This window comes from Podarcis filfolensis (assembly GCF_964270895.1).
Source record: "Podarcis filfolensis genome assembly, chromosome: 4".
NCBI lineage: Eukaryota > Metazoa > Chordata > Lepidosauria > Squamata > Lacertidae > Podarcis > Podarcis filfolensis.
In genome coordinates, this window is record NC_139607.1 from 55,665,358 (window position 1) to 55,809,536 (window position 144,179).

Sequence of the window (144,179 nt, forward strand, 5' to 3'; positions counted from 1 at the left end):
AGTTCAACAAGTATTTTCTAATAGCAATAACAAAATACAACAGACACTATCAGCAAAACAAAACACAAACACTTTGCAGGAAGAGCAAAGATGTGCATTGTAGTGGTAAGAGTGTCAGACTAGAAACATGAAAACCAGTGTTCAAATCCTCACTCAGGGGCTCACAAGATGACCTTGGCCTGTCTGTTCACAGGGCTGCTATGTGGGTGAAATGGCGAGAGGGAAGAACCATATACAGTGGTACCTCTGGATACGAACAGGATCTGTTCCGGAGCCCAGTTCGCATCCTGAAGTAAACGTAACACGCAACTGTGCGTCTGCACGTGCGCGTGCCACGTTTCGCCACTTCCGCACATGCGTGTGGCATCATTTTGAGCGTCTGTGCATGTGGCAAAACCTGGAAGTAACACGCTCCATTACTTCCAGGTCGCTGCGGAGAGCAACCCAAAAATACTTAACTTGAAGCTACTTCAACCCGAGGTATGACTGTATACCACATGGAGCTCCTTGGAGGAAAGATGGGGTAGAAATGCAACAAACAAACAAGATTTTGCCCATCACAATCTCATCACAGGACAAACGAGGAAGGAGCCTCACAAATTCCATTTGGGAGGACATTCCAAGTCACACCCTCATTTGTTGTGCTCATTCACCAAATCTCCGGAGACGAAACTGAAAGCAAGACAGTGATTTGTTTTTTTAAATTCACAGGCAGGGCCTACATGGGAGCAAATAGTCTCTAAGGTAACCTGGCATGTTCATATGAACTATATCTATTCTACATCTGCATCTGTTTATAGGATTATATAGTTCCTTGTTATTAGAATGTTAGGCCCTACTCTTGCAATGTTTTATCACTGAGGTGAAACACAGAGGAAATTGTTCCAGTGTGGGGAGAGCGAGGAATAATAATACTGAAACAGGTACAAAGCACTTTTCTTGCTTGTTTTACAGTTTACTTCCAAGTTGGCATCTTCACTAATGCTTTATAAGAAACTGTGTAATATTTAAGAATTGAATCAAATTTAACCCCTTTCAGCGAGTCAAGCCCTAACCACCAAGGCTGACTATGAATTTATGATGTTGCATAATATAAAACTCATTTGCTGGAAACAGGGTTGTGGCTTACCATTTGAATATTACATTACCCTCCTAGGGCTAATATCCTTGATAGCAATGCCTTACATTCAAATATCAAAGAGCTAAAACCTTGTGTTGAAACCATTTCTTATTTGCTTATGCATTAGATTTTTTTGCTCCCACACTTCTTTTTTTGAATTGCCGCATGCAGTTGAGAACAGCCTTACTCACCATTTTACAGTACGCGCATAAAAAGTCTTTAATGTTGCTTTCTAAAATTACTCTGTTAAACTGTATTTCCCTTTTAGTGAAGATATAAATTTGTCCACAAATGCACCCGAATGAAGTCCTCTTCATGACTTTAGAAATTGGAGCATCAGTCCATTAATTTAAGTACCGGCTTGGACTAGCTCCTTATTTTAATAATAAACATGAGGTACAGTCCCTCGCTTAAAGGAATTGCAGTTGAAGTGCATGGGAAGTGTAATAAGTTGTGCACCAATTACCTAATATCATGATTATGAAAGAGATGCCAGGACATCATTTTATCTGGGAGGTCAAAATGCTTCCAAAGGGTTTTCAAACAAAATGTTAACCACTGTCTGAGTATGGGCCTTCTCAGACCTACCTCACCTTCTTCCTGACAAAGAGATTTGCTTTTAGCGTGGAGAAGTATTTGATCATGTGATCATCAACTGCAATGGGAAATAGGAGACTAAGTGACAATTAGGCAGACAAACAAAATATCCTAATATTTGTGGCAATGGTCTGCTTTGTGTTGATTAAACAGAGCATTTTGGAGAAACTGTCCCTTCAGCATCTTATTTATTTACTGGCATTTCATTCCAAGTGTGACATGCCTAGGTTGAGTAAGAATAGCCATTGTTTTTGACAACTGTACCCTTAGGACTATATCCCTTTACCTTATATGTCTATGTATTTACTATGTAAAACCCCCACTGCATTATTTTAAATCTCCTACTTTTGGTTGACTAAACTGGAAATGCTTTTAAGCAACACAACTCTTAAGCGGTTTTAGAATTGCTTGTTTTCTCTCCTTCATTTGTTGACTCTCAAACGGTTCTCCCATTAGTTCCAGCATTTGTATTGCTTTTGACTGCTGGTCACTGATAGTTTATCCTGTCCCTGTTTCATTACTGCCTTACTCTTCGTGGCTGCAAATGATACACGTGTATAGCAAATATGAATAACAGAAGGGCATATTCATTCATGGGCGCAGTAACTAACATGTACTTGTTCAACAATGGATATGGCAGTGTTTTGTTTTCATACTAGTTATTAGTTATACTAAAAGATAGCTGTGTCCTTATTCTTCTTCCTGGTGCTCTCATATGCCTTCAGCTCGATTGTAGACTGTGTGTACTTTCATTCAAGGAGTGATGGGGGTCTATTCAACCTGGCATGTCTCTGCTAAGACAAAAGTGAGGCAGGGCCTTATCCAAGAGATGTCATTTGTAGATGATGCAGCCTTGACAGCACACCCTGAGGAAGCTCTACAGAGACTCTTCAACTCCCCAAGCCTGCAGGGAGTCTTACCATCAGCCTGATGAAGCTGGGAGGAGTGCAGAGAGAACAAAAGCTATGGTGCATCTACTGCAGCACAACCATATGCCTTTATCTGTCCCACCTGCAACAAAACATGCCTCTCCTATATCGGTCTTTATAGCCACATCAAGCACTGTAACCTTCCAACAGTTTGATTTCTGTCTCCAGAGACAGACAGATTGCAGCAACAACTATGACTTAACTGAATACATACTCAATACTCACTTAGCAAGAAGAAAGCATTTCCTCCCACTCCGTGACTGGGGAGCCATGTGACTGTTTACATGTTTAGGTAAGTGGAGGGGTGCTTCCTTCATATACATTCATTCAAACCCTCCGTATTGACATAATTTGGTTATTGTTTGGCAGAGTTTTCATTGTCATAGTTGAATAAATATTACCTTTTCACCATCACTTTGCTTCTCAAGGTGTGTCGGTAACAAAACATTGTTCCTATTTGTTAGGCATAAAAGCGCCAAGTGAATCTTCATTCATAATACAAGTAGTTTATGGCAAATGCAAAATTTATTTGATTCCTAGAAGTGATTAAGCCAGGGCTCTGTAGCTTTGCTGACCCTTGGTGCCTGAACAAGATCAGGGTGCATCCTAGAGTACATTCTCTTGAGCCATCCCAGAGCCACTCTCTCGTTCCCACACTTCTTGTCAGGTCAGAAAGTTGTGTGTTAGCCTGCCTTCATTCCCATTCATGGCAAAATGTGGATTTCAGTCACAGCACTGGATTATTGCTCCCCTTCCCAGACCTCTTGTTCGTCTCTTGCTTCCTCTCTAGCTTAATTTCATTTGGCCTAGTTTTATATGCTCCCAAGGCTCCTGTGGCTGTTTTCTGTAGATGTAATAAAAGAAACCTTTTGGATTAGGTTCCCATAAAAGCTTGCCCACTTTTTTATCAATTTATTTGATAACAGTTGAGGCACACCATGCAAAGAGTTTTCTCCTTGCTAGGGCTGCATAAGGCTATTTTCTTGTGAGTGCGTGTCCCAAAGATACCCATTAAATCATCCACGGTACATCTAGTCAATGAGTTACACAGAACTGTAAACGGGGATGGGGGAATTTACCAATTGCTGCTTGTTTTTATGAAGCCTCTAACAGTTTCTGGCAGCCTGTAATCTCGACAGGTTGTTAAAACATGCATTAAACAAGGCTGTCATCAAACCTGGCTTTTACAGTTCTCACCCTCAGATGCATTTGCCGAAGTGACTTTTGTGGAAGCCACACTACTCAAAGGCATAGCTTAAGTCATATCTTCAGTCATTGGAAATATCTTTTGTGTGCTGAATGTCTTTTGCCAGCTTTTTCAGAATTCTTTGTGTCTATCACTTTGAACATTTGGAAAAGCAGTATAGAGATTTAAATATACAAATTATATATACTATGCTCTCTAGTGCCCACAGCAAGCTTAACATGACACAACACAGGACAAAACACTTCACCAACTGACAACAGATACCACACAGACTGGAACCTGGATGGAATCCTTAGAATTGTAATATATAATATAATAAGTTGGGTATATATATTATTTCCTTACACCAAATATGTTGAATTTTTGGTTGGACTCCAAGTCCAACACAATATGTTGAGCTGAATAAGGCCAATGTGACAAATGGTGGAGAACAGCGTGTTTCATGTAGAAGCACAAAGTGGTAGTTACATTCCATGTTCAAACATAAACAGCAATCTGTCCTCATTTTATGAGTTTATTTCTTATATCAAATGCAGGTGGAATTTCTCTTTCATTCATAGACAGCAGTGGCTGGCAACACAGGATGGTACCTTTCTCCCCAAACCGACATGGATGCTGCTTATTGAGACAGTGTAGAGCAATGGTGAGGTCAGATTTATGCAGACACATTGGAGGGGACTCCAATAGTGTGACTGCACAGCTCAATTTCACAGTTGCCCAGCCTCCACCCCCACACCCAAGCATCCTGATAAGCAGCAGTAATGTTGGTGTTGGAAGGAGATCTCTGCACTGTCATGCTGGTCACTCTCGTTTACAAAGACAGAAGCCGGCAGCAGTTGCCTTTAAAACCATGTCCCTGAATATGCAGCCTCCTTTTTCCATATATCCTCCATGGCTATGCAGATATCCCCTTGTAAGAACACTGCTACTGAGCTTTGACCTTATAGAAATTAATTAAAATGCCTTCCAATTTGGAAATACTAAAACTGGGGGACATTTTGATGATATGTGGAGAGCAAAGGGAAGACAAGATATATAGGACTTATTCAATGCAGTAGTTCTCTGGGTGACCACTGCCCCCCCCCAACGTGCCCTGAAATGAAAATAGCACCTACAGATACCCAGAAGAGCACTACCACTTGAAATCACATTATACACACCATTTATAGGATCGTGTACATTTGTGTACATCCCAAAACACAAATGGGTCTGTAAAATGTAATAAATGATAAGTGTAGGAGAGAATACAACCATTAGATGCAGAAGCAAAGTAATTAATTACAAATTTACTTTAAAGACGCCAATAGGAAAGCAGAGTTTGTGAGTGGAGAAGAGAAGAAGACAGCCAGCATATCTATCTAGGAATGGCCTATTTCCTATGTCAGTATCATATGTACTCAATCCTAAATCCACTCCATCCTAGTTTGTTTATTTCCAGGGTCCCGGTCCCGCCCCCATATGCATGCTTGGAACCCAAGCACTAAAGCAGCATCTCCCATCATATCAACCATCATATGTCCTACAACTGGCTGGTGAGGCCCTGTTTATAATAATAATATAATAATAATAATTTATTATTTATACCCCGCCCATCTGGCTGGGCCTCCCCAGCCACTCTGGGCGGCTTCCATAAAAACCAAAAATACAATAAAATATCACACATTAAAAACTTCCCTGAACAGGGCTGCCTTAAGATGTCTTCTGAATGTCAGGTAGTTGTTTATCGCTTTGACATCTGCTGGAAGGGCGTTCCACAGGGCGGGCGCCACTACCGAGAAGGCCCTCTGCCTGGTTCCCTGTAGCTTTGCTTCTCGCAATGAGGGAACCGCCAGAAGGCCCTCGGCGCTGGACCTCAGCGTCCGGGCAGAATGATGGGGGTGGAGACGCTCCTTCAGGTATACTGGACCGAGGCCGTTTAGGGCTTTAAAGGTCAGCACCAACACTTTGAATTGTGCTCGGAAACGTACTGGGAGCCAATGTAGGTCTTTCAAGACCGGTGTTATATGGTCTCGGCGGCCGCCCCCAGTCACCAGTCTAGCTGCCGCATTCTGGATTAGTTGTAGTTTCCGAGTCACCTTCAAAGGTAGCCCCACGTAGAGTGCATTGCAGTAGTCCAAGCGGGAGATAACCAGAGCATGCACCACTCTGGCGAGACAGTCCGCAGGCAGATAGGGTCTCAGCCTACGTACCAGATGGAGCTGGTAAACAGCTGCCCTGGACACAGATTTGACCTGTGCCTCCATGGACAGCTGTGAGTCCAAAATGACTCCCAGGCTGCGCACCTGGTCCTTCAGGGGCACAGTTACCCCATTCAGGGGTAGTGCCAACACTTGCTGGTTGTCATTGAACCATGCCAGGGCTTTCTCTGTGGTGGTTCCCCACCTGTGGAGTGTGCTTCCTAGTTAGGTGCATTTGCCTCCCTTGTTACTAACTTTCGGGAGAAATATAACACATTCCGGTTTACTCATGCTTTCGGTGGGTTACAATCATAGAAGCATATACTGTGCCTGGGAAACATGAAATTATTTACTCTGAGCGTATGCAATAATTTTTGGGTGTTTGCATTTATTGAGTTTATATGCCACCCTATACCTGCAGGTCTGTTTTTATTTCATTTTGAATTGTATTGTAAAATTTAGTAAATAAAGAACCAACCATAAAATTTGAATTGAATGAATTTCTCTTCCATTTCTAGGTCTGTTCTTTTATCAATTGTGCTCACATGGCTATGTTAAATGAATTCAGTTTCATGTTAGCAAAATTAGATATAATGCACATTTATGGACCTTTTCTCTTGGCACCTGGCTGTTGTTAATGGCTGTATTAGTTTAAGTGCTCCTGCCATTTTCAAGGAGTGGTACAATTACAATAAATGGGGAAAGCTTTCAGTCAGTTATCTTTAGCCATATATCAAAGATAAAAATAATAATAAAAGAACTGGGAGAAATTGAGAATAATGTGTTGACTTACCAGTAGAATGTGACATTATTTTTTTCAGTGATGTCAACCAGGTTCATAATTCCTTGGCTTTGAATACAAAACTCAGTGATATTTATTATTTGCCATTATCCAAAGTGAGCATTAGAGGCCCCAGCCTGAGAAGAGATGCTCCCTCTTACTGACTCACTAGCGTCCACCCACCAACATGCCCCTGGTATTCTGGGTCTGGCAGCTGCAAGGAAGGAAGGATATACGTTAGTTACAGGAGGACCTATGGTTGTGACTGGCAGTTATGAACAAAGGTGGAGGAAACCTTGAAACAAAGTCTACATATTCCTATACATGCGCAGCATGACACTGAGAGTCTGTTAATCCATCAGAGCAAATACAAGAGGGAGGGAAGGAAGGAAGGAAGGAGGGAAGGAGGGAGGGAGGGAGAGTCTTGTAACTTAAAGAACAATAATTTTATTATTTGTACCCCACCCATCAGTGGATTGCCCTAGATCAGTGTTCCCCAACCTTGGGCCTCCAGCTGTTTTTGGACTACAACTCCCATCATCCCTCGCTAGCAAGACCAGTGGTCAAGGATGATGGGAATTGTAGTCCAAAAACAGCTGGAGGCCCAAGGTTGGGGAACACTGCCCTAGATGGTACATATCTCTGCCTTTCATGCTGAAGCTCTGTGGTTCAATCTCTGACTTCTCCTGGTAGGTCTGGCAATGTCCCCTATGTGAAACACCACTGAATCTCTTTCAGTCATTGTAGGCAACGTTGAGCCAGATGAACCACTGCTCTTATTAGGTATCTCACAGCTTCCTACGTTAATAAGAAGATTTATGGATCTCCAGATGTTGTTGAATGACAATTTCCATCTTCTAGCCATTGGCCATGCAATGACTAGAGGGCCACAGATTCATCATCCCTGCCTTAAAGACTAACAAGTTTGTTTTGACAGGTTGTAAGAGATCATTAAAGCACCACAACTTTTTTCTTAATAGTAAAAAAAAAAATTATTTGTAACTGATGTAACAATAGCTACCATAGGGCTGTTGACTTAGGCTGTGTTTTTGAAGCAAGTGTTATAAACCATGGTTAGGAGCTCCTATGTAAGGGAATAACATCTTCTTGTGTATCTGCTCCTATAAGTAGACTAGCATTCACAGAATGGCAACATATTGTGTTATTAGCAGTGGAACTGCAATAAATGCTATAATGGTGATGATACCCTGCCCATCTGGAGGATAGGCTGCAATTTCTATTTATTCCCACTCCCGCCCCCTTAAAAAAATAGCCTTTTTTCACACTACCTTTGCAGTAGGGTACTTCTTGCCTGCTTGGAAACTATTGCTTTCATGTTTCTTGAAGGGACAATTTAATCTTGGAAGTAGCCAGAACCTGGGCTCTAGGGGCTACTGCCTGACAACCACAGGAAGAAGCCTATTTTCTTTTATGGAGGGAGGAATTCCTTTGACTCTACAGTGCACAGGGATGAGTTATTTACCACCACCACCCCACTATGATCGAGACTTTTGTCAATCACTATCTGCAGCACAGGAGAGATTTTTCCCCATTGCTATTTCAGTGAGGGAGGGAAGCACCTCCCCATGCTTTGGTACTAATGGAAATCAGATCCATCCCTGCCCCAGATTAAAGAGGTGGAGGAAAATCCTTGATGTTGCTGCATGTCACATTTTTAAACTAATGTGTGGTTAGGCTGTTGGACCCCACAGTTTGGAACCCACAGTCTGCCTTTCATCCAGATCTGCAATTCTGGATACTTTTAGTCAAGTGGCAAGTTGATAAAAGTGATGGAAGCTACAAGAAGCCCTTATTGGGAAAAGGTGAATGGCACAAGTGTACATGAATGACTTCACCAGCATTTGAATCAACAATAATGCTTTTGGATTACTGACATATGATAATGATGATTTGAAAAAAGATCCTCAGTGCTACAGCTCAGCAAGCCTTCACTTTAATGGAAGGGATAATAATATACAACAAGGAAGATTTTAATAGAAGACATAATAATATACTGCACAACAAAGGAGAAATTGTGATTTGGATAAATACACAGTTTGTGCACCTCTGGATGAGTATTGTAAGCAATAGCTTCCAGCAATAAAGCTGGTGACTAATTTTAGTAGTGTATTGACAATATAGAATTTATTATTATCTTATATTTAATAAGATGTTAACCACAACTCATGCTCCCCTAAGTAGCTGTAACATAAATCCTTTCTTATAATACCAGAAGAAGATGAAAAAGCAGCAGCCTTTGTGAGTCAGGTATCTGTTTTGTGTTCACCTGAATGTCAATTTACTGAAAAGTTAACGGGTGCAGGGAAGACTTCTTGATGTTTTTAAATGCTTCCAGAAAGTACTAGCAGTGTCAATGAGAAAAGCTGATAATTAGGTAAGGATGTACAAACCTCAGGACTCTGCTTTTGCTTAGGGAAGAAGGAACATGGTCTTTTCTAGAAGGATAGGTAAAGATGTATTTTTCTACAAAGTTTACCCTATCGGATGTTTCTGAGCTGCTCCCCTTATCTATGCATGACAAAATGTGAATCTGAGCAGTTGGTGGTAAATCAAGGAATGTATAATCATATCTTTTGTATTCTACTAGCAACTTGATTTAACAGGCTTTGTATTGGAAGCACAATTTTATATTTGTATTTTAATGAGATGTTTTGATTTAAAATAGCTTTTATTTGAATATTTGTTTATGTAAGACAATACTGTTGCAAACTTGCATTGATATTCAGACAGATCAAAATATGTCATGCTTTATCACAAAGGACAGAAAGAAGGCATGAAGTCTTAAGGTGGAAAAAAATTCATTAACATCTATTGAAAACATTGGTAGTATATTCTTAAACTTTAAACATAATCTGCATAATTCAGATGTGATATTTCCCCTCTTCAGCCTACAAATAAAATGTTAAAATAAAAGCAGGACAGGCTTAATTACAAGGGATTTACCAATGTGGTGTTTTTGATGAACAAAAAGAAACACATCTAATTGCCAGCATTGCATCATCGTGACATCATCTCAGTTGGAATATGATCTATGTGGCTATGGAGTACTCTTGTACTTATAGGTCACAGATCTAGTTTTTTGTATATAAAAATATATAACCTGCAAGCTGATGTCAGATGTTACTAAAGGAAATAAAAAACTGTCTTAGGAACTTCAGTTTCCTTGCATGTAATCAAGCACAAAGAATTTGGACTTGTGTTACAAAACCCAACCCACTCCAGCAGCCAATTGTTTTTTGCCTGTTTTGGAGGTGCTCCTGAGTTTAACGTGAACTTCTAAAGCAAGAAGCCACCTCTACTCATGGAGACTCACTGTGAGTTTTACAATCCTGATTTTGCAAATCAGGGCACAGCTCATGGTCAAGTTAGGGAGACAGAATTGAAAAGGGAAGCCAAGTCCAATCACAGTCCAAGGTCACACAAGGAAGCCACAAGGAAGCACTCTGATGTCTGGCTGCTCCCTGGTCCTGCGCCTTCATATGCTGCTAATCTCTTGTACCTGAAGGTGGCTGAGCTTCCCTCTCTGCCTCTGAGAACACGCTCTATAAAAGGAGGCAGTTGTTGTGGGTGTTGTAAGGCCTGAGGCTCCTAGTTCTGTCCTGCTGTTGCCTGACCTATTCTGTTTCTCTGTGTGGTTCCCTGAAGGGAGTGCCAGCTCTTCCACTGAAGAGGCTTCTCGTGTGGGAATGACCAAGACTGAACACCCAAATAGGGCTAAAGTAAATGTATAAAGAGAGAGTGATGATGATGATAAATAGGAGAAGACTTTCAAACCAATTGTAGACTATCTTGGCTGTGAGTCCTCAAAGACCTGCTCCTTGCTTTGCAGGTCTTTTCCCACCAGGTCTGTGATGATGGAGCCCTGACTGATGCCAGCTACAAAAGCTGAGACTGCTGAACAGATTCTTGGGCTGTGGTACGGCTAAAGGGTTTTTTGGGGGGATTTTTTGGTAGGGGCAGGGGTTGTTGCTGTTAATTATATTATTTTTTGTATCTTCGTGTTTTTAATATTCTGAAGGTAACCACCCAGAGTGGCTTGGGCAACCCAGACAGATGGGCAGCATACAAATAATAATAATAGTTGTTGTTGTTACATTATTAATGTGAAAATTATTCAGTTTGGTTGTGTAGTTTTTGATGTTTTATTTATATAACTACTTTTCTTATGTTTGTAATTGTGCTATTTCCCCCCCCCCCCATGTTGTAAGCTGCCTTGGGTATGGTTTTATGTCTGGAAAGCTGGCATACAAATAAAATGATGTATGCATGTGATAGATCCCCAATGATGCGGTCACTTTATGACACTGTCCCAATGTTCCCAAATGTCACTGGTAACTTTCAGTGTAACTCTAGTTTTTACTGTGTGCATCTAAGGACAGGGAGTGCATTCTGTGAATCCCAAGAAAATTGCATTTGGTGCTGATACGTTAGTTATATAGGTAATAGTTTCTGTTATCAGCTAAATAGTAATGCCAATATATTAGTATTTTATGGGGAATGATCTTCCTATTAAAGCATAATGAGCGTAGTTACAAAGTCATCATTAGCTTCAATGGCTGGATATGTAATTGACTTGTAGCAACACATCAGCAGATGCAATCTAATATGGTACATAGTGAAATGTATTGGCTAATTTGATTAGGTTCATGCCTATAAAATTTAAGGTGTTTGATAATGACAGTAGAAGATCTTAGTGAACCAATAGATGGGCACAAAGCAAGGGGTAAAGAATATGGGGCAAAAGCTGTTGGCATCTTGGCAGATTTAGCCCTCTGAATTATACCACCCTGACTCTGGCAGTTTCCCCATAAATAAAAGGGAGGAGAGGGGAAGAAATCTGTGACCATGGTCTGCCATTCCTCATCTGGCCCATCTGGCAAAATCTGATACTAATTTAGGGATTAAATTTTGGATTAGACACAATATGAAATTGTGCCTATGTAGTAGGCATCATATTCCTGAAATCGTACCAGAAAAAGAAATAACTAGTGGATATTGATAGGATTTGGATTGGTAAATATCCATCTACTGAACACCTCAAGATGAAAAATAGCAACCACAACATCCAACAATAACAGAGTGCATGCATAGTCGGAAGCTATGTTGTTGTTGGAACTTCAATTCCCATCAGCCTCAGCCAGCATGGCCAGTAATCGGGAGTGATTGGAATTGTAGTCTGGCAACATTTGGAGGGCCACAGTTTTCCCACCCCTGGTTTAGGCCATGGAGCAGTTGAATGTGGAAGGAGTTTATTTCTTGTGAACAGCTGGGGAATTAAGCCTGCAATCGTGCATGCATCCAGGTCAACAGGAACAAGATACAGTTGTGAAAGAAGGTACTTTTCTTAAAACCATTTTATACCATCTGCATGCTTTTCAAGTTCCTAAGCGTATCTAAATGAAACAATTGATCATAGGAGAAGCAATGCATTTTCAGTCAGTCTTGTTTCCACATAGTCACTTTAAGATGCAGAGAACTTTTCTTTTTTACCAAGGTGAAATTTAATACTCCCATATCATATAAACCAGCAATAAAATGTTAGCAGTTAGTCTTTCCACACCAAATCAGTTTCTATCTTCCTTTGTTTTCTTACCTTGGCAAAGGACAATGACATGTTTTATTTTCCTTTTCTTTATCAAGGTGTGTGGTTTTTTTTGCAGCACATGAGAATTTTTCTGATTTCGCAGTTTAATAGGCTCAAGGGCTTACTGGTATCTTTGGGAATGATAAATATAAACTTTGGAACACCAGGAAATCCTTTCTGAAAGGGATGACTATTGTGAGTCTGAAATAGTCATCTTACTATGTTTACCTTCTGGTGGGTTAGGCAATAAAATATATTTAGAATTTATGAAGATAAAAAAAACCCCAACCCACAGTGAAGTAACATTGGTGTTTTATTAAATTCTGTAATGGAATGTCTGTAAGATAATGATTCTGACACAGGTATAGCAAGAGACTTGTTACTGTAAAGCCCCCAAAAGAGAGATTGAGATTAGTTAAATTAGGCAAGCATATTTATCATATATCTTCTGGAAAGAGAGAGTCAAGTTATGTTTCCTTGTGTTACATTAATAAATAACACATGAGTACTAAACTGAATTAAATTGATGTATATCTCTTTGCAATATTTTTATCTCTTTACATGTCAGTTGGTAATCCAACTGGTAATCCAAATCTGATCTTTTGATAGAGTTCTGCCTTGATCTTGATATTAAGATACTATACACTTTGAGGAGATCACAGGAATGTGGGTAAATGGGAGTACATGATAGAGGTATATAAAATCATAGAAGTCAAGGGCATTCAATCAAAATAACTGGTATCAGTTTGAGGGCTGAGAAAAGCAAATACAACTTCACAGGATGCCACATTTAGTAACATATGGAATACATTACCACAAAAAGTGGTCATGGCCTATAGCTGGAATGGCTATAGCTGGAATGGCAAAAATTATTGAGCACACAGGTAAATGAATCTTTCATATACGCCAGTTGTATGCTTCTGGTTTCCAGATGGTCCATAAGCGTCAGGAGATACTATCACAATCTTCTGAGATCCCTCGGGCAGCTCTATGACCACCATTACTGAAGACATAGCAAAGGGACAGAATGAACCCTTTGTCTGAACCAGCATCTTCAGTCATTGGACAGTTAAGCAAATAACTGTTCAGTCATTACTCAAGAAAATGGGAAAAAAAATGCTTTTAAGATGTCCACAAATTCTAAAACAAAGTTAATCAGTCTGACACTGATGGATGCAATGGCACTCACAAGACTTCCCCACCACCAGTCACTGCCTCCCCCCTTGGTCATGCATTGGTGAGGGGGGTTACCCTTTTCTCCTTCTTTCAGCACATTTTGCTTTTTGGATTAATTCCCTTTTTTAAAAAAAAATGAAGTGTGTGCACACATACTTTATCTTTCTGTCTCCTGGGAGGCAGCTGATCTGGGAGAAGTGACGAGGGATTCACAAAAATCCAAATATGCCTATGGGCCTTAAAAGGCTGACAACCCTTGTTCTAAAAGATAACAATACAAGAAAAGAATGATTTGTTATGACTTTTTTTTATTAAAGGCTGTATTTTCACCTTCAAGGTTCAGAAACCACATGTTATTTGCAACCATAGTTTAACTCTAACTAAATGATCACCAGTATGACTTGTTCAGCTCCTACCTTCATGTTAACCAGCTTCTGGACCTGAAAGGTGTTTTAGGTGCAACCCACCCCCTCCCCCACTACACTTAATTGTGACTTCAGTTGAATTAGATGAAATATGTATGCTATACTGGCCAGAGCCTATTAAACATAATTCCCAATACCTTCGGATTGGAATGTAAGTCATTAGAGGTTATAGTCCTTTACTTGATGGTATACAGAACTTGAATAAATGTCTTTGGGTGTTCCATGCATAGAATAATAGCAGAATGTGCCTCAGTGGCCAAGTAAACACACAATATATAACGATAAATGTCTACATTAATGTTCCTCTCTAGATAAATTCATCATTTGTTTTATTTTAAAAAGCCTCATTTGTAAGAGCAATAAACTCCTTTCCATGCTGGAATTTGGCCATGATATCTTAATTCAGAAGCTTTTTTTTTATTCTCCCACAAACATTCAAGTGGCAACTCTAAACTTAGATTAAATATGGGAACATTATGATGTTACAATGCTTTTTAGCACTCTTATACAGAGCTATTGTTTCTCTGGGGACTTAAAATCCATATAATGCGTCTAAGAAAGTTTGGAATATAATTGTTGTTTATTTTGTATTATCATATCGCCTAGAGGCATAGCCTCATTTTTGTGGCACTGCACGGAATGGCGGGGGGGCGGGGAGAACCACACATGGTACTTTTTGCCTCCAAAACTGTTTTCAGTGTATACTGCTAGGCAAGGCAAAGAAAGAAGGGAAAGAATAAGGGTTATTGTGGCTCATGTGGGAATTTGAAAAGCAGAGATTGGGAGCCAGTGGAGGCTGCTTCATTGGGGCAAATGGGGCACTGCCCCACCAACCGTCTCTCTGCCCTCAGTCAGCCATTACCTGTCTGCCTTCTTTCATCCAATCAGTTGATGAGATTTCACTGGCTATGGCAGCTTCTGATTTCTTATTCTTATCGCAGGCAGGAGGAGGAGGAGGACAAACTTACTTGCCTGTGTCCCCCATTGTTTCTAGGTCCATGCAATGTTGGCCTCCCTGTCTTCTGCCCCACCAGTCCCAATGGACATTAACCACCACTGGTCCTTGTGACTGTTCTTTCACCACAATATGACATCCTATGATTATAGGGCTGAGATCCACAAGCAAACCATTTGGAAGATCTGGCTCATCAGGGGCATGTGGCTCCACACTTCCCAGGGCTGGCCCTAACATACTTCAGGTGCTACCATGGTCAGGGCAGATGAAGGCACAAACTGGTGGTGTCTGAATACAAAGTGTTTGGCCTAGGAGGGGTGGAGCAGCATTTAGGCCTGCTCCAGACAGCAAAATGTCATGTTCTGATGATTCCATTTCCCCCAGCAGCTTAGAAATCAGGTTTCACCAGGCAAGTAATAACAGAGCCATTGGTCTGAAGTTTAATCCATTTGCAGTTGCCATGATAGCCTAAAAGCCACCTGATGGTGGTAACTTCTGTGAATCAGCCCTTATAAATATGCTCTGAACAACACTACAATGTGTTTCATTTTGTTCTACTGATAGAAATGTATGTCTGATACTTCAATGATGCATTGTTGCAAGCCTAGCTGAATCAAATGGAGGCTGGCTGTTTGTTTGAAGCTCTTCAAGAAAGTCAAACCATTACAAACTAAAGTGGTGTTACGTTTGTGTTTTCTAACACCCTTGCCCACATATTCAATGAAACTGGAGTGTTTTAATTAAAATCAGTTAGAACTGAAGCACTTTCAAGTACTCCATGTTAACTGATTTATGGGTTGTTCTGTCAAACTGGGTACCCTAATTTGAAATAAGTAGGTTATTGATTGAAGAGTGCTATACTGTGTGTGTGAGAAGTGAGGGCTTGTCAAGGGAAGCCATTGATACTGGATTCATGAGGATAAATCACACGTGCTAATTTGTGCTGAACTGTGGCTGCAATGCATATCAATGACTTTTATACAGGTGTTGACTAAGGGGGAAAATGCATCTGTTAAATGCCTTGGAATATTTTTTGAGATGCTTACATAGAATAGTAGCAAAGCACCTGGAGCTGAAGCTAACATGACATTTTTTCCTGAATTCTTAGCAATCTTGTATTTTGTTTATCTCATCTCACTGGCACTTGGTTTCAATGATATCAAAGCCAAGAGACCTTTAAGCAGTAATTGTTTTTGGAGTACTTATAAGCATGAGAAAATCTTACTAGCTTTACATGGGTAACTTTTCCATTTTTTTTGGTCATGCTTGAGTTACTATCTGTACTTGTCCACACCCTAGTGCCTGCTGCAATAATTAGTCTATAAACAATGAGAAGAGATTTTGAGAGGCTATGAGAAAAGTGAATTCAAAGGTGCGCTCCTTCTGGAATGAAATGGGACAAATTTTACATAACATTTGTGTGACTTCAATTTATGGCTTTTGGCAAATCTGATTCTCAGTGTCATAGGCCAAATTCCACAAATGGGTGGAGGAGTTTCTTCAGCCCTTCAGGGCACAAAGTGAGTAAAACAGGGATGAGTAGTTAAATGAAACTGCAGTGCTAATCAAAATTATCATATTTTAGTGTCCACGTATCATTTGCAGATCATACATTTAAGATGCAGTACACAACATCCATAACTCAAGCTACGGATGGAGAATCTGTGGTCCTCCAACTATTGCTGAAAACCAATTTCCGTCAGCCACTACCAGCACAGTCAATGCCCAAGGATGAATGCAGATGTATTTCAACAGTATCTGGAGGGCCACATGTTTGCTATTCCTAACTCAAGGCATATTGCATATTACAAAGTGCCTTGGGGAGGGTGGTGTGAGAAGGATGCAACAGTCATGAACCTTTTGATCCCAGCCTCACTAAGTGAGGGTGAGGCTGGGATCAAAGGCCACATGGCTGCTATGTCCTTCTCATGCTGCCCTGTCACACACCCCAGAAAAATGTGCCTGAGACCACCACCCCAGCAGTCCCTCCATGCAATGACCCTGTCATCTCATTCTCCCTCCGTCCAGCCATCTGTACCTCTCAAGGAGCCTCTCTCATGAAAAATATCCTCTTGAGGGATAAGAGCAGGAGCCTTCTGAGGAAGGGTAGAATCACCCCAATCTGGATCTAAGCAATTGTCTGCCATGCATGGTTTAGCTGTTCTAGAATTATTAGATTGTGTGATACAGTCAAACATAAAGATGAACATGATGTGCTACTTTGAACCATTCATTGAACCATGGCTGATTAATGGAATGACCAATTGATTGATTTTGATGTGTAATCCCACCACATGCTTCAGGAGGCAGCCACAGTGCAGTTAACAACAAACCCTAAATAAATTCAGTCTATCAGTCTGCATAAGTACAATGCTGCAGAATTTGTGTGCATGCGTGTGTGTACACAAATACGGTAGAAGAATTACATTACGCTGTAATATATGCTTCAGGGAACAATTGGGTGAGGAGATATGACCAAGATGACATTTCTCACAGTAATTGACTTGGTTCAGAAGCTTGGCTGGTTATTTTCTCAGCTACTTCATTCATCTTTTTGTCGCTGTCTCTATCATCTATAAATTACAATAAAATCCTTTACATAAACTCAGCAGCTCTGGAATAATGAAGGGTGATTTACAGCCAAACTGCAGGAGTGTAAAGTTGAATGAAACCATCACCACCCCTCCCCTGCCCAATAAAAACTTATTCAGCCACAAGGTGAGGAGTAACCATTTTAACATACAGAAAGCCCAGCACAGGTACACCTAGTCCAGCATCCTCTTCCCCACATTGGTCAACCAGGCACTCCTGGGAAGTCCATAAACAAAGCAAGAGCCCTCTTCCATTCTTGTTCCTCAGCTTCTGGCATCCATTACATACTGCTGCTGAATTTGGAGGTTTCACATTGCATAGTAATTTTCCATAATTTGTTTAGTCCTCTTTTAAAGCCACCTAAGGTAGTAGACCATAAAGAAGGTAGTATGGACCATAAAGAAGGCTGATTGCCAAAGAATTGATGCTTTTGAATTATGGTGCTGGAGGAGACTCTTGAGAGTCCCATGGACTGCAAGAAGATCAAACCTCTCCATTCTTAAGGAAATCAGCCCTGAGTGCTCACTGGAAGGACAGATCGTGAAGCTGAGGCTCCAATACTTTGGCCACCTCATGAGAAGAGAAGACTCCCTGGGAAAGACCCTGATGCTGGGAAAGATGGAGGGCACAAGGAGAAGGGGACAACAGAGGACGAGATGGTTGGACAGTGTTCTCGAAGCTACCAGCATGAGTTTGACCAAACTGCAGGAGGTAGTGGAAGACAGGAGTGCCTACAAAAGCATTTATTTTGTTCCTTGTTAAGTCACGTTTTTTCCCCTTAGTATAAAAAACCAAATTATGTAGCTTTTCCTCATAGCAAGAGGCCTTGAGCACCATGATCATTTGGTGGTCCACTGTAACATCTTTGAATTCTACAACATTCTTTTTGATGTGGGGTGACCATAATTTTACACAGTATTCCAAGTGTGGCCAGATGTGCATAAAGGTGTCATACTGAAAGTTTTATTTTTGATCTCCTTCCTAATAAGCCCTGGCATGAATTTTGTAATTTTTACAGCTGGCATACACTGAGTCAATGTTTCTGTTGAGCAATCCACTACAATCTCAATACCTCTTCCTGGGTCAGGAAAGCTTAAAATGTGGGAATAATTGAAATGTGATTCATTAGTCCCTTGTGTGCAGGCATAATATGCCCTCCCTGTTATACTTCAAAAGCTGGAGCTCCATAATCATAGGATCTATGCCAACTGAAGAATAAATACCAAGAACTTTTTTTAGGTACTTTGTCACAAGCAGCTTCACGAGACTTTGCTACATCAGAGTACATGGCTATATTAAACATTTAATAGCTACATCTAAAATATTCATATTTTGAAAAACAGAGAAAGGCAGAGTGACAGACTACCTTGAAAACGAAGTTATGTCAAGTGTGCAAGGAGGATAATATTGGATCAGTGTCATGAAAATGTAGATACAGTTTTATTTTTAAAATAGTCGCAATATGCTTGGTGATCTGAAAAGTTTTGTCTGGCGAGTTTCATACCTTTTTTAAACAGAGGTAAATAATGATAGTCAAAAGTAAAAGACAGAGCAATGTCTATTTTAAAAATGCATGTTTATGTTTTCTTTCTCCAGCTTTTTATAATATATTAACCACCAGTTTCTCAACAAAAAGTCTAACAACTCTTTCCCCACTCTCTTCCCCCACACCTTCTGTCACTGCTGCTCACCATCACGGACTCAAAACTTCCATATGATATTATGTGTACTGTTGCATACAGGGTTCATGACTTACTGCAAAAAAGACTAACATGAGCAGAGAGATTAGTGGATTTGCTGGCTGGGAGGTGCATGTTTACTCAGAAGTCCCATAATGGGACTTAGGCTGCAATATTAACCACCCTTTTGGGTGGGTGAGGATGAGGATGCAGTCACCTCTTCAAAAACTTCTACTAATGGAAGGGCTCCATTTCACCCTACCTCCCGTGATCATTGGGAAATCTTGAAATGGGGTGTTTGTGAGGTGGGGTCAAAAGACTGGAAACTTTGTGTCCCCATGGAGTAGAGGTCTCCTCTTAAGGCCCCTGAATTGTGCCAGCCAGCGGTTGGTGCACCAAAATATAATCAGAAGAGGTGAGGGAAACACACAGATCCTTTACCCTGACCAGTAGATCTTCACCTGCAATGGTGGATCCACCACTCCAATCTTCTCCAGTCCCAGTGAAAATTGCTCTGCCCTTCTTTGTAATTATGCAGATGTAAATAACTGAGTTGTATATCACTGAATTAACCCGAAAGGAGCACTAAGCATTATGAAAATGGCATATTTCATATTTTAAATCAAACTCTGCTATTGTTCATATTTGTGCTTTCAAAAAGTGCAGATTAAGCAATTTAATTTAAGCTCACTTGAGTCCTGAGAGAATGGCAAATATTAAAAAATAAGTTTACCAATAATCAAACTCAAAAAAAATTCCTCAGCACAGATGAAGAGGTTTTCAAAGACAGATGGCTAGAGGTATTTTTGTATTTTTAGAACCCAGAATATTATTTATTACCTGCCATATATAACAGAAGACTGTGGCACTGCGTGGAAAATGAACAAGTTTGTCTGGGATGTATAATTAGATAATGATGTATTGCTATGTACATTCATGCCAGTGTCTGTTTGCTAATGTTTGGCACCGAAAAAACCAACAAAAATGAGATTAGCATACTATATAATTAATAGGCTGCAGCCTGCAATCCACATCTCTCAGAGTAGTTCCATTTATTGTAATGAGTTATTCACATGGTGGCCATGAGCACTATAATAATCATGTGCTGTATACAGCTGTACCCTTACCAGGAATGGGCAACCTGTAACCTTCTAGCACATCATGCTTTTTGTAGCCCACAAAAGCTTATATAATAAAGGGACATTGTTTGGGGAATTGCACCAGGGCCCCCAACCATGTTAATCTAGCCTTGCCCTAGGGACATCTTTACAACAAAAACCTCTGTCTCTCATTGACATTTCCCAGTTTAGACTATAGCTCATATTCTGTTTCTTGCAAGCTTATAACAATTATCAGTTCTATAGGTGTGTTGATTTTGTAATCCTTGGCTGAATTGCAAGAAGAAAAAATTGGAAGCTTTTCTGTGGCTCAGAATGAGATTCTGCACATGGGCAGTTGGTTTTCAGCTGATGAGGTGCACAAGGCCAGCTGCTTTGTCAGTGCTGAAACAAAAGTTGTGTTAAACACCTTATTTCACTGCAGCTCTTGTTGATTGAAACTCTGCAACTTTCAAAGTCATCTGCTTTGTATACACATGTGTGAAAAGTCTTTGATCTGCATTGTTTGCTCTCAATGAAAACTCTTGTTGATAACTGTGGTCTGTGTGATCAGGCTACCTGGCCAGTCAGCCAGTATCTTCTCTCGATCTGGGTCAATTCTCTTGAATCATAATTAAACTATGGCATTTGCTCCCAGATGGCCACCAACTTGAATGGCTTTGAAGGATGATTAGACAAATTAACAGAAAATAAGGCCATCTCTAAGTGAGATGATAGGTGTTGCTCTCAGGTGGTTTGCCTCTGTGAGAACAGGTTGAAGGACTAGATTGGCCACTGGCCTGATCCACCAAGGGTCCACTGTGCCTCAGTACATGTTCATTTTTAGTTCATTTAAAAGAAAAATATCATCATCGTCATCATCATCATCATCTGTTTGTTGGGCAGCTTCCAACAAAAGATTGAAAATACAGTGGTACCTCAGGTTAAGTACTTAATTTGTTCCGGAGGTCCGTTCTTAACCTGAAACTGTTCTTAACCTGAAGCACCACTTTAGCTAATGGGGCCTCCCACTGTAGCTGTGCCGCCGGAGCACGATTTCTGTTCTCATCCTGAAGCAAAGTTCTTAACCCGAGGTACAATTTCTGGGTTAGAGGAGTCTGTAACCTGAAGCGTATGTAACCTGAAGCGTATGTAACCCAAGGTACCACTGTACATTAAAACATCAGACATTAAAAACTTCCCTAAACAGGGCTGTCTTCAGATGTCTTCTAAACGTCAGATAGTTGTTTATCTCTTTGACATCTGATGGGAGGGCGTTCCACCGGGCAGGTGTCACTGCCAAGAAGACCCTCTGCCTGGTTCCCTATATCTTGGCTTCTCGCAGTGAGGGAACCGCCAGAAGGCCCTCTGCGCTGGATCTCAGTGTCCAGGCAGAACGATGGGGGTGGAGACGCTCCTTCAGGTATACTCCCTTAACAGTTTATTTATCAGAATCTGCTGATTGACATCAGTCCAAGTATTATGGGTAGTGACCTGCATTCTTTTTCAAGAGTTGTATGGGACCTACCTTTCCTAAAATGCAGATTAAAATGAGCACTGAACCCTTCTAAATAAAATAAGAACTGTGCACAGATCTACTGATTTGTGATGCATTTTATATCTGAGTATAATTTTATTCTTGGCTTTATGTGGTTCAGTGCCATGATCTATGGGATATAGACATTTGTACAAATAAAATTAAACAGATTTCCATATATTTGCAGGCTAGAATTTTCTTTCGAAACTTTTTTAGGCTAAGTAATTACATATATCAATCAAGCATTCCATATAATGGACCTGTCATGAAATTTCACCAGTAGTGAAGCTTTTGTATGTGTTTCCAATTGATAGATAATTAGGATACCACATGTACCAGAGATGTGACCAATCTGTGTGAAATGAGTGGTTACCATATCAGAACACTTTGTTCCTGCTCTTCTCAAAACACTGTGATCATTTTAAACCAGCATCCTCCAACCTTCCCCTCACCCCCAATGCTTTAGATCACAACACCCACCATTCTGGCCATTGGCTGTTTGGGGGTGATGGGAGTTATAGTCCCACAGTATCTTGAGGGCACCAAGTTGGGAAATGGCAGCTTAGATTAGGGCTGCCATACGTCTGAAATAAAAAAAACCAGGTGTTTTTGGTGCTTTTGTGAAGAAGAAGAAGAAGAAGAAGAAGAAGAAGAAGAAGAAGAAGAAGAAGAAGAAGAAGTTCATTTGTAATCCATTTTAGAAATTCTGAGGCCCAAGATGTTCAGTATGTATCAGTAGTCTTAAAGCACAGTGCATCTGTTTTGGAAATCTTAATTTGTAGCTTTTTGTGTTCAGTTTGTTTACAGTGCTATTTAAAGATGTGTTAACACCCAATGTGGTTGGACCACTATGATTTGCTATGCCTAAGTTCAACATTTTCATTTCCCTGGATGGAATTTAAAGCTTAAACAACATCACCCAACACATGTCTGAGAAGATGCAATAGCCATTGGCTTAAATGTGGCTTATTCCCAAGAAGGTTACATAGGATTGCAACATTTAATGCAATTCTCTTAGCATTTTCCAGTGCTTCATTCAGATTTATTCTCATCTGACATTCTACTCTTTTTCTTGTAGCAGCCTTTAGACTATTTGAAATTTTGAATTAAGTAAGCAGAACTAGAGAATTTGTTCCCTTATACTGTCCAATGGGATGGTATGCAGATTTCAGCTTAACATTATAAAAAATGAATGTTATTCCCCCTCCCTGTCCGCCCCATGATAAATGGCTTTTTAAGTTCTAAATCTGCTGAGCAATTAAAATATCTGTTATGATTTGCTTAGTATTTATTTGGATATCTTACCATAAATAATGTTCTTTATTATCACTTTCTCGTGCGAGAATTATTCATGTATGTATTTTCATGAATGTAGCCCTTATAATACGATTCTAAGCAATATTAAACTCATACAAATGAACCAGTTCACCCAACTTCTGAACAAGCAGCCAATGCAACACTAAAGATAAATGAGCATGGATTTCAAGCATAATTATTTCTCTTTCATATTAAAATTACAACTGCAGGCAATTTGCATTGTACTTTTCTTTCCATTTCTTCCTGTTTGTAACCCTGTAATTGGGGTATCTCGAGATGGAAAGCTTCTTTCGTCTGTATCCAGTCATAACAATTCTGCTCGTAAGTAGTAAGCAAAACCCCTGCTCTACTGAATTCAGACATAAGGTGATGCATATGTTTCTACATGAAAGGTGAAATCAATGATGATTTGACCTATAATTAAATATATCTTGACATCTTTTGGTCCGTATCTTAATGCAGAGACCCAGTTCTTGTGAATGGTCAACTTATATTTATACCCTGCCCCTTTTTTCCCCATTACAGAGATCAAGTTGTACATGGTTCTCCCCAGGTAGTCTCCCATCCTGGCACAAACCTGCTTAGTTTTCATGCAACGGAGGTATCGTGTGGCTTTATATATAAGAAGGTAAGAAGGTAGATGCAGACCTTCTGGTACATTTTTGGGTGATGTGTATACTGTGTGAAGCACAGCATTTATAGAACATGCACTCACATAAACAAATATATAATGTTTAAGTTGTTTTCTATTTTAAAGTGCTGGAGAAAATAAGGGGTTGGACTGGATGAACATTGGAGTCCCTTCCAACTCTACAATTCTAATTCCCCACCATTGCTTTCATTTAGCTGTAAATCCAAAACTCTCCCAAAGTAGTTGATATGACAAAAATGCCCATTAACTCGTTCACTGCTTTTTGGATACCTGTGGATGTATCCGTTTAATCTCTGAGAAAGATTTACAGCCCAACACTCGATTCTGTGTTTAAAAGTTGTGAGACATATGGAAGAAGTAGTGCCTTGAGCAGGACATAATGATTGATTTGCGACATAGTGGCTGATTTAATACGTTCCCCCTCTAAACATCATGCACATTTATTTCAAGCAGCTGGTGTCAATTTCTGATTTGTGCTCTTTTAGTTATGGCTAGAAACAGAGCTTTATGACCATTACAAAAGCCACTCTGAATGCTCGTGTGTGTGTGTGTGTTATCACATGCATACAGCAAGTCCAATCTAAGTAAGATGAGTATTAGAAATGGAGGCTGCCAAAAGAGAGGACAAGGTTGATATCCCGTTTCCAGTTAAGGGATATTGACAGCATGATAAAGACAAAAGTGAATATGGGATTGAAGAACACAATAGCTGGCAGAGTCTATTTTTCTTTCTAAATCTTGGCCGAAAGAAACATGGGCCTTTTAATGTTTGTTTTCTGAGTCAAGGAAAGTGAAAAATTCTGAACTACTGAGCCAGTTAGAGGATCAACGCAGAAATACTACTTTCTTGGATTTAAAAAATAAACGAACCAAGATATGTTTTATTGGTGGCGGGGGTGGGGTCTGGAGCGTGAAAAAAACTTTTGACTTTAATGTTTCAAACCTTGTTGCTATACAACTTCTCCAACAGAGCATACCAGCCTTCAAGTACTCTGTCAGATCCTTTCAAAATATCAGGTAAGTAACCAGAAATAAAAGGAGAGGAATGGAAGATGAGAAACAGAGGGAAACAAGACAGATCAACAAACTCGAGGAGGGGGAAATCCATGATATTACCATTATTATTATTTATTAAATTTCTATATGGTCCTACATCCAAGGATCACAGGGCAGTTTACAATACAAAAACACAAAAATGCATACCATATTTTTTGCAGTAAAGAACATTGATATTAAAATTGAAAATGATATGATATACAGACATAAGAAGATGCACTGTGCTTTAAGACTACCGACACATGTTGAGCATCTTGGGCCTCAGAATATCTCAAATGGACTACGAAGGAACATTTTTCAATGATAACTTGTGCCTTTTTTTAAAAAAAAAACACTTATCTAAGCTTGTTTTGTTGTCTAATGACATAAATTCAACAAAATTGTCACCAGATTGTTTTGTTTAGCGCCATGTGTGTGTATAATATCGGGGGGGGGTGTTGGTTGGCTGCAACAAAACCAGCTACAAAGGTAAAAAGGTAAAAAGCATTCTAGGGCAAGGGCAAAAAACAGTTTGTGAGACAAGAAAGCAGAGCATCCCCTTCCCAAGCCACCTTCCACTACAATAACATTGTCCTGGTGCCACTGCCACAACAGCTGAAATTAACCCTGAAATTAGTTCCAGGGCAAAGCTATTTCTCATAGGCCCGGATCTTTGCCTCCCCACTACCACTGTTACCCAGCTTTGAAACTTGGCAGCCAGTGATCAATTCAAAGGGTTCAGTGCAAATCAGCTGATGGGCACCGAATATGAATTCCTTTGAAGATACAGCATGGGGCCTGACTGTTCCTGCAGATTGTCACATTTCCTCTGCTGATCTGCAAAATAAAAATATGTTTGCAGGTATGGTTTGAATCTAAGTAGCTTCAGCATATGGACTTCAAAGGGATGCCCTCGCAGCACCCACCAGATAGTTGGCACCGACAGCACGGATTTAAAGAGGTTGTTTCATGATGCCAATCAGGGTAAAAGCTGGTGAGGTGACCTCTGTCTCTTCTGCAGAGAACCCATTGTGTATATCCTTCTGCCATTGCACAGTGGGTTATAGTACTTTTCAGGTTATTTAATCCCTAAGAGTCTTCCAGACTAATATATCATGCTTACTAACATAGTCTTTTAATAGCACAATAAATAATTTTCCTACATAATCGAAACATTTTATCATTGGCATTTATATATTGCTGGTGCAACATTATAGCCAATAGGGAGTTAAGTATATGACAATTAAATCTTCCATTATAAAAGCATCTCATGTAATTAACACACTTCATTGATTGGGAATTGCTTTACAGATCATAGGGTAGCTATGTTTAAAATTTTAATTAGGTAAATCTGGCCACAGCAGGGGTTCTTCTAGTTTAAACTCAGATTAGATTCCAGGACCTGTTTATCTGGCAAAAGAGTTGCACAATTCTTATGCAGAGGGGAGATCAGTGCACTAAATGGCTTGAATAAACAGTATTAAATAATAGTTTGCTTAATGTATTCTCATCCATAAGCTACTGTAGAACTTTACATAAATCATTCTGCTTTACAGTGAATAGAAATTTTAAGTCCATTATGTACATAATTATATTTTTAAAAACCCAAAAGACTTCTGGGCTTGAAAATAATTTGTCTTCTTTTTCAGTATTGGCAGACTTGCGACTCAGCTGGTACTATTTTGAGCTCTTGGACTCTTGAACCCTGGTTGCTATCCTATACCAAGTCCGACCAAGTCAGTGACATCAATGCTGACTGGCAGTGGCTTTTCAGGGTTCATTCAGAAGTCCTTCCCAGTCCTAGCTGGAGAACCCAAGAAGTACCGTATTTTTCGCTCTATAGGACACACTTTTTCCCCTCCAAAAATGAAGGGGAAATGTGTGTGCGTCCTATGGAGTGAATGCAGGGTTTCGCTGAAGCCTGGAGAGTGAGAGGGGTCAGTGCGCACCGACCCCTCTCGCTCTCCAGGCTTCAGGCAGCTATCCGCAAGCCTTCGGAGCGCTCCGAAGCCCGGCGAGTGCTGCGCCAACTCCCGCTGCGCTTGCTTGGCTTCAGGCAGCCATCCGCAAGCCTTCTGAGCACGGCGGGAGTTCCCGCTGCGCTCGGAAGGCTTGCAGATAGCTGCCTGTTCTGGGGGCTGGGGTCGGGGGAAGCTTGGGCTTCCCCGCCCCCAGCCCCGCAAGCTCCAGGAGCGGCGGCGAGGTTGCGTGCAATCTTGCCACCGCTCCTGGACCTGTTTTGGGGGCTGGGGTCGGGGGAAGCTCGGGCTTCCCCGCCCCCAGCCCCGCAACCTTCGGGAGTGGTGACGAGGTTGTGCGCAATCTTGCCGCCGCTCCTTGACCTGGAGGGAGGGGAAAAATAATTCCCCCCCTTTATTCCCCCCCTAAAAACTAGGTGCACCCTATGGTCCGGTGCGCCCTATGGAGTGAAAAATACGGTAATACTTTCCATCCAAGGAGCTCTTCATTGTAGGACTATCTACAATTTTAACTAGATTTTAATCACAGCCAGTATCTAATTCGTTAGTTCATTAGTCAGTATTGTGATCCTGTAATAACATGCCAGGATCGATTATAGCCAGATATAACCAAGAGGTGTCACATACATGATTTGTACAACTACTGAGAAATTCAGAATATAATTTCTACATAATTCTGTAACAGGGAGGTGGAATCTCCAGATGTTGTTGGATTCCAACTTTCACCATTTCCAGCAAGCATGTTTAAGCATGCGGGATGATGTGACAAATGCAAATTGGTAAGTTTTAACATCTCTTTACCACAGATTCCAAAATAAGTAAAAAAATATATATTATCATTATTTTGAATTTTCTAGGGAAGTTAAATTTTCTGGTTTAATTACTTCTTCTCACTATGCAGCCAACTGCTATAGTATATAAAGTTGGTTTGAAGAACTTCATTCTTGTCTTCATCCTTTCCCCATTAACAACAGTTATGCAGATGTATGGTGTAGATCTAATTGTTTTATTGCCTGTTGCTATTGTTTGTAATGCAACTGTAACAAGTCAGGCATTGTTGCAAACTTGATAACTTTAAGATTAAAGCCATCTCCCTGTGCTAGCAAAGTCTGAGAAATAATGTTCACAATAACTATCTAAAGGTTAAGCTAAATAACTTCAGGAATTCAACTTGACTTTTTGTTGCTCTCTGAAGTCATGGTTCAGGTCAAACTGTCTCAATGTAAATCCACAGGGAGGCTTCCTTTATTTGTACTTTCAAAAATCTATACACCCAATACACTTTTCTGAAAGTAAAGAGAGATAGAAATCTTGGGAAAGCAATGATAAAGGATTGTATTGTCTTGGTAGAGTAGCAAAGTGACTTCAAGGAAAGTGTTAGCAACAGCAGTTGTTCAACACTCTGCCTTAGTTTTATTTGGAATTTTTCTGGAATCCATTTAATTGTTCAACTTTCATCTTAAGACTTGGAAACTAAAGATGATGAATAAATCTTTTCAGTCTGCACTATGAAGTGAATTGACTTCTGCTTGACCTGCTTCCCCCCAGGGAAACACGCTGTTCCCCCTAAATTGGAACAAATGGTGATAATTGGGGGGGGGGGCAGATTGACTTTTGTTCTCATTCAGTGAGTTTTTTTTGTTTGCTTGTTTTCTTTTGAGAGAAAGCAGCAGAACAAATGAAAAACCACCCAGACTTCTGCCTAGAAAGCACAGGGCAAGTAAAAAGCCTCTTGGATCCACATATAAGAGGAAATGTGAAGGAGCCCTTATATGCAAATCTGAATGCAGCTCTCAATCAGATCATGCACAAATTCCATGATGCAATTTCAGGGTTGTTGTTTTAAATGCACACACACACACAAACACACACAAAATGCATATTTTATGAGGGAAATGTGTAAAAAAAGATTTTTTAAAGGGAAGGAATTGTGCAACTTTGTACAAAATGGATATAAAATGTGTACAATTGAAGTGTGGGGTTTTTTTTTCATTTAAAAATGCACACACACACACACACACACAATTCTCTCTCTCTCTCTCTCTCTCTCTCTCTCTCTCTCTCTCTCTCTATGACAGAATTGGGCCCAGGATTGAGCAAATGTGAAAGTGACATAGAACAGAAAAGGCTAATCTGCCCATTCCTACTTTAGATCACAGACCTAAGTAATTTCTTTATTTACATTGATTCCTGCACAGCTATATTTTAAAAGTGTTTGAACATATCCATCTTCTTGGGCCTAAGTTTGTAAAGGCAGTCCAATGATTGACTCCATATTTTAATCGGCTGCATGTAAGCCCAGTGGGACTAATTTCTAACAGATTCAAAAGTCTGCTTTATAGAAGTGTTGTTCTGTCGAAGCAGAAATACATCTTGCAGCATAATGGGACAATTCTAACCAGGTTTATTCAAAAACAATTGAAGAATTGTCCAGTAGCACCTTAGAGACCAACTAAGTTTGTTCTGGGTATAAGCTTTTGTGTGCATGCACACTTCTTCAGATATACTGAAACAGAAGTCACCAATCCCTTATATATAGTGGGAGGGTGGGGTGGGGTTTTTCTCAGGAGGGTAGTGGGAGATGGGTGATTGACCCAATGGGTATGGTAAACCTGTTGATGACTGTTAACAACTGCAATTAGTCCTACAGGAAAAAGCAAGTGATGGTATGCAGTTGACCAAAAATAGCTTTAGCATGTTTAATGAGACAAGAATCCAATATCTTTATTCAGACCAAGTATCTCCATAGTTTTCAGTTTAGTAATAAGTTGTAATTCAGCAACTTCTCTTTCAAGTCTATTTCTGAAATTCTTTTGTAATAAGACAGCTGCTTTGAGATCCTGTATTGAATGTCCTGGGAGATTGAAGTGTTCTCCTACTGGCTTCTCTGCCTTGTGATTCCTGATGTCAGATCTATGTCCATTTATCCTATGGCGTAGGGATGCGGGTGGTGCTGTGGGTTAAACCACAGAGCCTAGTGTTTGCCAGTCAGAAGGTCGGTGGTTCGAATTCCCGCGACGGGGTGAGCTTCCATTACTCGGTCCCTGCTCCTGCCAACCTAGCAGTTTGAAAGCACATCAAAGTGCAAGCAGATAAATAGGTACTGCTCCGGCGGGAAGGTAAATGGCGTTTCCGTGTGCTGCTCTGGTTCACCAGAAGCAGCTTAGTCATGCTGGCCACATGACCTGGAAGCTGTACACCGGCTCCCTCGGCCAATAAAGCGAGATGAGCGCTGCAACCCCAGAGTCGGTCACGACTGGACCTTTACCTTTATCCTGTGGCGTAGGGTTTGGCCTGTTTGTCCAATATAGAGAGCTGAAGGGCAATGCTGGTACTTAATGGCATACAGAATGTTAGAAGATGAGCAATTAAATAGGCCTGAGATGGTATGTTTGATGTTGTTGGGTCCAGTGATGGTGTTGTCTGCGTGTATGTGGTATCTGAGTTTATTGCAGGCTCTGGTACCAGTGTCCATGCTAAGTCTGGTTGCTGTATTATTGTGGGTGAGGAGTTGTTTAAGATTGGGTGGCTGTCTTGGGCAATGAAAGATCTTCCTCCCAGAGCTTGGGAAAGAGAACTGTCATTGTCTACATACACCCAGACAACACCATCTCCTACTACCTTTCTGAGAAATACTCTAAGGTGCTACTGGACAATTCTTTAATTTTTTTTGACTGCGTCAGACCAACATGGCTACCTACCTGAAGCCAGGTTTATTCAGACATAAAGTTCTGTTTATAGAAATTACATTAAAGAGATACTGCAAAACATACAACCTATTTACTCAGCTAACCTGCCCTACACTTACTAACTGAAGTATCAAGGAACACTTTTCCAAAAAGTGGGCATTATGAAGGTGAAGTTAAGCAATCTGGGCTGCAATTCTAAATAATCTTGTCAGAGAGGAAGCCATTATTTAACACAATGGGACTTAGTTCTATGTAGACAGGTATAGGAGTGTGATGTTTGGACACAACAATTTGCACACATTGTATGAAGAAAGTCACAATGAAGTTGACAGTAAAATTCAGCTGCCACTTGGTCAGCTATTATATGTGGAATGATAAAGGCTATTTTGTTCTTTGCCTCAAGCAGCAATATTTGTTGCAAATCATTCACCATGAGAGGTGTTAAGCAACAGAAACCATAGGATTGCATTCAAAATAGCACTAAAGGGAACTGCAAATTTTGCACTGCCAAGGTAGATGTAAAAAACAAAAACAATTACAGTGGTGCCCCGCAAGACGAATGCCTCGCAAGACGGAAAACCCGCTAGACGAAAGGGTTTTCCGTTTTGGAGGTGCTTCGCAAAACGAATTTCCTATGGGCTTGCTTCGCAAGACGAAAATGTCTTGCGAGTTCCTGCGGGGTTTTTTTCCCTCCCCCCCCTTTTCCCAAGCCGCTAAGCCGCTTAACAGCTGATCCGCTAAGCCGCTAAGCAGCTGATCCGCTAAGCTGCTTAACAGCTGATCCCCTAAGCCACTAAGCCGCTTATCAGCTGATCCGCTAAGCCGCTTATCAGCTGATCCACTAAGCCGCTTAACAGCTGATCCCCTAAACCGCTAAGCCGCTTATCAGCTGATCCGCTAAGCCCGCTAAGCCACTAATAGCGCTAATCCGCTAACCCGCTAATGGGCTTGCTTCGCAAGACGAAAAAACCGCAAGACGAAGAGACTCGTGGAACGGATTCTTTTCGTCTTGCGAGGCACCACTGTATACCATTGTAAAGTTGTATAACATTCGTATATTAATGAAAACACCATACAAAAATGCCTTGCATAAGGGAAAATTGCTTTGCAAAAATGCATATAATAGGCAAAATTGCACACAACTGTGTACTGTAGGAGAAAGTTGCTGATTAAAAGGGCCTTAAAAAATTCTGAAACTGATGCGGAAATGTGGAGAAATGAATTTAGAATTCGAAAAGAAGATTGTTCCGGGAGATTGTTTAGTTATATTCAATTCGATAGAGATGAAAAATACAATATTAAGAGCAAGTTATCAAAAGAAATTAATAATTGAAGGCAGACCAATTATCATCTTTAAAGAAATACCAACTAGACTCCTACGCAAAAGAGAAGGATATAAACAGCTAGTAAGCGCTCTAAAAAAGAATGGCATACAACACAGATGGGAGTTCCCGGAAGGGATCTCCTTTTTTTATAAAGATAAAAGATACAAGATCACTGAGATCCAAGAAGTGAATAAATTTCTGTGTAGATATGAGAAAGATCTTGGAAAAGTAGAGGAGAGATATGGAGGAAGAAATGGAGACCTAGAGGAGAGAAGAAGAAGAAGAGAGAGAGGAGGAGAACAGGAAGATAAAAGAAGGGAAAAAGAAGTAGATGAAGAAGAAGAGGAAGAGGGAGTTGCGGAAGAAGAAGAGGAAGAAGAGGAAGAGGATACAGAAAACAAAACCACTCAAATTTAAATTAATAGTTGTTTGTAGATTGGGAAGTAAACACAACAATGAATCTGAAAATTTTGTCGTGGAATGTGAACGGTGTGAATGAAAAAACCAAAAGGTATAAAATTGTGAATGTCCTGAAAAGAAAGAATCTTGATTTAATCTGCATACAGGAGACACACGTGACCAAAAAGCACAAACATATTTTGATAAATAAAAAACTGGGGGTGAGTTTATAAAGTCTATTGCGGAAAAAAAAGAGGGGTAGCGATATATGTGAAAGAAAAATGGGAACCCAAATTGATCTGTAAAGATGATGAAGGAAGGATTCTGGGGGTACAAATTAATTTCCAGGGTGAAAAATTCAACGTGATAAACACATATGCCCCGAATTTGAACAAATTGGATTTTTTAAAGAAATTGGAACAAGTACTGTTAGAGCTAGAGTGCAATAAGACGATATTATTGGGAGATTTCAATGGAGTCCCGGCACCAGAAATTGACAGACAAACAGAAAAGAAAAAGCGTAACCAAGGGAAACTGCCAAGATCCTTTAATAACCTAGAGGAAAATTTAGATTTAATAGACATTTGGAGATACAAACATCCAATAGAGAAGCAGTTCACCTTTTTTCAGAACCTCATAAGAGCTGGGGCAGAATTGATCAAATCTGGGTCTCAAGAGAACTTACTTTAAGAACTCTAAAACGTGAAATTCAACCTAGAATTCTCTCTGATCATAATTCGATAATGTTGGAAATAAAAGAGGTATCACAGGGCGGGTTCAGATGGAAAATGAATGAATACTTATTGGAGAGTGAAGAAGTTATTGAAAAGGCTAAAGCCACCTTAAAAGACTATTTCAGTTTGAATCTTAATAAAGAAACAAGTTTAGATGTAGTCTGGGATGCGAGTAAGGCGGTCCTAAGCGGCTTCTTTATTCAGCAAAATAGCTATAAGAGGAAAGTAAGAGAGCAAAAGAAAGCGGAAATCCTTGGTCAGTTAAGAGAATGCGAGAAAAAAATAATAACAAATCCGAAAGATGAACAAAACTTACAAATAACAAAAATATTACAAACACAGTACTCAATGCTAACAAGTCAAGAAATTGAATGGAAAATTAAGTTAATGAAACAAAAATACTTCGAATCGGCTAATAAAACAGGCAAATTATTAGCTTGGCAATTGCGAAGAAGGCAAAAACAAAATGTGATAAATAAGATAAAAATAGAGGAGCAATTGATAGAAGACCCAAAAGAAATAATGGAAAACTGTATAAAAAGGAAGATGAAGAAATAACCCGAATAGAAAAATACTTAGAAGACTACAGTGGGAAGACTATAACAGAGGAAGAAAGAGCCCAATTAAATAAACCTATAGAAACAGAAGAGATCCAAGTTGCGATAGGAAAGATGAAACTAGGGAAAGCCCCGGGACCGGATGGATTGTCAGCTAAATACTATAAAGTATTAGAGAACCAATTAACACCAGTGTTATGTGACATCATGAATAATATATTAAGAGGAGGAAGGATGCCAGAGACGTGGAAAGAGGCACACTTTACGATGATCCCTAAATCCGACACGGATAAACTAAATATTAAAAATTATAGGCCCATATCATTATTAAATAACGATTACAAAATTTTTGCAGAGGTTATGGCAATCAGACTTAAAAAATGTCTAGCAAATCTAATTCATAAAGATCAAGCAGGATTCCTCCCAAATAGGTTACTCAGAGACAATGTAAGGCATACCATAAACATCATCGAATATCTGGAGTGTAAGAATGAAGTACCTGCGGCGCTGATTTTCATCGATGCGGAGAAGGCATTCGACAATGTTTCATGGCCGTTCCTACTAAAAAGCATGGAGAAAGCAGAGCTAGAGGGTGAATTTATGGAAGGAATAAAAGCAATTTACTCAAATCAATCTGCTAAATTGATTATAAACAACAATTTAACAAACTCATTCAAAATTGAAAAAGGAACAAGACAGGGTTGCCCTCTTTCCCCGCTTCTATTCATTATGGTATTAGAAGTAATTACGAACAAAATAAGAGCAACACCAGAGATTTGAGGGATCAAAGTAGGAACGAAAGAATACAAACTAAAAGCGTACGCAGACGATTTGATGCTATCCCTAGAAGAACCGCAAAAAAGTGTCAGTAAGGCTCTGGAAATATTAGAAGAATATGGAAAACTATCCGGTTTTAAATTGAATAAATTAAAGACAAAAATGCTGACTAAAAATCTGGGAAAGGATGAAAGAGAAAAATTAGAGATACAGAATGGAATTAAAGTGGCCAAAAAAATAAAATATCTGGGAATTTGGCTAACTACAAAAAATATAAATTTAATTCAGGACAACTATTTGACAACATGGAAGGAAATTAAAAAAGATCTAGATACATGGAACAGAGTGAAACTTTCGTGGTCGGGAAGGATGGCGGCAATAAAAATGAACATACTCCCAAAAATGTTATTTTTGTTCCAGAACATTCCAGTGATTAGAGGTTCCACAATGTTTAAGGATTGGCAGAAAACTCTTTCAAAATTTATATGGCAAGGGAAAAGACCGAGAATTAGATTCAAATTACTCACAGATCGAAAAGAAAGAGGGGGATTCTCGGTGCCAAATCTGAAACTATACTTCAAGGCCTCCTGCCTTTGCTGGATCAAAGATTGGATCAATTTGGAAAACACTGACTTGTTAGACCTAGAGGGTTTCAACAATAGGTTCGGTTGGCACGCCTACTTGTGGCTAAATAAAGAAAAGGTACATAAAGGGTTTTCAAGTCATATTATTAGAGGACCACTATATGAAGTTTGGGAGAAAAATAAAAAAAAATTAGAATGGAAAACACCCTGGTGGTTATCACCAATTGACATTTTAACAATCAAAAAAGCAAATATGGAAGGAGAAAGATTGACCTACGAAGACCTACTGATAAGATCAGAAAGCGGCTGGAAATTGAGAACATATGAGGAGTTGAAAGACAAATTAACAGGCTGGCTGCAATATCATCAAATAAACGCAATATGGATGGAAGATAAAAAAGTAGGGATAAGCGAGAAAAAATCTAAATTTCAGATAGAAATAATTGAAGGCAAAACCAAGTTATTATCCAAAATGTATGATATATTATTGGAATGGGACACTAAAGACGAAGAAATAAAGGAGGTCATGACAAAATGGGCAATGGACTTGGGTTATAACATAGAATATGAAAAGTGGTCAAAATTATGGAGTAGTGGAATGAAATTTACGGCATGCGTCACACTCAGAGAAAATTTGGAAAAGATGATGTATAGGTGGTACATCACACCAGCAAAATTAGGAAAAATGTACAAAACAGGAAATAAGCCCTGCTGGAAGTGTAAAATTAAAGAAGGCAATTTCTACCACATGCGGTGGAACTGCGAAGAAATAAAGAAATTTTGGGATTTGATTTATAACGAGTTAAAAAAAATATTTAAATACACTTTCCCTAAAAGACCAGAGGCCTTCTTACTAGGAATAATTGGGGATGAAATTAAAAAATAAGATAAGACACTATTCCAATATTCGACAGCAGCGGCTAGAATATTAATTGCACAAAATTGGAAAAGCTCAAATACCCCAACGATCAGAGATTGGCAAACAAAATTATTTGAATATGTTGAACTAGCAAAAATGACGCAAAAAATTAGAAACCAAAAAAATACAAAGTTTATTAGCGATTGGAATAAATTCATGGTATATATTGAAGGAAACTATAGAAACTTAAAAACTACAGCAGGTTTGATATAAACCTTACGATGCGTAAACCATAAATAATTATTAACTGCAGAAATAAGAAAGAATTTTCATTAAGAAGCCCGAAATCGGGAGGGAAGGAGGTCAATAGGTGTGTAGAGGAAAGATCTAAATATTTAAAGATATAAGGATTCAAGGAATAAGACAAAGAACTGTAACGGAAATTGATGTTATTTTTGTGTTATGTATGGATATTTTTTTTTTCTTCTTTTCTTTTCTTTTTTCTGAAACTGTTGTTTTGTTTTTTCTTTTGGTTATTTAAGTGAAATTCAATAAAAAGAAATGAAAAAAAAAAAAGAATTCGAAAAGTGAGAAACTGAGAGAAACCAACACTGACAGATTCACGATCTCAACCTAGGTATGTATGCGTACTTATTATTGGGATCATTCAAGCATTTTTACAACACAACAAAATACTACTACCAGCATGCATTTTATCTTAAAATATAAACACCTTTCCCCTGAAGGAAGAAATGAAGTATGTGTTTGTAATGGCTTTAGGGGTTGCTTGTGCGTAAATAGCCGCCGCTCTGGGCTAGGTTGGCTGGTTAAACCATTTCTCGCTGGACAGCCATCCACTCTGTGGCTGTTCAGTCGCTGGCAGAATTCGTCAGTGGGTGTTTCTTAAACCTTTTCCAACATAAAAGTTGTTTGACGCCCAGTCTCCTCCTACTCTCCCTGCGCGGAAGTCTTCTGCGCAGGGAGGGCGTGGGTAGCGGAGGACCTGTGCTTTCCCCGCTGGTGTCCGGTGAAGAGTCCCGGAGCCTGCTCTCTGCTTCCCCCATTGGCCCCCCTCTATCCCTGGTGTAGCGCTGATTTTCTTCCCCAGCAGGAGACTTGCCTCTCTCCCTGCTTGGCCCCTCTCCAGCATCATTGTGGGGCCTCGCCTCCTCCTCTAGTTCCGATGGCAGTTCCCTGACAGTGTTTAAGCAATATTTTTATACGTGCTGAGCAAATGGTTCTAATTCCACAAGGACATGAGACAGGAACAAACTGGCTGGCAGCGGATAGATATTCTTGCTTTCTTTAGAATTTGGCCAACTTGCAGTGGTGTAGCGTGGGTTGTCAGCACCCGGGGCAAGGCAAGTAATTTGCGCCCCCTAACCCGTGGATTTGCGCCCCCTAACCCATGGATTTGCCCTAACCCCAGATGTTGCGCCCGGTGCGGCCCGCCCCCCTGCACCCCCCATGCTACGCCACTGCCAACTTGTGATTTCAAACCAAGGAAACTATACAAATTCTACTTGTCATTAAAAAACTAATACAGAGTCTGCAGGCAATAATGGAATGGTGGGTGGTTACCTTTTTTAAGCAACTTCAAAAAGCTTTTAGGACTCAACATATATGTCAAGCCCTCACCCCCCCAGTTCCCAGAAACAGAAGCTAATAAGCTACATCTTTCCAAGAGAAAATTGCACTCCAGCTTTGGTCAAAATAAGTTGATTACGAAGTTCTATAGCTTCAACTGTCAAAACCTATTCCCCTTCACCTTCATTTGGCTGGGAGAACATAGATCTATCATTTTATATTTCAGTGTTCCCAGCTGATTTAAGCTAATATGTGATGCCTTTGATAAAAAAATGTGAACTTTGCCAGTGTGCACAGCAAAAAAACCTGTGACTGGAACATTGCTTCCAAATGTCTTCTTCACAAAACATGTTAGGGGGTGGGATGCTCAGAGACTGCAAATCTGAGGAGACAGACAGACATATCTACAGAGGTTGGCCCAGTTCTCCCCACTCCAATTTTTGGGTGATCTCAGCTTCCCTCAGTCCTTGCTACATTTACTAGGCTCCAAAAGCAACATTCATTTTCTTTTCAGGACCCTGGGTTTTAAGTGGGCTGTCCACTTTTCCCTTTTCCTCCAAGCACCTTTGCTAGTTTATGCAATTAAACATTGGTCCAATGCATTATATATATTCATTGTTTAAACATACATGAGAGTCTATTTTAAAACCTTGAAATGTGGTGGTTGAAAGGAGGTGGTTTCATAATCATCAAAAGGGCACAGTTCCAGGCACAAGCCCTTTGGCAGCAAGTAAGTCCCCACCCTCTCAAGGCCAGGAGAAAATATCTGCATGTCTAACCAAAATAGAATTAGTGTGTCTTCACATTGCCAAGTGTGTCTTCAAATTTTCATAAATAAGTTTGAAAACATTTAATGCATAAATGGAGACTGGCATCAACAGCAGTGTGTTCCCTCCAGGTTGGAACGCAGAGACGAGTTGTTCCCTTCTGCTAACACTCTGACTCCCCGCGGCAGAATTTTTATTTGTCACTGTGCAACAAAGCATATGATAAAGCTTTATTTGCATCACCTTTTCCATTTTTGATATGGCTTATAAACACAGGTGTGCATCTCAGGGTATTTTGTGCATCACAAATGGGAGGAGCATGATATTGTTTGATCTGACACAAAACCACCCTGAAACCCAGAAAGGGTAGATTCATTCACATGCCAACCTGGCTGGATTTAGGGAAAGTGGATAGACAGCTGATCCACGTCCCAAAAGTAGCCAGTACATGCCAGTGTGCACCAGGATAGTGCTGTAGTCAATCTTTCTCTCTCTCTGGAGTAATTCTAATGAAGCTTCTAAGGTGGTTTACAAAAGCTTTTTTGACTGCCTCTGAGGTTGTGGTGATGTTCTATCGAAAGTTTTTTCATTTGCTGCTGTTGCATTTGCTGCTGCCTCAGCTTTCCTCCTTTTCCCTGTCTACCCATCACATTATGAGCTGAGTCAGTGTCTTTGAGCTACTCTTGCAGCCCAAGTCATGTCCTCTTGGTCATAGATGTGTTTACACCCAGCAATGCCAGACATAGTGAGGTGCAGCAATCACTAGGCATGGGCTTCAATGCTTGTCTGTGCTTGTGGTTGTGGTTCTTGCCACACCAGCTCGATTCATGCCAATACTAATTTACTTCAGCCGTACAGGCTCAGCCTGTAGCATGTACATTGACTGTGAGCTCAGTTCTGCTGCTGATCTTTAGCCCATTGAGCCAAAATTACCCATCTCCAGTGAAACAGTGTTGTGGCTGGTTTCGATTCTAATGCAAATCATCTGTTCCCAGGGAACACAAGAACAATACAGAGAAGAATGGTGTGTTTGTTAACTTCCTAATATATTGTATATTCTATAACATGATATGCAGTTGCCTTAAGGCTGTCAATGTCTCCTCCACAAAATATATAGCATTACTTTGCCACTGCAGCAGTGGAGTAGCGTGGATTGCCAGCACCCAGGGCTGCAAGGAGGGAGGGGTGGCTGGGAGGGAAACGTACAGAGTACACATGCACATTCAACTGCCTAACGGCATCCATGTCACCCAATATATCACAGCCACAGACACTGGTGGAGGAAGAGGCGTGCGGGGGGAGTGCACTGCCCCTGGCAGCGCGATCCCAGTGGGGTGCCATCATGGCTGCCCCCTCCGCCTGCGCTGGGTGCCACACCCCTGCAGGCAGCATGCCACGGCCTCAGGACGTGTTCCAGCCCTGCGCCCGCCTGCTCCTTGCCCCCCTCTGTGCCATAGGATGAAGCTCTGCCACTGGCCACAGAGATAAGAATAGTCATTCCATTGTCTGAATAGATCACTTCTTGGTTAGCATGGAGATGCCGTTTTCAGTAATGGAAGTGTGCAGCTGTATTGAGGCAGCATTGAGTGTTGAAATTTTGCTCCCCTAACAATTTTTTTTTGGGGGGGGGCAACCACCCTTGTGGGTCCAGCCCCCCACTATTCCACTGCACTCCACCAATTTGATATTCTACGTGATTATTTACATCCCCTGTTCCAGTCCCCTTCACCTCACTCAGTCACCTCACTGGATCTTTTCTTTGCCTGCTGGGTATAGACATCAAAACAAACAGCATTCATTGTTCTTCAAGTTATTTTTTTCTATCATAGGGTTACCTAAAGTGCCTACCATACTCTACCCTTACTCAGAGATGGACACTTAATATTTTAACTATTGTTTTATTTGCCTGAGTTCTCCAGACGCGGTTACTCAAGTTTATATTTTTATTTTCCAGAAAGAAATTCTACAATAGGGACATTTCCTTCCCCATAAACATTTATTGACTTACTTATTCATTATTTCAAATTTATAATCCAAACTTCCTCCCCAAAGGGATCATGGGACAGCTACCATAAAAAAAATCTAAGAGCAATTTAAAACAACACTAGAACATATTGCAGACATCAGTTAAAAACAAACAGTGTAGAAACTTCATAAAACTATTGGCCAAAAGCCTGGATTGATTTTTTTTAAAAAAGATCTTTACATGTTTCCTGAATGCAGGTACAGATTTATTTATCCCTTTCTTTTCTGCTTTTGGCAATGCATGCTGCTGATTGTTGACAGGGGTGGAGAGAATCTGTATTTTATTTTTAAAAGACTCTTCTTTTTTATAACTTGAATCAATTGGATTGAGTCCTACCCTCCGGAGCTGTAGAAAACAAGCTTGCCCCATCTTCCATATGACAGCCCTTTAGATTTTTGAAAATGACAATCATATCTCTTCTCAGTCTTCATTTTTCCAGGCCAAACATACCAAACTCCCGCAACTGTTCTTCACAAGGCTTCTTTTTCAGACTCTTGATAATTTTGATTGCCATCCTCTGAACATGTCCTGGCTTGTCAGTATCCTTCTTAAATTGTGGTGCCCAGAACTGGGTACAGTATTCTAGGTGTAGTCTGACCAAGTGAGAATAGAGCAGTACTATTACTTCTCTTGATCTGGACATTATGCCTCTGTCGATGCAGCCTAGAATAGCATTAGCTATTCCCCCCCCCCCCCCCGCTGCTGCACCACACTGATGTCATGTGTTAAGCCTGTGGTCTAGTAAGACCTGTAGATCATTTTCACCCATATTACTGGTGACCCCCATCTTATATTTGTGCATCTGGCTCTTCCTGCCTCAGTGTACAGCCTTACATTTGTCCCTACTGAAATTCATTTTGTTAGTTTGGGCCCAGTTCTCCAATCTGTTAAGTACACCTTGAATCCTGACTCTGTCTTCTGCAGCATTAGCTACTCCTCCAAGTTTGATGTCATCTGAAAATTTGATGAGCATCCCTCAATTCCCTTGTCCAAGTCATTCATAAAGATGTTGAAGAGCCCCAGACCTGGGGAGGGGAGCTGGGCACACTCTGGATCTTGACCCCCCTCTGCTTCTGCCACTGAGTCTGAACTGCTCTCTGCCACAGCCTCTTCCTGCTCACTAAACCTTGCTACCTCTTCAGCTTCCAACACCTTCTCCTTCCATTGTGTTCCCTCTTCTTCTTGTGACCACTCATTGCTGATACTGATAACTATATACCTCACTGAATCTCATATTGTTGGATAAGAATGTACCACTAGCCCATCTAGCTCAGTATTGTCAACAATGGCAGTGGCTCTCCAAGATTTCAGGCAGGATTCATTCTAAACCCTAGCTAGGGAACTGAAGTGGATATTTCTGCATGCAAAGCACGTACTTCACTATGGAGCTACCATTCTCAGTGGTACTCAGTAGTTCAGTGATTGATCTCAGTAGTATGAGACATTATTTGTCAGAGGAAGAGAGTGGTATATAGACAGTATATAACTTCCCTGCTGTCCCTTCAGGATAACTACACTGCACTTTGAAGATTATTCCAAGTTGTTGGATTCCAAGTAGGCTAACAGACTTTTTAGAGGAGCTAAATTTAAAGCAGGCGAAATATCAGGTACAGCAAGAAACTTCTGTGGTTCTGAAATAGTAAAGCTGTTTCCTTTAACCAACTGGAGCCCCATTTTGTGACTGATTAATTGACATTGGCAGAATGTTTCCTAATTTTTGCTCATAGCTATATGAGTTATAAATAGTATATTCCATGAAAGGTCCTACTTCTTATTGAAGTATAATTCAGTTTATTCATAGGTATCTTAGAAGTTTACATTTAAGTCTTTGCAGCTTGATATACAGTCACCCAAAGTCTTTTTTCCTACCTAGTATGAAGCAATTAAGGAATCATGTTTTAAATTTGACTGGTTTTCTGTTAGTATTATTCACACCAGCGAAAATAATATTAACAGTAATAACCCTCTTCCTCCTGCAAAATAGATTTGGCTGGGTTTGTCTATGAATTTGCCATATAGGCGCTTTATGTTCTGCCTGTGCGCCATTCTGATTAGCTGGGATTTCTGCTTACTTTCCTGAGGGCAAGGATTACATCCCACAGCCTCTGTAAATATGCAAAGAAAACAACAAGAATTAGTTGTATTTGCAGTTAACATAAAACTAAGCAAAATGAAATATGGTGTGCTTAGTTATGCCATATTTTAAGAACTTAAAAAAAAATTCTTCTAAGCATACAGAAGAGAAAAATGAAGAAATTATACCATTAAAACAGTTCATAATCAAAATGAAGAACAAAATGACATTCAGAGCATTATACATAAAAATTCCCACATTTGGGTGTAAACTAGAGACAGTTAAGCATGTGTAAATCCTATTAAAAGCAACAGAGCTTAAGAACATAGGGAAGAACCATGAGTCGAGTATGACAAAAATATGATTAACCTCCTCTGGATTTTTGTCCATTGTGTTTATTCACTGTTAATACTAGTTTTGTGCAGTGGAGTGACTTTCATAACTTTCCAGAAAGCTGAAAACTGCATAATCTCCTGATGTATCTCTTGCTGGGCGTTATCATATCCAGCTCTAGGAAGTCCAGGGTCAGGGAGGCTAAGGTTAACTCTTTATTAGCAGAAACCAGGCCAGTTCAGGGGAGCCAGGCCTAAAGAGTACAGTAACGCTTCTTGGTAGGTCTTGCTCCTATGAGGCAGATCCCCACCTCCTCACAATTGCCTAAATTTCTTCCTTTCCCAGGCCCTTCCCATGCAATCTGAGACTATGCTGACATGCCTGTCTCTGGTCCTCTCTCTTTAAACCTCTTCTATTTCCAGGAGACCAGCCGAGAGAGGAGCTTGTTCCAACAGGAGAAGGAAGACACCCTGGCTCCTTCACCAGCTTGACTTATTTCTGCATCTCCACCTCCCTCCTCTCTTGTTTCAACTTCAGCTTCTGATTCTGGGCTTCCCTCTGCTCACTAAACCCTGCTATCTCTTCAGTTTCCAACATCTCCTCTCCTAATCTTCTCCCTCTTCTCCCTCCAACCATTCTTCATCATCCCATCACCAATCCTTGGGCTTTGAGCCTTCTACCCTTGAGGGTTCCCCAACTGGTGCTTGCCACCATTTCTCTGTATCCAGCCAGTCCATGACATCCAGCAACATAAGCATCACAAGAGAGAGCTGACTTCAGTCTGGTGACATTGCAGTTATGTAACTCTGTACCATATATGGTTCTTCAGACATTAACTCTTCAATGTACATTCACCTTTGTATATTATAGACTGCTGTCTATTAATTTCTAAGATTCCCAATGTACAAGGACACAACAAATGCCATTGGAGAGTGCCAATTAGCAACAGCGTGATTTTGAAAACACCCCATTCCCTCTAATGAATTGCTGTCAGGAGATTCTTCAATCCACTTTGATTATTGGATTATTTAGTAATAATAATAATTTTATAATTTATACTCCACCCATCTGGCTGGGTTTCCTTAAGGAGGGGCTGCATCATCCTGTCGGGTTATAAATAAATGTATAATAACAACAACAACAACAACAACAACAACAACAACAATAATAATAAATACAAAATAAGAAATAAATATATTATAATAGTTTAATAGTATTATAATAGTTTAATACTATAACAGCAGCAACAACAAAAACAACAACAACCTGGATCTATTTGTCCAGGTTTCGTACCCAATGGCACCTCCCTTTCTTATGGTTTCAAACTGATTATGCACAAGAAAACTCTAAGACAGAACATGATTTGTATTTTCCCAATACAAAATGGTAAAATCTGGATTGGATAACCACTGCACCTGGCAAAATTTCATGCCTGTGTTTTGCATCCAGTTCTGGCAGAAAATAAAAATGATAGAATTTTTTTATTTCCATTTTTCAAAAAAGTCATTTTAAAGGTTCCCTGAACAAAAATCTCTGGATGAATCTGCCCAAAATTTGGCAGGCTTAATGTCTGCTTGACAGGCTCCTTTCCTTCTATATATCATCCACTTACGTGAAAATGGAAAAAAGTTATACCTATTTTTAGATTTTTCATTATAGGCAATATAGGCAAACAGAGCTTCTGATAGAACAGATCAGATCTGGACCAGAATAACAAGTTGAATAACTTATAGTGAATAAAAAACAGATCATGTTGCTTTCAAATGCTACAGGTACAAGGCTCACTCCTGGAAAAAAACACAGGATCTTAGTTTTTTAAAAAGAAAAAAGCTATGCACATTAAAATATTGTTTAACAGTACGCAGCTGTATATTACTCGCATCTGAAACTTCAAAGCTGTTCAGCAGAAGAGGGCAGTGTTTCTACACTGTTGCTGGGGGAAATCTGCATTATCTTTTTTATACATCAATCTCTAGCCAACCAATGCATTTATAGGCAATCTCAATATGTTGCAATGCAATATACCATTTGGTTAAAGAGTAATCATCATATTTAATTATTATCAGATTCAGCAATACTGACCCAGTGGAACAGCCTGCAACCTCAGTTCTTATTACTTCGTTTAGTAGTTTATGCGATGAATGAGTGGTTTCATGAAGCAAGGTTTAAGAAATGGACATAGGTTGTTTTTTAAGACATCCTATATTCTATCTACATAGTATCTATATAGTGGTTGGATCCAGACTTCATGCCTTCAATAGGAAGAGGACCAATCCCTCTGCAGAGTTACAGGGTGGTGCTAGTAATGCCAGGGTTGCAGGTTCACTCCGCATATGGGACAGCTGCATATTCAGATTGGACTAGATGATGACTGGTCAAGAGGACAGCTGTCATTCAATAGCCAGGAATAATTGGAGTTGTAGTCTAGCAATTCTACACAGCGTTGCAGCACAGGGCTGGCCTGCCACCACGACAGCCACAATGCTGAGTCTTCCAGCAGGAGGGAGACATAAGAGCCCTCTCCCTCCGGCTGGAAAAGTTTGAATCAAGCATACCTACTGGATCAACCAATAGCAGGTAGGCACAGGGGTGGGCCAGGGGCGGAGGAAGGCATAGCTGTCAACGTTTCTCTTTTTTAAAGGGAAATTCCCTTAATACAATTCCTCGCAAGGAAAGGGAAAAGTTGACAGCTATGGGGGAAGGGGTGTGTGGTGGGTGTGGTCTGCCCCAGGTGTCACCACTGAGGGAGTGACAAAATGCCGGGCAGCACTCACAGCAGGGCCTGCAGCGCGCCCAAGCCACACATCTCTCCTAGGACGCAGGCTCCACACTACCCCAAACAGTCTACCTGCCGCCTCGCCCTCAGCTGTAGAGAGGAGGCAGGCAGACTCCTCGGAGGACCCGTGGAGCGTCCTGCCCCAGCTCGCCCTGCCCCACTGGCAGCTGGCCCTTCCCCTGGCGCAGGGCACACGTGCCATCCCAGGCGCCCAATCGGCTTGCTCTGCTGCTGTTGTGGGCTCTCTCTTCTGAGGACTTCACTCAGGTATGTCCCTGGGGATAAAAGCAGGCTCAGCTCTCACAGAGCACCACAGACCTCATTTAGTTTCCTCACCGTTCCGACTGTAGTTGGACTAGTACCTACCTGCTCCTGGGGTTAGGTTGACCTTGCAATGGAGTTAGTTGGTCACTGTTCGGGGCCAGAGAAGAATTTCTCCTACCAGGTTTATTGGCTGACCTTCCTCATTGTCACAACTTTGGATAACGCATTGAGTGAAACCCCGTCATGGTTGGGAGGAAGGTTGTAAGTATCTGCCTGCTCCTCCAAGGGAATGGGGTATCCTGTTAAACGGATCCTAGATGAGCTGCTTCTGTCCGGATGCCCAGGCAGGGTCTAGGGCCATAGTAGCCCTCGAGTCAGCGATCCAAGAGAAGTGGCACCTATTTGATGCATGTCATATTGCATCCTCAAAATTGGTTCAACCCTTGGGTTGAACGAGCAGGGGGGTTGGGTGATATTTATTATAACCCAGTGCCTATGCCAAACCTCTTACACCTGTAATCAATAAAGTTGTGGCCTAACTTGAACCATACAATGTTGTCATGAGCACGGGTAGTGCTGTGGTCTAAACCACTGAGCCTCTTGGGATTGCCGATCAGAAGGCCGGAAGTTTGAATCTGCATGTCAGGGTGAGACCCCTTTACTCTGTCCCAACTTCTGCCAACCCATCAGTTTGAAAGCATACCAGTGCAAGTAGATGAATAGGTACTGCTGCGGTAGGCAGGTAAACTGTATTTCCATGTGCTCTGGCACTTGTCATGGTCCTCCGTGCACCAGTAGCTGACCACTTGACCCAGAATGCTGTCTGTGGACAAACACTGGCTCCCTTTGACTGAAAAGTGAGATGAGCGCTGCACCTCATACTCACCCTTGACTGGACTTAACCATCCAGGGGTCCTTTATCTTTACCTTTTTTTACTATCATGAGTGGTCTTTGGACAGCAGTACCTGGCAGGGTGACAGGTTTATGACATGTGGGTATGCAGCAACTGGAGGGCTACAGGTCTCCACCTTTGCACTCAACTCCGATTTTTTATTATTGTTATTATTATTATTAGTAGTAGTAGTAGTAGTAGTAAATAAAGTGGTTGTTGCTAATAAAATTTATATGTCACCCCCCAAAAAAAATCTGAGTAGCTTATATAATGCCACATACTATCTAGTTAAAAATATTGAGAGTGCAACAGGCTCGAATGAGGAAGAACAGCATTTTTATTGTAACAAATTTCATCTTGCAGATAATAACAGATATGATAAGCAATCCATGGTAGCCATCCATGATGCACATCAAGCCCAGAGAAGCATGGAACAGATATTGTTTTAATTATTTCTATTATTCCTGGCTGTATTTATTACTAGAGACTGAAGGTTGTTAGCAATTAAAATGGGAAATACATAATACATAACATGTTTTTGTTTTTTTTGTTCCAGCTAATCTTACCATTCTAGAATTAGAAAGCTGAATATGAGTAAGGTCTGCTGTTGCATTTAGTTTGTGTTAATTATTTCTAAGAGCACTCCTTTTGTAATAAAAATGTGCAATCATATCTGCTGTGTTTTTAGGATAGGTCATAGATTTGCAAAAAAAAAAGACAGTAGGGTATGAGTATATGAAATAATTTCAATTGCAAAATACTACGCTAGTAACAAAGAAACATCTCAGCAACAGAGGTAAATTAGGGTTGTCAGGAATTTTCCTGACGTATGGCAGGCCTAGGTAAATGTTTGTCGTACTTAGGGAAAATGTTAAATAAATACTACATATTGCTATTGCAGTTTTCCATTCTTTCTGTGAGGACAGAAAAGTTGTGATAGATGATGAAAGATGGTATTTTGTATGAGTATACTCTTACCATAGTGTTGTTTTTAATGGGCCAAAAATATGAATGCTTGATCTTTATTAATTCCTGCCTGAAATGTCTCAACTTATTGCTTCTGGAGTAATGGACAGGTAACCTAGCTATGAAATAGATTTCATACATTCTGTGAATATCGTGATGCCATTCTTGATAGCTTAAATTAGGCCTGACCACAATATTCAGCCAAGTAAATGACTTTGGGATAAAACAGTACATATTGTGAAACATTTTGCAAACTATTTATGAAATAAATGTTGCACATGAATTATAGCCTTTTCCTAGATTGCTGCTGCCACCATTTCACCACAATGCTTCAGCTGTCTTCGTAATGACATCCGTGTACATTTACCCTGATATATACATTTTTGTCCCCCTTCCCATAGCCCCCTGAAAATTGCCATAACCTACTTCACTATCCATGAATGGGGTGGAAAATTCGGAGAGCTGTTTAGAGTAAGCCCTAATCAAACTATTTTTTATTAATCTTACAATTTCTCTAGTAAAAAAAGGTAAAGGTAAAGGACCCCTGGATGGTAGTCCAGTCAAAAGTGACTATGGGGTGTGGCACTCATCTCGCTTCAAGCTGAGACAGCTGGTGTTTGTCCACAGACAGCTTTCCAAGTCATTTGGCCAGCTTGACTAAACCACTTCTGGCACAATGGAACACCATGACAGAAGCCAAAGTGCATGGAAACGCCATTTGCCTTCCCGCCACAGCGATGCTTATTTATCTACTTGCACTGGTATGCTTTCAAACTGCTAGGATGGCAGAAGCTGGGACAGAGCAATGAGAGCTCACCCCATCACATGGATTCAAACTGATGACCTTTGAATTAGCAAGCCCAAAAGGCTCAGTGGTTTAGACACAGCGCCACCCACTCCATCAAGCAAGAACCTCAGAATTTACCTCTAATTTTGCCTTTCATAGAATTGAGTGATGACCTCTTCTTTTATATTTTGCTCATCAATCTATTTTGGCTTCCTTTGAAATTGATCCTCCATATTGTATTTCAGTTCAGCTGAAATTCACTGACAACTTTTCTCACTAATCCAGTCCAGTTCAGCCATCATATAAAGCCTTTGGGCTAACCCTACTTCATCTTGCCATGTGAAGCCCTCAAATAATACAATCCTTCAGCTCATTCATGTCATTCTGGAATCCCTGGGTACTATCCCCTGCCTTCCCTAAGTGGTGCTAAAGTGCCATTATATTTGCTGCTAAATTGTTGTTTGGATAGCTTTGTCTTTGGAGATGAGCTGGCCAAGGACTTGCCTTTTCAGACCGTCCACTGGATGGCATGCAAAACCATAGATGGGTGGGATGTCTTAACCCTTCTTTTGGTACATCTGAACTGAGCAATTACAAACATATTTCATTTCTAATTAGCAAACACTCTGTCTTTCTAAGCACGCTGGTACACAATCTGTTTGGTTGCTCTTTTTTTCCAAAGAGCAATGTTGGCCTGCAATTAATTATAGGTTTTTAAATCGGCACAAGCAGAATTGAGCAAATAAAAACAAAGAAATTACTCAACACCACCTGTGTAAACCTTTAGATCCATTTATTTTGTCTAATCAATCTGAAGAATGTAGTTTATAACATAAATCCTGGAACTTCTTTATCATATGGCATTAGCTACCTTTCTGTCCTGTGGTATATTCCAAACACAATCCTTCAGCAAGCCATGGAGGTCCCTCAAGAATACCATCTGGTTCTGGAGATTTACTGCCAGATGATCTATTGGTTGTTTCAAATGCTTCATCTGTGACTATAGACACAAATAACTCCTGTGACATTTTGAAAATATCTGTCACCTGTAAAGTGCTCATCTTATATTTGTCCAATGATGCTGTTGATTCACTGGCAGGGGTGTGTATGTGAATGTCTGTGCGCTAGGGTTATTGTTACAGCAATAATAGATTCAACTTTAGTCTTTTAGTCTTGTGTTTTCAAACTCTATCGCTATCCTGATTACAATGCTTCAACTCATCAAACTTTGTGCTGACATCAATTTTTTTTAAGCTATCTGATTTTGGAAAAAAAAAGTTTATAAATACTCGAAAACCCTACCTGCTTGTCATGTGGGAAGGACCCCAACTCCCCACTCTCAAATAGCTGACAATGTATAATTATTGAAGACTGGATATATTACTCTGTTGTACTCAGCAGTGTATATCATAAAGAAGAATTAAGGTTGAAAAAGCTTTATAATACAAAATGTCATGGTTTATTGTAATCACTCACTCACATATTGAAAGCCACAACACACTGTAGACTTGCACTGAATTTTCACAGCATTTCTGTGTAACTTAAGTCCAAACAATGCAGCAGATGAAAAGATTGCACACAAGATTGTACACTTTTTAAATCTGGAAATCCGGATTGTTTCTGGAATTGTTTTCCGCACTGGCTTACAACTGTCAAAGAATCAAGCATACAGATCTTTTTGGTAGGAAGCAGGAGAGTAGAGATCTATAATACAGCAACTATAATAGTTCCTTAGAAACACCCGCTTTCCAATATGAAAACTGGGCTCTCATTCCAGACCAGCACATGACCAGTGCTGTTTGCCCAATCAGGCTGCCGTTTGCTTTATCTTCAAAAAGAAGCCCTTCTTTCATCTTACTCCCCTTCTAGACCAGAGCTGCAGGGTAGGCAATTTTGAAAGAAAAGTTGAAAGGAAGACAAAATGCTTTGAAGGTTGAACTGGGTACAGCTTTATTTTGAACTTTGCAGAAAGTTAAAGGTGAGGAAGCATGGCTTGCCATGTAAATAGCAAAGCAACCCCAGTCCCCTGGACAGCTTAAAAACTGAGGGCAAGCCAGTGATCTCCTGTCCAAGTTATAAAATGCTGGAGATGAGGGGAGCAAATTTAAAATTACCTGTGTGATATTATCTACTAGGGATGGAACATTCTAAAAATGGTAGCTAGTAGCCATTGATAGTCCTTAACTTTATGCATTTGCCTAATCCTCTTTCAAAGCCATCCAAGTTGGTGGCCATCACTGCCCCCTGGGGGAGCAAATTCTATGGTCTGAGATGTACTGTACTGACTTTTATCTGTCCAGAATTCTCCAACACTCATCTTCATTGAATGTCCACATGATATTATGCTACGTCAGAGGGAGAAAACCTCTTCCTATCTACTTTCTCCATGTCATGCATAATTTTATACCCTTCTAGCATGTCACCTCTTGCTTTTATTCTAAAGAGCCCCAAAGTCAAGGTGGTGGCTGCTTTGGCAGCTTTGGACCCAAAGCCCATGAACTATTTCAGGTCAGGTCCCCAAAGAGGGTCTACACCAAGGCCCCAAAGCAAAGAGCTAGTAGTTCGGGCAAGGGCACAGAGCACACAGCGGTAGGAGTTCAAGCAAAGGAATAGACAGTGTCAAGAGGCAGTCCACAGTCTGGTCATAGTCTGGAGACAAACGTTCAGGCAAGGTTGAATCCAGTGCTGTGTATCCTACTCATAAAGCTTTTACAGCAAAAGCCATAAACTCAAAATTGTTTAGGGACAGGGGCAAAAGTGGTTTGATGCTAAAGGTGGTTTATCATCAATTCCCATCAATCCTATAACCATACACTCCTCAGATGAAAATATCCAAGCATTGTTGAGACAGAACTAAAGTGACTTTTAAAAGTTCCTCTAGAGTAACGTTGGTCTGTATGTGTGGGAGGTATGGAATCACTTTTTATCAGCAATGAATGCACCACAACTGGGAACATTGCTTATTTGGTGAAAGCCTGTGAAATATTGTAACTATACTACAGTGAACATCAATATTTAATTTGTCTCATATGTTTCTTGCTATGAGTAAGTACTCATGCAATGCAATATATCAAGGGACTATGTGTATTAGAAACAATAAAGAGAGAACTTACCAAAATTGAGAAAGATTGGGAACCTTCTATTTCTAACTTAAATATATTTTCTGCAGTTAACTCTTTCAAACTCAGGCTTCCAGCCATGGTAGCAAATATTGCGGCCTTCTGTTTCATCATAATCCCCTCTCTCTCTCTCTCTCTCTCTCTCTCTCTCTCTCTCACACACACACACACACACACACAGACACATTAAGAATTGGATGAGTTAACTCAAAGTTCCTCTTGCAGTGAAAGAACCTTTGAAGATATTGCAGGGTCAGTCAGGGTAGCACAGCATAGCCCTGCACAGCACGACATTCAGATTTTATGGCCACATCCACACTATAAAGCACTATCATACCACTTTAAACAGTCTCTCAAAGGTAAACTGCAGTGACACCAGTGTTGGGAGGAAAGCTGCATGGCGCCACTCAAGCATACCAGCTGATACTGCTGATTAGATTAAAACCAATGAAGAGGAAGGTGGAATGCTCCTCATTCCCAATAGCGGACATTGTTTGTATCAGCGATAGGAAGTTACAATAGCTCCTTCACCCTTACCAAGAAAAGAACATCTTGTGTGGATTTCACAGCTTTGTGCAGATTGCCAAGAATTTTCAAAAATAATAAAAAGGTGTGGGAGAGTCCTGCTCTCCAGAAGGACCTCTTGAGATCTTGTGAGGGCTCTTGTGTGACTTTTCCAAAGCCTGGTGGTGGTGGTGGGATTAAAAATCTACTCTGCCTTGCATTCAGGTGGCAAGGCCCACCAGCAGTGGCTTATGACAGATAGGAATGGTTGTGCAGTGCTGTTCCCAGGATTGTTATGGCATTACACAATTTTGCTTATACACATGATATTCAGGAATGCAACCCTGCATGAGATGAGATCTATGCAGAGAATCCAAGGAGATCTCAGAACAGGGCAGGTTAGCTCTGCCCATACCTTCCTTTTGTTATGTTCGATGTTAGCCAAAAAGGAGAAAAGCTCTGATCATGGTTGGCCTGCCATTCCTACAGTTGTTAAAAGAGCTTGATTCCAGCAATACAATGCAAACTCAGCTTCGAGGTTCCCAAATACCATTCAAGGAAAAGGCTAGGGGGTCCGGATTCCAAGTTCAGAAGAGCTGAGAACTACAAACGAGTGTGAAGTTGCTTCAACAATCAGCCCCACCTATTCACCATGCTTTTAAACAGAGACAAGGAAATATCCAGATATTCATATGTCAGTGTCATGCCAATAAGTCATGGTCTTAAGGCACGTGTTCCTTCCTGGGGTCTAGGTCTTCTCCTGCCTCTTGGTGTGTTGTCACTGCCTTAAAGACAAGGTCTGGCTGTCCTCCTTTAACAACTTTAACAAATCAATCTGTGTCATGGCACTGACTCTGCCTCATCTGATGGAGAAGTGGTTTCTTTAACATTGTATGTTCCCACCTCCTTGCCATGAATTAAGGAAGATGGGGGGCTGTGCGACAACCAGAGGGAGAGTCTCAATGGAGGGCCCTGGCTCTGAGTAGTGGGGCTTGAGTGGGAGGGCTCTGATCAATGACCTCTTCCTTCCCATCGTCATCTTCATCAGAGCCCCTGGGTAAGGCCATGACATGCAGCTAAACAATTCCTTTGTTTTAATTTGCATATTGATGCTTCACATGCAAAAAGGCTGGATTTCAGTAATTGCTTTTATTTATTCATAAGATAATCAGATGTTATGCAACAAACATTTGTTCCTTTTTAAAATATTTTTAATCTTAACTGATCTCTTGACTCTGTTATCTCTGATGGCTTTTTACCACAGTATGTCAATAATTCAGTTTTTAGTACAAGATTATGAATGGCTTTAAAAAGAAGTGTCACACATTTGTTATGCTAGTCATTATTACTCAGGAGGCAAAATTAGCTGTTCAAAGTCAAACTTGATTGTAACCAAACCTAATTAGGTAGATGTTGCGGTCGTGTTTTTAAGAAACACAAAATATTTAGATACATTTCTAATTAATCTTCTATTTGCTACTTAAATGTATGATAATATTAGATCATGTATTTACTTTTGGTGGGAAATAGGTGTATCTCTTTCCCAAGGAAAGTGCATCAATTGCTAGGTATACCAAGAAAAGAGTGTCTGAATAAGTGTGGTGTACGTTGGTGTAAGTCAGTCAATGGAGTAGTTTTCTGTGTTGTTCCTGTGGTTCTTGAATTCTGAAATACTGTGAATTCCGTGTTTGTGATTGACACTTCACTATCAGGCTTCTGTTGCCTTTTCCAGCTTTGTATAATGCCTTGGACAGACCATTTTCTGTGTAACCCACACTGGCTTAATAAAGTAATAGAATCATGAAACTGTAGATTTGGAAAGAACACCAAAGGTCATCTAGTCCAACCCCCTGCAATGCAGGAATCTCAACTGATGGTCATCCAACGTCTGCTTAGAAATCTCCAGTGAAGGAAAGTTCACCACCTTCCAATGTAGTTCGTTCCACTGTCAAACAGCTCTTACTATGAGAAAATTATTCCTGATGTTTAGACAGATTCTCCTTTCTTGTAAATGGAATCAATTCACTCTGGAGCCAAATTGAACAAGCTTGCTCCATCTATCATGTGGCAGCTCTTTAGATATTTGAAGATGCCTATCATATCTCCTCTCAATCTCATCTTTGCCAGGATAAACATACCCAGATGTCCTTCCACAAGGAAGTGGAGACCATGGTCCAAGAAGCCAGACCTTTCCATATGCAGGTTCCCTAAGACTATAGCCAGATATGGTTGACTGAACTGAGGTCACTGAAGTCCCATTGCTTTTCATTCAATTTGCTGAGTTCAACCCATATTTATACAAGAGCTGTGAAGAACACATTGAAAATCTGAAGACAAAGGGTAGGAAACACCAAAAGCACCGAGGGCTGACTCCACTGGTGCCAGTGCATGAATGGAACAGACTTACTGTGTTCAGTGGCACTTACTCCCAAGTAAGTGTGCACAGGATTGCAGCTCACAACTATATTCTTATTTTGAAGGCACGATTCTTTCATATGACCAGAGTCATGCTATTTAATCATGTGGTTTGAAATATTTCTGCGATTCTTTTTATTTTCATGTTCTAAAATATATTGACAGGATATGAATTCCTCTGGGCAATGCAGCTCTGTTGGTGGCTTAACAGCTAGGCAACTGTTGTCTACGAGATAAATGTTCTACTTAGTGGTAACATTAGTATGACTTTAGTAGCATTCAAAATTTTCAGCAGAGGCAAGCAATCTATACAAATCTCTACATTGCCTTCCCACGTTTTTGTTTTGATTTTATTTTTATGACCTGCCTACATATACCAGTGTTAATTCTTTGTAGCCTGAAATAAACCACTTTGCTGCTGGGTCACCTGGAGGTAATTCTTACTAGCTGCAGATGGCAATGCAAATAGCCAACTACAGGTCTCTAATAATGAGAATATTATTTTACATGCTTAACTGGAGAATGGAGAGATTGAGAGCAGAGTTCACACTACTCTAGCAAGGAATAGTAGGTGGTAGGATTATGTGTCTCCTGTTCCACACACAAAGCTTAACTAATTTCATTATACAGTAATGATCAATTTCTCATAATTGTTTTTCTGTTAAAGAAAAGAATGAGAATATAAATGTGGAAGGGAGAGGGAGCTTTATTGTATTTATTGTAAACAGCCAGTGATCACTGATAATAACTGCACTTTCTGAGTCAAATCAGAGCTATTTGGGGGGATCTGAGCATCAGCTGAGTTGGGTTGAGACAGCCATGGATTGCTGCAGGTTGGGCTGGATGACTTCTGAAGCTGTCAGGGGCAAGGCATCAGTCAGGAAGGAGAAGCTGGCATTGAGTGGGAAAACTCTATGTAAAGGCTAGAACCTACCTGATTGCTGGCTGACTTCTTCCTGTCTGAAGTCCCATTCCCAGCAGCACCCTACTGGATTAATGCCTTCACACAACAGTTGTTGACCAGAGGCAGCAATCCTATGAGGTGCTCCTTCATGAACAGCTTCTGTTCAGAAAAGCCATGTGTGAAGGAGCACCCCGGATAACTTTGCCCACTGCTACTTATGATCAAGAAGGGGGGGTAGGTGCAATGTCCCCTTCCCCCTCCTGGCCATATGTTTAATTAGAGTGGTTTTCCCCCTTTTAATTTATTAAACATTAGCTCCACCCCCAAACTAATTTGGGACCAGATCTGGGCTGGGTAGTTCCCAAGTTAGCTCAAACCAAGTCAGCCTGATTTTTGCCTCCCATATCAGGAGTGGGTCAGGGGTCTGTATGCAGCCCTAGTATTCATAAGCATACTGCCTTCTGAACTCCATACACTGTTGGCGTATGCCTCACCTCCAGTGAGAGGGTGTTACATTATGCAGAGCCTACTTCACAAAATGCTTTCTTTTGAGTGTAGAGAGATTTGATTTCTGGCGCATGAGGCACCTTCAGAATCTCAGCCTATAGGAAGTGAGTTGCTGTTTAAAATACCGCGGTCCCAAGTTGTTTAGAGCTTTGTACACTAGTACAAAAACCTTGCTGTTACCACAGTAAAGTTACTGCCATCAGCAATTAAACTTCTGAGTTCTGCACCAGCTGGACTAGGCCCAGTGGTAGCCCCAAGTAAAGTCCATTACAGTACTCCAGTCTTCAGTCTACCAATGCATGGACCACTGTGTGCAAGCTTTGGTGGTCTAGGAATAGCTAATGTTTTCTCACAATCTGAAATTGATAAAGGATACTGCTAGACACTGAAGACATCTGTGCCCCTAGTGATAGTGCCAAATCTAGGAGAACCTCAAGACTACAGTTTTGGTTTATTTGTTTTTATAAAAAACACTGGACACCCCAGCTCAAAGTATGTAATTGAACAATTTCCAGGGCATGGAAACCACTCACACATAGTGCCTCCATCTTGCCAGGAAAAAAAGCTCAGTTTGTTGGCTCTCATCTTGTCCTACCACAGCATCCATACACTTATACAAGGCTTGCATGGCCTCTCTCAGTTCAGATGTTACAGAGAAAATAAAGCTGGGATGGCACTTCAGTCAAAATCCTTGTTTCACAGAATAGCACTTGGACCCCCCCCCCCCCAAAAAAGTGTCCCACTGCACAAATATCAGGTGGCAAGGAGCAATCACCCAGTACTACTCTCTGAAACCAATCCCCACAAAAAGCTACTGCAAAGCAGTGCCCCTAATCTCCATTTTACAGAGCCAGCTCAGTAAATTACCATGGGCAATGGTAACAAAAGCCACTGAAAGATCAAGAAGAAGCAATAGGGTCACACATGTAGGGTGATTAAGTCTGTAGGCAAGCCCAAAACCCAGAGTGAAATAGGTCCAGATAATGAGTTTTTCTCCAAGAATACTGAAAGTGATCAGCCATCACACTCTCAATCACCTTCTCCTTGAAAGCAGTATTTGTGCCTGGGCAGCAGTTATCATGTTCTATAGGGTATGGCTTCTTTTTGGCCAATGGTCAGGGATGATGGGAGATGTAGTCCAGCAACTTCTGGAGGTCCCCAAGTCCCCATGACATATTTAAGGCAATAGGAAGGGAAAGGTGAATTCAGAAAGCAAGTTGTTAAAATAACCAAGAAGCAGGGAGCAGACTATGCTTGAGGATAATAGCTTTAAAGATGAAAAGTATGCTAAGCAAAGTATTCACTGGAGAATAAATTAGTGTTAAAACAATAGGAAGCATGTGAACATTGCAAATTAAAAATGCAAATGTTATGAATAGAGGCACACACTCAGATTTACAAGATGCATCATTACTATAAGGAAAACAAAACAAAACAAAACCTTTTAAGAACATGCATGACTTTATTAAAGTTTCACTTCATACCAGAATAGAAAGCGAAGAGGGAGCTTTTGGAGATTATGAAAGGCTTGTTGGCCAATTGGATATCTTGTGGAAAAATCACATAACAAGATGGATCATTGATCTGGGACAAATGAGAAAGGCAATAGAGTCTGCCTTCCCTGTAGCGTGAAAGCTTAGAAGTGTTCTTTGTAAGTGGCAGTAATAGATATGAGTTCTATTTGCATCATGAATGCAAAAAGAAAGAACTTGATTCAGAGAATGGTCTGTCAGACAGCATGACCAGATTATGAGAAGAGATTTTTTTTAATATATATATATCTTTTAAATTCAGAATTACTATTCCAGCATTCAAAAATATTCCAGGTGTTACACAGAAAAGTATGAGTAGTCTAATATGGAAGAGACACAGGAGATAGCGTAGTATGCAAGTAGCAGCTGGGAGATGAGATATCAATAGATGATATACAACCTTAAGTCAGTTCATGCTGTTGATAGAAGCTACCACCTCCAAGGATGCCAGTTTATTTATTGGCTATTGAGCATATTATTGCTGTGATTCATTCTCTTGGATTTGCTAAAGGAGACAATGCTCAATAGATTGCCCAATAGCAACATTTCTCACAGCCCGTCTAAATCCTTACTAACTGCACATCGTAAGGTTTAGTAAATTACATAAGCACATACAGTATTTTTCGCTCTATAGGATGCACTTTTCCCCCTCCAAAAATGAAGGGGAAATGTGTGTGCGTCCTATGGAGTGAATGCAGGCTTTCGCTGAAGCCTGGAGAGTGAGAGGGGTCTCCAGGCTTCAGGCAGCTATCAGCAAGCCTTCGGAGTGCGGCGGGAGTTCCTGCCGGGCTCCGAAGGCTTGCGGATAGCAGCCTGAAGCCTGAAGCCCGGGGAGCGAGTGCAGAGCGAGCACAGGGAGTATTCAGATTAAATACATTTAGATAAAAACACATTGATACCAAAGCATAATCCCAAAAGTTGGGTTTGGAGGTAGAATCTGGGCAAAGAAAAATAAATTGCACAACATACAACTTCAGGAATAGAGAGGGACACAGGGGACAGCAAGGGGAAATGTGTAGAATTGTGTGAGAAAGCCCAATATCATTGAGCATCTGTGCAGGGCCAAGTATGAAGGCACAGAGATTAGAAGAGAGTATCTAACATGGAACAAGAGCTGAAGGACAAAGTATGATTTACAGACTGATATTTTCCTTCAAAGGATCCATGTTAGATAATCCCCTCCACCATTCCATGCAATTTTGGTCAGTAAAATTATTTCTATTCTTGTTAGTATGGGAATATATGCTCAACGTTTTCCTTTCAGATTGCTACACAGCTGTACCAAAGTATTGGAAGGGCTCCACATTTATTATATATCAAGAGCTGATTGATCAGGAAACATTAGACCATGAATTACATTTCATCTCACAGTTCCCATCTTGTTTTGCAAAGCTGCATGAATTCTAATTTGTTCTTGGCAACCCTGGTTTTCTTTAACTGAGTTATAAATATTCTGCTTATGTGAAGTCTGTGATGTTGAATTGAGTGGGAAAGAGAATGAATTGATTCATTGCTGATTTGCTGTAAAGAAGAAGTCAAGTCTTGTAAGGAACCTCAAACAATCAATAGCATTCCATCTAATGGCTTGGTTATTTACTTCGTTGCTTTTTCTTGTAATTTACCACTGCCACAATATTATTTCTCTTCATAGCATGACATCCTTTCCCAGAAAAAAACTAATGTTTTCTCCTGAACGTATTCTGCAATGCATACTGGAATATTCAGAATATCAGTTACAACCTATGGTCTGTGCTTGCATGCTTCTCATGAGCAATGGATTGGCTACTGTGAAAACAGAATGCTGGACTAGATGGGACACTGACCTGATGCTGCAAGGTTATTCTTATGTTCTTATGCTTAATGAAACAAAATGGGTTCTACTTACATTTTGAATCTGAGAGATTTACCAGTCAAAGAGAAACTTGATAGTTGCATAACAAAACTGCATCTGTAATAATACTAGAAATAAAGAACTTTGCTTCAAAGTTACATGTGCAACAATACTCTTTGTAGCAAACTTCTCATAGTAGAAAGGAAAACTTCATGTTAAGCTTGGTCTTCCACAACTGGAATGGTTGTGTGCACACTGAAAACCCCACAATTTATCAGCACAATGCACTTGGGAAGAATTTTGCTAATGCTAAATACCTTAGAAGCAGAATAAAGTATATTGCCAGTGATCCTGCATTGTGACAGAAGTTAATTTTCAGCAGTAGGATTTGTACTTAGCCAAAATATATTAGAAGACATTTTTGGCTGTAGGCCAACACACTGTATTAGGTTATTAGGAATTTTCTTTGAAAAGTCCACTGAATTATAAATTAATTAATTTGGCACTGTCTGTAAGGAAATATATTATTCCTCATTATACTGGTACAGTATTGTCTCTTTTAATGAATTAGATCCTTGATAGCCAAATGGTATGCAAATTTCATTGCTTTAGTTGGGATGATTGCTAACCACAGCACAGGAAGTAGTATAATAGCTGTGAATTTATTTCTCAGCTAACCATAATAACTGTATCTCTAAATCTCTGAATTTTACAATTCCTTGGTGTTACATATCCATTTAATGTCCATGGCTAGAATTGCCATGCAACATATAACTGTAATGGCTTCCTATATTATTACTTCTTAGCAACATTTTAACATAGACACACAAGGCTGGAGAGTCAAAATATAGTTTGGTAGCCAGGAGTGTCTGCAAACTCATGCATTCTTTCCCTGTTAAGTATGATGAACTAGAAAGCTAAACTGGAATATAGATATTAAGCTGATGTGAAGGGAGGAATAAAATGTGTGTGTGTGTAGAAAGTTGTAGGGATAGGGCATGTGATGTCATGGGGCACTCCTGGTCACCCAGTCTTGGCTGGTAATTTAGCAGACTTTGTCCACTCTGAAGGGCTTAATATGTCTGCAAATTTATTCATTTCTGTCAAACGAAAAAAGAAGTACAACCATTTTTGGATCTGCCACTTGTGAATGGGGAAGAAACAAGGTGAATATAAACAGACCCTGAACCTAACTGGACAGCCTATGAAGCACCTTGATTAAGGCAAGCTGTTTTCCAGAGAACCAAATTGAATATTGTGGTTGATGCATGCCCCTTTAAAAAACAACAGCACTCCAGGGAAGAGAGGCAGCGCAAGAAGAATGGAAAAAATTCAAGGACTATTTAAAGAAATATTACAAAGTTAATGAAAGTTAGAATGATGTTGGACTGGAAAGTAAATGGTTACTATTAGCAATGGTTAAGACAAGGAGAATAAGGAAGAATAGTCTAAATCTAAATTAAAATAAGGGAAGATTTGCTGAACAATTGATAAGAATTTGGAATACAGAAAGGGGAGGCATGAGGAAGTCGGGGAAGAAAGGTATATGAAATTAGGATATGAAATGATACATGTTTTTTGTTCTGTTTTTGTCTTTGTATGTTTATGTTTGTTGTGTTGTGTTTATATGGAAAAAATAAAAATATTATAAAAAAATAAAAAAATAAAAAACAACAGCACTATACAGCATTGTAGAACATTACACTGTTCATTTGAGCCCTCTGTATTAGTTAGTTTTGTTTCTTTGTTATATTTGTCAAAGCTAGCTAAACTGAGGGGTGTCACCTAAATAAGTAATAAAAATAGTCATAAATACCACAAAGTACTTTAAAATAGTCTAAAACGATGTTCTCAAAATAAAATAGCTCTGTGAGAGACATTTCCCCCTTTACTTGAATATTTTCCAGGAATCTAATGAGATGGCTGGAACTGCTGCCCAGATAATGTTAAGTCTATTTGGAACAAATTTCAAACCACATGTTTTGTTGTTGTTAGTTGTTTCTTCTGGTGGTCCAATATTTCCCATTAGCTGCACACTGCAAGCCAAAGTTGATTTCCACAGAGGAAATTACTGGCAAATTGAAGCATATCAGTCTCGCTATATGCACCCTGCAACCTCTCAAAGTCCATCTGTGCTCCGTGCTGTGGTATGATTCATTTCTTATCCTCTTCAAATCTGGTAGCAATGTCGTTAGTTGGCAAATGCCTAATGTGCTGATCTTTGAATCTATAAAAGATGGTGTCAGTGAATCGATCAAACCCAACATCAGCTCCTGTCATTGTCTCGTGAGCAATGAGGTAGTGCTTTGATTGATCTGCATAGTTGCCAACTTCTTGACACTCTTCAGATTTTCCCGGTGCTTTAAACGACTTCTGAGTCACCAGTCCATGTATGCATGCCAGGCTCTAGATCTGGAAAGTCTGGTAGCATTAATAGAGCAGATTCTGTTGTTAACTGAGCCAACTAGGAGGGCTTTTTTTAAAAGATAAAATAAAAATAATAATCCTAGAACTCTATGCTTAACAATTTATTTCAATAAGATTACCACAAGTCTGGGTTTCTTTCAGTTTAAGCTGAAGTGGGCCTTGCGGAAAGAAATAAGAAGTGTGGTATTTTAAATTGCATCTTACATTCTTTCAACAATAAAATGGATACGATGAATAACAAAATAGAACAAAATGCTGTTCAGATTTGTTCAGACCAAAAGATTTTGTCTAGGTCACTACTGATGCATCAGTTTGTTTGACATTTCTGTCAGGCTGAAATGGGGGAATTGCTTTCTTAGCACCCTACCAGCTCTGCTGTCTCTGTACCAAATGGTATTTATTGCATTGCATGTATTTATTACATTTATACGCCCCCATTTCCTCCAAGGAGCTCAAGTTTCTCTCCTCCCCATTTTATCCCCACATCAACTGGCCAAAGTGAGTTTCATGGCTGAGGAGGGATTTCAGCCATGGCTTCCCAAGTCAATACTCTAACCATTACACTACTTTGGCTACAAGGATCGTAATTTTCTCAGGGATATTCAGATTCTTCAGGGTTCAGTTTTATACCCATTTACATGCAACCATTGAGCGTGGTCATCTGGAGCTTTGGAGTACATTGTCAGCAATATGCTGATGGCACACAGCTGTACTTCTTCACATCTGCGGATATGGCAGTGGATTTGCTGGATCGTTGTCTTTCCTTGGTAATGGACTGGATGACAGCCAATAAACTTAAGCTCAATCGAGATAAGACTGAGGCACTTTGATCTTCAGATTCAGATGAAGGACAATGTACAAATTTAATAAATAATAGTGAACACTGTGCTCTTCAGACGTTCTGGACCACAACTCTCATTATCATTGACCATTAGCCATGCTCGCTGGGGCTGATGGGAAATGTAGTCCACAACATCTGGAGAGCCGCTCACTAGCTTTCCATACTCAATGCCATGGCAAATATGAACAATGCCTTCCCTTCCTGTCACTGCCTACTTGTTTTTCATGTATCATATGATGGCATACTAAATGGCTTTCATAACAGAGGGAAGCACTTCTCTATCAGTTGAAATAGGATGGAAATTGTTATGGGAGGTTAAGAAGCCATTAAGCTGATAAACAGCACAATCCAATGCATGTTTACTTGGAAGATCCCACTGTGTTCAATGGGGCTTGCTCCCAGATACTTCTATATAGGATTACAGCTCTAGCGTACTAGAGGATTAAAAGATTGTGTGTGAATGGCATCCAAAGATATTTTTTGTCATGAATGAGCTTCTAAAGTAGACCAGTTCAAATATGCATGGCAATTGACTGTAATTCATTATCACTGAGTTGTGGTTGCTTTCAAATACTTGTTGTACATAAGATTTTACAGTTCTAATATTATACATGCACACTTTCAGTTTGTATTGACTTTTAGATATTTTGATGTGCATATAATCCTTCTAATTTTGATCTCATGGAAATTGGATAACTTTGGTTCTATGCAAGAATGTTGGTGTACAGAGGCAAAGCTTAATTAATATTATGATAATCTCAGCACCTAGAGCGGTTACTTAAAGAAAGTCACTATGTAAACAATTAAAACAGTATGTTTAATTCCACTGGAGAGAGAGAGAAAGAGAGAGAGAATCTGTATGGGGTTATTTCAGGTAATTATCTTCGTTTTAATTCTTTGGCATTTTGAATATTTAAATCTCCATCTTTGACAGAGGCAATATCTTTGATGAAGTAAGGCCCAATGGCAGATGTGACTAATTCTTTAAATGCTTCATTTTAGTTTACTAAAATATTTAGAGGTTTAATATCATGGCAGCATCTCATTGGGATACTTTTTGACTAACAGGGTGCCAGAGAGCGAATATTGTGCTGTCTTTTGGATAGCAAGACAATGGATTTGGAAGAGAAATTTTTCCATGTTAAAATTTTATCTAGCTATTGTATCATTTCAAGGAGCTAATTTTTAATGGGAGCAGCTGTGGGGAGAAGCCTCACAACTGAACACCAAAATATCACCATAGAGATATAAATTTTAAATAGCTATTTCATTTTCTTTTAAGAGATAAGCCCTGAAAGAATAGAATCTAAAGATACACCGGTGGCAGGTTTGTTCATCAAATTCCGACGAGAATGTCGATAGCAAAGAGACATAATATTATTATGGGTGCTTGTGTATGGGGATTGTTCTTTTTGGAACAGTTTAATGACATTTAGTTATTAGGGAAGATCAGGTGATCATGCCATGCATTGAAAGAACATGTGAGGGTTATGTGGGAAAGGGCTGTCACTGCGGCCAATGCATTTTGTGTCCATTACTTTGCCATCTGGTCATTCAGCTGGTGTGGGACAGAGCTCTGTGCTCATACTGTGCTTGCTTAGAGTCACTCTCTGTGCTGGCTGAATGCACAGATGGTGTGTGTGTGGCACAGCAGCTGTTCCTGATGAGGGGTTGCAGCACATGCCAGTGGTGGGCAGGGACAGATGAATCTGTCAATCTTGACTTCTCTCAGCCTGCATTCACACGGCAGTTTATTCTGTTCTCACAACTTTCCCCTAAGTATTACATTCTACATTATATTTGGGCTTCCATGTGACATAAAAGCCACATCTTGAGTTATAGTGGGAAAAGTTTGGTGCTCTTTTCCATGTTATCTGCTTCCAGAAAAATCCATTTTCAAATAATGTGGAAATGAGTGCTAAACTTTCACTATATTCCACTATAGTTCCAGAAGTGGCTTCTACAACGTGTGAAAGCTCAAATAAAATGTGGAAATTAACAGGGGAAATTCATGAAAATGGAATGAACTACCACATGAATACAGCCTTAGTGTCTCATTTCCTAATCCTAAATTTAGTTCTTCACATTTCTGTAGCAATCTGTGCATAAAAAAAAAATCTCTTTATAAACACATTTTTACATGTGGGTTTAAACAATTTCTCCTAATTTTATGCATCCTTATTATTTTCACCAGTGTGTGCATTTCTATGCATACTGCCCTGATACGTGCCTTTTTGTACACTTTATTTGACTGGGAAGTTGCATTGTAAAATTCTGAGAGGCACCACTCACCTTTCATAGTTGCAGCTTAGTTGTGGCCTGGTGCAGCTCACCGTTGCACAGGGAAAGTCCATATCATGCAGGGGAGGCCATGCACTGCCAGCGGAGTACATCAATTCCTCCTCTGCCAGCCATGGGACTTGTTGGAGCCCACCCTTGTGCCAGCCTATCACAGGTGGGCCAGTAGGAGTGGCCTGGGGAGAGGACCTTGCCTCCAATTTGGTACACTCCTGGGAGTGCCTACAGCTCAGTCAGAATTGCTTTGTAAAATTCTGAGAAGTGCAGATTTTGAAGAATAGGCCAGTTTCGGTTCACATGTTGCTTTCAGAAGTGTGAATTGGGTAGTTTCTTATTAGAATGAGAACAAAATCTAACACATACCCCATCCTTAGTGGTGGAGGGAAGCGTCAAGAGCCTCTTCATTCACTCTTACAACATGTGGGTGTGTGAATGTCTTGTGTACTCAGCTTGTTCTGATAACTCTTTTAACAGAGGGTTGGGATGTTTAAGGTGACTAGAAATGCAACTTTGCAAATGACTAACTGTTGAGATTTGTGTAGGCGTGTATTTTAGGATGTCAAGGGAAAAACTTGTCAAGGTTCTGCAGTAGCAATTTACAAGAAAAAGGAACTTTCTTTTGTGGCCTACTTCTTTCCTTAGAGTTGAACTGGGCTTTGCGTAGGGGTAGGAGGCTACTTTGTGGAGCCAAGTAGACAATAAAAGGACAATTTTAAAGGACAAGTTGTCCTTTAAAAAGTTTATTTGATGGAGAAGGATACAAAGCAAAGCATAAGAAACCAGATAAAGTGGTGGCTTGGTTTCTGAATGGCTTGGCTCCTGAACAAATTGGCTCCCGAATGCCACAAACCTGGAAGTAAGTTTTTGGAATCCAAACGTCCGACATGGCTTCCGATTGAGTGCAGGAAGCTCCTGCAGCTAATCGGAAGCTGTGCCTTGGTTTTTGAACAGACTCCCAGAACAGATTAAGTTCGAGAATCAAGATTCCACTGTATCTGAAAGCCTTTGGATTGCCGGGAAAGCTCCTTCAGAAAAGCAAGACATCTTCCCACTCATACAGCATACTGTCCACTCTCATGTGTCATAAATTGTGTCATAAGCACAATTAACTTCTTAAGGGACACAGCCTAAAAGGACAGGTATTAACTAAGCAGGTTCAGGCTTCTATACAGGCCCTGTATAAAGCATCAGAGAGCTAAGCTGTTGACTTCCACTCTTGTAGTATCTCTTTCCACATTTCTATGACAAGTGCGCATTCCTTTGCTTAACCATATTTGTGACAGAAATAGTTATTTGGGCTGTGAAAAATTCTCGTTTTTCTCTGCGGGGATCAAAAAGAAGACAAACTCCCACAAAGTACTCCGCTGCAGTGGCATAGCTTGGGGGGCACCGTGGTGCTTCCCCGGTGCACAACTTTTTTAAGGGGTGCAAGTTGGGTGAAGGATGCTTCCCCACCTCTGAGCCTCAGCTATTGGCAGTTACATCCTCTTCTGACACTGCTCCTAATCACTGCATTAATTGGAGCCTGCTGTGAATGCACCAGTCCCCTTGCTGAAAAAGTAAGCCCCCTTGCTCTGGACACTGGCAAACCATGCTACATCACTGCCCGTAGGCAAGGAGAGTTTAAGTTTGTGAAATCAAAGCTGTATTGAGGAAATAGGTATGCCACCTAAGACACTTCAGTTCCTTTTTCTTGTAAATGGATACTGCAGCGCCATCACTTTCCCCCTTAACCCAGGCCTGGTAGCTTATGGACAGCCAGTGCAAGCTCTGAATACCAGAGTTACATGTTAGAGTGAGTTTGTCCCCATCAACAGTCCAGCCACAGCATTTTCCACCAGCTGGAGCCTCTGGATAGTCTCACATAGAGCGCATTGTAGTAATCAAGTTGTGAGGTTACCAATACATGAATCTTCATCTTGGAATTGAGATTCTTCCAAAGCTAATAATAATATTCTACTATTTACATCACAATACAGTAATTAGTAAAGCAACTCATTATTGACCACAAGATAAAGAATATGAGTATTTTAAATAATTGGTTCATTCTATGTCTCCTCATTCATTGTCTTACTTCATGACATGGGTATGTATTTCTTAAGCAAATTTTAGTTTCTCAGGGTTACAATTATTTAAATGTAAAGTTAAATAAATATTTGTTGCAATGCTTTTGTTTTGTTTTTCATCAGGTTAGGGTTCATTTAGCTGCTCATTAATTTATGAATAATACCCTCAATTTACTTCCTGGGGCCTTCCATTATCCCATTTAACCAACGGCCTTTGTTGAGCTTTCTGTGAAGAGTTGTTGGGAAATGATACTGGTGACATGTCAAGTACTGCATAACCATATGAGAGCAATAATACTGTTTATACATGGCACCACACTTTAGATGAACAAGAGGGCAATTTCATTAATATTAATGTAATTCCTCTAATTGCATGGAAAATTCAGATTATACCACCAGTGAAAATTAAGATACAAGAGGTTTCCTGCAAGTGAGCAATGCAATGTGGACTACATTGAAGAAGAATAAAGACAAGGTAATGTTATAAAGATAACTATACACAGTACAATCCTGTAATGTCAACACATTGAGTTCTATGGGACTTGCAATCAATATAAGCTGCATAAAATTGCACTCTTAAAATATTCTAGTAATGTACAAACATGCCTCAGTCCATTCCAACTTTCATTCAGCATTTTCTACTCTGCTGCAATTGGTTTATTTTGCACAAGACTTTCCTCCATTTTGTCATCCACTGTTGAAATATATGTTGTTGTTGTTTTACATAGATCATAGAACATGATAGATATGCATATCTCAGCAATCAACAGATATTTAAAAATCAATTACCTTCTTTTCAAAACTAATCAATTTTGAAGTAGCCCAGAGAGTTTGTCCTGATAATCTTTTGCATTAAAAACAACACAGTCCTGTGGCACCTGAAAGACAAAGTTAATGAAGTGGCTAATGACCCATCACAAAGCCATCTATATAGACTGCTCTCCTAACCATGCCTACTCAAAGGTAAGTAACATTGAATTCAAGTGTGTTTACTCCCAGGTAAATGGAATTAGGATTGCAGCTCGACTATCTTGATTTTAGAGTTCCATATAGGTTCCATATAAACTTAATCCAGACTTCCTATTGGTATTTTGTTCTTTGTGTTCTGGACTGGATGAATTCCTGTGGGCATATTGAACATTTTACGGGCACTCTAAATGTTGGAAGGCAACATTTTATTCCATCAGTCTGTATCTGCATGAATAGTGCTCATAGGCTGTCTATAACAGCAAACAACTAATACACAAACAGAGTCAACAAACGACACAGCAGAAAAAAGATGAGCAATGAGGCCCCTGTTGGGACAGCAGCAATTACACATCAATGAATATGTAAATACCATAAATTGCAAAGCAATTTACATATCTATTTATGTATGATTTGTACATGGTCCCCCCCCCCTCTCTCTCTATATATATATTGCAGAGAGCTGGAAAGCAAGACTCCAATGCATGATGGAGACTGAACAGGTGCATGGAAGGAAATTCATTTTCTGAGAATTCCTCTGGCATCCCTAGAAGGTTCTCTGGGGTCTTTTTTTAAACAACAACAACAACAACAACAACAACAACACAAAATGTGCCTGATCAAAAGAGGTTCATGTATCATATCTAGAGAAGCTCTTGCTACTCTAGATAGTTATAGACAGCTAGAAGCAGCTGATACATCAATCAGATAGAAGTAGTAATGGGCAAGAGGGAAGCCTTTCACAGCAATGTTTCCTTGGCTGCTTGCCAGCCTCAGGTCCCTCCAGACCCGCCTTTGCCCTTTCAGTTTCATTTCTGTAGGGGAAATTATGTAGGGGAAATTCAGGCTGTCTAGGGGAAACCTAGACCTTAGGGACTGTAACAAGGAGACACGTAACACCACAGTGACCTGGGGTTCAGAGCAAAAGCCCATAACAGGTTGCAACAAACCAAGGAATCAACTTGATCCATCAGAGGAATCAAAGCAGGCAGTCTATCATTTTCTCAGCCTTCTTGTAACAGACCACTTTTAGGTCAAAACTATACAGTCCAAGCTATCTTCTTATGCAAGGAAAATAAGAGCATAGAAATCTGCCTTATTCTGAAATGACCATTGGTCCATCTACCTCTGTAATGTCTACACTGACTGACAATGGCTCCTCAGGGTTACAAGTCTTTTCCAGCTCTTCCTCTAAATGCAAGTGATTGAACCTAGGACCATCTGGGTGCAAAGCAAAGACTCTACCACTGGGCAAACTTCCTTCCCTATACTGGTGGTGTGCCCCAGTGTTGTCTAAAATGGATTGTGTGATTTAAAGCATCAAGGAGGTATGTGAGTGAAGGTTGCTAAAGTTTACTTTCACATTTTTTCCCTAGTACTTTGCTCTCATCTAGGTTCTAATACTGAAAGTGAACCCAGCTTGGGGCAGGCGGGGGACTCGGGGACTCTCTCTCTCTCTCTCTCTCTCTGTGAATTTCCATTGCACAGCAGAAGTCCGAACTGTGAGTGCAATGGCAGGTTTGGATACAATCCTCTATGTGGAATTGTCCTTAAGAATAGTTACTAAAGCTGTATATTTTTGTCATCAGTATCATAACATTCTTTTTATTTTATTTTTAAAATGATATTTATTGGAAAAAAGGTTTTGGTTTTTTTTTTTTTAAATTTACACACACACAAAGAAAAAACAAGACAGAAAAATAAAAAAATAAAAAAACCATCATTCTCAAATTCCCCACTTTCAATACCTTCTTTCTTTGACCTCCTCCTCCTCCCTTTTCTTGTATCGATTAATAATAATCGCAGCAAATCCTTTCCTTAATTCATAATATTCTGTCATTACATTACCTTAATCTATTTTCATCTTATCATATAGAAACCTTAAAGTTTAAAGCTTAAATCTTATTTTTACCAACTTCTCCTAACCATAACATTCTTAACTAATTCTTTAGACATTTTTACAAGAGCCAAGTAATTTCATTTCAACATTTTTCTAACATTCATTAATTTTATAGAACAAGCTTAATTATATATTAAAAAAAGAGAAAAACAATCCAATCTTCATCCAGCGTCCCTTCCTCCTGGTCCCGGGCTTTGTCAGTCCTTTTTAACCTATTAATCTAGCACATTAACCTGGTAACCTTATATCCGAGGCCCTCAAGTCTCTTCCATGTCCCTTCCGCAGCTCTTCTTCATATTTTCCTTTCATTCTCGGGAACTCCAGCTTGCTAATGTTTTGGACCCTTTTCAACAAATCAGCCCTTTTCCATAGACCAGACTGGACTCCATATGGTATTTAAAAACATGTTCCAGATTCCCTCCAAAATTGAGAGCCCCCACAGCTCCAGACAACAGACAGCCCATTGCCAGACTCGAAACGTCCAAATCTCCCTGTAAAGGGGGGTCTATCCAGCCCCCCATTTCCAAACCTAACCAAACTTTATCTTTCCAAGTCTGGTTTTTTCCAAGTTCATTTGTCAACTCCAAAAATTTATGTTCCTGCTGGGCCGCTGCTCCCTTCGTCTCTGGCGCCCAAGATTCAGCAACATCCTCTTCTTTCAGTTGTTCTGTCATGGCACACTCCTGTTTTAGTTCCTGGGTGGGCTCCATATAATTTCCCACTACCTGTTCAAGGGTTCTGGCCGCATTAGTCATTAAATCCGTCTTCTGGCTTAACTGATCCAATAGGGCATTTATTTTACAGAAAGCACCCAACAGTGCTTCTGAAGACATTGTCCTGCAAGGTCACAAATCCTTTCCCACGGTTGTAATCTGAGACAGCTGCAAGCTCCAAGGAATTAGTTACAATTTCACAGTCCCCCTCTAGGGGGAAAGCTTCTAGTTGTTCTTTCTTTTGATAACAATAGCAACAAAGTTTCTTTTTTATGATATTTTGTCCATATTTGTTCTTTTAAAATGTGAAAGGAAACAATGGAATCACTATGTTTCTCTTCTCTTAACTATCTGTCAGAGACATTTGTTTCTGGTCAATGAGCTTCAAACGTCAGTTCTGACACCCCGCTCCAGGATCAGGACGGTGGAAAATTACTTTGCTTTAAACTCACTTCTGCAGGTTTAAACAGCCCAAAAAAGATCCCCCTTCTTCTCCTGCTGCCGAAGGGGGGTTCAGCGATTTTAAATGATGAAAGCCAATCCTTTAAAAGTGATTTTCAAAGCTCTAGTTTACATTGTCTTTGCTTTGTTCTGGCTACAAGGAAACGGAAGGCTGACTTCCTGTTTAGACCTTCCCGTTTCAGTACCAAATTAGGGTAAATTTTAAGTCCAAATTCCTTTCTATTTCGCCAGTTCTTAATTCAAGTCCAATTATTCAGTGTTTCAGTACTCACGGGTGGTTATTTTAGATGCCAAATTGTCCCAGGAAAAAGGCAGCGCTCTCCGGTAATGGCTATACGGCTTCGCTCCGCAGAAAAATCAATTGACTCACAGCACCGCGCCACTTCCCCCTCGTCGCTTCGGAGCCCGTTAGTGGGTTCCTTTGCGGGTTGGGGGGGGCGCTAAGCGTGCCCGCTGAGTCCCACGTTCACAGGCTTCATCCGCCTGTGATTTCCAGAAGGGTCCCCGCTTCGCCGTAGCAGAAAAGACCCGTTTCATGCGGAGCTGGTCTCTCCAATTCAGAGGGAGTCCGCCATTACCGATGGCGCCACCCTGGAAGTCATAGCATTCTTTTTAAAGAACATGTTTTTCTAAAAAATTGGAGTGTTCATACCATTAAAACAACTTGAAATGGAATGTCACAATTATAGATGTAAGTTATTTTGAGTAACCAAAAACTTATCATACCACATGAAACCTGCTTTATACACTTTCCTGCATCTGTTTTTCCATTTCCATTATATGCCACCCTAAATTACTCCATTTATAAAAGGCAATTCTGTGTTTATATCCCAGATGTCCTAATTTGCTACAATTATAGCTGTATAAATACCTAAAGCTGAAGCAAATTTGTGAAAAGCCCTTAAGTAAATTCCAGTTCAAATGTGCTTGCAATTGTTTTGATTTAAATTCTTCTACTTTGAATTAGTAATAGCATTCCAATGTTGGTTTGGGTAGATATAAGAAGTTTTAGCAAAACAGGATGCAAAGTGTTTTACTGTAAGTATGCAAGGTGCTTCATTACTGCCTTAATATTTATCCATGAGTATAAGATTCAGGATTTTCTAAATGAGTTATCAAACATCAGATTTTATATTTGAGAATTCTGGGTTTGCCTTCTAAAATTTGCTAAATTCTTCATTTGAGAAATGCCTTCTCTATGCATTTTGTTGATAATCTCATGTACAAAAATGTATATTCTCTACAAATAATACACAGTCACCATTACAACCACTCATCTATTTAACTCTCAGCAGAGGATTGCAAGTGTGAAGCAGGGGAATCGCCACTCCCCATCCCCATCCTGGTTGTGGCTGCATCTGTGCTGTCCAGCAATCTGGCTCTAGCTCTAATCCTTTGCCAGACCACTGTTTCACTTCATCCTTCAGAATGGTGTGGATGTTATGTGCAGTCATTGTGCATGAGCAGATGAGTGCACCTGTACAGATGACAGCTTCATGAATAAACGTTCTCAGGAGGGAAGGTGGTTTGGGACAACCAAAAAGGTCATGTGCATTGGGTGAACAGATTGCCACCCCACTCTCCACTCACCCCACTTTTGGTTGGCAGTGGCACTGTATGGATAGTAGTGGTAATTGGCTAGAGAATGCCTAGACTAACAGCCTCCCTCTCAAGAAAAATGATCATTGTGGGACATCAAATATATCTTGCTTTCTCCGTTTACCTGACTACCTTCCCATCTCTTCTGTCATTACTCATTCACTCCTTTCTCCCATGATCACTTTCTCTGCTTGTTCTCCTTCTTTTCTTCCCACACACTTTTCACCTCATACTTCTTTTGTACTTTCTTTTATTTCAGTAAAATGACACAGAATTCCCTACCTGTTTCTTAACCATATATTTGACCTAGAAGTGTGTTTCTGAGGGAATGTCTCCCTTTCCCAATAAAGCCTGAAGCTGTATGGGGAGTATTTGCCTTCTAGATAAAGAGATCCTGTGGGAGCGGTGTCTGAATTCATGTGCTTGTAAGATTTCCTCATCCAAAGACTGAAGATTATATGTAACCATAAATGTAGAGGGGAAATAAATTTTGGATCTTTCCAAGAATTATCGTACTCAGAAGGAGGACATATGAAACCTCAAATGCTTAATTCATCTCAATATTTTGTAGACTTTCACTGCAATCCTATGCATGTCTACTCAGAAATATATTCCAGGGCTACATTCCTATATACATTTACCCCTACATATTTTTAAAAACTGGATCTTAATTAGAAATTTATTTGTTGTTTCCATTTTCAGTTTAACTTTATTCCCAAAATATTATGCACCTATCCTTCTGGGATAGTAGTGCCCTATCACAAGTGGCACTTCTGTGTTGTACTCTAGTTGTCATTACTGAATTAAGTGCCATTTTGCCAGAAAAGAACTGTACTGGTCAAGTAAATATGCGAGCTATAGAGCCCTGTTCAAGCTTTCTTATGCCATGTACAAAATCATGTTTGTGTGTCCTTCAGGGAAGACTGTGCTAGCTTCACTTCACTCATGACCATTTTTGTTATCCTCCATGAAGGCAACAGAAATGGGGAGCATGCTTTGCTTGGGGACACTTGCCTAATCCTTTTAGAATTCTGGAAAATTAGGTTTCTAAAATTCTCAGTGAGTATCCATGAGTAGAGGAGCTCCTAGGTTCATGCAGTCAGCATCTAACTCATGGAGGGAGGCAAGTAGGATGAAAATAGGATTGTAGGGCTAGTACACTCATTCCTTTAATTCCACCTGGCATTATTACAGTACACAGAATCAGAACCGCTGAAGAGGGCTCAGGCGGATCAAAATTGCATCACTTACCATGTTCCATGATTGAGTGGCTGACATCTGGAACAAACTTATTTCAGAATCTTTGTTCAAGGAAAAAGAAATCTGATACTCTCCTTTGATACCAGGTCAATGTTTAATTATATCAATTTTTGTATAGATTTTCAAGAACATCAGCAGTACACACACAAGCTCAAGTTTTCAATCTTTCTGTAAAATTGTGTATAAATGCTCTTTTGCACCTCAAACCAATCTGAGACACTTTTTAAAATAACATTTACAAGGGGAAGTATCTTTGTCAATAATTCTGTCATTTACTGTGATTCATGATTTTGCGTTCATTCATTCTACTGGTTAGTGAGCAATGAAAAAGACTCCACAATTTATAGTAATTTCATATCCCGATGTTTGTGACTGCCTTATAGGTAATCTGTCTTTTGGATCAAACAAATAGTTCTTTAATTGGTTACAGGCCTAACAGATTATTTTTGAATCATGTTTACCAAGAACACTTCACAGGATTTGGAATGGTATGAAAGATAAATGTAATAATAATCTTGTATACTCAAGCAATTAGAGTTGTATTCAAATTCATGGGACTAAGGTATTAATTTTAAACCTCACATCACGTGCATTTTTACATTTTCAAACATTTGCTAAAATAATGTCATTACCAGATTGCACAACAAGGCAGCAGTTTTAGGCCAGATTACAACCCTGGTAGATGAAGGGAACGCAGTGGATGTAGCCTACCTTGATTTCAGCAAGGCATTTGACAAGGTGCCCCATGATATTCTTGTAAAGAAGCTGGTAAAATGCAGTCTTGACTATGCTACCACTCAGTGGATTTGTAACTGGCTGACTGACCGAACCCAAAGGGTGCTCATCAATGGTTCCTCTTCATCCTGGAGAAGAGTGACTAGTGGGGTGCCACAGGGTTATGTCTTGGGCCCGGTCTTATTCAACATCTTTATCAACGACTTGGATGATGGACTCAAGGGCATCCTGATCAAATTTGCAGATGACACCAAACTGGCTAACACCCCAGAGGACAGGATCACACTTCAAAACAACCTTGACAGATTAGAGAACTGGGCCAAAACAAACAAGATGAATTTTAACAGGGAGAAATGTAAAGTATTGCACTTGGGCAAAAAAAATGAGAGGCACAAATACAAGATGGGTCACACCTGGCTTGAGAGCAGTACATGTGAAAAGGATCTAGGAGTCTTGGTTGACCACAAACTTGACATGAGCCAACAGTGTGACGCGGCAGCTAAAAAAGCCAATGCAATTCTGGGCTGCATCAATAGGAGTATAGCATCTAGATCAAGGGAAGTAATAGTGCCACTGTATTCTGCTCTGGTCAGACCTCACCTGGAGTACTGTGTCCAGTTCTGGGCATCACAGTTCAAGAAGGACACTGACAAACTGGAACGTGTCCAGAGGAGGGCAACCAAAATGGTCAAAGGCCTGGAAATGATGCCTTATGAGGAACAGCTAAGGGAGCTGGGCATGTTTAGCCTGGAGAAGAGGAGGTTAAGGGGTGATATGATAGCCATGTTCAAATATATAAAAGGATGTCACATAGAGGAGGGAGAAAGGTTGTTTTCTGCTGCTCCAGAGAAGCGGACACGGAGCAATGGATCCAAACTACAAGAAAGAAGATTCCACCTAAACATTAGGAAGAACTTCCTGACAGTAAGAGCTGTTCGACAGTGGAATTTGCTGCCAAGGAGTGTGGTGGCGTCTCCTTCTTTGGAGGTCTTTAAGCAGAGGCTTGACAACCATATGTCAGGAGTGCTCTGATGGTGTTTCCTGCTTGGCAGGGGGTTGGACTCGATGGCCCTTGTGGTCTCTTCCAACTCTATGATTCTATGATTCTATTCTATGATTCTATGATTCTTGTGAGTTTTTGCAAGGAAATATACATGGAGAATTGAAAATATTAAAGGCCAGGTCTATTCTCTCTATCCAGAACTCTTGCTATTTAAAATCCACCCTTCAATATTTCATAGTAAAGTGGTCATGTAGGCATCTACAAAATGCTAATTTATGTGGATGGATACAAACAATAATTCACTATAATTCAAATCAATACACAACATCTTGCCATAGTGGGGTGGACTGACCACATGGCTTTTATGCCTATTCAGTTGGGTGCCCAGGTGATGTTGATGGCCAACTTCAAGACCCCTGCTCTCTTCTTCTTCTTCTTCTTCTTCTTCTTCTTCTTCTTCTTCTTCTTCTATCTACAAAGTGGACTGAGACTAAACAGCTCTCCAAATACAGACCCCTTCAAATAAAGGAATGTCTTCTGACAGCTGTCCTTTGTAAAGTAGGCCACAGATGACTAGGGACATTCTTGTGAATGAATGAAGGGGCCTAGCATCAAATTCTAACAGCACAATATCATAGGCTGATGAACAATGACAGTCAACACAATGAAGACTCAAGTTTGTGACAACTAGAAAGCAGGAACTTAGAGTTCACACCCATGGTCCCACCTGACATATGCAATGAGGTAAGCCACACATCCCATAGGAAGCCAAATACATACCGTGAGAAGTTGTGGATATTAAAGTTTGCCAGGGATAGGGCCTTAAGTCCCTGGCAGACTATATTCCCCAGTGTTCATTGTTATATATATTTCATGTTAAGGCTTTGTGTCTAAAAGGGTGCCCAAGAGAAGTTTTCACCTATCATGGCCACTGGAGGTAAGCACTTATCTCTCCTCCCCAGTAGTAAGCATACAATACTAATACAGTAAATAAGAATTTTCTGCCCTTTCGTGACACCCAAAGTAACCTCACTTTGTCATATGGTAGGTTAAGATGTCAGTGTTGGGGGCTTTTTACAGATCTGTAATTTTTATTTTACCTCCAGTTATTGCAAATAATAGTGTAACTGTGGCTCAGAACAGAAACTGCACTGTAGTTTCAAGTTAAGCACTTAAGTTCCATTGATTTCACAATGAATTACTTTCTGTCCAGCCTTTCCTCTCTCTGATTATATGCTTTGTCTTTACCCTCAGCCATTCTTAATACAGCCTTTTGTCTGGAATCCCAGCGACAGACCCAACTGTTGATGGTGCTTCTAAACTCAAGTCCTTGCAGTTAATATACACCAAAGCTTTGATAAGTCTTCCTAATCACAGCTGGATCAGAACACGGATCACAACTAAAATATAAATTGTAAATTCATAACCAGAAATTAAATACAATTAAATGATGAATGGAAAACAACATGCTAACATGATTGAGATGAAATTAAAAAGGGAAAATTCAAGTTGTAATGGATTGTGTTGACAGCCATCGCTCATAATATTTGCCCATTATTAGCTAAGCAAAAAATGTAATCAGGGAGGCAATTATAACTGAGGGAAGAGGCAGTGAATTAAACTGATGCTGATGATAAAAATTACTGAACTCTTAAATTAATGCTAGTTATCTATTTATGAAGAGTGATGCTCAATGCTTTTCTATAAGGTGGCGTCAAATTTAGCCCTGACTTTATAGCCTGCATAGACTCCTCTTAGAAAAAGCCAGACGGCACACAGGTCAAGGACAGTGAGGAGGTGGCAGAAACTCTGAATCCAATGCTGAAGATCCCATTGAGGGCCCTGCATGTTGATAAGAACTCCTGAAATTGTCAGAGGAGGGTGTGGAACTGACCTCTGGCCCCTGAGAGCCCCTGCTACACCAAAAGCTTTGGTTCCAGGCTGAAGAACAACAGCACAGTATGAGTCTTTGACCCAGAGTTGTTCGTCTACTCATGAGTCAGGGGTCTACTTGTGTGTAAGTAATCCCAGACTCTCCTTCATTGCCAGCAGCTGTGGTTAGGGCGTGGCTTAGGAGGCCAAAGTATATAAAGCTGCTACTTTCTGGCAACAGCCCAGGTTTTAGTGTTTTGTATGTCGTGTGATCTTCCTGCCATACTGTCCTGAGATTGTTGCTCCCTTATTTTGCTTGTCCTTGGTTTGCTGGACTGTCTTGCATCTATAACCCTGTCTTCACTGGTGAGTACTTTGGTGAACGTGTCTGTAAATTCTCAATTCAATTTTTTGCAATCTTAAATTAAGTTCTCTATTATTATGCTTAAGCTGGTTTTTAAAAAAGCAATCATTTAAATTCTCCAGCATTTTAGTGTGAATTTCTCCTATGAAACAAATTTTTGACTAATATACCATTTTTCAATTTTGCTTAATATAATGTGTGTTTGTATTTTATTTTCATTGATCTGTTCACTTTTATGCACATTTTTCACTGATATGTGCATTTTTGTAAACATTGGTTGGGGAATTGCACCACCAAATTACACTAAGTACAAACTTTGAAGGATGTTTGTTTTGTTTTCCTCTCTTCTCCCTGGAAAGTGCAGATTTGATGGTCTTGCCTTTAAAAGCTAACTGATTTGAATTGATTCCCATCATCCAGTGAAAGACTTAAATCGTCTCTACCTTTGGCCTTAACCCTTGAGGCCATCCCCAGGGACTGGTGGGGCAAAGAGCATCACAAACTAAGTGGCAGCCTAGGGGATGGGGAAGCTCCATGCTCATTCTTCATGGCAGTGATCCCTGGAAGTAGCATGGACATTGCCATGCAAAGCACGTTGCAGGGGAATGACCAGAAATCCTCTGTGTGGGCAAATTATGACAGGTTGTATTGGGTGCTGCTTTGCCATGTTTGCCTACATGGTTGTCTGTCATTGGCATTCTTGGCTTCCCTAGTTATCAGATTCAACCCTACCATTATTAGGTGGAGTGACTTGGCTGCCTCAGACTGTGGGTGTCTTTGGTTAGATGCTGAGGTTGAAGCTGTTTATTCTATACAGCTGGCCCTAAGGCCCCCTGTGTTAGCTTGTTGGCCTCAAGTGTGGTGATGGACGGTGCATCTTACTTCAGCACACATGATGCAGCAGCAACTGCCAATCCAGTTGAATTCTGTATGGAATGTGGAAAACACCATTTTGTTCTCTGGGTCAGGTAAGAAAATATATGGGACTGGTGCTTTCTCCAGTAATGATTTCTGGCAAGCAGCAGTGGCCATATACCAGTGCTGGTTGGGACCAGATGTGAAAGTGGGAAGAACAATGGATATGATTCTTGCATCTACACTGTAGGTTCATTCCAGCCATTGGAAAGGTTGATGTTTCTACACATACTTCATATGTCTATCTTCTTTCAAGACTATTAGGAGATACTTACCTAGTGCAGGGAAACATTTCAGCTCAGCAAAAGCAATCAAGGAAACTGTGGCCTGATGGTCACCAGTAGGAGGTGTTTACTTCCCCATGTTTCTGATGATACTGAGAAATTAGGCTTTGCTGGTAGTGTTGTTACTACAACATGACTCAATGAGACAATCCATGCCAGAGCCATTGAAGCAAAATAATTCCTCCTCTCACTATAGGAGGGAGGACATTAAAAATAGTAGTTGAGTTTACATTTGTCAGACACCTAGGGTTAGTCTACATGGAGTTCTGAATTCAATCTTATACATCCAGTTTTGTGATGGGCAGGTTATGCGTCACTGCAACTTGTATTCAGATCTTTTCCTGGAACTGTGTTCTTTCTTTTCTTTTCTTTTTTAAGACCAGCATGATGTTTCAGTGGGAGGACAGAGAATTTCATGGTAGAGAATGCATAGAAAAATATTTCAAGCTTGGATCACACACAGGGCAGATGAGCTGCAACTATACCATTTCTGACTGCAGATGAGAAATTGCATGAGCGGATACTTCCCAGAGAAGAAAACATTCATTGCACATACAAAACATTAACACACATCAGGGAAAGGGCTAGCAGTCTTGCAGGCTTCTGCACAATTCCTTTTAGTATCCAGAAGCTGGATGAAAAATAGGTGAAATTTCAAGCAGGGGAGGGGTGCAGTCAAAAGCATAATGATAAATGAGGGTGTTTTTCAGCAGAAACACTAAATTTTTAAAAATACTGTTTTGGTTCAGTTCTTGTTTCAGTATCAGAAACTGTTTCAGGAAGATAAATGACCCCTAAAAACATAGAAATCTAAATAGCCCCATAGTAAATGAAGTAAACAAAATAATACTGTTAATTTCAGTACCTTTCATACAAACATCTTGTTTCCCTACATAAGAAAAATGATAATGTTGGTAATCAATCTTTTATAAAAACAGCTTCAACTCCCAATATTTCTATTGTATACAGAAACCCAGCAGCTGATGTTTGAGTCAAACTGCATTTTGAAAAGTACAGCTCTGCTTTGAACAAGAAAGGCTGCTGGTTGTATTACTGCCCTCCTATTGAAGGCAAGGTACTTGCTTCCATATGATGGCTTCTTTGTACAGGAACCACAACCTTTTGTTCCATTTACAGTGGTACTTCAGGTTAAGAACTTAATTAGTTCTGGAGGTCCATTCTTAACCTGAAACTGTTCTTAACCTGGGGTACCACTTTAGCTAATGGGGCCTCCCGCTGCTGCCACGTGATTTCTGTTCTCATCCTGAAGCAAAGTTCTTAACCTGAGGTACTATTTCTGGGTTAGTGGAGTCTATAACCTGAAGAGTCTGTAACCCGAGGTACCACTGTAGTTAGTAACCTAAGGATTAATTCTGTTTGGTTAGTCAGCCGGCCAAGGGGTGGTGGAGGAGGAGATCTTGCCTAATAACTAGACAGTGTGGAATGAGCCTTGCTGAGAACACAGCTGTTGACAAGGGGCACACATCATTTTTTATTGTCATTTATCAGCAGAGTTTTTTTATTAGGGTATTTTGATGTAAAAAGAAGGACTATGAGACACTGCAGACATCCTGGAGATGGAGTCAAATGGGCCTTAGAAAGCATTAAAAATAACAAGGCCAGTGGAAGTGATGGTATTCCAGCTGAACAATTTAAAATTTTAAAAGGTGATGCTGTTAAGGTGCTACACTCAATATGCCAGCAAGTTTGGAAAACTCAGCAGTGGCCAGAGGATTGGAGAAGATGAGTCTACATCCCAATCCCAAAGAAGGGCAGTGCTAAAGAATGCTCCAACTACCGCACAATTGCACTCATTTCACATGCTAGCAAGGTTATGCTTAAAATTCTACAAGGAAGGCTCAAACAGTATGTGGACCAAGAAGTCCCAGAAGTGCAAGCTGGATTTAGAAGAGGCAGAGGAACCAGAGACCAAATTGCAAACATGCGCTGGATTATGGAGAAAGCTAGAGAGTTCCAGAAAGACATCTACTTCTGCTTCATTGACTATGCAAAAGCCTTTGACTGTGTCGACCACAGCAAACTATGGCAAGTTCTTAAAAAAATGGGAGTGCCTGATCACCTCATCTGTCTCCTGGGAAATCTCTATGTGGGACAAGAAGCTACAGTTAGAACTGGATATGGAACAACTGATTGGTTCAACATTGGGAAAGGAGTATGACAAGGCTATATTTTGTCTCCCTGCTTATTTAACTTATATGCAGAATTCATCATGCGAAAGGCTGGGCTGGATGAATCCCTAGCCGGAATTAAGATTGCCGGAAGAAATATCAACAACCTCAGATATGCAGATGACACAACCTTGATGGCAGAAAGTGACGAGGAATTAAAGAACCTTTTATTGAGGGTGAAAGAGGAGAGCGCAAAATATGGTCTGAAGCTCAACATCAAAATAACGAAGATCATGGCCACTGGTCCCATCACCTCCTGGCAAATAGAAGGAGAAGAAATAGAGGCAGTGAGAGATTTTACTTTCTTGGGCTCCATGATCAGTGCAGATGGTGACAGCAGCCATGAAATTAAGAGACACATCACCTTGCCAACAAAGGTCTGTATAGTTAAAGCTATGGTTTTCCCAGTAGTGATGTATGGAAGTGAGAGCTGGACCATAAAGAAGGCTGATTGCCGAAGAATTGATGCTTTTGAATTATGGTGCTGGAGGAGACTCTTGAGAGTCCCATGGACTGCAAGAAGATCAAACGTATCCATTCTTAAGGAAATCAGCCCTGAGTGCTCACTGGAAGGACAGATTGTAAAGCTGAGGCTCCAAGACTTTAGCCACCTCATGAGAAGAGAAGACTCCCTGGAAAAGACCCTGATGTTGGGAAAGATGGAGGGCACAAGGAGAAGGGGACGACAGAGGACGAGATGGTTGGATAGTGTCTTCGAAGCTACAAACATGAGTCTGACCAAACTGCGGGAGGCAGTGGTAGACAGAAGTGCCTGGCGTGCTCTGGTCCATGGAGTCACGAAGAGTCGGACACGACTAAACAACTAAACAACAACAACAAATTTATGTCTGGCCTAGCAGGTGATCCTAAGGCTTTGCTCGCTTTGCCCTAGAATTCGATGGCCTCGGGCAGCGATTCTGGCCTGAATAGCATCCCCAAGTGGTGCACGAAGCATTGGTTTCACCGGTTCCTCACATTGTTTAGTTTTTTGCAGACTATGGCAGGGCCTTTGCAGATGCATCTAGAGCTTGCCTCTGATGCAGAGGATGACTTGCTGATGCCCCAGGTGCCTTCTTCCAGAAGGAAGCTCTTCGGAGGTGGCAATCCAGGAGGAGGGCAAAGAGGAGCAGGGATGATGCTTACACTGCCTCGCGGGATGGGGACATGCAGACTACTTGCGCAGGTACATCATCCCTGGGCTCTGATGATGATTCATACATCACCTTGGACCTGTACGGGGGTCAGGGTGAGGCTGTCCCAGGTCTCAAGGATCATCCTGGATAGCTCAGCTGGTCAGCGCGTGGTGATGGTAATGTCTAGGTTGCAGCATTGGTCCCTGTATGGGACAGCTACATGCTCCTCCATCGTTCTACCTGGACACTGAGGTCCAGCACCAAGGGCTTTCTGGTGGTTCCCTCACTGCAAGAAGAAAAATTACAGGGTGCCAGGCAGAGGGCCTTCTTGGGTGGCACCCGTCCTGTGGAACACCCTCCACCAGATGTCAACTACAAGACTTCTAGAAGACATCTGAAGGCAGCCCTGTTTAGGGAAGCTTTTAATGTCTGATGCCTTACTGTATTTTAGAATATTAGACACAGGGCTGCCATCATTCCCACAGCTTGCTGGGATCGCAGCTTTGTGCTTGTGGGAAGGGTTTTCTCAAGGTTTAGGATTCCTCTGGCTCTTCAGCCAGTGGCTCGGAATACTGCAAATCAAAAGTCAGTTAGAGACCTACCTGAAGTAGCCTAAAATAAGGTTAGGAAGCAGCTTGCATTGGTGGGATCCCCTTTGATCCTCCTTCTATTCCTGATCTTCATTTATCCCCATCAGGGATTGTCCCTAAGAAAGCCCCATATAATTCCATCTGACCCTTATTTATCATATCCCAAAGGCACCTCAGTGAATGATGCTACCCTTCCAGAATTGTTTCGTGAAATACGCGTCTCTGGATCAGGTGGTTGAGCTTACCAACAAACTGGAAGAGGTGCCTTGTTGGCAATATGCAATATTTAATTGACTGTTAGGCTGCTGCCGGTTCACCCTCGAGATTTTAAGTGGTTGGGCTTGAATTTGGATGGAGCTCCTTATTATTGATAAGGCGATGCCGATGGGTTGCGCTATAGACTGTTCAGCACTCAAGTCCTTTAGCGCCTTTCTGGATTGAACAGTGCGAGTCAAGACTCATTTAATTGGGGGTACCATTATTTGGATTATTTTACTGGTTGGTTCATGTGACACCAGCCTCTTCGTAGGCTTTCTGGACACCCTTTGTTCCCTCTGGGAGCTGGGTGTTCTGTTGGTAGTGGATAGGACAGTGGTCCTACTGCCCCCTTTTAATGTATTTGGGGGTTAGCTTGATATTGTTGCTCAAACATCTGCTTGCTGTGGTGAAGCTGTTGGCCTTGAAGGAAGTTATTCTTGTTATGCTTCCTCTGAAGCAAGTGTTGCCTTGTCAGATCCTATCATTTGCTAGGTCAGTAAAATTTTGCATGCAGGGTGGTTGCCCCAGGCTGCCCCTTCCGTTCCTGCTTGGCCAGGTTGTCTCATGGCCCGGGGTCCCTTCATCATCATGTACAGCAGCCTTGAGCCTGGCAGGGCAAGCCAATCACATTTATTTAGGGATCCAGATGGATATCATTGTTAAAACATACCACTTGCCTATGGAGAAGCTGTCTGCCTTGAAGGAAGTTATTTTGTAATACTTCCTCTGAAGCAAGAGATGCTTCATCAGATCCGATCTTGCTGGGTCACTTAATTAATCTTGCATAGTGTTGCCCCAGGCCGCCCCTTCCATTCCCGCTAGGCCAGGCTGCCTGTGGCCTGAGGTCCCCTTACCTTTGTGTACGCTTAACAAGTGAGGTGAAGGCAGTCTCATGCGATGGTTGCAATTCCTAAATGAATGCAATAGTAGTTCGCCATGGAAGGATACCTTGAGCCTGCACAGGGATTTTCAGGTTCATGCTGATGCTGCTGGATCTTTGCCCTTTGGTTTTTTATTTCAGGGGCTGCTGGTGTGCAAAGCCATGGCCTCAAGCCCGGTGTGGTGAAGCAATTATGTGACCTAACTTTTCTTGAGTTTTCCCCCATTTTAGTAGCAGTTCACATGTGGCCCGAGGAGTTCAGTGACCATCGGATCTGCTTTTGGTCTGATAACCAGGCAGTGGTGAGCGTCTTGGCAAAACAGTCCTCACGCTCCAGTGAGTCTCCGCCCCTCTGCTCACACTTCGAGCTGCGCTGCTTAAGGTTTAATATTGTGCTTTCTGCTCTCCTGATTACGGGATCCTCTAATGACGTCGCTGACACTCTATCCCATTTTCAGATGGAACGCTTCAGATCCTGGGCTCCAGACACTCAGCTACTGCCAGACTTTTCCAGACCACCTGTGGCACTTTGACAACAATTAGTTGTCAATTACAGAGAGCAGCAGCTTCCATTTCCCCTTCTGCTTTTAGCTCTTATGAGAAGGCCTGGATGGATTTCTTAGCCTGAAGCTGGCAGTCCTCGGCCATTCAGAAGAACTGGCCCCCATCGTCTGAGCAGATCTTGTAGTATTTGGTCCACCTGCTGCAGATTTGAGGTGCTGTTAAAACTATCAGTATTCAGTCCGCTGCAATGTCTGTTATAGTAAAGCTTTGATTTGCAGAGACCCTTGTATAAAGTCTGTCATGCGCAGGGCCTTGGAAGGTTGGAATAGGCTCCAACCTCATACGACAGTGGGCAGGAAGTCGATCAATTTTTACCTATGCAGTATCTGCAACAAGTTATAACTTGTCTGCTGGTTAAAGATCAAGGCGAGACTCCTTTCAGTATTCCATTGCATTTTTGGTGCACTGAGGGTTGGGGAAATGGCGTTGGAGCCAGCACAGGGCTGAGAGTCTGGAGGCTTATTGCTTCAGGACTTTTCCTTATCTGCTTTGGAGCTGGTCATTAGAGTTGGGAACTCTAAAACAGACCTAGTGGGCAGGAGTGCCACCATCAGGCTTCCCCTCACAGGTGAGGAGGGCTCTTGCCCAGTTATGGATACCAGAAATATTTGGCTTTTCCTTCCCCTGGGGTCTGGCCCGCTCCTAGTGCATTAAAATGGGTTCCCGTTAGCCAGGCATCAATGTGCTTACATCGTGCACCAGTTATTACGGCCTGTGGCTTGCCTACCGCTGAACATGCCTCATTCCTTCCGAATAGGGCTGCTGCAAAGGCTGCACACTGGGGGCCTGTCAGTAGACAGGATTGTGAATACGGGTCATTGGAAGTCTGATGCTGACAAGGGTTACATCAGGAAGTGTCACCAATGATGTCTGTGCTGATGCCTGTCTGTTTTTTCCTTTTTTCATAGGAGCAGCTGTGCACATTTGGATTGTCGGTCACAGCATTGTACACTGGGCTGGCAAGCGCGCTGAAGAGTCTGGACTGGGGCGCCATCTCAGTCTTCCTGCCCATGTGAACATATACTGGGTGTCCAGATGGGGAATGCTTTGGGAGGAGTTCCTTCCTTTGGTGCGGTCAAGTGTGACATGTGCAGGTCCTCCCGCAGTGCTAGTGGTGCAGCTGGACGAGAATGACTTGCCGTCTTCTTACAGCATAAGTTTGTGTTCCTGCATGCAGGAGGACTTGGATGAGTTGATGGCAGCTCTCCCTGGACTCAAAATAATTTAAGGCATTGGTTCAAGGTGGTCTGGAGGGGGGGGGGTCAGAGCACCTGTCCCCTCCAATGCGCAAAGGTAATCCTTTAAAGGAATCCAAGGATTCGCCATGCTTTCGAGGGGTAGGGCCACGCAAGGGTCCCTGGAGCATTTGGGGTGCGCTTGAGTCTGATCCTGGTTCATTGCTCCCCCACGATGTTTGCTTGTACTGACGATATGGTGGGGCCCAGTCGTCAGTGCTGCCCTGCTGAGGTCAGGTGCAGATAGTCGGAACCAATGCCTAAACAAACTACCACCGAGCAGGCCAGAAAGCATGTTAATAAGGCGGTGGAAAATAAAATAAAATAAATAAAATAAAATAAAATAAATAGAATAAATAAATAAATAAAATAAAAAAATAAAAATAAAAATAAAATAAAATAAAAGAACAAATAAAATAAAATAAAATAAAATAGGTCCTTGCTTTAGGTGGTTCTGTGATATTGCATCCTGCTATTTCCTTCAAGGCTATTGCCCTCTTTAGGGCAGATGGGGTGCATCTTTCCCCTATGGGGAATGACACCTGGCTGGATGCGGTTGCTTTGGGATTGAAGGAAGGGTTGCATTTGTGAGTGGTTTGGCGGTGAGCTTCAGTGCTCAGTTGGCAGTTAGGCATTGGTCTGGAATTGGTTGCTGGAGGGGTATGGATTCGGCTGTGCCTGCCCCTCCAAAATGCTGCTGCAGCTGCTGCTTCAAGGGTTTTCCATTAAAGGAAACCAGGGGCTCCCCATGCTTTTGTCCGAAACCCCCTGGCAAGGGGCTAGGGCCACGCAAGCCCCTGGGAGCATTCTGGGGAGAGGTGAGGCATGGTTCCCAGTCCCGTGTCTCTCCCCAGTTGACTTACCCTTGCTGACTTCGCGGGGGGTGCGAATATCAGAGCTGTCCCCGGGCGGGGTCAGTTAGTGCTACCAATCCCTAAGCAACCACTCACATTGCTGTAATTTGAATAAAGTTGTGGCCAAAATTATGCCAAAAACCTTAAACAAAAATTAAGTGTCAATTGTGTTTTTCTTTGGGGGGGTGTCTTGGGGACCTCGACGCGCAAGTAGCCATGTAATATTTATCTTTCAGTCATTGCACAATAGGCTGAAATGTACAGATTGACTCTTGGGGGTGGGGGTGAAAATCTAGCAATTTTGGGGGTAAAATGACCATTTTGATAGTGACTGCCTAGACCTCATAATCCATTTTAATACAGAAATTGTGGGTGTGTTAAGTTCTTAGTAAAGATTCTACTTGTATTAAACGAAGACAATAGAAGGACAGATACAATCTTTTATTACAGCTAGAATTAACAAAGAAGGTTCAAGCTCATAGATTCAGATTTCTTAGCCCTACAACTAATCAGGCTAATATGTATGTAACTAAGGAACTGTCTTTTTTTCTTTTTTTTTACAGAAAGATACCTAATTTTAGATATGTATTGCTATTCATCAGTGAGCTCAGCTATTTAATGTGGGAACAGTCCAATCAAATTATAATTAACCTTTCAGACTAAAAATTGAGCTATTAGGATCCAGTTCTCATGTCTAGCATAGTAGAGAATTCTTTGTGCATTGTTCGTGTTCTGAGGCCCAAAAAGAGTTATTTGGTGGGCGAAGGGGAGGTGGATGACTTGGAGCCATGGTGTTCTTGTTTAATTATGTAAAGCTAAGTGGGAAAAAAAAGCCTCAGGATCTTCTGTCTCCATGGAGGTAAAAGGTACAGGATCCCTGGATGATTAAGTGCAGTCAACGGTGACTAGTGAGTGTGGCGCTCATCTCACTTCAGGCCAAAGGAGCTGCCGTTTGTCCACAGACAGCTTTCCAGGTCATGTGGCCAGCATGACTAAACTGCTTCCAACACAGTGAAACACCATGATGGAAGCCAGAGCACACAGAAACACTGTCTACCTTCCCACCACAGCAGTACCTATTTATCTACTTGCACTAGTGTGCTTTCGAACTGCTAGGTTGGCAGAAGCTGGGACAGAGCAACTGGAGCTCACCACCATCACATGGATTCGACTCACCGATCTTCTGATCAGCAAGCCCAAGAGTCTCAGTGATTTAGACCACAGCGCCACCCACATCCATGGATGTACCAAATCTTCAATCTCTATAATAGATGAATGAGAGATTGTAACCAAAGTCATCTTGATGAGCAATCTTCATTATCATTTAAGCATTATGATACAATGCCTCCAAGAATATAAGCTTGATCCAGATGTTAGTCATGCTTGGAACAGACATTCTGAAATTAGATGCTAAAATTTGGTGCCCCCACCTCTTGAACTCTGTTCTACATCATTGCTTTGGTGCCCCCACAGTGTGGCTGCACTGGTTGTTCCAGCCTAAAACTGCTTCTGACAGGATGCCAGTGGGTTCTGTGAATGCAGAGTTGGTCATAATTGAATTAACAGGTGCTGCAAATTCACATTAGAACATGTGAAAGACATGAAATGATCAAGGCAAGAGGAATGAGCATGGATTGATGATGTGAATTAAACAAGGTTAACCTTTCAGCATCTTGAATTCTTATAGGATGTGCCAAGTTTAGAGTACATATGTATCATTAACACTACTAGAAAACACACCTGTGAAGAAAGGTTTCAATATTTGGGGCTTTCTAATACAGGTGGGGAAAGCTGAGTTGGGGAAGGGGCAGATCGTCCAATTAAGCCAAACAATGAGAGATTCAGGAGAAACAAAAGAAATTACTTGGACTTTTCTACCTGGAGCTGGATTGGGTGGCTCCTGTGACCAATCAGACTGCTGCATTCTAGATCCTATTCAACTCAGTACATAACACTATTTACAGTGGTTTAGTTGCTGGGATGTTGCCGCATTATCTTGCCAGTATTCAGCTAGAATTCTAGAATAATGTACTTAAAAATCTGTTTTTTCCCACTGTAAAAAAATCTGACCTTTGTAAAAGTTCTCGAATCAATCCTCAGTATTTTACTGTAGTTTTCCATGTATAAAACGCCCCCATGTATAAGACGACCTCTATTTTTTGGGACTCAAAATTAAGAAAATGAACTATGCACTATCCGTGTATAAGATGACTGCTTATTTTAAACTTCAAAATTTTAGGGAAAAATACAGTCTTAAACATGGAAAAATACGGTAATTTGTGTGACGTGTACAAGCATAATCCTTGTTCCTGTGTGGAAGGGGTGGTTGGGCATGGTTTGGGAGACATATGTTTTGTGCCACTTCCCTCTGACTGGTGTGAGCTATCCGTTTGCAAGCTCAGTTCAGTGGAGATAAGTGGCACACAGAGATAGTGGTATTGAGTCAAAGTACTACTCATGATAGCAAGCATTGTTTGCAGGCAAACTTTCATCACAATAATCAGATTCTCACCCTTAACTTGTCCTTCCATAGAAGCTCAGGGTGACACTCATAACCCATATGCTGTAGCCGTGATTTCTGTAAGTAATTAAAGCTGTTTAAAGTTGCAAGGAGGGCAATAAGTATGAATATGTTGCATTTCTTACTTTGGTTCCTCTTGCAGTGTCTTAAATGGGGACACACATCTGCTTTCTTTGGACTATACGTGAGCTCCTGATGTATTTCAGATAATGGGGAGAGATGTTCACAAGTAGAAAGCACAAGTTCTTCTTTTCTCTCTCCAACAGCTGAAGCCTTTTTTACATTCCAGTATGCACATCCTTTAAAAATGTGGTCAGGTTGTCCATGCCATAGCACAGCATTACCACAGCTAGACAAATAGCATAATGTGTAATGTGGATTGTAGGCAAATTATCTTCTCAGTGTGTGCTTTGTACTAAAAGCCCATTAATACTCATTGAAGATGTGTGTGTGTGTGTGTGTGTGTGTGTGTGTAGTGTATATTCCATCCATAACCACTTGTGTATTTAAGATTATAATTTCACTTATGTCCTGTGTCTGAAACCGGAACAGCATACATTATTCTCCCTAAAGAGCAAATTAGAAAAACAAGGTAGTAATCTTCCATGTTCCAGAATTGTATTTCTTTAAATGAAACAATTTGTATGTCACCCTTGCTGTAGGGACAGATATTTAACTTATCATTATTTTTGGCTGCTTGTTTTTTTTTTGAAAAAAGGTTTTATAAAAACTAAGCACTGGCCACCATGCCTTAGCATTAGAAACTTAAAAATTAGGTTTCGTATTGCAGACTAGAGTTGCCAGAGCTTCAGATCTGACCTGAAGTCTTCAGGTTTGCCTGGCCCCTCCAGGTGGGCAGGTGAAGGACATGAATCTCCAGGGGGAGGGGGAGCTCACTTAGCATTGATACGCTGCTGGGGGGGGTCTACTCTCGTTTGCTCCCCACTCCAAATTAACTTCAGTTAATCAGTCAGCCTCTTTTATTGGCATAGAGAAAGTGCATCATATACATGGATCAGAACACAACTCAGAGAATGAAACATAGGAAATACTTTAGGATAAAACTGACCAGACACTGTGAGGTATGAAAATGGCTCTTAGGACCTCTAGTGATATCATTTCATGGGGTCATTCAAAAATCTTGCCACATTCTCCACAATGTCATTCCTACAATTATTCAGCAGATAAGACACCCTGGAAGAGTCACTGCAATAAATCCCCTTCAATAAGGGGGACAAATACTTATCATATATTTTTACATAAAATGGGCAATAAAGTAAAACGTGTGTGATGGATTCCACCTGTTTTGTGCCCAAGGGCAGTATATTTCAGAGTATGGGATTTTTGAAAATCTATCTTGTAAGATGTTAAATATTGCAAGGGAAAGAGCTCTGCATGGGTGGGGATTGTAAAGATGGTACAAATATGTGCTTGATTGTTTGGAATGCTTCCAATTGTGGGTGGTGCTGTAGTCTAAACCACTGAGCCTTTTTGGTTTGCCGATCAGAAGGTTGGTGGTTTGAATCCCTGTGACGGGGTGAGCTCCCATTGCTCTGTTCCAGCTTCTGTCAATCTAGCAGTTCGAAAGCACACCAGTGCAAGTAGATAAATAGGCACTGCTGTGATGGGAAGGTAAACGGTGTTTCCGTGTGCTCTGGCTTCTGTCAGTGTTCCATTGCACCAGAAGCAGTTTAGTCATGCTGGCCACATGACCCGGAAAGCTGTCTGTGGACAAAAGCTGGCTCCCTCAGCCTGAAGTGAGATGAGTGCCACACCCCATAGTTGCCTTTGACTGGACTTAAGCGTCCAGGGGTACCTTTACCTTTTACCTAGTTGTGGGTAACCTCAGATTCCTATGTAATCCTTTGGGGGTTCCTGAAATCCTGGTTTGGATGCCAGGTCAGGATGCTTCTGGCCTAGCAACCCTATTTCAGACCATAACCATGTTTAGGCTGTGTAAACCAGTAGAATGCAACCTGTTAAATACATATTAAGTAGAGACATCACCTTGCCAACAAAGGTCTGTATAGTAAAAGCTATGGTTTTTCCAGTAGTGATGTATGGAAGTGAGAGCTGGACCATAAAGAAGGCTGATTGCCGAAGAATTGATGCTTTTGAATTATGGTGCTGTAGGAGACTCTTGAGAGTCCCATGGACTGCAAGAAGATCAAATGTATCCATTCTTAAGGAAATCAGCCCTGAGTGCTCACTGGAATGACAGATCGTGAAGCTGAGGCTCCAATACTTTGGCCACCTCATGAGAAGAGAAGACTCCCTGGAAAAGACCCTGGTGTTGGGAAAGATGGAGGGCACAAGGAGAAGGGGACAACAGAGGACGAGATGGCTGGACAGTGTTCTCGAAGCTACCAGCATGAGTTTGACCAAACTGTGGGAGGCAGTGGAAGATGGAAGTGCCTGGTGTGCTCTGGTCCATGGGATCACGAAGAGTCGGACACGACTAAACAACGAACAACAATGTATACATCTTCCTTTTTTGGTTTAACCTTTTCACAGGGTAATCCTATACATTTCTATTCAGGGTCTGGGAATGAAAGGAGGACAGAAATGACTGGGTGGGGAAGGAAGGAAGGAAAAGTTTCTTTTCATCATTGCATTGACCTTTCTTATGCTACCAATGGTTATCTCACATCTTTCACATCCGCATCATCCTTCCAGAGTATCCTCTAAGCAATTTTCATAATATAGGTCCACTGCTCGAGTTTTCTTCCCACTCATATAAGCTTAAAATGAGCTTTTTTGAGAATCAAAGTTTTATTGTGTGGAATGCTCAGTGTGTGCTTAAGCTGTTATTAACTACTCACATGAAATGTGTAGGAAAATATCAATCAAAAGAAAAATGGGCACTAAAATAATGGTCTTCTTTACAAGTTTTGCTTTTCTCTCCCTGTCACTATCACCGAAGAGCATTTGATGTATGAATCCGGCTAAGCTAACTATATGTTTTCTATTCTATTTTTAAAATCCCCTTTCACTGACTATAGTTAAATACAGTGTAAAGGGTGTTAAGTATACAGACAAATGGAATCCTTCTTTATCTTTGTGTGCCTGGAGTTCTACATGGAAGGAAAAGGAAAACTTCCTCCAGTCTGCTTCACTTCCTCTAGACTGCAGAGCATGTATTGAATTCAAATTGGTATAAACTACTGTTTTGCTAAAATGTGTCCTGTTTATGATGACAATCAGGGTGGACTTTGGTAATATTGCACCCTGAGAGAAGACAAGAATTGTACCCCTCCAACTAAATACTTATTTTCACAATAATTCTTTTTGGTACACTTGGTTCTTTATGGATCTTCTCAATAGGTACCTGTATAAATACAGTTATTAATATTTTGTGCCCCCTTGGCTCAGTGCCCTGTGCAGGGGAACCACCCACATTGCCCTAAATCTGGTGTTAGAACAATAATGACATCTAGCACACTATTAGAACAAATACAAACCTTGGAAATGAGACGAAGAAGGGAGCATGTCTAAGCCGGTTCAACCATTAGGCAAAATAAGGCAGCTACCTCATGTGGCAAAGGGTTTGAGGTATGGGAAGTGTCAGAGGACAGAACCTGTGTGCTACATGGCCTGTCTTGTGTCCTGTGCCATCTATGGTACCCTGCTTTCCCCAGATGTGGTGACAGACATTACCTTGCTTCAAATATTGAAATAAAATTCAACTGCCAATATGATCATTTTCCGTATGAGGGCAAGGGATGTGCTATTTCGTCCTCTGTCTTGGATAGCTACTATGTACTCCATCTAAAAGCTACATCTAAAATGTTGCATTCAGTGAGGGTACAGTCTGCATAACTGTATACACAATAGTTGAGCTATGCAAAGTGTAGAGTGATACCTCAGTTTTTGAACATGTCCATTCACAAATATTTTGGTTTTCGAACATGCCTCAGAAGTTGAATGTGTCACGCAGCTGAGTACAAGATCCTGAGGCCTAGCTGTCGGCTACTGAGTTTCCGGTTTTTGAATGTTTCAGAACTCTTACAGTCTTCCAGAATGGATCACGTTCGAAAACCAAGGTACCGCTGTATAATCTTTCACACAAACACTTCTACATTTGTAGAGTCAGTTTATATCTGTGCAGCATAATGTGTGAATAAGCTTAAATTCCTGGTTGCAAGCAAGTGTACTCTATTTACACACATTATCTGCTGTTTCAATTTTCCTCCATAACTGATGTGTTAAAAAGGCAGTCCATAGCAGGGGGAATAGAATAAATGTATGAAAGGAAAGGCTTAGTATATTGCTACTTGTTTTTCAAAAAGTCTGCTAGGAGCTTCTCATGATTTAGTGGAAGAATGGACTGTATCAAAGACTACCCAAAGAGAAAATGACCTCTTAAGTCTCTTGTATAGTGAATTGGTAATTATGCTGCCTTCATGGGCATTGATGGCAAGCAGATGTTTTTCTTAAATCAACTCTGATGGTCTTGCTGCTGCTGCCATTTGGTTCCTAGACACAACTTGTCCACTTGGGTGAGGGCTGGAGAGAAGCTGGTGGTTTGAAAATAAGGACAGAAAAATCAGTCTATTTCTGGCTCATTCCTGTTTTGCATGTGTTAATTTTTAAGTTCATTCCATCCTCTTTCCATATGATCTGTGATTTTTAATATATACACATATTTTCTCTCAACAATTCAAAATCGGGTTTAACACATGTTTGAGCCAAGAACTGTGTAGGATATTTGGGAGGCATAAAAACCAGTGGCTGGTTAAGTTCTGATCCACACAAGTCGGAGGTACAAATCAAGTGTCCTACAATAGAGAACCTACAATAAGCCAGTAATGTAGTGAGGCCTCTTGGTTTCTGTCAGATCATTGGTCCATTTAGCTCAGTATTGTCTACAATGACCAGCAATGACTCTTCAGAATTCAGACACAAGTCTCTCCCAGCCCATCTGGAAATGTTGCCTCTAAACTATGGCCATTCCACATATGTGATAGTGATAGTGTTTTGGACTGCATATAAAACTGCCCTAAACATGGTGGATATTATTTTGCAGAGATGGATTTCTGTTCCCTTATTTTGGGTAGTTTAGAGCTATGTAATTAAAATCCCTGGAGAATTATAGCTTGTTTGGGAATGCATCAGACTGGTGGTACTCAATGCAACTTTTGTTGAATATTAAATCCTCAAGTGATGTGTTGTGAGGAAGGGATCAAACACATTTCCAAAAGAGGCAGAAGCTTCATCAGAGGGAGAGAAGTGTCACATGGGGATAAACATTTATAATTTATTAGGGACGATACTATAAAACAAAGAACTGAATGTAACCCTATACTTTTGATATGACATCTCCCTGTAGATTTTCATACAGAAATTCTCAGCATAGGAGGGAGAAAAATGTGGGCTGATGAACTCTTGAAGGATTAAAATGGAGCAGATGCGTTTTGTTTTTTTCCAAAGCAGTGAAACAAAGCACAGTCAATGCACTATGGTTATGATATCTATAATTATAGCTTTCTTGTGCTGCAGTCCCCAACACAGGTTATCGTGGAGCACGCACAGGCACTCAGAAGTAAGTCATGTGCAGTGGCGTAGCGTGGGTTGTCAGCACCCGGGGCAAGGCAAGTAATTTGCGCCCCCTAACCCGTGGATTTGCGCCCCCTAACCCGTGGATTTGTGCCCCCTAACCCATGGATTTGCCCTAACCCCAGATGTTGCGCCCGGTGCGGCCCGCCCCCCCTGCACCCCCCACGCTACGCCACTGGTCATGTGGAGTTCAGTGGAAGTTACTTCCAGATAAGAGTGCCATTTTAAATGATTGTTTTTAAAAATGCTGAGAGAGATATATAGGACAAGATATTGAATTTTCCTTTGTGTGTGAGGAGTCAAAAAGGGATTCTAGTCAATGAAGGTTTATGGGCATAAATTTGTTACAGGGCTTTTTTCTCTTTACATTTTGAAAATTGGGGCTATCAAACATGTAATTATTTTGATGATGTTTGGTCTAGCAAGCAATAAATGCAGAATATTGTAAGGTTGTTTGTCATCTTAACTTTTCTTTAACCATTTTGAAGGAACTGCCAGTTGACTTTTCAACCTGTCCTGCTTCTCTGTTGAGAAAGGGTGTACAGTGGTACCTCGGGTTACATACACTTCAGGTTACATACGCTTCAGGTTACAGACTCCGCTAACCTAGAAATAGTGCTTCAGGTTAAGAACTTTGCTTCAGGATGAGAACAGAAATCGTGCAGCAGCTGTGCAGCAGCAGCAGGAGGCCCCATTAGCTAAAGTGGTGCTTCAGGTCAAGAACAGTTTCAGGTTAAGTACGAACCTCCGGAATGAATTGAGTACTTAACCTGAGGTACCACTGTATTCTTGTCACTCTAGCTTAAGGGGAGTCATATACTATTTGAGAGTTGATGTGCTGCAGAAAAATGGCTAATCTACACATGTCTTGTTCATGGGTTCCAAAGGGAGAAATCTCTGTTTTTGAAAAGTTACGGATCAATTTTTCCTCCCTGCCATGCTAATGAATGGAGAATCTCAGATTCTGTTGTCTTCCTGACATTCTGCAGAGTCCTGGTGCCTTGCAGGATGCTTGACAAACTGACTTCAGAGAACAATCCAGAGAACTTCAGTGGACAGGAATCAAGTTAACTCTTTTAATCTAAACTTGCATCCTGGTCCATGTCACCTGGGGCAGGCTTATGTACAAATAATAGGACAGGGTGGTTGAAGGAAATGCCATCTATTGTTTCTTTTTCTGTATTGGACATATGGCAGACATTTGAGAGTGATGGCATGGATCATTGCCTCGGGATGTATATCTGAAGGAATATACCTCTCCAAGGTGAAATGGAACAATCCATGTTTCTTTAATAAGCGAACAACTGATGAGGTTGTTCTAAGGTTGCAGCTAGATATAACACAAGGTGATTCATGCTGAATTCCCCAATGTAATTAATTTTTTGAATTTTAATAGGAACCTCAAGAGACACCCCCCCAATCTAATACATAATATTTCTACAGTCATTTCAAGTGTTCCGAACACTTAACATGGTGGGAAGTGAGACCAAGAATGGGTGCTTACATAAGGCTATGGATTAAATTTATTACTAATTGAATTTCTACCCCACCTTTCCCTTAAAGGAGCTCAACATGGTTCTCCCTCTCAATTAATCCTCACAACAACCCTGTGAGGTAGGTTAGACTGAAAGGCAGTGACTGGCCCAGGGTCACCCAGTGAGATTCAAGGCTGAGTGGGGATTTGAACACTAGTTTCCAAGGTCCTAATTCAACACTTTATACCTCTAGATACCACACTGGCTCTTATGTACAGCAGAGGCAAAGATCAAACCAGACACTTGTTGAGTCATAGCTCATTGTCTTAGGTCCTACACCACACCTTATGTTTTATTTACACTAACAGTTATGGCTTCCCCCAAAGAAATCCTGAGAACTGTCATTTAAAGGACCTATTACAACTCCCAACACCCTTAAGAAACTACAGTTCCTTCTGTAGGATTCTGTGGAAAGCAATGACTGTTAGGGGTGTAAGAATGCTTTAAATGTATGGTGACCTAGCCATTATGCAACATCAGGTCTCTAAGCAGGAATGCAGCCCTGTGGGAGGGGATTAACCTTTTCACATTAATCACCATGAAAAATGCTCTCCATAAAGCTGCTATTTACTGTGTGAGTAAACATTACAGGTGCTCCAATGGAACTTAATAGTGTTGTAGGACTTGCTGGAGAGGAGACGAGTAGCATTGGAGCCATATTAAAGGCCTAGAGGCTTATAAGGATTTCTCCAAATTTAATAGGATATGAAGTCCAGAGAAGCAGGAAAGTACACTGTTGTGAATACAGTGTGCACTGTTCTCCTGCAAAAGTCCATACAACATTATCAGAGAAAAAAAAATATGTGTCTGAGCATAAAATTATTGCTTCTCCTTTTTGAACAGATGGCATGTGGGAGTAAAAGTATTATTTTTTATTTTTTTAAAAATAAGCCAATTTGATTCTGAACCTGTAGTCAGAATTGTAAATGGTTCGTCAAAATAGTTTATGGCTAGAAATGCTATGTACGCTATAATTTCATGCCTTCGTGGAATGCTTTTAAGCTCACTAAGAGTGAGAAGAGACATTGACATTAATCTTAAATGTAGCTGCAGCAGTATTTTATTAGAAACCTTTACATTCAAACATCCATATAGTGTATTTGACATGCTCTGACTTTTTGGGTAATCTTATTGTCCTCCTTTTGTTTGGCTTAAATGAGAATTTGACCCACATGCAGTCATTATAGCTTAATTATAATTGTTTGTAATAGAGAAAATTCAATCTGCTTCAGTCTTAGTTCAGCAACTTGCCCTGATGGAGAAAGCCACCAGCCATGTGTGCAACACAACTAATATAATTTTAAAAATGACAGGGTGAGATCACCATCAAAGGAAACAGTGCAGAAAACAAATGATAAATATAAAAAGAGTATAAGTATACAAATACAAGTTTAAATAACTGAAATCCAGATTTCATATATTTTGACTAATAAAGCAAAGGGGTGGAAATGCAGAGCATAGTTGTGGGTGAACAAAACCCCACCAACCCTCCATTACAGAGACTTGAATCACCAAAGTGAAGGGTAATTGTTATATACCTGGTATGCATCTTCATCCATGTTCCACTACTGGATGTGTGCTGCTGTGTCTGCTTCAAGAAGAGGAAGGACAGCATAAAAAGATTAGTGGTCGCACGTTGTGTCTGAACAGTCGTCTTGGGCGATCACTCGTAGCTGAGTAAGATTGTCTTCCATAAACACAGTTTTAACAATGAGTCCGTAAGTGACTGTGGAGGCCAATTCTGGATCCACACGTCCTTCCACAGTGGGGACATTGGTTTCTGGGCAGGAGGTGATAATGATGTGGATTTGCCAAGCGTGCCTTCCTCTTAGCATGTTTCTCCCTTGTGAGATAAGAGTACAGTGGTACCTCGGGTTACAGACTCTTCAGGTTACAGACTCCGCTAACCCAGAAATAGTACCTCGGATTAAGAACTTTGCTTCAGGATGAGAACAGAAATCGCACAGTGGTGGCATGAGGCCCCATTAGCTAAAGTGGTATCTCAGGTTAAGAACAGTTTTAGGTTAAGAACGGACCTCCAGAACGAATTAAGTTCTTAACCCGAGGTACCACTGTATATAAAAGTGATCACAGCCCTTTGATAGCAACCAAAATTTACAAAGGAATGTAGCTACCCCATTATGAAAAAAGTATACAACATTTGGGACTTTTTTAGCTTGGAATTAAAAAAGTAAGCAGGAATGCATACAGTCATGTCTGGAGTGGAGAATGTGGATAGGTAGATGATTTTCTCACCCTCTCACAATATCCTTAGTGTTAAAATGCAATAGTCTTAATTTGCCCAATAGCTGTTTGACATTTTTCTTTCAGCTGATTACAAAACCCACATAGATACTTTCCCTGAATATAGCCATCTGTGTCTTCCATAAAACCCCATAGACTTCTATGGGACAAAATACACATGCTCAAGTGATGACAAAACCTATTCTCTCACCTATCACCACATGACCCAGAATAGTCCACTGTCTGTGGACCAACGGCGGCTCCCTCTGCCTGAAAGCGAGATGAGCTCCACAACCCCATAGTTGCCTTTGGCTGGACTTAACTGTTCAGGGGTCCTTTACCTTTACCTTTTTGCCACATAATTAAATGGCTGTCATTCATTATCAGGGGGCAGAGAAATATTCAGTCCTGTACAGTCATACCTTGGGTCGAAGTTGCTTCAGGTTGAGCGCTTTCAGGTTACGCTCCACGGTATCCCGGAAGTAACGGAATGTGTTACTTCCGGGTTTCGCCGCCCACGCATGCGCAGATGATCAAAATGACATCATGCGCACGCGAAGAAGTGGCAAATCATGACCCGCACACGTGCAGACGTGGGTTGCGTTCTGCTCTGGATGCAAACAGGGCTCCGGAACAGATCCCGTTCGTATCCAGAGGTACCACTGTACTTGAGCACAGGTGATGACAAAAATGCCAATCCTCAGCCTTTACACTGGTAAGCTTAGCCTCTTCTGACAGAAATTTCATCTTGCAATATTCATGAGCTAGATGGATCCCGTATGTCTACCATAATGACAACTTTCCCCTTATATGGGAGAAGGGAAACATGCAAATTCAAGACAATCAATGAGGGGATGGGTGAAATCTGTCATCTAGCCTTGGTGGTTTCTTGGATGAACAGATTTTGGTCTCTTGTCAGTAGTCTTAATGACTGCAGTCTGTTTATTTTGTCTCAGTAAAAGAATCTGTTCTTACCTGCATTGTTCCACCCTTTAATCTGCACACCTCTGCTCTCCTTAGTCATGCTAGAGTGTGACAAAAAGACACACCTGAGGAATTTACTTTGGATGAAATTTATAATTCTTGTGCTGTCCGTCACAGTGTCTCTAGTCAAAATATTACAGCAAAAGGGGCAAATGCCCTTACACAATAATTTTACTCATGCATTTAGAATATTTCATGTGGATTGCAATATTTATCTCATTTCCCTCTGTTAGCTGCAAGTGATTTTAGCTTAAAATATGGAGTAAGGATATGGAAAAGACATTGCTTTAATATTTCATTTATCTCATTTTCAGTTTCCCTTTTGTAGGATAAGACAAGTTTGCATTATTACCAATATATTTTATCTGTTCCTAGTTTCTCAGGGAGAACAAACTTAGACTTTTGGTCATTGTTGTCTTAAAAGATTGGCTGCATTTAAATAATTAGTGTAGGATGTGCAACGAAAGCAACTGAAAAGTTGATCAGAAATTATAGTTATTTTTCCATTGTTGTTTCAAATAATAGGCAATATTCTGGAAGGTCCATGCTCCTTAAGATAGTGACTGGAGAGGTCTTAGGATAGAGAAGCTCAATGTTTAAAAGCATGTGGCAGTAGAAAGTTCCACCATTTTCAGTCCACCGCCTTTGGTGTTCTCATGACAGCAGATGCTGAAAAGGGAATGTCAGAGTGTGACATGCAAGAACTATATCAGTTTGAAGGATACATTCTAACCAGGTAAAACTACCAGAGGACAGCACAGAGCTAGGCCACTGATGGGTGGAGTCAAGAGATGGGGCATGATTTGAGCAGAATAACAAGCTCTGAATAGAGGGTCTTAGAGGGGTGCCTTAGACCTCTAGGCCTGAGGTTCTCCACTCCTGTCTTAATGCCCTCTTTTAGAAATATAATATGATGCTCCATTTTAAGCACAGATTTTTCTCAATATGGCATCCATCATGAATAATTTAGCTGAACATTTTCTAAAGTTCAATAAGTGAAATATGAATCTAATGGCATTGCCTTTAACACAAATTTATGCAAGTAATAAATTCAGATTTAAAGTCCTATTAGAGAATTACATTTTTAATGACTGGTAACGATATTTAATTAATACATTAAGTAACCGAAGTAATTATTGCTACATGTTTTTCAAGAGTACCGTTGTTGTCTGTCTTGTTACCAAATTGCCTCAACAATAATGTCTTTAAATTTTATAATTTTATTTATCAAGTTTTAATCCCTTTAAATACATTTAGTACATTGAAAATATGGTATGTTAATACTTCAGCAGAACACTGAGCAGTGCATATTAATTACTGATTAGAGGAGTCATTTCAGTTAAATAAGTTTCTTTTAAAACCTAAATCCAACAGGTAATTAATCATGTATTATAAGAGAGTTTTTCTTTGGGAAACATGTTTCCAGAAATACAAAAGATTATTCTGCCGACTTTTACTGACTTTAATCTTCATATTTAATGGATTGAATAAAACAATTGACCTGTATTGCATACTTTGACCAGCAGTGGCTCCAAAGGTTTTAGTAGGTCTTTTCTACCGTCTGCTTCCTGAAGATCCTGGAGATTGAACCTAAGACCTCCATGCCAACAAAGGGCAACATACAAGAGATTTTGCTAAGAGGCCAGTACATTGGAGTGGTGTGATTGTGAAAAGTCCAATTTCCAAGTCTCATTGATTTTTTGCACACCATTTTTTTGCTTCACACCTTGAAGCAAAAGAAAGAAGGTACTGATAGGGGGCAATCTGTTAAGTTTAATGTATATAAAATGCTGTATTTAAGTGCATTATGTTTAGAAATGTTGTATAGGAAGGTTGTTTTTGTTTACCTTCAGCATAGAGCTAGTGTTTTTCTTTTGTGAATGAGCTAAACACCTCGTGACTAATCTCATGGTCCATCACAAGATAGTCACAAAGCACAACAGAGGGTGTAACCTGTGAACCTGAATAAATGTATTTCCCTGAAGGTTTCTTGCAACACAGAACGGCAGATACAGTGTATTATTGGCGAGATAAAGAAACTTCATTTCAGTAAAATATGAAGCGGAGATGGTAACTTTATGGAACTGAAACTCATTGTTTTTTGTGGGGGGCAACTTATTACTTTATTTTGTGACATTTTCTTTTGTAACCTAAGTGTTTAAGACTGTTCTGCAGTAAAGCTTAAAAATTCATTATTGTGGTGGAGAGAATTAATTTCTACAGAAGGTCCAGACCAGGGATATTTGCTCTACAACTCTTAACACAATCCTCTTGAGTTAGTGAACAAGAGAGACCATAAAGAAAGAGGAGCTAGTTCAGGTGACTTAAGAGCAGCACAGAGTTAAAAATGGCACCCACAAGTTCATTATTCAGTTTACAGGCTGTGAAGTCAGGAGAGAGACATTTTGGTGGTTTTTCAGGAAACACTTAAGCTCTCTCCATTTCTAGGTAGTGATGATGATTGTGCTCACTTTTACCCATAAGTTAACCGAAGTCAGGTCAGGAAGCATTGTCCTTACTCTAATTTAATTTCCTATGTCAAAGAAAACTCATTGGCTACATGAAGATAAGAACTTGATGGATCGAACCAAAGGCCAATTTAGTCCAGCGTTCAGTTTTTAATGGCTGGGTCCCCCCTCTTGTTCCTGTTTTGTGGGCAAGTCACCTTTAGCCCCTAACATGGTGGTGGTGATTTGTGGATAAAATTAAGAGGGATCTGGGGGGCTGGCACTGCCTGCTCCTTTATGGCTTGCCTTAACTACACATCTACCACCTCTCTTCATGTTGTAGTTTCCAGTGCCATCTATTGGCTATGTGAACGCCTGTGTGTGAACGGATGAGTGTAGATATATAGATACGGGGGATGGGACGGACAGGACGGGACTGAAAAGCAACCTTCCCTTACATTTCAGGATTTTTGGCTGGAGTCTCATGGTAACCTGCAAAGGTCCAGCCATACATTACAAACAATTTACCAAGTCCGCTCACCCCTTTTGCTGCGGCAGCGTTACAGGACAGCAGAGGCTCTTCTGGGGCCCTGATGAGGGAAGCATGATTTCAGTGCCCTTCCTGGTAGGCTGTGGAGACATAAGCCCCCACCACCTATCAGGAACTGGATCCTAGCCTGCACCCTGCTTTGGTAAATGGGGATGCAAGCTGGGACTTGGGCTGTGGCAGGGGGCGGAGCCGGAAGGCTTCCCTCAGGTCCGCCCCTTAGCCATTTAAGCAACCTGCACCTGGGGCACTACCTGTTTGTTCCTTCATCGGGTTTCCCTGCCCACCCAACCCTGGTTTAAGCTGATTTTCAATGACTTTGCTGTGGCTATGGTGGTTGTCGTTCTTTATGGGGCCGGGTAGGAATTTGTCCACCAGGCAAATGGGCTCTTACTTTGTGGTTTTGCCTACCTCATAGCAATTGTCACAACTGGTTGGGCATTGGGGCAGTCCTTTGTCTTGGATGGAGAGGAGGTTGCAGTCTCTGCCTACCCCTCCAAACGCTGGCGTATCCCATTAAAGCAGTGGTTCTCAACCTGTGGGTCGCCAGATGTTGTTGGACTACAACTCCCATCATTCCTGAGCTCTGGCCTTGCTAGCTAGGGGTGATGGGAGTTGTACTCCCAAAACATAAGGGGACCCACAGGTTGAGAAAGGCTGTGTTAAAGGGACCTGGTGGGAGTAGTCATGTCTGTGTGCCGAAGCGGGGTCAGGGCCAAAGGCACACCCCCAGATGGTGGACCCCATGGGGGTCACCCTATTTGATGTAAGTCTTAGGGACCCCCCCACCTGGATTGACTATGTGGGCGGGCTGGAGGCATTTTGATTTTCCCATGACCAAGCCAAACCTCTTTCATCTGTATTCAATAAAGTTGTGGCCTATTTGATCCAAACCAGTCTTATTGGTCTCTTATTTAGCGTATTTTTTGCCCCGTAGGATGCACCGGCCCATAGGACGCACCAAGTTTTTTTGGGGGGGAAATAAAGAAAATTTTTTTTATTTCCCCCCCCCCAGACGCACTGCGCCTCCCAGCTGTCCCCGGAGCTTGCGGGGCAGGCAGCGGGGAGAAGCACTCTTCTCCCCGCCGCCCGCCTGCAGACCAGGTCCGGGGACAGTGGGAAGACGTGCTGCGCCTCCCAGCTGTCCCTGGAGCTTGCGGGGCTGGCAGCGGGGAGAAGCGCTCTTCTCCCCGCCGCCCACCTGCAGACCAGGTCCGGGGACAGCGGGAAGACGCGCTGCGCCTCCCTGCTGTCCCCGGAGCTTGCGGGGCTGGCGGCAGGGAGAAGCACGCATCTCCCTGCCGTCAGCCTCCAAACCACATCGGGAGACAGCGGGATGGCGGCGTTCCGCCTCCCCACTGTCCCCCGACCTTGTGGGGCTGGCGCTGCGGCTCTCCTGAAGCCTGGAGAGCGAGAGGGGTCGGTGGGCACTGACCCCTCTCGCTCTCCAGGCTTCAGCGAAAGCCTGCATTCGCCCCATAGGACGCACACACATTTCCCCTTCATTTTTGGAGGGGGAAAAGTGCGTCCTATAGGGCGAAAAATACGGTATATGGGTTGGGGTATGGGGAGCACAATGCTTGGACCTGCAAGTGCTTTAGTGCTTAAAGGTTGTCCTCTAGCACCATTTTCACCCCTCAAAGATGGTAAATTTAAGTTTCCACTGACACACACCTGTTCTGGATGTTGTTTTGACTTTAATGAGTTTGAGGAGGTTTATATCTCTGTACTGAGCAACCTCTATCACTTTGACATTTACTTTTTTTTCTCTTTTATAAATGTCTTATAAAAAGAGAATCATTTAGCATCTGTTACTATTTCTACCAACATCTGTCTCAGTCAGACATTGTTAAATATATGAATAATATATTAAAATTCAGTATACTTTTCGGGGGAATTTTCTGAAGTCACAGCTTGATTACTCATGCTATAGTGAGAATCTGATAGTGGTTCATTAACTCATTTAGAGACCTATACATTGTACCATTGTCACATCTTTGCTATTTTCCTACAAGTAGCTCCTGCATGACAAATGTAACATGTAAATCACAAAATGTTATAGCTGGGACCCAATTTCGTAGGCCATTTCCATGAAATTGGCGTGTGTCCCATCTCTCAGCAGAGTGCAGATTCTGTTATCCAGGGACCCAAGAGATGAGCCTATTTAGAATCATCTAAGTATTACCCAGGTGGCACTGTGGGTTAAACCACAGTGCCTAGGGCTTGCCGATCAGAAGGTCGGCAGTTCGAATCCCTGCGACGGGGTGAGCTCCCATTGCTCAGTCCCTGCTCCTGCCAACCTAGCAGTTCAAAAATACGTCAAAGTGCAAGTAGATAAATAGGTACCGCTCCAGCAGGAAGGTAAATGGCGTTTCCGTGCGCTGCTCTGGTTCGCCAGAAGTGGCTTAGTCATGCTGGCCACATGACCCGGAAGCTGTACGCCGGCTCCCTTGGCGAATAAAGCGAGATGAGCACCGCAACCCCAGAGTTGGTCATGACTGGATCTAAAGGTCAGGGGTTCCTTTACCTTTACCTTAAATACTAGCCCAGCTGCATTGGGAACTGCTGGGAGAAAATGGATGTTGCACACAACCCCAATCTCTGATTCCAGGGGTTTCAAGCACTTACTCATGGTTTGTGTTTCCTTTGGAATGATGGAGAGTGGAGACTGTAGTGTCTTTATGATAAATGGTTTACATACTTATATATACAAACTGAGCCTGTGAGTTAAGGGTGGGGGCCCTACCAATTTCTTGTCTGGCATAGATCCACTTCCTTTGTTCCCTTAATGGCCCATTATCCAGGCTATCACCTCACCAGAAGGGTAGCCTGGCTATTCCAAGAAGTGGAAGGGGGCCAAGGCATTCAGCCTAATTCCCCTAAAAACTCATAACAGTTTCTACATTGATAATATACTGTTGAGGAGACCCTATAGAATCTATTTCCTACGGAAAAATCTTTGCTTTGCAAAAGAAGCAAAAGAAAAGCAAACTTCTTTTAATTTGTTAGTCCTAATTGCTTTAATATATTTCATAAACAATATTGCACTAACTCCCTTTCCTCACAATAAAATCAACAAAACCTACTTGTGAATGTTGGGAGTTGTAGTTAACAATACCAACCCCCTCTCTTATCCTGCAAGGTTATATAAACATTTCAGATATGTGCCCTAGAAATGTAGCGTTTTAGAAATGCATCATTAAGGTTAAGAAATGAGTAAGTGTACTGATGGAACTGAAGCCTGTAGCAAACTCTGCATGCTCCAAATCTAGAATTGCTTTTAGAATTTCTCTTTGTTTAGAAATGCCAGAAGAATATTATGGACGGCAAAGAAGCAATAAAAGAACAGAATGGGGGAAAACACAAATCCCCATTTCAATTGTTAAACTGCAGTGATGTGGCATTTGACAAGGTAGGTTTTATGCTAAATCAGGGATGTGGAACTGCAGGTCTCTGATTTCCCATCATCTCTGACTTTTGACCAGACTTGTTGGTGTTGATGGGAGTTAGGAGTCCAACAACATCTGAAGGACCACATGTTTCCCATCCCTTTGCTAAACAGTAATAGAGACCCAATCTCTGATATATATTTTTCAGAATATCTGGAAAAAGGATTTGTTCTGAATTAAACTGAAGTATGAAAGCTATTTCATCTGATGTAGTTAAATAAAGGAGCAATTAGGAGAGTGAAGGCAGACCTCCATTCATAGCCTGAGTAACTCTCAATCTAGCAGGATCTATGGTCAAAGATTTCATCATTTTAGAGCACCAAAATGAAATATTGATTAACTAGCATTAGCATTATGTGGTAAATTTCTAAAGGCTATAGTTGATGAGAAATGGGGGCACTTTGTGCTTATTGCTCTCATTGTTGAATTTTTTCCCTAGCATCCTTGCAGTTTTAATTTACAAGAGTTTCATTTTTGTAATATTGTTGGCAGCACTGAATGAAATACCATGGGATAATATGGTGCAAAATGTCCCTTCATTTTTCTTTTCTCTCTTTACAAAGTATCCTTTCTTCCCCCCTTTCATTAAATCTGTGGGTCTTGCAGATTTTTTTCTGTCTGTGGAAGCAAGATTGACAGCTAAGATCCAAGGTTCTGGTGCATCACAAAATATACATATTGGATTTAAAATGTATCACCTTGTGGGCCAGTCCTTTTTAGCTTTGCAGGGGATGTACTGCCCAGTGACAAGACAAGGCTAAATTATCTTTCTCAAACAACCTGTTGCAGCATTTAGGAATTTGGAAATGGGACAGGTATCTCTTGGAAGAAAATCAAACGCTACACATTCTATTTTGTTTACATGGATTTTGTTTACATGGATCCTTAGAGTTCTCTAATATTAAAAACCATGCAGAAAAAGGATTCAAGTGCACCAGATGAAATCTAGCTGAAGCTAAATTCAACATTCCCATACCCAAAAAGTGATTTTATTTGCGTTGTTTATTAAACCTTGACCTATCTATACATACTGCCAACCACAATTCCAGCTACTAATACTAGAAAGTTATGATTATATACATTTCTCTCATTTGCTTCAAGACTGGATTAGCTGATCCATGTGCTGATTTTAAGATGATAGACACCAGATACAAGGCTTACTCTGAACAGGAAAGGTAATCATTCCAATAACTATTATATGTGATGTATTTCAAAGCTGTTTGGCTTCTGTCAAGACATGTTAGAAGAGAATGTTTTGTCACTATAATGAATAGTTTTCATTATACATTTGACCTTTTTGTCCCAGTGTGTCCTTCAGGATCTGTGTCTTTATTGAGACTTCTATAAAATAATTATGGGCTCCCAGCTCATTTGATTTTAACTACTTTTCTACTCTGGTGAAAGATTTACTATGGCTAACTCTAGCACTTTCCAGAAGCAAATTACCTAGTTCTTCACAAATAATAATAAAAAAGCTGCAACAGAAGTATAAAACTGAATCCATAAATAAACATTTGTTGATCCAATCTAGGTTATCACCGCCTGATGGTAGACAAGCTGAAGATGCAGAAGAGAGGAACTAGATCGGCATCCTGTTTGCTATCAAGTGCTATTCAGCCTCAGCACTATAGGAACTCAGCACTATAGCTCTTGTGATAAAACATCTGCTTTGCATACAAAAGGTCTTATGTTCAGGTTAAAATTGCAGCAGCCCCAGTAAAGCTGTGAGTGACCTCTGTCTGAAATTCTAGAGAGATGCTGACTGTGTGTGTCAAATACCGAGCTACATGGACCAGTGTTCTGTCTCAGGATAAGGCTGCTTCCTTATAGGAATTTATGTTGTTGTTATATTTCCACTAAATTACCACCACACAGCCCAGAGTGGAGGATTTTTAGTGCCATGTGACAATATAGGACTTGCATGATTGTCAAGGGAAGGGAAGGGAACAGAACAGAAAAGCCACTCCATGGCCCATGCCTGATGACAGCCATGTCCAATATTGCCCACTTTGGGAACTGAGAGTAACCAAAAAGGGAAAGGAGGTGTGGAACTCCCTCTGTGGGGGGGCTGAGCCCCCCAGTGCTCCTGCCAGGCTTCGGGGAAATGGCTTCCTCCCTCCCTTTGCCCGTGGATGAGCAGAACAAAGTGATTAGTCTTACCAGTTAAAGAGATATTTAATGTTCACAGTGAAAGAACAAAGACTCCATTCTCAGAGGAAAGGTCTCCTAATTAAGGTTTCCACCCACTCCCCCCCCCCCGGCCATCCCCATCACTTTTTGTCTGGTAACCTGATCTCACAACCATTTGGTCTTCTGTGTAGCTACCTTATCTGCTCTCCTTGACTTTGGACTGAGCACTGGGACACTTTCCAGCAAAAGGGAGTCTGTTAATTCTCTCTCTCCCTGTTCTTCTTCTCCTAGCTGTTCCCCACTCAGTTCTGCCCAGCTGCTGTCTTCCAAACTATGTTACTCTGCAAACCACTGCTCCAAATCTATACTGCTCCACTGCTCCTGGGCAGTTGCAGGAGTCTGGTCAGGAGCAGGGGGAGGGGGAGGCCCCCACCATTCCTCAACAGAGTAGCTCTCCTCAGCCTGGTCTCTGACAGCTCCTATCTCTGATAAAAATGAAATTTGGCCAAGGATTATGGAAGGTTAAAGGGCAACCCAACCTCTTACTGCATGCTTCCTGTCACCTGCATCTACATATGCAGAGGCTCATGGGAGGGCAACATGTGCTCAACGTTACACACAAGGGAGAGACCATATTGGACACTTGTTTTCAATTTCACAAGGCTTCATCCTTTTTCCTGTGCAGGTTTGAATTTATTATGAGAAACTACAGGGAACTGTCAACTTTCACGGCTTCCTTTATAATGTGTTGGGCAATTGGTCCCTCTAGCACAGTATTATCTGCACTGACTGGCAACATCTCTCCAAGATTTCAGAGGCAGGTCTCTCCCAGCATGGACAAATACAAGGCAAATTTAAATTGCATAAAAAGCAAAGCTAGCCATTAGTGTCTCTACCAGCTTGAGAATGCACGTCAGTTGCTGTTTTTTGATTCCTGTGTGAGCCAGATATAATCCATCATAGCTAAATATAAGGGCCTAATGTTCTCCCTTGAAAGGTCCTTCAAAAATTGACCGCACATAGGTATACAATTATTTTAATGTAAAAGGCAGTACCTTTTGTATCACCCCCAAATACACTGCATATTTGTGCTTTATGAAAGCATGACGGAGAAGGCAAATAACCATTTTTGGTTATTTTTTATAAAGAAAAGGAACTGTGGTGAAGTACCGTATAATTGGGTACGTCATTAAAATCTGTACAGTTATTGAATATGTGTATTTCAACAGAGCTTATTTTCTTAAAGCTTTAAGTTTAAACCTCTCAATTCAATGTTCCTGGTGTGCTAACTTTGATGAGCCCATAAAACTTCTTTCTCATTCCCTGGGGTTTCTTGTTACATCTCACAATTTAAGATTGGAACAATGAACAACTTAGAGAACCAATAATTGATAGATTTGTCAATCATGAAAAGGGGGAAAAGGCCACAGCTCCAAACGGCTTAATTGAGGGTTTTTGTTTTGTCTTTTAAACTAAAGGTTGAGTATCAGAGGTGGACATCCTAGAGCCCCAGAAGATGCCAAAACAAGCATTTATGTGATGCTGGTTCTGTCTCAGTGGATAACTGTCATTATATGGAAGCAATTTGCTTGGATACAGTGAGATAGTTTGGCTTTAGGTAAATTGTTGGACAAGGTTCATCACTTCACTGAAATATATGCACTAGAAATAAAATTAGCAACTCTGGAGCACTTAATAAGACTGGATAGCATCCAAATAGCTACTCTAAATATTCCCATGGAATTGTATGTACCCAGCTGGATTCTTTGAGCAGCAGGCACTCATACTATATTGCAAGCTATTCCTGAAACTGTTGGTGGCAAGGAAAAATAGGTGTATAAAAGAGAATTCCTGGATGCAAAGACCCAAGTTGGGCAAGTACTTTTTGGTGAGAGAACCCCAACAGAGATTTAAATATAGAGATTGAAATTAAAGTGTGGAGACATAGACCTTTAAAATATGCCCTTCTAAGTTCCTTCAAAAGTTTCCCTCTTCCGTTAGCATAGTAAAAGTCCACACATTTGATAAGTTAGAAATAGTTTACTTACAAACTCTCCAAAGGTCAAATTCATGTGCTTTTCCATACAGTATTCAGAAAAGGTTGCACAGACAGTAAAATTTGGCTTTAGCTTCAGTGGTGAGTTCCTAAATTATTGGTATGGGAACACATGCAACTGTAAGAGCCATGAAGTGTGATCTGCATGAACAAGCTCAAAACCTCTTTACACATTGAGCTTCTTTGGTAGACAGTGGCTGGATCAAAGAAGCATTTCAGTTAAATGTGTTGTAAACTTTGTATAAGAAATCATATTGGCAAAAACAGAATTCCACAGCACCATGTGGTGTCACAGTGTTATAATGCATATACTACACATATAAAGCACTTTTTCTTCACCAGTGTAGCTGACCCCTGGGAGGAGAACAAAGGCTTGATTACCAAGCCCTTCCCAAGGTGAGCTAAGCCTGGCAGGACAGCTTACTCTATGGTCTTAACCCCTTCATTCATTAATTAGACTTAAGCATGTTGGTTTTATTTGGCTGGTTATCCCACAGAAACTACTTTGCTCAAATGCCATTTAATTATGTACGATGGAAGGCTAACCTTTGAGAATCAACAGATTCAAATAACTCCCAGTGTGAAACTGCCACCTATGCATGGAAGCCTCTGGTATGTTAAGAGAGCATTGCTGTCCCCCTGGCACTCCATAGACATTGGAATACATGTAGCAAGACGTCCCGTGTTCTGCACTTTGGTAGCATCAAGGCCTCCAAGATACTTAGAGAGTGGTGGAATTACTGCCTGCCCTGTGTGGCAGAGATTCAGAGGCTGCACTAGCCCTCTCTATTCCTGCCCAAAGAGGTTTGTGGTATGTATTTCAGATTCTAAGTCTGTCAGGCTTTTGACAGACTTGAATTTATATATTTAGGAGTAAAAGGTAAAGGACCCCTGGACAATTAAGTCCAGTTAAAGGCGACTATGGGGTTGCGGCGCTCATCTCGCTTTCCCGCCAAGGGAGTCGGCGTTTGTCCACAGACAGTTTTCCAGGTCATGTGGCCAGCATGACTAAACCGCTTCTGGCGCAATGGAACACCATGATGAGTGCCAGAGAGCATGGAAACACTGTTTACCTTCCTCCTGCAGCAGTACCTATTTATCTACTTGCATTGGTGTGCTTTTGAACTGCAAGGTTGGTAGTAGGTCAGACAGAGCAACGGGAGCTCACCCCGTCGCAGGGATTCGAACCGCCGACCTTCCGATTGGCAAGCCCAAGAGGCTCAGTGGTTTAGACCACAGCGCCACCCACGTCCCTATATTTAGGAGTGCAACACAGTGGTCCTATTTTCCCATGCTTTATCCTTAAAGAACAGTTCAGCAAAATACATGGCAGCAGGTTGACAAGAAACTGGGAGGCGAGGTTTTGTATCTACCCTTTCAACTATAAGAAATAGATTCTAATAATGCTCAAACAGAGCTCTATTCATAACCAATCATCACATTCTCAGAATAGTCTTCCTACTTCTTCACCCCTTCCTTTTTTCCCTCAACTACTGGATGCTGTTAAAGACACACTGCTTAAAACTAAAACTCAAGGTTAACAGAATACAACACAAAACAAGAGTGACTTTGTGCACCAGGTTGATACAATTTTCTGATATTCTTGTGGCCACCACTCCCTACATCCTTGCAGTGAAGGAATGTTGTACATCAGGGGAAGTGAAAACTGTGGGTGGGTGGGGTAGGGAACCAGGTATCTTAAAACACATTGAAGAAACACCTGCTGAAACCTGCTTGCTGTTTTGAAGTGGGAGCCTGAGAGATAGACATCAGATTAATTCTTTATTTAAAATTAGATTTTGTTATCAGCAACTTATTATAATACACTTGGAAATGTTAATTAATAAAAAGAGCATTTCTATTAGCAAGTTTGTTTTTTCCCTTTACCAAGCACTATAGGTTGCAAACTGAATGCATTAGGATTCATAAATACCACTGACTTCATGCATCTTAACTGTACTAATGGAAAAACATTAATAATTGTCATCTGCATTACTAAGATACCCAGTTAATCCATTTGCATAAATTCTGCCTCAGAGTGTTAGACATTTGTAAATCATTTGCCAAGTAATTTCAAATTAATGCACCATTCAGTTGATTTATGAATGCAAAATAACATTAAAACTTAAAATAACTATTTTAATCAGTCCTTTTGAAGGAAAAAAGGCAAATAAAGCATAAGCTCAACCAGTATATATAATCTAGATTTCCCAGTCACAAGTGGGCAAGTGGTGATTAGAACAGCTCATACTTTGTGAGATCCCTGAACTACAAATGATATCTCTTGCATTTCCCGTATGGGGAAAATGCAGAAGTGTGACTCTTGCTTTCCATACTTCTTTCTTTCTTTCTTTCTTTCTTTCTTTCTTTCTTTCTTTCTTTCTTTCTTATTTGAACAATGCATGGATTCCAAGAAGCATATTTGACCAGCAATGGAAGTTATTCCATTGGTGATTTTCCTAGTAAGACTGGGCAGATGTCTGATGTATTGATGGTTTAGGTTCAAGACATCTCAGTGCAGAGCATACTGTTAGCTTAGATGACTAATTGAATCACTTGCCTATAATACTTTATTAAAGGAGGCAAGTGCTCTTCAGCAATCTGCTGGGTTGTTGTATCACAGGTATCACAAAGTAAATGACAGTAGAATCCTGACTGTTGGGGGTTTCTGGCTCTGCTATCTGTTAGTTCCTAGGAATTTTAAAGCTACATTGTGATGATTCAGATGGTAGATGGATCATCTCAGTGGTATCTTTGCTGATGTTTCCTTTGATTGTTACATTTCCTCTCAAACGTTAATGTATATTTCTTTGCAGACGGACTCTCGTGATTATTGTGGTAGAAGTCATATTCATCACGTTAAGTGAGTTATGGAAAACGTCTCTCAGTTCCATTAAATGTATAGATTAATATGAGCAGTCTATATGTGCAAATACATATTTAAATGAGATAGATCACTATAAACCATGTGCAAAGGGTAGAGAGGATGTGAAACTATTGAGTTGTAGATGATGTGCATTTGTCCTCCCAACTCTGGCAGTATCATACCTCTTTAAACAGCCGTAGCTTCCCTCAAATAATCCTGGGATCTGTAGTTTAAGGCTGATGAGAGTTGTTAAGTAAGAAACATTTCCCTCCAAGAGCTACAATGACAGAATTCTCTGGGAAGAGGAATTGACTGTTAAACCACTCTGATAATTGTAGCTCTGTGAGAGAAATATGAGTGTCCTAACAACTCCCATGCTCTTAATATTCTGCAATTCCTAGGATTTTGGGGGTAGTCAGGACTGGTTCTCCTTTAAATGTCTAGTTCTGATGGGGTCTTAGTATCTTGGCTACTGTAATGGCTTCCAGAACCCAATTTTGTTGTCTGTTAGTCTGCAAACCACAGGGATATAATTGAAAAGTAATTTAACTATAAATGCCATGTTAAATCAAACTGTCTCCTTTATTTTCTGACCTGGCTACAAAGGGACTTATCCTTCTGATGGATTGCCATGGGCATTGGATTAAGTCTCTGTGAAGACAGAAACCGACTTCATCAAGTTTAGTGAATGTTCTAGTTCTGGAAAAAAATATGCTCAGAGCATTTCAGATCTTAGATTTGAGAAATTTCATCTATGTCTGTTAACTGTATTCAAATTAACTCTGCCCACGTGGTTTTGTTTTCACATATGCAACATTCCCTTCCTTTGAAGAAATATGAAAGTTAATCAATGTATATTGGTTTCCTACAGTGATTTAATCAAGTGGAAAAAATGCTCTTAGCTTGCCAGAATTTGAAGAGGCAGAAGCTGCCTTTTTGCCCATTACGTTTTAAATTCACAATGCTGTAAAAATGATTCAAAATGAGAGCTATTTAGTCTGTTGAAGTTTATCCATTTTAATACATCATTTCCTTCTAATTGCTTCTTGATTACATTTCTGCATTTGCTTCAACAAGCTTGCCCATTAGGCCATTTCAAAAGTGTATGTTTTTTAAAAAAGTGCTTCTTAAATATCATTTTTGTATTAGTTGCTTTCATATTTTAAAATATTGCACCACTCTTGCAGCTTCAGTTTTCTCACTGAGTCAAAATTAAAATATTTAGGTTCACATGTATTTTTCATTTCAGTGTTAATCTAGCTACATTTTACGCTTTCATCAAGTCTATGAAATATATTTGAAAATCAGGTCTGCTCTTACTACTTAGAGAGCCAAGGCAGATGCCTAGGGCAGGCACATTATAAAGAATGCTAGCTTTGGTCTTCAAATGTTTGATCATTTGTCTGAATTTCCAAATGTTTGGCTCTATAAAGTCAAATGTATGTTGTTTGTCAGGACATCTTGCATCTAAAAAAGAAGAAAGAAATTAAATAAAAAGTATGTTTTTCAGACAAAGTAACTGATCTACTAAAATGGTGGTGTTTCTCCACAGTTTGGAAATTGCTAACAAATTATACCATGGAAGTTACCATATTTTAAATTTCAGTTGGCTGTTAACTGTTAATAACTTGTGTGAAAAAAGTATTACTTTTTTTCATTCGTGAATACTACATTCATTTTGTGTGTGCACCAGAAAGCCAGATTGTGCTTACTACATTTATAATCATCAAAAAGCCCATTGCTCAGGTACAACACATGTTTTTGCATGCAACAGGTTCCACGTTCAGTCCCTAGCATCTCTAGGTAGGCCTGGGAATGTCTTCTGTTTAAAACACTGGAAAATCTGGGTTGTATCCAATAAGATTTTCTTAGCATAGACATGTTTAATTTAATGGATCTAAGTTAATTTCATATAACCCTGTCATAATACATTTGCAAATGGGTGGTGATGGTGGCAGGATTGAGTTTTACAGGGGGGAAGTAGAAAAGCTGAGCACCACTCCTGCCTACCGCTTTTGTCCTTCGTACTTTTCTTCCTCACTGCTTTGGATTAGGGAAGTAGATGCCCATATCTGCTGCTGATAATTTTGTTCCATTCCAAGTGGATATTCACAGGAAAATGTTGAAGGGTCTAAGACTGCCATCACTGTTGTTATTTCCTAACCTTTGTGACTTGCTATATATATCAATACATGGGCTTTCATCTATGTTTTGTAAAGATGGCTTGTTTTGCAATGTACAGTATTTGTGTTTTTACTGTTTAAATTTGTTCTTGACATACAGCATTCTGACCTTTTGTACTATTATCTAAGAGGAGCTCCACAATTTTGTCAAGTGACTAATCTTATTCTTTCACCTCAAGCAAATAAATAACTACTGGTGACATTTGCTATTTTCGGACAAGCATTTTAATCCCACAAGTATCTAACACACATACGCATATGTATATATGTTATGTGATACTGTTGGATAAAGATTTTCTTGTAATAGAACCATAATTTATTATTCATGCTGTATCGTAAACAGAATTCAAGTTTCCATGGGCAAATTTAGGCTGTACAGTGGTACCTCGAGTTACAAACACCTCGGGTTACAAACTTTTCAGGTTACAGACTCTGCTAACCTGGAAGTAGTACCTCGGGTTAAGAACTTTACCTCAGGATGAGAATGGAAATCATGCAGTGGCGGCACAGGTGCAGCGGGAGGCCCCATTAGTTAGTGGTACCTCAGGTTAAGAACGGTTTCAGGTTAAGAACAGACCTCCAGAACGAATTAAGTTCGTAACCAGAGGTATCACTGTATGTCCAGACTTTTTGTAGGCAAGTGAAATGTTCACCATATGGAGGGCTCCTCCAGATTACCAAACATTCATCCTGAATTCTGCCTTTTATGATCTAGTTGAGATTCCTTCATTGCAGGCGGTTGAACTAGATGACCATTGGTGTCCCACCAAACTCTACAATTCTATGAATATCCTGCACAAAGTCTTTATTGGGCATTTGTTTGTAGGAAGGTTATATGAGGAGATGAATGAGCATAAGCATTCATCCTGATTTGACAGTTCCAGTACATTTGTGTGCAGCATTGTCATCTTTGTTGTTTTAACAAGGTATAAGTTAGGGATGGGCCCAGCATACATTTTATTCGGCTCACTTGGGCAGAGCTCACATTTAAAGATGAATCTAGCCAATTTACCCTTTTCTGCCTGTACCAATATGTGAACTGAAGCACAGTCATCCTTCAGAACTTACATTTCTCTGAATTTTGCAGTTCAATTCTCCAGCCCACTAGTGTGTGCAGGAATGCACAGAGTATATAAACAGTGCATGGAAGGGACATATTAGTGAAAGTTTGTGTACATTAAGGAAATTTGCACATTGTGTATATTAGGAGAAAAATGTGTACTAAAATGCTGATAAATTTTCACGAGGACTTAAAAAAAAAAGAATTCACAAATTGGCGTGGGAGTCGGGTAAATGAGAAACTAAGAGTCAGATTCAACTACTGAGCTCTTGTAGCAGAAGCCAGCTTAAAGACTTATGCTAGCGCAAAATGGGACTTTGCTCACTCCTCCTTCTGTGCACCTGCACTGCCCTCAAATCTGGAGATTCAGGAGATTTCCCCAAAATAGTGTGCAATGAGAGGGGAGGGGAGAAATGCTTGTGCTAATACTTAGCACTACATTTAATTCTACCCGTATACCCCATGGAGAGCCTCAAGGTCCATAAATAACAACACCCTTGTGGTCCCAGGCCCTAAGGAAGTTAGATTGGCTTCAACCAGAGCCAGGGCCTTTTCAACTCTGGCTCCGGCCTGGTGGAACGCTCTGCTTCATGAGACCAGGGCCCTGCAGGATCTGATTTCTTTCCGCAGGGCCTGTAAGACAGAGTTGTTCCACCTGGCCTTTGGCTTGGAGCCAATTTGATTCCCTCCCTCCCGCCCTTTCTTTTTTCTTTTCCTTCTCCTCCTGCGATGAGGCTACATTTTAATATTTTAATGTTCCATTATTTTAATGTTGTTTTTTATTTTTGTTTTTAAGTTGTAATCATTCATCTTGTTTTTATTATTGCTTGTAAGCCGCTCTGAGCCCAGCCTTGGCTGGGGAGGGCGGGGTATAAATAAAAAATTATTATTATTATTATTATACCCTTAGAGAAACCAAAATTGATGCATTTGCCTATCCATCTATAATACCCTTCTTGATAAATAATAGTTCTTGGAAATAAACTTGTAATGAAACTGTATATGAAAGGTTGGCACATAATGGAAATACAGAGTGACTTCATAGCCAAGCGATTCACTCTAAAAACAGAAATATATAGCCAACCATACATACCAGCTTTAAAATTGAAAATGGTCTCTTATTGACCAGCAAAGCCTAGGGTTAAGCAAGTTTGCAGAATCGTAGCTCTCAGATATAATATAGAGCAGCTTGCAAACTGTGAATGCGTAGAAGTGAAACTACTTTATTGATTTTCATTATCCTAGTTGAAAGAAAAGTCAAAGATAAACAAAGTACGGTGAGTGACAGATACATTAGTGTGTGTGTGTGTGTGTGTGTGTGTGTGTGTATTGCCTTCTCACTTCTATCTTATGAAACAAAGATACCTGTAGAGGGTCACAAAGCTTCTTTGAAAAGCAAGGAAGAGAAACCAAACCTCAACATCATTTCTGAGGTACTTGAAATTCAAGAATTAAGCAATTAAAGCTGGGACTGTGCAAGCATATTTGTGTCATTGTACAATGTTTTTCATAACATGTGAACAGAGTGGAAGAAAAACTGAAATGTTTCTCCTGCTGGTGACATCAGGTACAATGGAATGAAAAAATAAACTGGCGTTGACTACTGTCATGATGTCAGTAACTAAATGACTTGATTTGACAATTGTAAGTATGTAATCTCTGACAGGTACACCCTCATTTCACTGCCAGGGCACTAAGTACTATAATAAACATGTCACCTGACATCAGGTTATTACTGATTGAAGACAACCCTTTGTGTGTATTCTTAACCATTCTCATTTAGTGAAACCTTTCTTCCTTTATCCATTTTTATGTACAGTCTATAATGAACAAACAGTCAGCAATGGAGTGTTAAGAGCTATTCCTGTTGCTTTGCAAAAAAACACAGAACAAACTTTCCTCGTTTTGTTTTTTTCCTCTTAAACAGAGGGAAAAGAAGGGCACCTGAATTAATAACAAGAAGCACAAAGTCCATTTTATTCATACATGCAATCCATACAGTCATGGGCAGCTGGATACAAATAAGCATATCTTGAGAACAGAAAATTTGAGGGAAATGAGTCTGCCTCAAATGGACTTAGTTTTGGTTTGTGGATACATATTTGTTCTATGGTACCTGGGAAGATTTCTCAGGGGGTGTAGGATCATTTGACTTTTCCCTTTCTGTGGGCAGAGAGAGGTTGTCCCTAAGAGAGGTAAACCCAACATAACAAGCCTGCTTTGTGAGGCTATAGAAAGGTCAACTGACACTATTGTTCCAACCTTGGCGAGGGCAAAAAGGAGGCATATGATCTAGTCCATGGGACTGTGCCAGGCTTGAAGTATTTAAAACTGGGCTAGTCCATCTGGCTCCAATTTTAAACAGCTGATGTTAGCCCTAAATGATTTATAATTATTAATTATTATTATTAATTATCCACCTTTCACTCTAAAGGTCACCCGGGTGTGTTACAACATCTTTAAAAACTGAAAACAGTTTAAATCAACTTATAAGAAAGTGGGGCATAAAATTATACACCTCAAGTGTAAAGACAAGGTTGGGACCATTCTATTCTACCTACCAATCCTCTTCAGAGGCATGTCCTACTCCATGTGCCACCACCAAGTCAAGTGAAACCTTTGTCTGCAGACAAATGGTGGCACCTACATTATGCATTGTCCCTTCTGTGGGTTCTTTTCAGAACCAGTTGGTGGTGTCTCCTACCCCAAGCCTTTAAACTTGTCTTCTGAAACAAATCTGATACCTTCCCTGTTTTCATGTTGAGCAAGAGAGATAGGAAGCAATCCTGTTTCATCAGATCTGCTGAAAGACCAGCTCTACCAGGCTCCTTTAGTCCCATAATTGTTTCCATTGCATCTGTTCTACATGAGAACTACTATTTAAGCCTCAGCTTGTTTTTTCCCCTCCCTATCATTTTTTCCTGTTATGTTGAACCTTTTGGGTTGTAAGCCTGTGGGCAGTGGTGGCTTAGTTTTAATTTATTGGTTTTCATATAACCCGAATCTAAGAACCCTTTTGGCTGCTAACTGCTATTACTGATGTAAATAATGAATGAATGGATGAATGTGTTAAGTTTGGTGGTGATAGTGATTCCAAAAGTGGGTTATGGAACCAGAGAGGGGACATGCTTTGGGGTATAGAGTGAAACATCAACATAGGCATACAAAGGGAAGGCAAAGCATATGATTTGTGATTGAAGGTTCCCATCGCTGCACAATTTGTGTTACCCTGATTGCTGTCTTGTTAATTCCAAACTTACTTATAGTATCAATATGCAAATGTGATTTTCCTTGAGTTTGCTTGGTAATGTAATATTAATAATGCAAGTCCTGTAAAGTTATTTATAATCTGCTTTACATTTTCCCCCATTAGAAGCTAACTTTCATATGCAACACTTGTGTGGCATGACAGAACTGAAACAAATGATATGCGTTTGACTTCTGCTCAGCTTGACAGTAAAAAGTGGTGTTTCAATTAGATGTAGCCTAGGCATCAGGGGCATACTACTGCAGCAATATTACACTGTCAGAAAAGAAGAATGATTTGCTTAGAACTGAAAACGTTTATTTTCAGTTTGTCTCTCCAGTCTTCTAAGCACAAAGAATAGTTGAGGCTTTTAATGTACATATGAAGCTATAGGAAACATTTACTTATACACAGTATGGGCAGTGAAAAAATATTTTTAATGTGTGGTACGTCGGAGGGGGGTAACCGTTTTTTGTCCAAGGGCTAAATTCACCATTTGCCACTTCCCAGCAGTGAATGTGGTCACCACACACAGTCATATGCACATACCCAGTGCATACATATCCCCTCCACAAAAAATTAACATCAATAACAGCAACAGTACCCCCCACAAAAAAACCCTAAGCCAAAGCTTTCCAAACTGTGTTGTGGCATGTTAGTGTGTTGACTGTAGTGTGTAGGTGTGTCACGTGAATGCTTCCTGCACTCCTCCTGGGGCTGGAAAGGGGTTAGTTTAATATCTGGTTTGCTAGTAAAACTGAAATACTGTGTCATGAAATGATGCATGTCTAAAAAGCATGTCACCAACATGAAAAGTCTGGAAAGCTCCGCCCTAAGCAAAACCCCAGGACAAAAGTCTGTTTAACAGCCTTAGCTTTTGTAGCTAGAATCAGTCAGGCCCTGCCCTCCCAGGTCAGATGGTAAAAGGCCTGCAAAGCAGGGAGTGTGTCCTTCAAGCCTCACAGCCAAGATGGTCTGCCCAGGGCTGGTGGGAGTTGTAGTCCAAAACTAATACTCATCCTCAACAGAAATATTGGCTTCATGACTCAACAAGGAACAATTTGTTCCTTGTTACCCTTCTCATTTGTTATCTTTCTCCATTTGCTTGTCACATTTTCCTAAGTCTTCCTTCCTCCTCCCCCGTATGTCACCAGTAGTGTCAACAAATAGGTTGCAAGCTCCTTGGAGCTTACCTGATTTCACTCTGTAAAGCACTCTGTATACTGATAGCGTAACAACAAAAGCAACTTGAATAGCTCATGTTGGGTAGGCATTGAAGCCATCTGTGCAACAAAGGCACCAGGAATCAGTCTTACAATCTGTGTATGCTGGGGAGGTGATGAAAATAATTGAGAATAACAACTTGGGGAAACTGAGACATGCTGCTGACAGATGTGAAGGGACCTTGAATCTCTTCCCAGCACAACCAATGACTTGCTAGTGGATTTAACCATATGTTAGTTTAGCACTGGGTCATATTTGCTGAGACACACTGAATTTAGCTGATTTGCTCTAGAATGAAAGTAACTTCATATGTCGGACAGGAGTGAGACAGTGGAGAGGTCAGCAGGGTGCAGACACACTGGCAGGAACTCTGGATTGATTCAGCTAGTACATTTGCACCATGCCAAGCTCCCCACAACTTGTCCCCTCCTCCTTTCCCTCCTGGAAAGCAATAACAAATTCACCTGCCAGCTCGGTCCTACCTGCTTCCATATCAGAACATATGGTATTTCTTCACAGCAGTTTTTCACATGTGCAGCACATTCCCAGTATGGATTTTCTACTTCTGCCTTCTTGCCCTTCCACAGTTAGGTTATATCATAGTATTGCAAAAATGCGGAGCTGTTTCTAGCCTACATTCTCTGAATTCACATTTACTTCCTGAAGCGTTACTCAGCAGCCAGCTTTTTATATTGTGTTCTGTGTCCCTGGGGAAACTGACGTTGTTCCTGTCAGCAACCAAAAACACTGCTCATTTGGAGGCTTAAAATTTATTGTCACTGATACATTGATGGCAGTTACCCAGATTTTTATTTTGGCACCCCCCCCCCTTTTTATTTTGTGATAAAGCTGTATCCTCCTTTGATTAACAATACCGTTTGGAAAAAGATTCTAGTTATTTTCCATTGACTTCACCTGACAGACTAGTTCTAGAGAGCAAGTATGAAGTTTTCTTTCAAGAAATACCATTTTTAAACTAAGCATCAGCAAGTGCACAGATGCAGGGCAAAATTTATTGGGGGGTGGGAATGTAAGATTATTGTGTGTGCTGATTCATGTTATATCAAACTTGATAAGAAGAGTCAGAAGCAGGATGTTTTAAGGTAGGAATTTATGATGCTATATATTTCTAGTATAAATCTGTTAGTTGTATTATAGTCAAGAAAATACAAGTCTCAGGAAAGATTTATCTGTTCATGCCAGGTATTAGAAAAAAAGGTTGCTTTTGCATAGATATTAAACTAAAATTTGAAACAACTAGATAGGTGCACTAAGACAATGCTGAACATGTGAAATACTTTTTATTCCAAGTTTCTCATTTGAGACGCAAGCTTGAAGCTCTATAATGTTGCATGTTAGGGTTCCTGGGAGATTGAGCTACATCTTGTGACAGGAAACCTCTTTGAGGGTTTTTTCTACAGTCAAGCCGTATGTAAATTTTATGAAGTAAATAGGAAAGCAGAGCACTGTGCCAGAAATTGAGAGTTGTGTGAACTGGGAAACACAGAATCCAGTCACTAGTGCATGTAAGTACCGTCTATGTGGAGAGCTTTCCATGTATATTATAATGAGCATGCCGAGCTTGGGCTAGACCTGCCCCCATGGTGTTCACCACCATCATTATCATCAATACTAATTGTGTTTTATTATATTAATTATGTGCATGCCAAAATGGCTTCCAGGCGGTTTACACATATAAAGTCAATTGTAACAACATACATAATTGAAATACACAATAAAGCAATTGCATCAAAGCATTAAAAACAGCCATAATTAAAACCTACCAGCACCCTAAATAGTTGAGTAGAACATATGCAAATTGCAAGGTATTATTAGTGATAGAGCACTTCTTCATTTGAGGACACATTATTATTTGTGATTGGCACCTAGTGAACATTTTACTCACTTCTCAGCTACCTGTAACTCACCTGTAATCAGTATGATGGCACTATAGGACCCCTGATAGCACCATGACTTTACTTCAGAAGCTTGCCATTTATCTTGTGTTTTTTAAAGTCCATTAACTGCATTTATATGGAAACACAATGTATTCAGTACCCAGGACAAATTGCAAGGGGAAGATTCAAGCTGGTTTCTTTAACTGCAGAAAGGGCAATTTGTCTCCGTGACCTTATAAAACAAACAAGTTGCTGTTTTTCGCTTCTTAAAGAAAAAGAAAAAATCCCATTTGTTTCTGCCGAAAACAAGGGAAAGTAGTGGGAGGAACTCTGCAATATCTTGATCTTTTAAGATTTTTACTCTTTGGCTATTCTAAACTTTGAAAATATAACCCAAATCAAATTCCCCTCTCCCAATATTGTTAGTGGGGGGTGGGTGGGGTAGAACTCATAATCAAAACTTTCAGAATAAAAATGATAATGTATCTATATGCTGTATGTGTATGTCTCACTTTGTCATCTTTTTATGATTTCATTGTTATGGTTTTAATTTTCTCCTTTTTTGCTTCAGATTATAAGTATTTTGGAATTTGTTTTGTTTTTATTCTGTTATAAGACTATTTGGGCGAGGTTTGTCACCTTGTGTGTAAAAACAGTGCATTTGGTGAATATTTGGAAACAACAGGGTCTTGACCTAACCCATTGACAAAACACCATTGGATTGCCCTTAATCAGTTGCCCCTATTCACTGGAAAGGTACGTGAAGAGTGCTTTATCAGGGATAATCCATATGCCAGCATGGTTCTTAATACTGAGGCAACCCTCTTCATCATGCCTGGCTCCCAATAGCATGGAAACTGGCATGTGAACAGCTGCTCACTTGTAGACGTTGCCAGTGTAGATGTATATGCCAATGCATGGCTATCTAGAGAGGGGGCCAGCCACATATTCACATTCCCACACTTCCTGTGATTAAAGACTGATGGCACCTCCCTTGTTCTGAATCAAGTCCAGCTTCATGATTCACTAGATCCAAGCTGAAGGGAACCCATCAATATCTTTTGTAGAAATATGTGGTGGAAAGAGCTATCAGCACATGCAAAAGCCTTGCATCCAATGACCAGGGGTGGCCCATCCTGCTTCACTGCCCGGGGTGAAACAGGAAAGTGCCACTCCCCCTACTACTGCCCTCCCCACTGGGAAACATCTGTAGACCCACTAAAATCACTAGCCCTAAGTCATCACCATTAAATTAAATGGATTTACACTGAGTAAAAGTCAGTTGACTACAACATCATCATTATTGTCACCACTGATGTGTAATGCCCAGTGCTTTTTTTTCTTAAAAAAAATGTTTAGAGGTACTCTCATTTTCCTACTCATATTGAAATACTGTCCCTCAATGAAACCAAACTTAGATTAAAAAATATTTAGGGCTATGCATACCCCTGCGTCCCCCCAGAAAATAGCACTGGTAATGTCTAATGTAAAATATTAAATATACATTTTAAACAATATTCCATCAATATCAAAGAACATTTAATAACGAATATAATGACATTAGGAGATCATTTTCAACACAAATAAATTGGATTACAAATCGCAAAGTAGCCATCTTCTATTACCTTTTAAAGTGAGCCAACTTATTGAAATAGGAGTTATGCTTTAATTAAAAGTAAAATGAAATATAGATATTCATGAATTTGATTCAGAGAAGACTTGTGCAGATACTTAATTAGAACTCAGCGAGCATTCTTAACTTTTGTAAAATAGACCTGAAAACAATTAACATCGAAGTATTATGAGATGGACTTTCCTAGTTGAATATTAGACTACAGATCTTCAAGGTTAGGTTTTCCAGCCTAAATTCAAATACTAATTAAGGTGGTAACAGAATCAGAAGCTTACAGATATGGCGTTGTGTCATACCTTTGTTGATCTACAATGCATTTGGAATTAGATTCAATTCCTTTTTAAATGTTTGGTGTCTTGGGATATTGGTTGACATAATACTTAACAGTGATCTGGAATTGGGAGAGGACAGGGTCAGCCATCATCATCATCATCATCATTATCCCTTCTTCCCAAAGGAACCTGGGGCAGCAAACATACTTACAAAACAGAAAAAACAATTTAAATCCATCAAAAAATATTTAGAAAACCTAAAAACATTTAAAAGCAGAAACATACCCTCACAGTTGCTAATTTTAAGGTTCCTATGACCAGTATCAGGCATCAGATTCCCGGATGCCGCTGAAATTTGAGAGCCTAAAGTTCACCAGTGGCCCTAATTAAACACTATACAGTACTCTGTGCTCAAGTGTTGCAGAACTGGCCATGAGTAGTCAAGTATTGGAACAAGGGCAAATACTCAGGAAGAGTTGAGTATATCTCATTTAGGACTTTTCTGCATGGTTAACTCGAGGAAGTCTCGATTTGAAATTGCTGCAGAAATGACACGAGAGCACACTTGATTCTTTTGCTATGTTTCTGACTCCTGTCAGGAGGCAAAGGAATCTTTCAGTTCTCCCAGCATAGTCTTCTCTGACACATACTTACTCTGATATGCTATATCTATGATTTGGCTTAGTGGAAAGCAAGTTCTCTTGGGGAAATACACTGTTAAGACAAACTCTCTGCTTCCAGTTTCTACTGACAAAATTGATTTCCGATGGGAAGTCTTACATGGGTGGGTGAAATATTGCCTATGGGCCACTTTTCCCCTTGCTTTGTCTTGGAGAAGTTTAGGTGCTGGGCTAGAGTAAGCCCTAAAGAGAAACCAAATAATTATAAGAGACTGCATGCTGAATAGTATTTTGCTTGCCATGGAAATTGATTCAGGGGAGAATGAGACCCTAAGGGGTCCATTGCAGGAGCTTGTTAGAGAGTAGTTTTTTTCCTCTTGTGAAAGAGAGACAGAATGAGCCTGCCATTACACATCTTGGAATGAAAACTGATATGGCAGGAAATGCCTGTAGGTTATGTGGAGAGAAATTAGGAATGCAGGGGTTAAGAAGAAGGGAGTAAATTGGTAGGCCATTTGAACAGGGTTCTTGGAACTTGCAGCCCTTCATGTCTGGTTTGAGGGTTTGATGCATTACTGTTGGGTGACCATATGCTTGTATGAATATATTCTGCACTTAAAAACAATCCCAACATAAGAAGAGCCTGCTGAATCAGGCCAATGGCCTATCTAGTCTAGCATCCTGTGGCCAACCAGATGCCTGTGGAAAACCCTCAAACACAATCTGAGCATAAGAGCACTCCGCGCTCCTGTAGCCTCCAGCAACTAGGATTCAGAAGCGTTACTATGTACAGCTGTGGTGACAGAGCGTAGCCATCATGGCTACTGCCACTGGTAGCCTTATCCTCCGTGAATTTGCCCAATCCTCTTTTAATGCCACCCAGGTTGGTGGACATCACGGCCTCCTGTGGGAGAGAGTTCAATCATTTAATATGCACTCTGTGAAAACTACTTCAACTTTTGTTTCCTGAATCTTGCAACATGCAATTGCATTGGGTATCCGTCACTTCTAGTGTTACAAGAGAGATATGGGGTTTAAAAACCCCTTTTTTCTATTCCCTTTTTCAATTCCATACATAAATTTATAATCACTTCCTGTTAAAAGCAGATACTTGATTCTAGATGGGTGTGTTTAGTTACTACCTGCAAGATCACATGAGAGCTACATAAGACTCTCATCAACCCAATGTGAAGTGGTACAATGTTGTCTTGACTGAATTATGAGGAGAAATATTGCTTTTATGCCTTCAGGAGGTCCTTGGCTGGCGTTATTGGCTGGCCATTTCAGTGGAAGTGTTGACTTGATCTGCAAAGGACATGCTGTCCTAATAGGCTAGCACTTGCTAGTGCAAATTTCAAGTCAAAGGTAACAGTGAGAGGACAATTCTGGTAATGGGGAGGAGGCTAGGCTGCTTGATGCAAATGGAAGAAGAGAAAACTAATTATAGAACAAGATTTTCAGGATGAGATGGCAGACCCATAGGGAACTGTTGGTGCTTAGACTTAAAACTTTCAGCAGAAACTGAAATGAATATTGAATCCCTGTATCACTTTAACCTGGATATATTCACAGAGATACTCTGTAAAATAAGAAAACAACATTTATTACAAGGAATACATGCTTTATAGGTAAGATCCTAGTTCTGTCTAACTCAGGTGGCGATGCCTTGAACTTCCTTTGTGCATCTCAGTGGGAGATACAAAAAAAAGTCTCCTCTTCCAAGATGAGGATGAAGATGAAGAAAGTAAGAAAAGAGGTCAGCAACCCTAAGAGATTACCCAAAGGAATGTCAGCATACGTTAGGTCAGAAAGGGCAGGCCAGGAAACTTGGAGGTTCCTCTATCTATCCTTTCTAATGCAGACACATTAGCATCCAGTGCAAGTTGAGTTGCATCCCAACATTCCAGAAGAAAGAAACCTCAATATTTGTGGTGCTACTTGGTCATACAATTGGGTTTCTTTTCTGTTTCCAGGTATCTTCTCATCTTCATTTTTCCACTATGCATTTTCGGATTTTAATAGCACCTATTGATACTGATCTATGATTGAGTGCAACCATTTCCTTCTGTGTGCCTTTTATATACTTTTTATATACTTAGACCATTGTCAATAGGGGTTGGAAGAATCTTACTTCCAGCATCTGTATTCTAAGAAGCTTTGGCTCCTAATGTACAAAACAGAAATAAGTTTTGTAATGATTTCTGACAAGTAGTCCTTACATTCGTACAACAAGGGATAATAAATTTCCCCCTTTCTACTGAAGCCTCAGAACATATCTATATGTTTTCCTACAGAGTCACATTTGCGACAAAGCACACCCTTCTTTCTGGGTGATGGGATCTATAATTATCCCCAAAGTGAGAGCAGAGGTTATATATTTGCTTCCATTTCTTTTTCTTCCTACCCAATTCATGCCATTTCCCTATCAAGCCTCTTTCAACTGAGGTCTTAAGCTCCTGCAGACTAAGTGGCATTTCTTTCTTTCAAACCCAGTTTATGTCATGGTTTGATGACCTTAGCCCAGTTGTACCGATATTTCCCTCTCATTATCTACCTGACAGCTGCCTTTGCTGCTAGGTCCAGATTTTAACCTAGGTGGCAAATTACAAGACTAAAATTAGATTGTAAAGGTTCTTTGCAGTCCAGATGAATTTGCTGCAGTTTCAAATACTTGACCAAGAACTAGGGAGAGGCAGTTATTTTATTCCTCTGTTTGGTTAGCATTGCTTCCAAAACGGGGCCCTTTGAGACCCTATCTAGATTCTGGATCAAAATCATCACTACTCTGGACATATTCTGATTCTCAAATTGATAATGCTGATGTTACAATGCAGATGAACCTGAAAATTACTTACATAGCTCTAGATCCCACAAATCAACATTTGATCCCCAGTGCCCAAAAGCATGAAAGGTAAAACCACATACTTGCCTGTGATGGGATGGTGAGCTGCTTGTGCGTAAAATCCTGATCCCTCAGAGTTTGGCTAAGTTCCCAAACCTCTGTCTGTGATGGAGCTCCTTAAGCATGGCTCCATCAATCGCTCGTTGAATCGGACAGTGGGCGTTTACGGAACTTCTTCCAGCATAAAAGCTCCTTGACGGAAACGCGTCTTCTGGACTCTCGGCGTGACAGTTTCCGCCGAGGAGTGGGTGTGCCTACGGGAGGTCCTGAAACCTCTCCACTGTTCCCGCTTGAAGTATCTCTGAGCTCTCCCTCCGACTCACTTTCCCTTGTAACTCCACTTCTCCCCCTGCTGGTCCCCTCCTCCGCTGAGTGGTCTCTCTCACCCTCCATGAGCCCTTTCACCTCCTTCGTCTCAGATGTCAGTTCCCTGACATCCACCTCCCCTCTAGGGCCCCCTTCACCCCCTTCCCTCCCCTCCTCTGCGGGAGGCGAGGGAGCAAAACCCCTGAAGGAACCTCCCTCATCTTCCGAAGTTTCGAACACTTCCCTCCACCTTTTGCTGTTCCCGGTTTCCAAGTACTCCTCCTCCTCGGAGTCTGTACCCTCTTCCAACTCCGATTCCCTGAATCCCTCCAGTTCCTCCTCATCGTCGGTGGTGCCAAAGTACTCCCTCCGGAACCTCGCTACTGGTTGAGGTTTCCTGGGGAACCTTTGGTGGAACGTTTCGATCAAGACCTCGTCATGGACCTCCTCTGCCTTCACCCAGGTGTTTTCCGACTCCGGTTCCCCTTCCCACGCGACCAAATACTCCACCTGATTACCCTTCCACCTGGAGTCGATGATTTCCGCCACATAGTTGCGGCTTTCCCTTTCTTCTATGGCTGGCCCCCGTGTGGATACCCCTTCACCTACCCCCCTGTATGGTGACAGTAATGACCTGTGGAATACTGGGTGCAGTTTCATGTGGTTCGGTAACCGGAGTCTGAAAGCCACTGGGTTGACCTGTTGGATGACCTCAAATGGTCCCAATCTTTTGGGTCTCAATTTCTTGCAACTACCCTTGAACGGCAACCCTTGGGTTGATAGCCAGACCCGACTCCCCACCCTAATTGTTTCACCTTCCCTTCTGCTCTTGTTTGCCTGCCTCTTATATTCTTCTTTGGCCCTTTCTAAGTTGTGTTGGAGTTGACGATGGATCGCTTCCATTTCTTCTACAAAAAGTTCAGCGGCCGGAACACTCCATCTCTCTCCTCCTTCCCCTGGAAACGCCCTGGGGTGGCACCCATAATTAGCCAAAAAGGGGCTCATCCCGGTGGACACATTCTCTGCATTATTGTAAGCAAATTCCGCTAGTGCCAACTTTTCGACCCAATCGTTTTCTCTGTCATTGACATAACACCTCAGGTATTGTTGAAGGATACCGTTTGCCCTCTCCGCCTGCCCATTGGTCTCAGGGTGCCTGGCAGTCGAAAAGTTGACCTCTACGTGCAACAAGCTCATAAGCTTCCTCCAGAACCTGGACGTGAACTGTTTCCCTCTGTCGGACACCAGCCTCAAGGGGGCGCCATGCAGCCTAAAAATATGTTCTACAAACAATTTTGCTGTCTCTTCCGCCGTGACTGCATGTGAGCAAGCTACAAAGTGACCCATCTTAGTTAACTGGTCTACTACGACTAGTATGGCGGTTTTCCCCTGGGATTTGGGCAGATCAGTCATAAAATCTATCGACACCGCCTCCCACGGTCGTTCTGGTGTGGGTAACGGTTCTAAATATCCCGCTGGTGCCCGCCTTTCTCCTTTGGCTCTCTGGCATTGGTCACACCTTCTCACATACTCCCGTACATCCTCCCTCACCTTGGGCCACCAAAACTCCCTGGTCACCAACCACATGGTCTTGTGTTGCCCAAAATGCCCCGCTGTGGGATTGTCGTGCAGCTGTTTGAGTACTCTCCCCCTCAATTCCCCTTCGGGTATATATAGCGCCCCTTTGTAATACAACGCCCCGTTTCTTTCTTCAAAACCTCCGGGGTCTTCTCCCTCTCCCCTTAAACCTCTGAGCTTATCCTGGGCGTACTCATCATTTACCGTTCCCTCTACCAGTTCTCTTTGCCCCACCCAGGCCGCACCACACACCCAGTGGTCCTCTGGGATAATATGTCTCTCTTCTGGCGCTCCCTCCCCCTCCAAATATTCAGGTTTGCGAGAGAGAGCGTCCGCTCTGATGTTTTCTGGACCTGGCACATAGCAGATTTCAAAATGGAATTTGGAGAACTCCTGGGCCCATCTCACTTGTCGTTGGTTGAGCACTCGTGCCGTTCTCCAATACTCCAAATTCTTGTGGTCCGTACATACTTGTACCTTATGCTGTGCACCAATTAGTAAGTGTCTCCATCTCCGGAACGCTTCGTGAATGGCGAGTAGTTCTCGGTCATATACCGTGTAGTTCCTCTCGGATTTGTTCAGCTTACGCGAAAAGAAGGCACACGGTCTCCATTCCGACTTATTGCTCCCTGGCTGAAGCAGCACCGCCCCCACCGCGCGGTCTGAGGCATCAGTTTCCACTCTCATGGGTTTTTGTAAATCCACATGCAGGAGCTGTTCTTCCGAAGCGAATGCCTTTTTCAATTCCTCAAAAGCGTGCTCCGCCTCCGCCGTCCAAACAAATTTCTTCTTGCTGCTCAGACAGTCCGTGATGGGAGCCGTTAAGTGGGCAAAGTTCTTGATGAATTTACGGTAAAAGTTCCCAAACCCTAAGAACCTTTGCACATCTTTTTTCGTTTTCGGTGTCTTCCATTCCAGCACCGCCTGTACCTTGCCTGGATCCATGGCTAATCCCTTGTCTGATAGGCGGTACCCCAGGAATTCCACCTCCTTGGCGTGGAACTGACACTTCTCCAATTTCACCCACAACTGGTTTGCTTGCAGCTGGCTCAGCACTTCCCTGACATCCTTTACATGCTGCTTCTCATTCTCTGAATATATCAGCACGTCATCGAGAAACGCCACGCAATTCTTGTAGAGCAAAGGTCCCAGTACATGGTTCATGAGCGATTGAAAACAGGCGGAGCCTGCTTGTAATCCAAAGGGCATAACGAGATATTCGAAAGCCCCTAGGGGGGTGAACATCGTTGTCTTCCATTCATCCCCCTTCTTTATTCGTATCAGGTTGTACGCTCCTCTCAGGTCCAGTTTTGTGAATATCTTTCCCTTCCTCACCCTGGTCAAAATGTCATCAATCCTGGGCATGGGGAAAGTCACTGGTTCTGACACGGCATTCAGCCGCCGGTAGTCCACGATCAATCTCGGTTTATCCGTGTTTTTTTTGTCCACAAAAAAACACTGGGCTGCCCCCCACCGCTCTGGACTCTCTGATGAAACCTCTCTTCAGGTTTTTGTCAATAAACTCCCTCAACTCCTGCATTTCCCTGTCTGACATGGCGTACAGCTTGCCCACGGGGAGCTGGGCCCCAGGGACCAGGTTAATTTGGCAGTCAAAGTCTCTATGCGGTGGTAGTTTATCTGCTTCCCTTTCGCTGAAGACCTTGCTCAGGTCAGCGTATTGTTTGGGCACCTTCCCTTTGTCCGCCACTTCCATCCCTGCTAGGGAGGCTTTTGCCCCTTCTGGCACCTTTCCCTCTTTGCAGTGCTCCAGGCAATGTGCTGACCCAAAGGAGACCACTCTCTGATGCCAGCCCACTAGCGGGTCATGCAACGCTAGCCAGCTCATTCCCAAAATGACTGGCGCCCCTCCCAGGGTGGCTACATTGAACGCTATCTTTTCAGTGTGCCTTGCCACCCTCATAACCATTGGGACGGTCTGTAGGCTAACTTCTCCCCCCAACAGCTCCCTCCCATCGATCGCGGTGACCTGCAGGGGGTTGCTTAAAGGGAGTGTCTGTATCTGGTGTTCAGCTGCAAACTCCTTGCTCATAAAATTACAGGAGCTGCCTGAGTCCAACAGCGCCTTGGTCTTTAGTGGGTATCCGTTTGCCAGCTCTAGCAGCACCTCTATTACTAGAGCTGGTCTTGGAGGTTCCGGAGTGGGCACTTTTACTGCTCCTTGGCCTGTCTGCAGTGCCCTGACAGCGGCAGACAGGCGTTGGCTTTTACTGGCTCCTGGACTTCCTCCTCCTTCCCCCCAACAGCTCCCGCCATCCCTTGCCATTCCTTTCTTTGTGGGCAGACTCTGGCAAAGTGACCTGGCTGCTGGCAGAGGTAACATTTCTTGGCGCTCTTTCCCTCCTTCTTCCTCCCTTCACTGAGATTTGAAACTGCGCGCGCGCGCGCTGTTCCAACTTCCATCGGCTCTCCGGGCGGGAAACTGGGTTCTGGAATCTCTGGAATGCGGAAATCCCTCCAACGCTCTCCTTTCCCCTCCCGCTTCTCCAAGGCTCTTGCCTCCTGGCGCGCTCCAATGGTCAGCGCTGATTTGGTCAGCTGGTCCATAGACTCCGCCCTGGGCGCCCGGGAAAGTTCGTCTTTTACCGCCGAAGAAAGCCCCTCTTCAAAGAGCATTTGAATGGGTTCCGCCGATAGGTCCCATCCCAATTTATGTATCAACATTGTAAACTCAGTCCAGTACTCACGAACCGATCGGCTCCCCTGTTTGCAAGCCATCAATTGTCTGCGCACCAGTCCCTGTTCAATCTCACTGGAAAACATCAAATCCATGGCGCGAAAAAACTTCCTCGCGTCCTTCAGCATGTCACTATTCCCCGCCATCAGGGGCCAGACCCAGTCTCTAGCCCCCCCTTCGAGATGGCCAATCACAAACGCCACTCGCGATGCCTCATCGGGAAAGTCATTAAACTGCAGTTCAAGAGCATACTGCATCTCTGTCCTAAAGGCTTGGTAGTTCCTGGGGTCCCCCCCAAACTTCTGCACCATTCCTGGCATCTTTCTTGCTAGTGTAGCGCCTTTTGCCTTTTCTGCATCCTGCGCCCTCCTTTCTTCTAGCCTCGCCGTTTGCATTGCTAGCTGGAGTTCCAAAACTCTGTACCTTTCTTCCAGAGTTGGACCTTCTCCAGCTCCTGCTGCTCCTCCGGCTCCAGCTGGGTTGCTCATGATGCCTCTCTGCACAAGCTGCTTTCAGGGACTGTCCGATTGCTGTGATGGGATGGTGAGCTGCTTGTGCGTAAAATCCTGATCCCTCAGAGTTTGGCTAAGTTCCCAAACCTCTGTCTGTGATGGAGCTCCTTAAGCATGGCTCCATCAATCGCTCGTTGAATCGGACAGTGGGCGTTTACGGAACTTCTTCCAGCATAAAAGCTCCTTGACGGAAACGCGTCTTCTGGACTCTCGGCGTGACAGTTTCCGCCGAGGAGTGGGTGTGCCTACGGGAGGTCCTGAAACCTCTCCACTGTTCCCGCTTGAAGTATCTCTGAGCTCTCCCTCCGACTCACTTTCCCTTGTAACTCCACTTCTCCCCCTGCTGGTCCCCTCCTCCGCTGAGTGGTCTCTCTCACCCTCCATGAGCCCTTTCACCTCCTTCGTCTCAGATGTCAGTTCCCTGACATTGCCTTACTAGAAAAGGCAGAAAACCAAATCTGAAGAATGTGATCCCTGACCAAACACTAAACACAGATAAACAAACTGAAGTCTAGATCATAGTATCATAGATTTGTAGAGTTGGACAGGATCTCAAGGGTCCTCTAGTCCAACTCCCTGCAATGCAGGAATCTCAACATTCACATCCATGACAGTTGGCCATCCAACCTCTGCTTTAAAATTTCCACCACCAACCGAGAGAGATCGTTCCACTGTCTAACAGCTTCTTACTGTCAAAAAGTTCTTCCTGGTGTTCAATCAGAATCCCCTTTCTCTTGTAACTTGAAACCATTGGTCCAGATCCTAGGCTCTGGGGCAGGAGAAAACAAGCTTGTTCCCTCTTCCATGTGACAGCCCTTTAGATATTTGAAGATGGCTATCATATCTCCTCTCAGTCTCCTCTTTCCCAGACTAAACATACCAATTCCCTTAACTTTTCCTCATAAGGCTTGGTTTCCAGAAACAAGAATCTCAGGGTCTCAAATGTCGTTGATGCCCCATGTGATACCAAAATTCAGTGGCACCTGCCTCTCACCTTCTATTATGGATCATAGTTGTGATTCCCCCTAGGACGCCCCTGAGGTTCTGTGCCCAGGGTAACCAAACCAGTCATATTCCCCTAAATGCACCATTTTGATACTCCAAAATCATCACTTGGGGGAGAAATGAGAGTCTGCCTCCATGGGAAGATTGTTTATCATATATGATTATTTTCTGTATTGTTGCATGTTACTTGCCTGCTGCAGGGCAGTAAAGTGCCATCTGCCATCAATCTATAAGTCTTTCAAGGGAGACAGGCTCATTGAATTTCTTCAAAGTCCACATGCATAATTTCTAACTCTATCTGGTTTGTATTCTCAGCAGTAGGGAAGGAGAAAGTTTGCCAATGAGGATCACAGTTAGCATTCAAATGTCATTTAGAGAAGATGGCAGTGATTTCCTGTGTGGCTAAAGCTAGTTTTATTTACTATAAACAGAAAGCTGAGCTGAATGACTTTCAGGACTAGTGCGATAAACATGGTCTTAGTGGTAATAAGCCTTTATCAGCTAATTGCATTATAACTAAATAAACACAGAAATATTATTCACATATTGACAAAAATGGTGTAAATATGTTGGAGAATGTATTAGCTCAGATTACATGGGAAAATGAATCCTACATGTGCCCTTTAAGGAGAAGGCATTCCAGGATATGGCATACTTGCAGAATATCAGAAGCAAGGTGACATGTGAAAACTTGGATTTTTAAAAAGGCATTGTAAGTATATATGTACAAATTTCTACCACTACATTTGCATTATTTTAGTCCATTTAATAACACATCACTTGAAATCTAACATGGAGAAAACAGAACTGTTTATTTTTTGAAGCACATGGGTGAGTGGGTGGGTGGGTGGGTGTGGGTGTGTTTGAATTCTGGTACACTCACATCTTACAGCCTCAAGCCAAAACAAACAACACCAACAAGAATTGCAATGCAAGTCTAAACATTCTTACTCTAAGTAATCAGCACAATTCTTACCATATCTACTCATTTTTAACGACTATGGGATTCAATGAGGCTTAGGACTGCAACCTTCATCAACCTATGTTCAAAGACACAGCACTGGCAGAAACCTTAACCTTCTTTACCATATTTTTACTAGGACTGAGTCAAAGACCCAGAATAAATCACTGCATAATAAACAGAAAAAAGCACCCACTCTCTTTCAATAGTGATAGAAAGGAATGTGCGCACAGGCTGATCAACCTCAGTGTCTCAGAATACCTACAATAATCTTCCAGTTCTGCTCCATTGTAGTGTTACCACTAGAAGGGTTGCTTTCTTCTTCCATTTTTTTGTTTGTGGCTTTTAGCGCTTCGAGGCCTCCAAGATCCTCCCCTGTAAATAACTTCACATGGACACATATTTTAGTTTACGTTATTGGGCAAAATTTTAGGCCACAACTTTATTGATTACAGCAAAGTGAGCGGTATTGGCTTAGGCATTGGCAACAGACTATAACTGACTCCCCGCCTCTCTGACTGGCAGTCTGAAAGGGTAAACACCAAACGAGGAAGCAACATCGATGAAGACCAACCAAAGCTCACCCCAGGGTTCCTGTGGTCCTGGCATGGTCCTAGCCTCTCAAGCAGACTTCAGACGAGATCCGGGACCCTCGGATTCCTTTACCAGAATACCCTATTCCTGGAGGGGCAGGTGATGACCGCACCTCCCCTCCCCCACATTTCAATAAGCCAATGCCTAACCACCATACCTTACAAAGTTGTGACGATTGCTGAGGGGGTAGGCAAAAATCAAGTGGCTAGAGCCAATCTGCCAAATGGGAAAATTCCTACCCAGCCCCTGTTCCAAAACAGACGACCCAATCCTAAGCAAGGCCAAAGCAGCAACACCTAACATTAAGGAGGGAGGATGAGTGCCCAGCAGTGCAAAGCAAGTGCCCCAAATCATGTCACGCTGCCGCTTTTATAGACCCCGGGAATCACGCTGCCTCACACGATTGGCCCAAACAGTCTGGCGTGATCCTGGGGTCAAAATGCTAAGGCTTAGGCTACACCCCTAAATAATTAACCCTGCAGGGGTGTCCTAGGGGCCCGCGTGCAACCAGGACCCTCAATAAGGAGGATCCCATTTATCTCTCAAGTCCTTATCCATGCTCTGATCAACACTCAGACTCTTCTGCGTGCTGTTTTCTCTCCCAATGGTCTTCTTAGTTAACCCAGGATTCATTGACTAGACTCAACCTTCTCTTTCATTGGGTAAGCCCATCAGTCTCTTATTCAGTCTCTATGATTCTAAGCAGGACCAGCCCAAGACATTTTGCTGCCTGAGACAAAGAACAAGATATTGAGTCAATGTGCCCTCTTTTTTCAGGGCATGTCCTCTTTTTCAGGGGTAAATTTTGAGTCAAATTGCATTTATTTGCTTTGAATGGCTGTCATAGCATCCTCTTTTTTGTTCTGTAAAATATGGCAGCCCTAATCTTCAGAAGCTAACCAATCTGGCAATTGAATCCTTTTTTACACTGGCTATGGGAACAGTATCCTCAAATCCACCTAAGGGCAGCAATCCAGCACAAAGAGTACAGGCCAAGCCATGTGGCACACACAGCTCTATTCCTCACCCCTCAGCATTTGCTGCCTGACGTGCCTGCCTCCTCTGTCTTATGGTAGGGCCATCCTTGATTCTTAGAGCTTTGAAGTTAGACGGTTCCACCACAAATAGTATCCCTAACATAGGTAGTCTCATTTGCCACACCATTAATTTTTTAACCCAGTGTGTGACTCACAGGAAAGACAGCTGCTATTCAGAAAAATAAAATGATGTTGGATGTGAGCCAGCCTAGAGGAACACTCTGGTTTGTGAGCCCCATCATTCCTTTATTCTATTGCTCTAAACAAGTCGATTTACTATAATTCAGTGCTGCTACCCTCTCCCACTTACATCCTTGAGTGTTCATGCATTGTGTGGTTTCCTGCACCTAGAACAGTTTGTCTTTCTTTTTGTTGATCAAGTCACTTCCTTCATGTTCTTTCCATTCCTTTCAGAATACATTATTAAGGGAACAGACAAAAGAAATCTGGGACTACTTACTAAAACGTTAGAAAAGAACTGGAGTGGATATGTTTTAGTCAATAATTTTATAACAGAGAGTGACTATGTAAAAGCATTCATAAGAACTTGGTGTGTCAGACCATTTCCCTCAACAAATTAGAAGATATGGGAAAGGTAAAAGAGGAAGAAAAGGGGAACTGCAGCTCTAGCTTTGTGTGTGTGTCAACTTGAAGAAGGGCAGGCTGTTCTTGCTATTTTGAAGGCCAAATAACTCCGCTCAACAACAAATAGCAATCAGAATGTATTATTTTGTATGATGTATCACAATTCCGGACTTATGAAAAGAGTGTTATTAAAAATGTATGCAGCAACTGTGCATCTTTCAATTAAGATTTAACTAAGTCAAGTCTTCACAAGTTAGGAGACATTAGGCAGAAATGTGAAGTATCATTTGTAAAAACCAATCCGCAAAACAAAACAAAGGCATCTTTGCACTTAGTCCCCTGGTGAGGAAAAAGAATGGCTAGCTGAGTAAATTGGTGAGCCAGTTAAAAAAAAGTCAGAGTAAGACGATATACAATTATATTCCAAGACTTTTTCTTCTGCATTCAGCTTGGCAGCCACTTCCCCACCCAGAATACAATGTGAGTTAAACTGGTTTCTGCCACATAGCTGTTGTTGTTTTTACTGACAGACCAAGTACAGTTTTGTGGCTGCTGGCGAAGGAGGTTTCATTTATGCTACAATGACCTGCTGGTCCTCCTGGTTAACGATTGGTTGTCACAGCTGTATAGGCTGGCTGATGCAGTATATGTGCAACAGAAATGAAGAGAATCCTCAGGTAAGCACCCTTAAGCAAGTGTTAAGGTGAAGGAAAACTTCTTCAGATCCACCCCATCAAGGTTATGAGATTAGAAGGGCATGAATCCAACTTGTGGTCTTCCTGGCTCATTCATGCAAAGCTGTGAGACTCATGTGGTGGTGGTGAGGGCTTTGAAGGGGCATATATAGGACAGAGGTGAACTACTAACCCTGAGCCGGGGGCTTGATCCTCCCCCAAAATGCTGCAGAAGAAGGAAAACACTTTCATCTATATTCAATTTCAATAAAGTTCTTGTTCATTCAAACTCAAGCTATAAGCCCCATCTCTACACTTGGGGGTCAAAACCTTCTTGATATATATGTTAATTTGCATCTATTAGCTTACATACACACACACTGAAATAAATGAGTATCTTAATTCCTAACTTTCTCTGAAACAATGACAATTGAATACCATTGGAATGGAGAAACTTTAGAATTGGACCTCAATTATGCCTTAGATCACTGCTCTGGAAGCAGCTTGAACATCAAAATCTCTGTGAAATGAGTTTAAACACCCCCACCCCCACCCCAATAATTTTTATTGTTTTTTAAACAAATACAAGAATCATTAAACACTTATCCAGCAATATATCTAGTGACATTTGTTCCATCCATTGACTTTAGACATAAGCTTACACATTCAGTGTTCAAGTATATTGCGTTACTTTTCTACTGAGAAGTGGTTGGCATAGCAATATATTTTCCAAGAAATGTGGACACTGAGGTTTCCACAGAATCCGATATCCTCATTAGGGATCACAGGAGTCCTGCGAACTATGTTTCCCTTGCCTCATGGCACTTGAAATGTTGATGTACATGCTTTTGACAGTGCTCCAGGAACCTAGAAATGTATCCTAATGTCTGTATAGTAAGACTATTCCCCGGGGATTCTGGTAATGGGATGCTGCTGAAACAACCTTGTAGGGTTGCATGATCCCTCTATAAAGTCAATGTATTGTAAGGTTTGATTAGAAATGTTTGCACAGTAGTAGGGTGGGTGGACATCGCTAGGTCACCCCATTGCAGCTGAACATGGCACTTAGATTGTTTGGCTCCAGTCTGAAGGCTTGGAAAGGTGGAAGATGTGCATGCTCATTCCAAGCCCCTGCTTTGAAATCTGATGCTGCCACTAGCTTGAATCAGTTTGTGCCTATGACCTTAGTCAAACGTGTGCAAATATATGCCTTCATAGCCTGTAGATTTTTTTAAGTACAACTTTTGTTTTGCAGAGAACTTAATGAACTGTTGTACCTTTGTCTTGTACTTTTCATCGACACATCTGCATTAAGTTTAATGACTCGCTCAGCTGTGCTTCTCTTCGGAGTATTTCTTTATGACTTTTCAAAGTACAAACTTCTCGTTGCTTGACTGATTAACCCATTATGCTGCCGCTTAGCGAGGTTATTATCTAATTCCAGAGGGCTGATGTCTATTGAGTTTTTAACAGATGGAAAACAATAGGATATAGGAAACAAATATAGATGAACTACAGGGTAATCTGCTCTTTACTCTTTCATGCTGGATGTTTCTACTTCCTAGAATAAATTGGAAGCAAAAGCTAGTCTTCCCATGGTGCACACATAATGAAGTTCTCCAGAGATGCAAGGATGAAGTAGCACTCCCACTAAGGTGGTGCATCTTGCATTTGCTTAAAAAAGCCTTCTCTGTTAAAATCACACAGGGCACTGGTATGCAGGGACGTCTTTCTGCCGATCTATTACCTATTGATATCTATCTATCATCTATCTATCTATCTATCTATCTATCTATCATCTATCTATCTATCTATCTATCATCTATCATCTATCTATCTATCTATCTATCTATCATCTATCTATCATCTATCATCTATCTGTCTATCATCTATCTAACTAACTATCATCTATCCAATCTTTTACTTCAGCTTTCCCCACCATTTGATGTTCAGTTCCTTGGATTTATTTATTTTTTTCTTTCCAGGGTAGGAAGCAGGGAAAATAAGACAGGAACTGCCGTTGAATTTCTCTGAAATAGAAGTTTTGCTTGGTCAAAATACTGAAGAAATCTCAAGGGAAACAAAAAGAATTACCTCTACCCCCCCAAAAAAAACCACTAGTGGAATTATTAGAAGATGTATGCCCCCAAGCTTTCAACATTTGCTACAAAGTTCTGTCTACAGTGAAATTGGATATTTTCAAACTTCTGCTTGGAAGAAACATGTGAGAAGATTTGATCATCCATTTAAAAATATTATAGCACTGCTGGTCACTTGACCTCCAATTGGTTGCATTGGTAAGGGGTGAGGCAGGGCTGTGCAGTGCAAATGCACCAGCGGAGCCAATTTCTTGTTCCACACCAACCTCACCATCACCTTGTCCTCTGCCTGCTGGCTCATTAATTCAAATGGGTCTACACTGAGTAAAAGTAAGTTGAGTACCACTCAATGCATTTAACAGTCCATACCAATACTTTATTTCTGTGGCAGTAAATCTTAGGGTTGGGCTGTGGGTTTGTCTATAACACAACAAAGTCTGAAAAGGAAAAATAAAATAAAAAGTGTTGCATAGCATAACCTTTCAACTTCTTTGTGCTTTTTTTAATTGTTAGGACTTATTTTAGTAACTAACCTCTGTATTTTGCAAATACTTAATTCATTAGATTATAGTGCTTATTCTACTTGGTTATTCCTGTTCTTGCATTGTTAATAATTCTGTTTAATGGATAAAATGAACAAATTGTCCTAAAAAATGCTTATTTGCAGTTTTTGGTTTTTTTTTAAAAAAAGTCCTCTGGCTGTTTCAACTATTTTACTAAAACATTGGAGGAGGGGGGATTTTTAGAGTTTCTAAATGAACTGGCTAAACGAAGATCATGATGAGAGATTTTGTTAACCAGGGTGAGCTAAATCTCCCTTCATAATTCTCATTTAGAATTTTTTTTCATTATTTAAATGTCTAAGCTGGTTTAAAATTAATTTACTGAAAAAGTCAAATCTATTTTGTCTAAATCCCTTCTGTATGTGATCAGCATTCCAAGGGCCAGCAATGAACAGTTAAGTGGAACAGGCTATTCGTATTCAAGGTCAAATGCCATTTCATTTGTTTTTGTATTTACAGTCATGTTAAAATGAGTAGAGGAATCCTAAAGCACACATAGCTAATGGTTTCTACTGAATGCTACATTACACATTTAAATGCTTTCTTAAACAAGTGATTAAATGAAAATGACATCTAAATGAAATACAACAGAGAGAGAGAGAGAGAGAGAGAGAGAGAGAGAGAGAGAGAGAGAGATCCACCTGCTTGATCAAAAGCCTTTCCTGGATAAGGTGCCATCAGGGGTCCTGTAGCTGATGTTGGTTTTAGTTTACCTGCACAAGTTGACAAGCTCAGTATATTTCAGCTTTCTTCATTGTGAGATGCACACAAGGAGAAAAGCAAGAGACGATCCATTAGTTTAGATCCAAACTTTGCTCCTGAACGTGATCAGGACCAGGGACCAGGGGACACTACCGCTAGTGGCCAAAGGGGCTTTCTGCCCACTTCCCCTCCTGTAACTCACTGGGCTGCTTCTCCCAATTCTTCTTGAGGGTTGGCAGATCCCCTCCCCCAGAAGTATCTATTTGCTGGATCAAAAGCCTTTCATGGATAAAAGTGCCATCCACACAGAAGGTGTCATTCTGGCTTTGCTGTTCCTGGGGGCTTAATGTTGTTTCTAAACATCATTTTGCAGTTATCTTGCAAAAGCTTTGGAATGGAAGCTCAGTCTGGCTTTGAAAACTGAGATTGAATGGATAATACTTTGCCTTATCAATGCTCAACTTTCTTTTAAAATGGAAATCTCAGTAAAATGCCTTTAAGTGCCCGTCTCCAAGATCCATGCTGTGATGCAGGTATGCCTTCGTATTATAGTGCCCTGTTTTCATAGAAACTTATGAAAACGTACACAGTGAGATATAGCTGAGCAATAGCAAGGTGCAGCATATGGAAAGCCATGTTTTTGTCATCTTATGCATGAAAGCATTTGATAGACTGTCAGTTAACCTGGCTGTGGAGGCTGCTGTCTTTAACATGCGCAAGTGATGTACATACATGATCACTTGGCTGTGACTACACACCGTAACCATCTGTTAGGATGGCATACTTCCTGCTTGCAAGATGATTCACTAATTTAACTTGATCACAGGTGCCAACTGAGCTGCTTGGCAGCTATAGACCCTTCAGATAGCAGAATGTTCAAGGCAAATTACTGTAAATGTGTAACACTTCACCTGAGTCGGAAATGAAGCTCAAAACTTGCGTGCACTCAACTTGAGTGGCTGGGGAAAGAGTCAAGGGAGGAAGGCGGGATAATTTCACTTTGAGAGTACTAAAAGGCTGGCAAACAAATTCATAGCAAAGATTTTAATAAACCAATTTACTCGGAGGTGAGAGTTAATATGTGAAGAACTGGTACTCTTTATTGAAACAGGGTGGAAATTATCCTGCTAAACCTGTTTATTTGACTTCAAAGGAAAATGGGACAATTAGAAATAAAAGCAGGAAAATGATTTACAGGAAAATGTAGATATCGTGTGAAATTGTTCATAAAAATGCACACATCTGTGAGAATAGCAGTAAAAATGCAAAAATGCTTGCAAAATGGTATATTAGGAGAATGCGCACTAAAATGCTGATGAATTTCCACAAGGATGGCATAAAAATGCAAACTGATGTGAAAATGTGAACCAGAGTTAAGATTGGAAAAGTTAAACTGAGAGGAATGGAAGTTGTCAGATTCACCCACCTCCCGAATCAATTCAAGCCCTGTTTAGGTGTTGTTCATCAACAGAGAAAGGCAGCATGAGTAGGGAGGTGCACAGTAGCCCTGCTCTTGAGCGAGGAGGTCAGGTTAGGCCTTCTAAACACATTCAGGTTTACAAGCTTAGAACCCTGCTCACTGTAAAATCTTGCTAATATTAAAAGCAATTGGCTGCAACATCTGGAGAGTCACAAGTTAGCACCCCCTACACACACACACACACACACACACACACACACACACACACTGTAGAGAATACATTGTGGTATTCAAGTTTTATTCAGAGTAAACCCATTGTAATTAATGAACATGACTAAGTTAGGTCCATTAATTTCATCAGGTTGACTCTGAATTAAACTTAGTTGAAAACCACCCACAGCCTAGAAAAAAGCATTTTAAAATTAAGTAAAAATGGTTTTTGATTAGGTAAAGCAGGTCAATTTAAGATGGTGCCAAGCTCTTCAGAATGGTTGAGTTTTAATTAATACACAACACCAGAACACTGTCATAAGAGCATGCAATTGGAAATTTGAGTAGAAGCATCTTGAAAGGAAATATTTGTGCTTCACATTATTTGTGGAATTACCTTGTTTAGAAACAAAATGTTTTGCATACAGTGTATTTTATCAGCACCCTCAGAACTGATTCAGCACTACATTTAGTTCTTCTGGAGTGATTTTTCTTTTCTTTTCCTTTCTACTGCATATAGACAACATGCATATATTCATTGCTGACCTTGTCATTTTACTGAGAAAGAGCCCTTTCCCATAAATCTAGTTAAGGTGTTCCATGGGAATCATCATGGAGATATATGATACTGCACAAATATTGCTCAATTGCAGCAGAAGCCAATTGACATCAAGGAGATAAAGCTGCTCAGTGGGTCAATTGGCAGCTTGTGACTGATCCATCAACCTGAAAGCTTATGGAAATTAGACATGAAACACCAATTGTGTGACACTGAAGTAATGCCTTACTTTATTTAGAATCTGTCTGTGTCTAAAGACCCAGTCCTCATGAGCTATTCTGTAAGTGGCGTACAATGGCTTGTGGGATCCTGCATACATTTTCCAGCACCCAACCCCTTGGCTTACGTTGAGGGTAGCCATCAGTGCCAGATTGCCAAGCCTGACTTTCCCTCTTGATAGAACACTGCTATGCTATGCAAGCATTGCTCCATGGCGTGGAAAGTTGAAGGGATGTGGGAGGTCGGGTTCTTTCTAGCCACTTGCCTTTCCTGCCCATAGGATTTGTGGATAATTATGCAAAGGACTGGCATAGAGGTAGCCATTCTACCCCTGCATGTGAGACACCCCCTTGAATTTTAGAGAAACTTTTAGCAATGAGTTTTGTGTCTGGCTCCACACACAATAATGTGCAAGGTCAGCTCCTCATACAAGATTTTGTTGTGGGGGAATGATGTCAGAGTACAGCTGCAAATCTTGCTCCCTTTTCAGTTCACAGAAGCAATGACTGGGAAAGAATTTGGTCACCACTTCCATCAGTAATCTTACTGATAATCTATTTTTATTTTCTTCTGCCTTTGAACAGTCCCATTTCATTCAGGGGTAGTCAA

The 144,179-nt window shown here is 41.1% G+C and overlaps 1 long non-coding RNA gene across 1 annotated transcript; it reads left to right on the forward strand.

Annotated features, from left to right (window-relative positions):
* Positions 1–82,806: 82,806 nt before the first annotated feature.
* Positions 82,807–85,482, forward strand: LOC310762115. The gene is made up of 3 exons (XR_014547874.1): positions 82,807–83,459; positions 83,733–84,126; positions 85,297–85,482. It is a non-coding gene; the product is annotated as an uncharacterized lncRNA (long non-coding RNA).
* The last annotated feature ends 58,697 nt before the right edge of the window (positions 85,483–144,179 follow it).